Here is a 102188-nt window from a genome sequence, read left to right on the forward strand (position 1 = left end):
TAGAACATTTAATACCCTTAATTAATTCAAATGTCTACTTTTAGTTATTGCATTTGAACATATTAATACCTGAATCCTTTAAATTTAAGTGTTAAACTAGATTATTAAATAAAACCTTACTTAATAATTAGGAGAGATGTCTTAGAGTTATTTCTCTTAATAGATCTTGGGTTCAAATTTTGAGCCTCATAGATTGCGGCGAAGGCTTGGTGAGCTTGGGTGGGGTTTGAGGTTAAGGTTTCAAACCTTGCCTCTCACCAATTGTCACAATAAGTGACTCTTCTAAAAAATTCAGGTAGGTGTGTAGTACACCTGTTTTGTCCGATGATAGTTCAGCCTACACCTGCCCCCCTCATAGGCCCAGTTGTACCTCATCTTAGATAGATTAAGATAGAGTAAAATAGCGATGAATGACAAAAAAAAAAAAAAAAAAAAAAGAGATTGCGATGAAGATAGGAAGGAGGGAAAAAATGTTAACATTTATTTTTGTTATATTCACCCGGTCATAAGTTTTCTCTTGCTCTAATTTCAATTAAATCTGTGAATCAATTTGAGAGAAGGAATTCAAAGAGTCAGAGTTCGAGCACTGTTAAAGACTTTGGTCTTGAATTAATACACCCAATAATCCAGCTAGAGACTCGTACTAAATTCAACCAATATTTAAATTTGGTGGAGGTCGAAAGATAAGTATTTTTAATAGTAAAGTGTTGTTCATTTGTTGATTGAATGCTTATATATATATATTCTTATACTATATAAGAATGAGTTTAGGACAAAAATTTCAACCGCAAGGGTGGGGCTACTTTGGGAATATGAGAATATTTGAAGTACAATTAAAGTATTGAATATGAATCATTATAGCTAATTTGATTTTTTTATAATTACTTATATGTTCTGTCAGACATTTAAAGTTATGGGTAAGTTTAACATGTGACAATATTCGATATCCGATTAAACATTTGGTACAATTGAATTCAGCTTGTGTTTTAGTGGAATTACATAAAAATCCTTTTAATCATTTAATTGGATTAACATCCAAGTCTCTTTATTTCTTAAAGCCTTTCTCATCAGTTATTTGCAAACTTATGATATATAGATGTTAAGACACAATTAATACTGGTTAGTAGAGAAGTTTGGTTTCTTGGCCGTTACCATAGTAACCCCCATCTATTCAAATTCTTTTCATTTACTTACAATTTTGTTCCACTACAATCATGTAGTCTATTGAATTCAGATGTTGCTATATTAGTTACTCATCTTTCCCATTTTGCAACATATTTTTCAATAGGTATATTTTCTTTAGCTAATCTACTTTTTTGGTTGTAAGAAATCTGTAATCTTACAAGTTGTATGTGCAACACTTTTTTTAGTGTTTTAATTCAATTGCCCATGTTAGATAGGTTTGATAGGGAGGAGATCACATTTATAATTGTTATTTGTGGTTTAGAATAAGTTTATCATCATAAAATATTTCATTTATAGATTGCATCTACTTCTTTTCTTGTTTTAACTATTAGTTACGGTAATTTTCAAATTGTTTGCTACTTTATTGATGATTCCATTTAGGCAAATTTTCACTTCATTTGATTTGCCAATATGTTTAACTATCTACTTAAAACTATTTAGCTGTAGATCCAAAGTATGTACTTCATTACTTTTAATTGTTTTCTTAAATTGAGTGGATTAAGATGTTTTAGTACTTTTTTGAGGTAATTATTCATCTAGAATAGCATGTTAGTTATTGTATATCTTTGCAACTAGATAAAAAACTGATGTTTTGTGATTGGAACCCTTACTGAGAAGGAGACGCTTTGCTATATGTCCTAGATCATACAATAAATCATAATTGATTGATTGGTTAATGTAACTGTTTCATGATGATATGCCTTTGGAATCAATATAAATCAAAGAATTGGGCTTGCAAAAATTGAAATTCCACTAGCAATGATTTCTTCAAGTATGCTAATTGTTCAAATCTCATTTATATGACAAGATAATGAGGTGGATTGCCCTCATATCAAAATCAAATTCAAACTAAACAACAAATTTTAATATCCCTAAAGTACATGAGTAGATATAAGTAGATCTTTTATTCTATTAGATTAGATGTAAAGTGGTTAATTGTGTTTTATAATTATATTTCAGTGCATATTATATTTTTTACTCAATATGTAATTTATGATTTTTCTGTTTAATATCACACAATAAAATTATCATACTTCAATTCTTATACTACAAAATACTAAATAATAATTATTAACTATTTTTAATTATAGGTACTAAACTCCCGCGCATGGCGCTGGTTTTTTCCCTAATATCCTTATACTATATAAGATTGAGTTTTGGTCAAAAAATAGGTTGAATTTCAACCGCATAGGTGGGGGCTTTCTGGGAATGTAAATATTGTGTATTAGTTTAAAAGGTTTAGGTACAAGTTAAGGAAGCATGTATTTGGGTATGTTTACTGAAATGACCTCATTTAATACATTTAAAGTTGTCATTGATGAACCATCTGGGTATTGATGGAATGTGTAACTAGTGTGCAACCGTTTTTGCATTTTGTACAACTCATATAGGTTTGTGTGTTAGTGTAATTACCGGAATATCCCTTAACTACTAATAATTCCCCTTTTCAGCCATAGATAATCGTTTGAGATGTTACTTTGTCTGAAACGTTTGAATGATAATCGAATTTAGGAAATGTGCCAACGCTTTCTCTATCAATGGTAGGAACCCATTTCTCTATCATTTATAATTTACATTTATGAGCAACAAACGTTGGTGAGTTTATCCCCTTTCAGTTTCAGGAGTTAAGTTTTCCCTTTTTGCCTTTGTTTACAATGATTTGCCTCATCGTTTTCTCTTCCACTCGAGCTCAACTCTAAAATTACCTATTATTTCGTCATTAATTACACCCAATTCAATTGCCGAACCGTTGGTATGTTAATGGCTAAACGGTTGATTATCAGTTTCTCCTTGTTTGCATTCTAGAATTGGGATAATTCTACCTGACTTCATACTAATCAGCTCAAAATGCTCTTCAATCCCAGCTACTCCTGGTGGTTCAGCATGAGGTTAGATTTCACCCTCTCAATTTTTCAGTTCCTTCCTTAATTTTGTCGATGTGTTCTTAGTACCTACAATTAGCGACTCTTATCGCGTTACCTAGCTACAAGATAACATTTTTCTCGTCGCTTAACCCCAATTGGTCTGGGTTGGTTATAATCTTGTAGGTTTGGAGCAACAGCAAGTAACAGCTCTCGGTGGGGATTCTGGAATAAGGTTAGTTTTCTGTATCACCATACATTTCTGCATTATCAATGACTTTCAATTTGACACAGTTTTATTATAATTTTGTGTGAATTGATTGATTATGTAGTTTATTTTTTCACACTAAATTTTATTTCTTCTCATAATGTACTATTGTTTGTTCAATAAAAAACCCTCATTCCCTACAGGCACAAAACTCCCGCGCATGGCGCGGGCTTTTTCTCCTAGTATATTATATAAGAATGAGTTGTAGTCGAAGGGAGGTTTGAATTTCAACCGCATGGATAGAGACTTTTTTGGAAATATAAAATGTTGTGTATTTTTTTAAAAACTCTTGGTACAGCTAAGGGCAACATATGTTTGGATATATTTACAGAAATGCTCTCATCTTGGTACATTTAAAGTTTTGATTTATGGAGATATCCGAGTATTTAAAAAATATAGAATTATTTTGCAATCATTTTTGCATCGAGTACAACTTATATAAGTTTATGTGTTGGTGTAATTACTGAAATAGTGTTATAGATACATTTAATTGAATTGTGACTTTTATTGTGCAATTAACACAAAAACATTAATAGTGTACAAAAGCATTTTGGGCGATTTTTAACTGGCATCTATAGGGATCATTTGAAAATAGTAAAATTGCAAAAGCATTAATATAACAAAGTGTACAAATGTGTACTGCAATTAGAATGTAGTATTATTAATTTTATCATATTTGAGAATTATTTCTTATCAGAATATACTATTATTTATCCAATAAAAAATATTCTTTAACCACTCGGGCCTCCTGGATTTAATTTCACAATCGGGCCTGAGTTGCTATTTCCCTTATCTTTCTTTTGGTAGAAATCATACGTGTGATTTGTAATCAAATTTACATTGGTTTAGGCTTGGACTAATCGGTGACGTGGATCGACTCCAGCGCGAGTACATGATGCTAGAAATGATTTTCAAGTAGAGCTTAAGGTTGGGTTTAAGAGCTTGTGAGCTCGATCTTGATCGGTCTACTTGAATCGAGCTCAGACACAACAACGCTACTAAAATCAACAAGTATTGTTTTAGAGTACTTCAACAAAGAAACACTCGCTGGATCGATCCAATTGAACGCTGAATGGCACCCGGCCTAACGCACGCACCCAAGAGCAAGAGGAGAACATCTCCACATGCAGCCGACACACGTATTCACTCCTGTTACTGTTGTTGCTTCAATATTGGGAGGGAAAAGATGCATCAGGCGATGGGCACTACAAGACAGACAGACAGACACCAAAGGGACCACTGTACCACCAACTTCTTTCCATGGGTGGGTTTTGACCCCTCCGCTCTCTCCCACTTTAATAATAATAAATAACAAGACGACCAACCAAGGCTCTATTATATATTTACAGCCCCCCCAAAAAAACACACTAGTTGACAATCTGTACACTCATCATCTGTATTATGTCTTTTACCTGAATCCACAAAATAATAGTCTGCAGTCTGTAGCATCAAAATAATACTACTATCAGCTTTGTGATGGATGCGATTAAAGCACAACAGAGGAGATGGCAACAAGAATTGAGGCTCTAAAGGCAGCATAGGCTTTCCTTTTTTTTTTTTTTTTTTGGGGGTTACAAAATCAGCAATAGAATAGACTATCTATCGAAGCTCATCGATTACATTCATTCCACAAACAGCGCGGAACAAATTCGGGACCACCCACCCTACAGAGGGAATCTATTGATTTTTTCCGTAAAAAAAAAAAAAAAAAGGCTCGAGAGATAGAGAGAGAGGAGTCCTATATATATATATATATATATATACACATTGACATACCATATCAAAGTACGGAGGGAGTAGTAAAGAGGTAGTGGTAGTAGAGTGCATTTACCAGAACAGGGGATTTGAAGTCTAACAAGTCCCCATCCATTTTTGGCAAAATCAATTGTATGATTCCCCATGCAGCTCAAGCTGACACAGCATAAAAAACAACAAAACAAACACCACCGATGCTCTCGGCTTATTAATACTAAATTAAAAAAAGGCACAAGCGTACTTTCCCAACAAGTTAAAGCAAAGTGGAAGTGAGTTTAGCTCCAGGCCCTATGGTACTTGTACATCATAATATACTATATACTACTACTTTCATCGCCAACTTGCTACAAAAGTACACACCTTATCTGATATATACAACAACTAAGGAGATCATCTTCCACAAATCAAGAAGGTTCTTTTCAGAAATGAAATGCAGCAAGCAGCTTTATTAAGGTACTGTTATGCAGTCGGTGATGAGCCATGCAAAGAGAATCATAATACCAGGGGGATCATATCATGCTTCTCCTTTATCGATAGGTAGAGGAACAAAAAACCTGCAAGTGGAAGTCTTTTTTCCTTTCTATTTCTTTCCAGATGACGAGGAGGAGGTTTTGCTAGCGATAACTGGACTGGAGAGAAAGCTATATATTGAAACAAACTCCAGTATGCGACATTTCCCTGCAAAACTTGATGTTAGAATCCTCCTCCCAACTCATCAGCTACCCAAAGGAACCTGACAATTTTAGACAGAACTCATGGAAATGGGATTAAAAATTTAACCAAGAGCAGCAACTGATGCAGTCTCTCTCTCTATTAGGATAGCTCGAGTGCTATCATCCCATCCCCATGCCCATGCCCTTCAAGGGTCCAAAATGATTTAGGGACAAAGAGAGCAAATGCCCCTCCCATAGTGGTTTCTCTACTCCTGCAAAGTAAAGTACTCCATTACCGGAACATACCCACTTAAATTAGCTGACACATTGCAGGAGAGGACATGACAATTCACAGGTTGCATGGCAGGCCCCTCGGTAACATGTTTCTGAGGGAGTATGCCTGTTAAAGCCAGCCGGTACAACACACACCACAATCACTTCACTGCGGGGATATAATTTGCAGTGCTCTACAATCATGCTAAGACCGCGGTCAACTCAAAACCTAACATCTGGAGTGCAAAAGGAGAATGGTTAAAGATGAAAGGTGCGGTGGTGGATTGCAGTAAATGACTAGTAACATCTGTAATTTTGATAGCCCGTACGTCAAGCAGAATTACATGCCAGAAGAAAGCATACCAGTTTGACCAGAACTCAAGGATCTGACCAAGGACGAATTTATAAAAATATATATATATATATATAGATAGTCCTGCGTGAAAGCAGTTCTCCAATAAATGGGAAATGGAAAAAAGTAGTAATAAGCCCTCAGAAGCTCATGAGACAAGCCATGTTAACGAACAGTAAGATGTTCTAATCAGGGTGGGGAGAAAAATAAGCTTGACATTTCAAAACAAGTACACAGTAGGAAACATTTGGATCAGAGAATAGTAAAGGCAACACCAGGAGGGAGCTCCCTTCAGTCCAAGCACAGACGGAGCCGGTAGAAAATTATCTCCCGCATCATTCACTCAACCACAGTAGCACAAATCTTATCTTTCTACTGAGTGGTTAAGTGAATGAGTCGGCAGCTAATTCAACCCCTGATCTCATCCATGAGTGGGCTGAAGGAAGCTCTCTCACACAATTTCCTAATGACACCATTCAGCTGCTATTAGTCACACTATTAATCGCATCACTCAGCTGCTCAATATGTATCAAATTCCCCAATGATTGAAAATGACCAGCAAGTCATTATATGACCAATTTGATCCTCCTTCACCTCTCAATGATAATTAAACCATATTAAAATTTTGTTAAGTCTGCATCCATTTAACCAAGAAACCTAACGGGAACCTTTCATCCATCATTCACATTGAACAGAAGGACAACTTTTAAATTCTATCCAGACATCAACGTAAAGTCCAAGGATCGATTAACGCTGCTGTTTATGTCATCACCAGCAACCGGCATAAACCACACAGGTGCGAAACAGATTTAACATAAAAGGAGAAGATCAATTATAAAGCAACAGGCTTCTTCGGGCTTGAAGTAGTTGTGCTGAAATGCAAATAACCTGATCTTATTTTGAAGTAGTTGTGCTGAAATGCAAATAAACTGATCTTATTTTGTTTCTTTACAAGGCTTCAAGGAACACATGAAATGCAATAAGTTCAAAAAGCAGCCGCAGGAAATTCAAATTTACATCTTGTTCTTCATGCACAATCCAATTACACAATGGCCAAACTACAATACAAAGGATAGCTCACAATAATTGGCATAATGGAGAAAAGTGAACCCCAAATACAAAAATTATCGGGAAGTGATACTAACATTACTCATCCCAGAACAAAGCTCAAAAGGCTGGCACTTTGAGCAGCTGATGAACATAAATCTAAAACGGCCTTTATTCTTAAGACATGGTGAAATTGGAACCTAATTACTAGCAAGGAGTGCTAGGAAGCAACATCAATCATAAAGCGATTTGCCTGAAATCTAGAAGTAAAAAGGAAACAGAACTACGTAGTACTACAGCCATGGGGTCAATGCTTGTGGAGACCAAAGAAACATGGAGTCAAAACTTTTTTTTTCCCTTTTAATCCCTTATTGCAAATAAACTTAACATTCATCTAAGTAAACATTCTTATTATTACCGGGCAGAGTCAACAGTTATGCAACCCTAACCTGAGTAATGAGATTGAAATAAGAGTTAAAAGGAAGAAAGAAGTCGAGAGCCGTAATATTTTCCACATACCGTAAATCATCAAAGCCACAAAGGAACCAGAAAATCAATAGCTGGCCATTACTAGAACAAAAGAAGAAGAGGCTAATGCAGACGAGAACAGGAGAGACGGTAGGACTCAGCCCAAGTTATTCAAACTATATAGAGTGATACAAATGAACGCTCTCTAAAACAATAGACTCATAAACCAGCAGTAGTAAAGTAAATATACTACCAAAACTGATACTCGGAATACTTGTGGCCAGAAATTTTGGATGGAAACCCTAAGCTTTTTGTGATGCCTAAATTTACCTAACTTTTGAACACCAGATTAGGGGCATATATAAGCCTCTGTGGATGAGAGTTGGGTTGAATAGAAAAGAACCGGCAAAACCCTCAACGGAAGGGATAAAAAGATGGTCAGTTCAAAAGATGTGTAGAGGAAGGAAGCAGAAAAGGAGACCCGGAAACTCAAAACATACAGGCATCAGCATATGCCTATAAGAAGGGCGGTCGCATGAAATACGGAAGACCGCAATATTAAATCAGAGAGGAGGAGGAGGAGGATATGATAGGTCGCTTTCGGCATGAGAATCAGGGAAAAGAAAGCGACTTAAAGATCTACAACCAAAAAAGAAAACCGTAAAGAAGAGAAGGAGAGGAAAGAATCAAGTCAGAATGAAAAATGCACATAGATTGATGATGGATGTTACGGTTCATGATGTCTGCTGAGCCAGCTGCAGCAAGCCAGTAAGAAAGCAACCAAGTAGTACTCCCCACCACTCCCCACTGCAAAATGGTCTGAAAAAACAAAGGAGCAAAAATGAAACTCCTCCATTTCAAACTCAAGGGCGGCGAAGATGAAAGGAGAAGTTCAGGGAGAGAGACGGTTAATGTACACAGCTGCATACTGCATAGCAGAGCGGTGTTTGTTGCCGTGCTGCTTGTTCTCTCCATCTTTTCGCAAGGTATTAGTAGTAGCATTTTCCACTATCTGGGCTGCTGGGAGTGCAAGGGGCGAAGAGGAGGAACTCCAAGGGGGAGGACTGAGGCGTGGGTTTTTTATTTGTTGGTGGCCTGCCTGCCGTGGCGGTGGGCTGATTCTTTTTTTTTTTTTCATTAATTTTTTTTCGGTTATGATACAATATGATATGATATGATATATGTGCTTTTTGTTCTTGGGGAAATATTTCGGCAGATTGACGGACAATAATCTTCGTCGATCTCAATTTGTTTTAGTACAAAAGGGGTACCCCACTCTATAGTGAAAAAAACAACAACGACAGTAGGATGCATAATGGCTTGTTTAGTACTGACGGTACTAGAGTGTTTTTGAGGCTTGTTTAGTTTCAATAAACACAATCAACTGTAGATAATATTATTAATGTATTTTAGAAATATTCTTTTTTTTTTTCGACAGTCTGAATTGACTTTTACCGAAATTATAAACCTAATCCCAGAACAGTACTCAAAAGCCGGCAACTCTTGAGCATGTCCCAGGGACTTATAACCCAACAAACCCCAACCCCAACCCCCGATGTGGGATATCAAATCTCCACAAGGGAGCCTGCCCTCGGACTCTTTTGAACCCGCTGACACGGACTCTTTCAGCCGAACTTATTCGAACCCTCACTCCCCCACAGAAGCCGATGTCTTTTTTTCGACAGTCTGAATTGACTTTTACCGAAATTATAAACCTAATCCCAGAACAGTACTCAAAAGCCGGCAACTCTTGAGCATGTCCCAGGGACTTATAACCCAACAAACCCCAACCCCAACCCCCGATGTGGGATATCAAACCTCCACAAGGGAGCCTGCCCTCGGACTCTTTTGAACCCGCTGACACGGACTCTTTCAGCCGAACTTATTCGAACCCTCACTCCCCCACAGAAGCCGATGTCTTTTTTTCGACAGTCTGAATTGACTTTTACCGAAATTATAAACCTAATCCCAGAACAGTACTCAAAAGCCGGCAACTCTTGAGCATGTCCCAGGGACTTATAACCCAACAAACCCCAACCCCAACACGGACTTATATACGGTTTTTTTGTACTATACTATTATGCTATACTATATATATGTTTGGGATACCTTCCAAAATGGTTTCGGGTTTGCCCAAAAAATGATCGACACATGGCAAAATAGGCCATGAAGTGCGGCGCAAGATGGAGGGTGGCAAAGCCGTTGGAGGCTAATAAAGGTTCGCAATTAGAAATGCAAAATGGTTGAGTTTGAATTCGTTAAGCATATTTTTTTTAGTATTTAAACTTAATCCAATTTTAACTCGTTCGAACGCAATTCTTATATAATTATAAATAAAGAATACAAAAGATATTTTGTATTAAAAAAAAAATCAAATCATACAAATATATTTAAAAATTCATTCAGCTCAAGATTCAGATAATAAGGCTTGGGTTCGAGTTTTGAACGAACAAGCTCGCAAACAACGCGATCAAGTCGGACTAGTCGGCACCCCCTAGTTGTAGCCTTGCCGTTGTTGTGGGAAAGGATAGTGTGAGTGATAATTCCAAAAGAGTGATAAGGATAAGGTTAGAGAGAGAGAGAGAGAGGGAGGTTGGAGGGAGGGGCGTGCCAGCGTCATTTGGAGAGGGCCGCGAAGGGAAGAGGGGGTAAAGTGGTGAGAGGGATGATGCTGGTGATGGGAAATGGGGCAGGGACGGGTGCAACCGTCCCTGAACGGTTAATGGCCATGATTTGATCTCAAAACTTTGTGCGGCTGACATTACAAGTTGTAACTCGATTTCCACGTCATGTGTGGGTCTCACAAAAATTTGCTCTAAAATTATGCGATGTGCAAAAAAAGTTACACGATGTATAAACCGTCCCTGCGTTCACATGTCACTTGTATGTTGTGAAATACAGTAGTATTACCTAATAAATAAATACAGTACTAATAATATAGCTGTCCACCGTATCAACCAAAACCAAACCAGTATTAATTCTTGGCATTTGCTTTGTGATGCGAGTCAGAAATTACATATCCATCATGCTTTAAGCAAGAAAGAATTCTGCAGATAATTAGAAACCCCATTCTCAATTGGGAGGAAATCCAGAAAAACCGCATTCCTTTCCCAGAACAGAAGATTTTCTGAAATGCATGGTGCCCTTTTTTACGTTGATGATGTATTTAGTCTGCAAGAATGTGACCTCTTGTCGGCGCTGCGTGGTTAGCAAATGCTGCCCCAAAATTCTAAATTAGGCGGCGAATGAATGCATTGAGCATGACAAAGATTTAAACCCCTTCTTTGACATGGTGCTTGCTTCGGACAAGCACGAGAGCTTTGCTTTTTTTTTTTTTTTTTTTTTTTTATAAAACAAAAAAAAAAAAGTTTGTAGACACCCACGTATATCATACTCCTAATATTTATAAGTTGATTTAATAAAATGAATTAATCTTGATAAGTAGGTGAGAGTTTATGGATTCAAACCTTATCTTTTATCATTTTCATCATTTGTTATAATATGTGTGGTTTCCTCAAATTCATACAGTTGCGTACTGCACCCATCTGATCCGATGGTGATTCAGTTTTCATCGGTTTCCCTATAAGTTCAGTTGGGCTTCCTTTTAGAATAGACTAAAGTGAGAATAAAATAGATAAATGATAAATGACAAAAAAAAGAATTAATGTTGTATACATTAATGTGACAGTGTATTCTTAAATGAATGATAAGTATATAAAAAAAAATCTAATTTTTGCATATGTATCGTAAATTGAGTTGAGCGATGACAGCGTATATATTATCATGTCATGTCGTGTCATTGTAGATAAGATTTAGCTCTAAAAAAAATTTACACGTACAACACACAGTTTCGTGCAAGCACACCAAATATTTATCTAAAAAAAAAAATCCCAACAATCACTATAGCAATCCAAATTTATACCTGGCGTGGTCCTTGATACAGACCGTTACTGTTCCAAGAAACCCACCTGAGTTGTAAGTGGGACCCAATTCTACTCTTTTCCGGAGTTCCATTATTTATTTACAGGTACAAAGTGACAACCAAAAACCCATCGGAAATTACCCAGCTATGTTTGTCGTCCGTGCCCATCCATCTGATCAGCTAATTAATTACCCACTTGTACTTGTACTGGTCCAAATTTATTACGGCTTCAGAATTTCTGCATTTAGGTTGTTGGAAATCGGTGCTGAAAAATGCACCTTGCCATTTAGCCCTTTTTTTCTGTGCCTTGGTTGCTCGCTTGCTTCCCGGCCGCCGCTTGGAAGAAGAGAAAGAGAAGAGAAGAGCGTGAAAATGTGCTTTGCTTGAAAATGCCGGTTTCGGTGGATACGGTGGTGTTAGACTAGACATGGCATCGAACTTTTTTAAAACATGATACTCTCTCCGATTCATTTTGATAGTTCTATTTATTTTTTCATACAGTTTAAAAAAAAATAATTAATTTTATTGAAAAAGTAAATTTAGATTGCTATTTTCTTAAAATACCCTCACATCAAATATGTACAACTTTATGAAAACTTGAATTGATGATAAAAAAAGAATCAAATCTCATTAAATGGGATAGGTTTATAGTAACAACTATTTACATTGAATAAGAATATTTTAAAAAAATTAAAATACAACTACATTCTTCAATTGGAAAATATACTATAATTTGGGACAAATAAAAAAGGAATAAAAGATGTACCATATTTAAAAGTCGTTTCGTTGGATTGCTCTTTGAATAGAATAAAAGGGAACTCTTATCTTACCTTTAATTGTAGGAAATAAAAGATGTACATTGCAGGAGTATATAGTCGGCCAAATGGAGCGTCAGGACAATCGTTTGTAGATTTTGTGTTTGGTTCTTGTTGACTATTTCAAGATGTGATGGAACAATTATTAAGGGTGCAAATTTGGAAAGTGAGAACTAATGCGTAACTTTTCTGTATGGGATAATTTCAGAAACCTTCCCTCGAGAGATTTCTGACACTTTCATTGATCTCTCTTGAGGTTTCAAAAATTACGCTAATATCTCTCGAACCTAAAGTTTTGGTGAATGATCAGTCCAATTCAGAAAAAGTACTATTAAAAAAGTATTTTGAGGAGTGAGATGATAATTTTCTCCCATATATGCCTTTTTCTAATTGTCCTCAAGTTGCATTAGTAAAGAATAAAATAATTAATAAAAATCAAGGGATATTTGTAAAATTTGAAAACATGTAGCAACTATAACCTGAATCAACAATGGTATTTGCACACAACTAGTGCAAATTGTAATGGCCATAATTTTTTGTCATATGCAACTACATATAAAAGACACAACTAACTCTATAATGCTAGTAAATTATTAATACAAGCATCTAAATTTGGGGAAAAACTTAATTTTTTTATTTAGTTAACGAGGTGAAAGTAAAAGTATTGGTGTAAAAACCAGAAAATATACAAATCTTAGTCAATAAATCAACAACAAAAGGAATAAATAGTTTTGTCTGAACACCAGATTCAATAAAATAAATCAATCAGAAAATTCTTCTATTTCTCTTGCTTATAAGACCTATCTGTGTATATTATTATATAAGGTTGTCTGTCCTGACCATTGTCAAGTAATTATATCAATCACAAAAATAGCGCAATCTTGGACTAGCAATTCATTCCATTTTTTAATTGTAATTATGGTTGCTAATTTGAGATGAAATAATATTTGTTTGGTTTAATTAGTTAATCTTATTTATTTAGTGCCCTAACCTTTTTTTTTTGTCAAATATCTATTTGTAATAATGCATAACGTCTTGGGCCGAAGCAGCACTTTCACTATATCTTATGTAAGTAATGGATCTAAATTTCTGACAAGGAAGATTAGTGTAATATTTAAAACCTCAGTGGAGGTTTGCGAAACCATTCCTTTCTAAATTGCCAACTTCTAGGGTTTTCATGAAAGCTTGATGGCCATCAGACTTCTTCAAGATATGCCACCTTAAAGCAATTAGAAAATAAACAGGAATTCCAGTGCAATCACTCAAAATATGACCGTAACTTTTTGACTTTGGATGTACGATCCTCTGAAAAGAGGAGCTCAAAGGACACGTTATATGACGACAAATGGGGTTATAACGTTTGAAAAAAAAAAAAGAGGACCTTTTGTTAAGCATGACATTTTCCACGCGAGTACTTAGGAGCATAGATGCTTCTAATTTTCAACTTTTCTTTTAAACTTAAAAGATCCAAAATCCTATATACATATATAAAAGGGAGTTATAGTTTGTCCGTTGGGTGATTTTTATTTGATATTTTAAGGGGCAACAATTTAGAGATTGTATAAGCATCGTACAAGTAATCCACTTACAGTACAAGCGGGCATGCTCATTGGGATATGAGTTTACTAAAGTGCCCTTTGTGAGATGATGATTACATTCATAAATGGTAGTTATGTGTTGTTAATGATAAAACACAAAGGAAGTGAGGTGAATTGAGGGAAAGCCATCCTATTGAATTAAATGTGTTTAAGACAATATTAATTGGCCAGAGTAGAAGAACCATTTGAAAACTCTTTGTGAATTGTAACCGTCGGAAATTTTGTGCTCTTCATCGTTATAGTTTTAGAAACATTAATTGCATTCTTCCAACAAAACACACTCATTTGAACCGGTAATTGCAGCATGTTGAAGGGCTCATTAAAGTGTGAGAGATTAAGAATCATTTGAGTTCAACGTTACAAGTTGTAACTGAAGACCCCCTATTTTCTCCACCATTTATAGATTAGTTTCTGAACTAAGTGGCAATAATGGTAGTCATTAATATAAAAACTGTGGGTTCAGATGTTTCTATTTCACACTATTAGAGTCAGATTTATAGAGGTATGCTCATTTTCACTCTTCTTCTCGCTTTGTTAACTGTATAGCTTTGTTTGCACAATAAAAATTCCCAATTTAACTTTTGTAATAGCTATTGCAGGTGTGTGAAGTGTGGGCAAATTTTCTTAGATTGCATTTTGTTCCTCAAGGTACAAGGTAATTGTGTATTTCCACTTGATGCATGTCGTCTGTTGTTTGAATGTGATTTCAATTTTATTGCATTGAGTACAACTATGTGGCGATTTTAGCAAGTGTTTGAATGATTGATCCAGTTTTAAAAGTATATTACAGGTGATGCAATTTTTTATTTCAATAGTTAAGTGCATGAGTTGGTGTGTGTGGATTGAAATAGACAAATCTCTATATTCATATGCTATGTTATTTTCTTACTGAATTTAGTTGAACTCGTGACACAGAAATCTTCAGAAGTAACAACAAAACCAAGCTCCACTCTAGAAGTTCCGACCATAATTACTAAAACTCAAAATTCTGCAGAAGGTGCTCAACTACCAATTAAGAAGTACCGTACCTAGAGAAGTAGAAATCTGATAGTGTCTTTTCTCGTTCCTATATCACCTACTCTTCAATAGAAAAGATTGCGAGACTGCTACCCCAGTTATTTACTTAAGCATCAACCCTCAATTTGAACTATAACTATGTCTATTATCTCTTCACTATGGTTGGGAAAACTTTTAAAATTCTCTCAACTGATTACCTATTATAATAATGTGCAATGTTTAGATAAACATGGTATGACATTTTTGGCTACCATTAACAATAGTATGCCTTGCCTAAGATAAAAACAAATTATCCAACATTACCAAATTTCGGTATAAACTCCCATGCTTTGCATGGGCCTTCTCCCATAGTCAAGATACGAAAAGCAGTTGAAAATGTAACAACGTGTAGATTTTTGAAAACCAGAGTCTCAAATCAGGTTTTGAAATTTAGTCGAGACCAAGAACTAACAAGCATTCTTAAGAAAGCAAAACGCTTTGATAAAATAATAGTAATATTTCGTCGCTTATTTGATGGGTGCAGAATCTTGTGCGCCTCATGGCAATTTCCGATGAGCGCACCTGTATTAATAAGAAAACAAAAAAAGCTTCGACGGTAGTTAAGTTCATCATATAGGTCAAGAAAATGAATTAGTATGTGGTGGTCAGGTAGAGAAACTAAATTGGTGAGCATATGTAGTTTGGAATGAATGAGATCGATCCATCCTATTCCGGTGTGGGTGGATTACACTTACTTAGGTGATGAGGAACAACAGTTGCAGACGGCCGGGGGCCGCCTGCCTCTTTGTACAGGACAGGAGCAGTACCAAGTCTTCTTCGAAATTATGTAGATTGTTTGTGGGACTGGAGCACCTGTGACTTTCTGTCCCTGTCCACAATTGATCAAAGCATCTAGATCAGTCATACTATGGTTTTTGGTGGGCGCCATCATCTGCCTTGCCAACCATTGATGTTCTTTCTTTTTGTCCCAATTCAACAAACAGATCATAAGCTTGAAGCTTCTCTCTTTCTCTCTTTTTTTTTTTTTGGGTTTTCTTTTTGTGTTTTTTGTTTGCTTCTTTTTTGAGTAGTGGTTTTGAAAAACGTCCATGTCCAACTATTTGTCTATTTACCCATCTCCACAACCCCCCCCCCCCCCCCCCCAAAAAAAAACCAAAATGAAAAAAAAGAAAAAAATAGAAAAACTGATTCACCAAACGGAGATATACCTATCTGTTGAAATCATTGCTTAGCTCGATTTGAATCTTAAAATGATACACACTTTTTGTTCTAATTAAGTTTCGAAGTCCATCTGCTTAGCTGCTACACTAGACCTTTTAACCAGAAAAAATAAAAGTAAAAAAGGGAACAGAATTAACAGTTCCAAAATACTTAAAACTTGTACATTGCCAATCAGATAATGAAATATCAGTAGACAGAATCATGGTGATTTAAGCATATTTCTAAAGAAACACTGATGTCGAATACAAGGGTCCCAGAATTTTGGCTCTGTCTTATCGACAATGTTATCACCCTATACAGGCATAACACCAGATAAACTGCCCAGAAGATCGAATAATGTAATCATCTAATTGCAGATAAAGAAAAGGATATGCTCTTTCACTCCCGCCTGTGATTTTGGGGGTTGTATAGGGATTTCATTTGGTTGGGGGAGAGAGGCATCAAACTTTACATTTACTTTTGCTCAACTTTGAGAGTGAATAAACATCTGTACGGCAATTTAGCCTTCCATCTGTCCAGGTCTTGGATCGGACCTTATCTACCTCGTGCATCGTCTTTAGCACAACGAGGCAACAGGCAACCCAAGAATGAGGCAGTGTTTTTACTTTATAAGAAGATACTTCAGTGAAATGCCACTGTAGGGGAGAGTTTTTCTAGGAAGGTATAAAACTTCAAAACATTTGGATGAACAAGCTTGTTGAACCATCACCAAATGATCGTAAATCAGCTGGTCTAACCAATGCCCTGCACAACGGGCAAGTTCTCTCTCTTTCAAACCTGCAAAAATTTGAAGAAACCCTTGATTAGGAAACAGTTACCAAACTTCATAATCAAAACCAAATATTGCGGTGCCTCGCACAGAGCCAACTTCAGCAATATATATAGCAGAAGCACTTAAGCTTATTTGGAAAGAACACAAGATTGCAGTAACTCCCACATATCAAATCCTATGTCAAATATTAATCTTCAGTACCACAATTTGATTAATCAGTGAAGTTTCAACGTACAATTGAAGTGCCACTGAACCATTCCGCGCCCCCCCCCCCCCAACACAAACACCAAAAAAAAAAATTTGTTTCTTCTAAAGGCCAAAGGTGGACGTCACGTCACATTGCAGCATCTACATGTAGAGAAATAGTTCCCCCCAGGAAGGCCCAAAACAGGCAGAATTGATGCCTGAATGGCATGAAACTGAAGCTTACAAGCATGCTTCAAAGGCCAACCTTCTTGCCTTTGATATCTGCGTGAGAGACACAACTTACTGAACCAAAACTCAATAACTAAAAGATAGAAAGTTCCAGCAGTGATAAGTAGGATGCCAGAAATTCCCCTCAAAGGACAAGTTAAAAGCAAAAATCTAGGTACAAGGTCCTAGAACTTGCCAAACACTACTAACAATACTGGATCTATTCTGTCAACAATGGGCTTCATGTGAATGTATAGTAGGAGCATCATGTTGATATCTTCTTTTCTTAGACCATGAGAACCCCAAAAAGCAAGAGATGCACATTATGCAAATGCTAAGATAGAAGTGACAAAAAGTTTATGGAGTAAAAACCATATGAAACCTCATTTATTGTTTAAAGTAAAAGAAGAAGAAGATGCAGTAACAAAAATGTAACTAACCATTCTGAAACACAATCTTCGCAGAAGATGTGTTTACAACGCAATAAAATTGGGGCATGCATCTTCTCCTGGCATATAGCACACAAGTCACCTGCAGCATTTACCTGCATTGGATGATCCACAATTAAATCACCATGCAGAGTGGGAAACAATTATATATTACCATAGGACACATTCAACCTTCACATGAGCAACTGACACTCCAGAATACACAAGCTCTCAAGTTACATCTGATAGGGCATTCCAAAAAGTTCCGGAAGTACCCCAACATCTAGCTTTTATTGAGAGAAGCAAGATAGGACACATAATTCATACAAATTGCAGGATCAACAATTCAAAAATAACCAAAAACCATTTAATATACTAAAAAACTCTAAACAGCAACCAAAAACCATTTAATCAAGTTTCCAAGATATCATTCCATCAAAACCCCTAATATGTAATAAAAAGAAGGCATACAATAAGGGCGGGAAAAACAGATAGAACAAAAGACAGGACAATGCAAGATTTGAGAAATTCAGATTCCAGAGGCATGTAGACCTAGCCAGAATATCATACTTTTTATGCCATGCATTTGATGACACACCATACCACATTGGCAGTTTTAAGTGATGTTGGCAGCGAACCAGCAAGTTAATTATTCAACTAGTACAAAAGATGGTTAAATGTGAATGATCATTTCCTTTTCTTGGAATATTATCCATTCTGCGCAACAGCAAATGAATATACAAGACCAGAGACTTCCCATACTACAGGGATATTATGCTAGAAAAGCACCATAATTGACATGACATATGTACTCAAAAAATCAAGCCTCTTCTGGAAAAGCCAATGAAAAGATACAAGCCCATCACTCCATACAAAATGTTAATTACTGGAATAAGGTAAGTTGTATCACTCATGGTAAAAGTGAAGCAAAAACATTTTAAACAAGTGCAGCACATGGCAAAGATGATCTTATCTGAGGAAGTAGTTACTGCTTTTACAAAACAAGGCTCGAGACTATTCTTGATTATCACAAAATCCAAATAGACTGTTAAAAAAACTTGCAAAATTTAAGCAAAATAGGCTGGCTCCAAAGAGATACATACCTGTTCTGATGTAGCATAAGATCCATAATGAATTTCTTTTTTGGATAGTGCTTTCAAGGCTGCCAAAAAGGATTGAACCTGAAAGTAGCACCAAAAAAGATTGTGATAAGATCAGCAGCAGAGTTTGGACAAGAATAGCTAATGACAGTTGAACAAGTTGTTAGGTAATCATACCTTCTCAACAATAGATGTAAGTTTAAATGTTAGATACAACCCTGTTGTCAGCGATGAAAAAAGACTTCCATATTCCTTGTTTAAGAAGAATCTATACCATACAGGAGTCGGTAATAATGCACGGTATAGCAACAATGTGTATTCAACCAAAGTTAGCATTTGACCCTGAAAGAACGATATGTCAGACAGAATTGTGTAAGAATTAAAAAAAAAAAAGGGACTTTACAATCACCCTGAATACTATGCTACCTGTCTTCGGAAATTATGGCCCCTGCCATTCTTGTAATACATCAGTAGCACCAGCTTCAAGGCCATAGCTATCTGCCTCACCATTGTATCTGGAAGTAATCACATAGAGAAGTTAATATGGGTGTGCATAATACAAATAAACTGAAGTAAAATGTCATTATGAGATTCTTTAAAACGGCACCAAATCATGATGCGAAACAAAAGGGTAACAATTAAACCTCTATGCAGACAACAGAAATTACACGATCTACTACGTAGAAATATATCAAAAATTTCAAATATTTAAATAAATATATGTATAGCTTCACTTTGTACTCCTATCCAATAAACAACACTTACAGATATCTACCAACATCATCTATAACACTTGAAGCCACCAAACTTTGACTGGAGATCAGAGAGAATGGTTTACATTTTTGGAGAAGATTGTACTTGCATATCTAGCCTTCTTACTATTACTTTTTTAGTACTAATGTGTATTCATAGACATTTATCTTTAAGACCTTTTATGAGGGGAAGAATGAAAGTTACTTGTCACTAGTCCGAATTCACTTCATGCTAACGAAACACAGCATCATTTGATGGGCAACAGCTAAGGATGTGTTTGGATGCTTTTACTCTGATAAAATTGAAATAAAGTTATTGAGTTTACGTAATTTGTTACCAATTTAACATGCTTGTAAGTCAGATAAGTAGTTGTCTTATACGTAATTAATCTAAAACTCACATGTTGAACTAAACAATTACTAATAACATTTGCGCAACAGGTTTTCACAGTTGAGATGACTAATAAAAGGTCATGATACGATGTCAACATGATAAAAACAGGTCAGATATTTATATGATTATATATAGTTTAAAAAGATAAACACTCCATGACCCTAAATTGTACATGTAGAATAGCAAGAGCATAAAATTCTCACATAACTAGCAATGTAGAAAGATAAACTTCCAAAAGAAAGGATAATACAACATAAAATACTAATTTGACTCATCCAAAATAAAGATAAGCAGCAAGAGATTCCAAAAAATAAACATAGTTATCTTTCTGTCAAACTCATGGTTGGAGGATTACTTCACTATACATAAAACCTTCACCACCACAACGAACAATAAAAACATGCAGGCTGGAGATTTATAGAAATGTTAACCATGTTAAAATTCACAAGAAGAAACCAAGGCCTACAAAAGCTATCAACAAAAGGACTGAAACTCATACCATTGACAAGGATGATGAAAATTGCGTGCCAAAAAGGTGGGATTGACTTTGGAGGGACCATGAATAATGGGTAGTAAAGATCATCATTCCTATACCACCAGTAGATCCCAAATGCGTGAAGTATAAAGACCACGAAATAAGTGACAAGGACGAACATCTTTCTCTCAGCCTACAAAAACAAGAATTAGTACAACTGAACGTCTCAGTTATTTAATATTAATTTCCATGAAGCAAGCATAAACCGGTTCTGAAATAATAAACGGTAACAAAACTTTTTTCTACAAAATGGAAATAGCATAGAACCTTCAGAGCTGTCTGCTTCCGCAGAATGTCATTTGACTTGAACATGAAAGCGGTGATCCAAATTGTGACAAAAAAACCTGCAAACCATGTGAAGTAAGAACTTGGTTAAAATTGATAATTAAAGAATAAAATGGAAAAGCAAAATCCTGCAGGAATAACTTCTAAAGATAATTCATATATTTATGGAAAAGCAGCCCAAACTACAGAACAAAATGTAGAAGTCCGCCATTTATAGTAGTAGGTCAGATATATATCCAAGAACAAATAATGTGACTAAGGGGCTACAAAATCAGGCCAAAGTTCCCTATCTTTTAATTGCAGAAGCAACTAGTCGTTGAAAGACAGAGAAAGACACACAAAGGACTATTGAAAATGGAAGATCATCATTTGTTATCCACTTTGTACTCTCAGTCACTAACTCAGAACATTAAAATAGACTTCCACTTAAATAAGTTAAGCATGTTCCAGGGTAAGTATGAGCAAGAAGCAAAAATACAGTATCCATCAAACCAGATTTGGAAACTGAAAGGCTTATCAAAACACCGTTACAATATAAAATGAAAAGAATGTTGACGAGCATATGCAGGATACTCCTCAAGCAACTAGAGGCTTGATTATGCAGAAAAAAGCCAATACATGTTGGTAAGCCCATCTAAATAAATACCCTTTAAGCTAAACTAAGAAAGCAAAATGCAAAGTAGACTGGTTTGCCTGAAACTCTTGCAAAAGTACCATATACCAGCACATCAAGTCACCATGATTTCATCCCCAGTCACAAGGAGAGCTGCCAAAATTTGTCCATATCCAACATATTTTTTGCATTCATTTGATGAAGTGCAAAGTAACACCAAGATCATGAGGCCTATTAAAGAGAACACGCCCATTGCACGCTAAAAATGCTTTGAAGCAAATAAGCTGGATTGTGGCAAAAGACGCCATCCCATTTTTAAGAACGAATCACCAATCCCTTTTATTTGAGGTATCCTTAATAAAAAAACTAACTTCAACCAATGTCCAATTTTACACGCGCATAATAGTTCCCTCGCTACTCATTACTAAAATCTAGTATTCTTCCTTAATTTTTCTTCCAATATATTGGACTGCCAGTGTACATCAACAAAAAATTTCTACACCCTTTACTTCGAAATATTAAAACACAGGAAAATATAGTTCTTGGAGAAAAATAGCAATACATTCAATTATAACGATCGTAAAAGTAAGATTAAGAAATATACTTCTTGGAGAAAAAAAGAAACTGAGGATACCTTGCAAGTGCTGGCGAATGAAAACGACCAATAACAACAAAGAGAATGGCAGAATCTGCTCAATCCATCGTCCAAACTGCTGAATATCATACCTCTGATACGAAGACTCCCCTCTACTGCTTCCATTGGTCGAATTTCCTTCGCCCCCGGCATCCACCGCCGCCGCTCCTGCCCCAGCACCCAAGCTTCTATCTTGACTGCTTCCATCCACCGACGCCGAAGTCGACCCCAACCCAAGAGACTCCTCATCACCATCAGCGTCAGCTACTAATCCGACCCGATCCCCATCCCCAGGCCCAATTATCCGTATCGATACCTCCCCATTACTGGAGGTAGCAATACTAGCATTACTGCCACTTCTTAGAGCAGTCGTTGATGAGACCGGAACGGGACCGTTTGCGCTGATGCTGCCATTGCTATTACTAGTATCGTGATGGTCAATAATGAGGTGCTCCGCTTCGGAATGGTCGGGTCGGAGCCTAATCAAACCGGAATATTCCAGCAAGGAAGAGACTGGGGAGTGGAAAAACCGGAGCGGAGGAGGGAATTGGACGCCGTACCTTCTGGAAGGAGCTGAATTAGAATCCCTGGGAGACGATGGCGTGGAATTGGAAGCGGAAGGACTGGCATGAGCAGCATCAGAATTGGAATTCGATGTTTCCATCTGTGAGATAGAAACCCTAATAAAATTTTCTGGGGGCTTTCCGTAGAGAAGAAATGAGAATTACAAAATGTAAAATTTCTTGAGGAAAAAGAAATTGAGAGGATATTTCTTAGGGAAGAAATGTCCAAAGGAGGAAGAGACAAAGTCAAAGGAGCGAGACAGGTTAATAGCCAAGATGTCCCTAACCCCGAGGACTGGGATAATGCGGTAGAGACTAATTAGTTAATTCAAAGAAACACTTTATTAGACTTGGTTTGGATTGCTCCTTTTTAAGAAAAATTATTATAATGATTTGATATATGTGAGATAATAAAATAATTTAAAAATATATTTACAGAAAACGTAGCAATTTTTCTTTAGAAAGAGACAATCCAATAGTAATAATAGTGAGTGTGTTTGGACAGCCAATTATTTGGCCAAATATATTTGCTGACATCACCATTACAATTTTCAATACACCTTTTTATCTTCCCAATTACCTTTTTATCTCACATACATCACATCACAAAAAGTGTTACAGTAAAAATATTTCAAATAACTTATAATCCAAACACACTCAGTATCATCGAAGTTATTTATCTTTATTTTGTTTTTATTTACATTTTGCTTTTTAAGTAAAGTTATTAGATAAATAGAAAATAATTCTTTTCTTTTGACTATTGGAAAGTGAAAGGAAAAGAGAAGAGAAGTAATGGAACGAAAAATTTTAAAAAAAAATAATTGAATTTTTTATCTTTTTATTTAAATATAAATATAAGAATTTAAATTCAAAATCCCTTGCTCCTCTTCCAAATCACTTAACTCATCCTTCCGCCGGCAAAAAGGGTTGCTTGATTATCACTTTCCTAGTAAGTTTGTTTGGATAAGAATTTATTTGGATGATTTATTTGATTCAGTTACTGTAGCACTTTTTGTGATGTGATGTATGTGAGATAAAAAGGTGATTGGAAATTGTGTGTATGATGCAAGCAAAACAAAATCTGAAATTTTGTTTCCAAAATCAAGTTGTCCAAACAAATTGACATTTGACGATGCTCTCTAATTCTAATTATGTACGTCGGATTAGTAGTATTTATTTGTGACGCGTTATTCATTACTGGACGTTAAAGGGATTGGGGGGCACGAAGGAAAATTTCGATATTGCCGTACACGGCCCCGAAGAAAATTTGTGACGCGTTATTGGTACTCTGCACGTGCCCATGGGGAGCGTTGGGTTCCAGACGTGTACAAAACCCGTGTGGACCTTTCTCACGAGTCATGAGAGAAAAAAAAAATTTTTTTTGAAGCAAGAAAAAACTTTTAATCATGCCTCACAACCAGTTAGTTAGTCCCTTGTTTTAGATGAGATGTATTTTTTTCTTTTTTTTTTTAACTTTATTCTAGAGCTACTTTAAACCACCGTCGATTCAAAAGAATATCTACACACCCCCGTTGGCAAATTTTTTTCAAGAAAACCTGAATTTTTTAGAATACAGATCAAGGATTTTGATCCCTTAACCTATACACTCGAGTAAAGTTTTAAAACTTTTTTTGTGTCCAACTATTCCTAGATGAGATGTAGGAGGATTAATTAATGTGAAATTGTGAAGCTAATATGGGGTTAACCAATTCACACAGCTTGTATGATTGTATGAATCATGTCCTTCGGGTTTGTTTGGATTGTGAATTATTAGAGATTTTTTTACTGTAGCACTTTTTGTGATATGATGTATGTGAGATAAAAAGGTAATTAGGAAGATAAAAAGGTGCGTTGAAAATTGTAATAATTATGTAAGCAAATATATTTTGACAAATAAATCGCAATCCAAACAAACCCTGCATCCGGTCTTCTATACCTTTCCTTGTTCTAAAACTCCCCGCTCTCCCATTTGAAATGAAAAGTTGGAGGAAATTTTGAATCATTATTGTTCCCTGGCAATTGTAAAGTGTAGCTCAATATTTAATCCTTACCCCAATTCCCAAGAAAAATTAGCTTTACCAACTCTATATGTTGAATATGGCACCATTTATGGCAATTGTATTTTTGACAGTAGTTGATTAGGTCCTGCTGTTATTTCCTCCTCGAGCCTTCGCAAACGTGGAGACAGCTAAACAGCCTTTATACATTTGTTCTGATGCAGAGGCACTTTTCTCCTGGTTACGTTCCAAATCCACCAAAGATAACAGTGCATAGAGAGATTTGAGAAAAAAGTTAGTACGCTCTATGATAGGCACAATCCTTTGATGCATTATGATGGCCTCCCCTATCTAAGCAAAATTAATGAGGATTGAAGTAGAGTTCAAGCAAAGGCTAGAATAATATCAGTCATCTTATCAAAAAAAAAAAAAGAATAATATCAGTCATAAATTATAGTGCTAGAACTTTGATTAAGCCTTTTTGTTTTTGACAAAATCCTAACAGGGATCTACTTTGCTAGGCCTAAGTAGCACTCTACTAATAAACCAGTGGCACAACACAAATGTTTGGGAGCGAGGTTTGCTTTCGTGTAGGGGTATCAACGGGTCGAGTTTGGATTTGGGCTCGATCGAAATTCGATAAATTTTTTCGGATTGGGTTGAAAAATAATTCCGAATCCTGATTCGAACCCTTTTATTTTAACAAAAAAACAGGTCGGATACGGAATATACGATTTCAACCCGTATCCGAATAAATATAAAATATAAATATTTCTAAATACATTCTTTTATCAAATTAACAATTTAGTAATGACTTTGTAGATTAATTTGTGGTTAGTTTTGAATTGACTATTGCGAGTTATTTGTGATTTAGCTTTGTAATTTGATTTGTTTAAGTTTGGAGATTGGATTGATGATTGATTTTGGATTTAATTTTCAAATGTTTAAATTTGGACCTTTTCTTTCTGGGTAAATCTGGATTCGACTCGAAATCCGTCCGAATCCGATTCCGAAACTCTAAGGTCAAGACCTATTGGATATACGGATCGGGTCTAGACCTATTACATAAAAAACGGGTTTGAATATGAAATTTTCAATTCTAACTCGAACTCGGCTGGTGGACACCCTTCATTCATGTACCATCAACGTAGGAACTAAAAACACACACGGTATTCAGTTTCGGAGAATCATTCAAGCCTCCCAATTATCCTTCCGTTGCCTGATTTCCCGCAAGGCTTCAACTGCTGATTTGCGTCCAACGACAAGAAAACTACTCTTAAAACTTTGGCCAGCGGCGGGTGTGTTGAAGTTGAACAACAGATCACAGAAGTTTTCTTTCGATTTATTTGTCCCCTTTTTTGTTGAAAATATGAGTTTTATGCACAAATTTAGCACAGCCATCTTGCCCTTCGTATGCAAGTTACAACTCTATCCTCCAGTTAATGACTTAATGTAGTAGGACCATAAGCAGAATACTCTGACTAGGAAAGCGATGGCACCTGAATCTCAGGAATGTCAACCGGCATGAGTGGGTTAGTCTCCCATTCTTCCTCGATGGTTGATGGAACAGTCGCAAGTCCGAGCAACCTTTGATGCCTAGCCCATATCAATTTCTGACGAATGTTTGCATTGTCTGGTTCGAATTCACGAAGATAGTTCTTTCTCTTTTTGTCTTTTTTGATTAGCTAAGCTTGATTTGTTCCCCCTCTTCTGTGTTCATTTTGCAAAGGAAAATTAAAGGGTTGAATCATAACTGCATAATCTCAGAGACAGACAACCGCCATGTCCTCACATAAATTCCCAGCCACCACAAAGTGCACGTTCTTTTGTTTCTCTAATTCACTGTTCTTCATTGAGAAATCTTTCAAGACGGCTAATCAAATCAATGCTAACCGAGTCTCAGAAAACAAAAATGAAAATCAAGGTGTTAGGAGGGCTCAATTATGGGTGGCGTCAAAGCAATTTTGACATGATTAATTTGAGCAAATTATTAACGAAGATTATGAAAAAAACCCCAATGAATTAGGAGGCATGATATTTTTATCAACCCCAATGAATATCTTGTCACCATCTCTGACTTTCTTAGTGCAGCCCATCACGTTATCATATACTCCACCAAAAACTTTTAATCTTGGTCACCAACCTCTTCATCTCATCATTCCCACCAGCATGATCCCTACCACCATTTCAACCAACAATCCATCAGTAATCTCCGCCTACCCAACGTTCACTACAAACCCGGCACATGAAAAAGATGAAACGTTTGAATAGAGACCCCATGGTGGTTAATCTTCATGTCCAGTTTGTACAAGCAGGAATAGTTAATCTTCCAAACAGGGGATGGGTATGATCTTCATGTCTCAAAGAGCGTTGTCTTCGAAACCCGCTCCTCTCTGCAAGCGGTGATAAATCAAACAGAAGAAAAGAAAGACGGGATTCCCTTCAACTCGGTACAAGCGGGAAAGATTTGACGTTGAACTGGTGCAGTCTGCAATGTTCTTGAATCAATTAGGAAGCAGAAGAACCGTCATAGTTATTGTTTGTTTAATAATTCTAGTGTTTTTACTCGCTTCAGATATTTACTGGTAGCCGCAATTTTTTGTTTTGTGGCTATGGTTGTCCTCTGGCTGATACCAGTTCTTTGTTTTCATTTGTTTTGCAAATTTCATCTTTTTGCTGCATTTGGCAAATCGGTGGCCGAATTTGGCACATCAAATAACAGCGTAATAGCATTTACATTACACAAAATCCAGTCAATTTGCATTCGAGCCAGAGCATTCTCTCGTCACTACACAATGGCACACCACAGAACTGAAACAACATTACACCGCACATCTTATTTATGCATCTAATTTATGCAGTAGGCTTCCAAGTATCCTTCCGTTGCCTGATCTCTCGAATGGCTTCCACAGGGGACTTGCAGCCAACCATCCTCTGCAAAAGAAGCACAATTTCCAGTTACTGATATACACACATCCACACTCGAAGGAAATTTAAGTGTCTGAACGAAATTCAGTACTGCAACAATTAGTGCATCAAATATTCTACACAAGCAATACTAGAACTGTTTTAGAATGCCCGTATTTCAAATTCCGGACTTACCTGAACGTCAGGAAGATCAACCCGCATGAATGGATTTGTCTCCAGTTCCTCCCCAATAGTGGATGGAATAGTTGGAAGGCCAGACCTCCTCTGCTGCTGAGCCCATGCTAACTTTTGTCTAATTTTTTCATTATCAGGTTCAACGGTTATAGCAAACTGAAAGTTCTTTTCGGTATACTGCAAACAAGTCACACAGATGTTAGCACTTGTCCACCCACTTTTAGGGAGTGATGGGGCAAAAATCAACTACAGAAGTAACCAACGCTGATTGAAAAAAAAAAAAACTCAACCAGAATCAGTAACGCTTCAAACAATCAAACGGAATTTATAAATGCATATAGGTTGAATGTGCATATTGTGTCTGAGTACTCATGATACAGCTCGAAAACAAATTTTACATGTGATACAAATAAAGCTTTCTGGTTTCTTTGCACAACAACATGCGAATATAGCACCAACTGTACGGTCACCAGTTGACAAATTAATCCGATGTTCACAACAGAAAATACAAAGCAGACATAAGAAAAATGGTAATTAAACAGAATCAATATATCCAATAAAAATCTTAATACCAAACACATTGTGATAAAAGTTAGACAGATTACCTCGTGTCCACAGAAAACTCGAGTTGGATTTGGTAGTGAACCTAATGTCACACATAGGGACTGATACATCTGTTCTGCAGTGCCTTCAAAAAACTTACCACAACCAGCAATGAACTAGAAAACAAAAGAATGACACAAGTCACAGTTAATCTCTTAGGACAATCTGAATAATCTTAAGAAGGAACAAGCAATAACTTGATTAATGAAAAGCATACTTCTATATCTCTTCATAAAAGCAATGAATAAAAGAACTTGAGAACCGTCTCAGTCACAAGTGCTGATACTAAAGACATCCCACCCCCCAAAATAAATATTTAAAAAGCAAAGCTATGAAAGACAGCCAGCAAAATAACAAAACTACGAGCATAAACTGTCTTATAGCAGCTGGAAAATTCAGAGCATAAATGCCACTGTGCAAGACATTCAAGCCCAGGAAAACCCTGCAAGAATGCCTCATGATACAGAGGATTCAAACTTTTGAGCTTGCAATGAACGCAATTACTCATTCCTGATTAATGCATCAAAAACCAACCAAAAGTAAAAAAAAATAACAAGATTATTAATTGGCCAAGCACAAGTATAGGGGTTAACAAGATCATATTCTGGAACATTGTGTCTTTTCCTTTCTCCCACGGCAAACAAATGATCTTCACAATGGAAAAGAACAGAGAATATCGTTATACAGGAATCGAGAATGAAGTAAAAATCTACTTACCAATGTGTCCCCAGTGAAGACCGCAGGATCCTCTCCATCTTTACCAGTCACGTAGTAACTTATATGACCTTGTGTATGGCTGATAACACATTCCCCATCCCCCACCCCCCACCAAAAAAAAAAAAAAAAAAAGAACACGAATATCATAATAGCACAGCACCCTGTTACTTCAATGATAGTAAGATTGGCATCAAAACATTTCCTAATATTTGAATTCATGGTGGCCTCAATTTTTAATTTTTTTTCTTAAAAAAACAGAGGTATTGACGTGTTTTATAGCATCAAACTTTGAAAAAATGCCAAAATATTGAACTTCGAACCAGTTGGTCACAAGATGTAACCAAAGCAGCACACCATCAAAAATAAATATGGAAATGAGTACATCAGACATGCATTTCAAGAGCAAACACAAAAATCATGATCTTCAATATCCACAAAATCTAAGGTAAATTTACAGCCGAGAAAACTTGTTCTATGATAACTGAATGCCAGCACCATTTTAATTATTTTGAACCTGGTTTTGAAGTGGCATACCAAGGCGTGTGAAGGCACAATATACTGATTTCATCCCCCAGGGGAATTCTGTCACCATTTTCGACCTTATTGGTACACCCCCTCACGTTATCAACCGAACCACCATAAACTTTGATTCCAGGAACTATCTGCTTTATCTTGTCATTTCCGCCAGCATGATCCCTATCATCAAACTTAAGTCACCAATCCACATCCACAGTTACAAATACAATCAAACATAACCCAAATAAGTGATCAAGATCAGAAATCATCAACACGAATATACATGCATTTGGAGCCCAAGACAAAGACGGGGAGCTGACCAGTGGTGGTGAGTAGTGAGGACGAGCTTAAGGTGAACACCATTCTCCTGGGCAGCTCGGAAAACTTTATGGGGTTCAGCTGGGTCCACTGCTGCTGCCTCTTTCGTTTTCTCATTAATTACCCTGATTTAAAAAAAAAAAAAAAGAAAAAGAAAAGAGAGAACGCTTGAACTTCATTTACCTTGAATTTATCAAGTGTTTAGCTTGTGCGTTTATAAGCAAAGCGACAACTAAAATGACAAAAAAAATCAAGATAAATTGCAAGGGGGGAAAAACAAAGAACAGTGGATATGGGCTCGTATTACAGGTAGGAGTAATTATCTTCTAAGCATGGGATGTGAAGGATCTTCATCTGGAAAGTGGAAACCCCCCTCCACTTGCTCCGTCTTTCTGATTTTAGGCAGCGTCGCTGCTGGTGAAGTGATGATGGGGATTTATGTTCCGGCCTTTTTGGTGCTTTTCCCAGCTGGGTTAGTTGATAGGGTTCATATGTTCGGCAACACCATTCGGCTGGTAGCGTTTTATTCAGGAGAAAGTTCGGTGTGACCGGTAAACGTGGGAAACAGCACGATTTTGTGTCGCTTTTGGTCACTAGCCAAAAATAGTTAATTGACGCCGCCTGCGATATTGCGGTTTCCTGATTTTGTTTCTAGTCGAGAGTTTCTGATTCTGACTTGCAATTTTTCTCTAAAAAATTTTTTTATATTTTTTTATAAATATATTTTCAATCACTTTTTTTTATATATATTAAATTATTATAATACATTTTTTTTTATAAAAACATGAGAAAATAACAATCCAAACGAGCTGGCTATAGGGGATACATACCCCATGTTCCGGGATTGAGAATAATAAACAAAATTACAAAACCACGTCTATGTATGGATAGATGAGAAAAATGTAATTTTGATACTCAAACTTTGACATATAAGAAATTTTAGTTCCCAAACTTTAGACAATAGCAAATTTAATACCTAATCTTTTGACTTTTGATCACATTTAGTACCCTTGATGGATTTTTTTGAAATTGCAACCGCAAAGAGTTATATAATAGTCAAATGCCGAGCAACTATTGCATAAAAAAAAAGACAAAAAAAACAAAAAATTTAGTCCTTAAACTTAGTATTTAGTGTCAGAAAGATATTTTATTTTTTTAAGATATTTTTTATACAATAATTGTCAGACATATAACTATCACGTGATTCTTTTCGATAACAATTTGGAAAAAAATTATCAAGAGTACCAAATGTACTCAAAAGTTGAAAAATTGGATATCAGATTTGCTTTTATTCAAAATTTAGGAGCTAAAATCGTTAGTATTAAAATTTGGATATCAAAACTGCATTTTTCTCCTAAATGGACTGTCGAGGGACAGAAGGCCTGCTAAATGCTAATAGCTAACTTTTGGGATGCTGGCCGGCCTGTTTCCTAGTTTACGTCTCACCAAGTGAAAATAGAAAAGTTTTATACATTAACGTTACATACATTATTAGATTTGGATCCATGATATTTAATTTAAATTTAAATTTTAAATATGTGTCATATAATTAATTATGAATGTACACAATGTTGCACATGTAAGAGCCACTAAAAAAATAAAAATGAGACTGGACTCAATTGGTATACACCAAATAGCTAACAATGCCAATACAAGTTGTTTTAATTGACAAGGATCGATTACTTTCTTATAAAAGATCGTGTATTTGAATCCTATTGTTGATGTGAGTATTGTGTTAATAGATAATTTGTAAAAACCTTTACAAGGGACTTATAGTTCTCGAGGTATGTCCTGAGCGGTAGCGGTGATTGGAACTGAATTCGCCAAACTTTTCGTCTACCAAAAAAAAGGGAAAAAGAAAAGAAAAAACCAAATAGTAGCTAACAATAATGAACCCAAGGAAGGGCTCGGAGAATGAAGGACTGGCGGGCTGGCTTGCTAAACTAGGAGGCTGGATCCTGAGTGGGTCCCGACCCTTGCTGGTATTCCTTCCGGAGTCAGCAATTCCCAAGCAAGAGTATGCCTCAGGCTACGAGCCTACGATACGCTTACCTTTTCCGTTCAAGTTCACCTGCTGCCTGCTGCTGGTGCTGGACCGGGGAGCTGGGAGAGTTTGGAGAGGGGCTTTAGACAAGCAAAATCAAGTCGTCATTTCCAAAATTTGACTCCTTTTCTTCCCATGCGTTTTTCTGCTTCCATTTCTCCGAAAAAAGAAACCCAGCTTGTACAGATTTCCTTTTGTAGCGAGTATTAAAGATCACTCCAGTTTGCTTGTGCAATTTTAAATCATAAAAACTATTTCTACTCTGAGAACTCAGGAGGAAAAAGTAAAACATGTCGAAATACTCATCGTCAAGCTTCGTCCTCACATACCTCCATCACATTAAATCCTCATCCCTCACAATCCCAGTTGGCCTTGCTAATAATAATCCTACTGCCTTTTCTCACTTGCTAACCCATCACCCAAAAATAGTTAAGAATCCCATTTTCTCACCATGGCTGGGGAATCCTTCGAAAGCCCATTTCTCAACGACCCCGATTTCAAGGATTTCCCAAAGCCCAACTCAAAAGCTGCTGATCAACCCGAACCCCAGTATGCCGCCAAATTCTAGGAATTTTTTTGGGTTTAGGTATTTTTCTTTCACTGGTAAGAAGTATGATCTTGGGAAAAGTGCGGTGAGGAACCCAATGGGGGCTGTGAAGGATGCTGCTTCCAGGTACAGGGAGGCGGTGGGTCTCCAGATTGAGGCGTTTTGGAAGAGGAATAGTCTGGTGCTGGTGGGTGCTGGAGGGGTCCTGGTTTGCGTCTTGCTTTGGAGGATTATGTTTGGGATTGCTAATACGTTTGTTGGCCTATCCGAGGGCATGGCCAAATATGGTTTTCTTGCTCTTTCCACTGCCATTGTCTCATTTGCTGTAAGTACTCCTTCCCAAATTTTGTGATTTCAGCTGATATTTAAGGTTAAGCATTCTAACTTCCGAACTCTTCTTCCCTGGGTACTTTTTGTATATGTGTAGTATGTTCAGCTTGAAATGTTGCATTATTTTATTTTGTTGCTCTTTTGATGGCGCTGGAATTCTCCAGTCTGTCAATTGGAACTTACATTTGTAATTCAGTTTTCAATTACTGAATAGCTAGATCTCTTCGTTTGTAAATAAGTCCGTTAATTAGCCAACTCATTGTAAGCCAATACTACGTTCTTTACCCTATCGGGATAGATTCATTTTTAGTTGTCCAACAATTAATCCCTTGATGATTATGTCAAATGTTATTTTCATCCAAATTTTACAAAAATAATGTAGTAAGCATGCTTCTGTAATCCATGTTTTTTCCGCAAGCTACTAAACAACCTATTTTTGCTTTGAAATTATCTTGTTATGGACTATGGAGTGCAACACGTATCACATGACAATGAGTGTCAATGCATTTTAGAACTCTTAGTACCAGTTAATAGACGATGTTATTTGTTGTCGTCAATTGCATAAGCAGGCAAGCTCATGATTAGGATAAATTAGATGAAGCTCTTGAACTAATGTTGCACTCTGACGGTGGACAATGTCGTGGTCCCTGTCAGTGTGAGTCTTCTGATTGGTCTTTAGGATTCTACCTATTTTCAAATTGGAAAAAGAAAAATGATTACAAGAAACAGAAAAAATGAGTCAGAAATTATCACATCTGCTATTTTAACATGACAACTTCCTAAAATGGTAATCTGTGTCACACTTCAGTTCAAATGATGTTAGCCATGAAAGTTGCTCAGAAATTTGTTAGGTTCTCGGTTATCCTTTTTTGGAGTAGTTATTTTGCTGAATAGATATTGTATGAACATCTTGATGTCTTGAATTTTCATTTTTCACGATGAACTTCTTTTAGTTTCTTGATTGATACCCTGTGTCATAAATCTTTGTGCTTGTAGAAATGTCCTGGTATTTTCTAAAAATGTTTTTCAAGGAGTTTTTATTGTGCCTTTCAACTTTAAGATAATGTTTATGTTAATTTTGTTTGATTTCCCTGTAATGTTCAGATTTTATATCTTCGTTCAAGATTCACAGTGAATCCTGATAAGGTTTATAGAATGGCCATGAGAAGACTTAACACATCCGCTGGGATTCTTGAGGTCATGGGTGCTCCACTAACTGGCACTGACTTAAGAGCATATGTGATGTCAGGAGGTGGCATCACACTGAAGAACTTCAAGCCAAGGTTTAGGAACAAAAGATGTTTTCTGATTTTTCCAATACGAGGTTCTGAGAGGAAAGGCTTAGTAAGCGTTGAGGTCAAGAACAAGAATGGCCAGGTTTTTTCTGAACTAGCTGACTAAGTGTTCTATATATAGAAGACGTTTTGATTTGTTGTATATTGCAAAACTGCTTTGACTGGGTTACTCAGTGTTTGGTGGTCAATTTAGTAAACATGTGTATTCTCTATTTGTCATCTGTCATTCATATCTCTGTAAGATTGGCATGTGTGCTTGTTCATAGATAAATATTGGTACTTGTCGTTCCATACCGTGTCCTAGTTAGAAGGAAGAGAAAGGTGCAAAAGGGTGAAAAGCAAAAGTTAAAGGTGTTGACGTTCCTGCTTATGATTCAGGGCGTAGTTTCTCTTCTTTTTTTTGTGAAGAACATTTACTGTTTGATTTTCTGCAGTATGACATGAAACTACTGGCAGTAGACATCCCCATGGCAACAGGACCTGATCAGCGCCTTTTCCTAATTGGGGACGAAGAAGAATACAGGGTTGGTGGTGGCCTCATTTCTGAGCTTAGAGATCCTGTTGTAAAAGCAATGGCAGCAAGTAAGGAATTTGAAGATCGTGATGATCAGGAGGATGAGGAGGATGCTGAAAGGGAACTTCAAGAAGCAGAAAGAAAACAACGTGAAGAAATTGAGAAGCTTGAAAAAGTTAAATCATGACAGATTTTGCATCTGAGTTTGTTGATCACTTTTCTGCTCTTTTCTTTGATTTACGTTGAACTCTTTAAAGAAAGAAGAGTTGATTTCCTGGTAGCAAAGAGGAATGTGGCTTAAAAAAAAACCCTTCACAAGAGCTTCCTGATTCGTTTTACAGATTATCTGTATTTTGTTAATACTCCATGGTAGGATTGACCATTTATTGGAGCACCTGCTTTAGGTCTGCAGATTTCTATGATTCCCAATAAAGGCGTGCTTACCTGAGTTGGTTATGACCTAATACTCCCATTTTGACGGGTTCCTTGCTAAATGGATGGAAAGCACCGGAAGCTTTTGTAACTTGAGTGATTTTGATGTCAAAAATTCTTTTAGCCACTGATGTTTGTGTTTTTTAGGATCAATCTAGAATACGGTTGGTTCATGGGATTCCTCTTTCAAGATCTCCAGGTTAAGCCAAGGATATCAACATAGTGAGTATTGGTTGGCTTTTCTCTGTTTCTTTTCCTAACTGTTACTATGCTGTTTCTGTAAGATGAGATTTTCTTGCACGGATGCTGGGTGCAGCTGGACGTACCCGAGCTAGGTATATTCAATTAAGACCTGTCCTGTGTTTGTTAAAGAATAACCAGTAGCCCCTCTTGGCCATGTACATTATCTGATTGTTCCCGCGGAAATGTAAAATTGCTGTTTAGGACTTACCCTTGTACAAGAAAATTTCCCATTACAATTTGCTTTTATATGTGTTATAATTTGTTAAATGGCCTGATCCATTCAACTCAAAGGGTTTTGCTTCTAGTGGCTCTGGGGACAATGATACACTTGTTGCAACGTATGCCAGGCACAATTCATACGCAGCTGATGATATGTCCTTAAAAGTAACCGTCGCACATGCGACATCCATCTGGTTTTAGATAGAGTGGCAGCTTGGAAAGAATATCCAAATTTAGAACCATTACAAATACAGGATTGTTTCAAAACCCATTTCTTTGACCCCCAAAAAAAAGATCTCAAATTTTTTCCAGATTTCAACACGGAAATAGGAGGCATTATAATTGTAAAGAAGGAATATGTGCACGCAGTACAACTAGCTATAGAAGAACATCACGAATTCCAAGTTCTTCGAGATCAAAGGACGGCTCTTGCTCTTTTGGCGTAACAAAGCTGTCTGAAACGTCTGCTATCTCGCTCTTTTGCTGGTTAGATAATCATCCTTTTCTCGTCCATGGACATTGAGCAAGGTGGCAAAGCGTTTACAGGAGAGCACAGAGTAGTAAAGCCCACTTTCAATAGACGTGCCTGCAGTTATGACCCAGAAATTGCCTTGTAACCTTCCTTCTCAAGAAGTTTAGCGATGGAAATATCTCCAGTCTTCACAATTTTCCCATCCTCCTATAAACAGAAATGTTTCAGTCAATACCCGAAAGGAACAAGGAGAAGATTAAAGCGATGAGGCTATCATTAAGAAACTCAAGTAACATAACATGACAACATAAATTCAAATGTGGAAGTTATTGAGATTCTCACAAGAATGTGGCATATTGCTTAACATAATAGGCAGAAGGAATGGAATTCAGGAAGTCGAAGAATCAACAGGGTAAAATTAAGTGACTGCAAATGGGAACAATTTGTTCGTGGTTAGTTAATATTCTAAAATCCCAGCCACTGCATCCCCAAGTTATTTTCCTTGATATCATCATATTTGTTCTCAACTAACCAAGGGGGGGAAAATAACTGCATACAGAATGTAACAGGGGAACTTGCTTACAAGAAGCAAAAGCTTGCTTACCATTATATGGATAAATGTTGGCTTGATAAACTCCAAAAGTCGCAGATAGTGAGTAATCATTAAAACTGAATTCTTGGGAGTGAGGAGTCCATTCACTGCCTTTGCGACATCACGCAGTGCATCTACATCTAGGCCAGAATCAATTTCGTCCAATATACCCAACTCTGCACCAAGAACCTATAAAAAAATTGAATATTTAGCAGCATTACACACAACATCACCAAAAACACAAAATAACTAAGCAGACAAAATACCATGGTAGCCTATCAAGCCAGCTATAAACTTGAAGAAAATGTGAAAAGAGAAGATCACAAAGATACTGAATCATACCGCAAGTTGTAAAATCTCATTACGCTTCCTTTCTCCACCACTAAATCCTACATTAACATTCCTGTTCAAAAAGTCTACTTTCATATTTACAAGCTCAAGCTTTGGCGCAATGTAGCCATAGAACTGCAGGAAAGAATAACATCAATGTATTTGTCAGCCATAGATGCCCCAACCAAACACCCTTTTTACATTAACAATGCACCTGAAACAGTGCATTACAAGCTTAGTTGAAAACAAAGCAAGTCACAACAACATAGAGTTACAAACCTCAATTGGTCCAAGCTCCGGTTGTCCATGTTTTATCCTTCTAGCATTGTATGCCATGTTCAAGAAGTCAATATTGCTTACCCCTGGAATTTCAACAGGGGTCTGGAAGCTCATGAAAAGGCCGGCAACAGCTCTTTCCTCTGGTTCCATCTCAAGCAAATTCTCACCCTTATAAGTGACACTACCGCCTGTAATCTCATAATCAGGATGCCCAACAAGGACCTACAATCATCCTAGCATCATCAGTTAAAGCAGATAGTAGCCAAAATATCCAGAAAGTATCTACCTCAAGCCAAAGAAAAGGAGGCTTCCAAGTAAATCTTAACTAGATCGATGCAGAAAAGGACAAAAGCAAAAGAACGGGTGTTAAAAGGACCAAAAATAATAAATTACTAGGTAATCCAACATCCAATACCTCATTGAATAAGCATTCCTGAACAAACATTCATCCAAAATTCCATGTTATGGATAAATGGTGGGTACAACTTTTCACTTTTGAGTTCAATCAGTTAAGACTCCTATTTTATTTAGAAATTCTCCCAGACAAAATCTTGAAGTGCAAATTCATCAATAAGCAAATAAAGGTTCTACAGCACAAGTTCTATCCGTAAAATTCAAAAGACTATCGTGGAGATGATCTTATTTAAGACTAACTTAATGCAATTCTAAAAACAATAGAAAATATAGCTATGAGTTCAAAACAGCAAAGCTCAGCTCACACCTCAAAAACGGGGAAGAAAATAACTAACCTTGGCAAAAGTGCTCTTTCCAGAACCATTCTTCCCCATAACAGCATGAACCTAAAAATATCCAATTCCGGAAGATAGAATTAAGACCGAAACAAAAAGTCAAGAGAATAAATATCAATTTCAGTCGGAAGATGAAAATTATAAATGTAACTGCACCGCCCCCCAGAGAGAGAGAGAGAGAATCAGAAGTCTAGAGGATACTTATATTAAACTGTACAACCTAGAGCACTTAATTTAATTGATAGGGTAATTTAGACCGACCTCGCCTCGGTGGATAGTAAGGTCAACCCCTTTGAGAACCGGCTGTTTTGACTCGGAGACGACGGCTGAGAGGTCCTTAACTTCCAGGAGAGGCTCGGGCGAGTCGCTGCTATGGGCGGATGATGACGCCGGAGAGTCGAAGGTTACGGCGCTTCTGACTCTCAGAGAACGGCGGGTGTTGATGAGACTCGAGCGGCGAGAGGACAGAGCAGAGACGACAATCAGTTGAGAATTAGAGACGACGGAGCACTTCTTGGAAGAAAATAGAGGAGAAGTTGAAGAACAATAAGGTGTGAATGGGGCGAGCGCCATTGAAACTGGTAAGAGGAGGCTGCTGTAAGAAATCGAATGAATGATTAAAAATGGAAACGGAAATGAAGAACGAAGAAGGAACCCAAAGTTGAAAATTGTACATGGCTTTCTAGTAATTTTGAGTTTGATCATCATTTTTTAAAAATAAAAAATCGAGAATTCGATCCTCGTGTCAAGTGTAAAAATAATAGGCTGTATATTCTGTTGGGCCCAAACATTGGGCTAGGCCTTGCATGAAATATGTAGAATATTTTGGAGTAGGGAGGGCAACCATTACTTCTCTGCAGTCCACTTGATCCTGAGACCATTAATCTGGACCGGGCAAACATAGAAGTCTTTTGTCATCGGCTGTACAATGATTTTTTTTTTTTTGGGGGTAATGTAAAAGATCTATTAATTTAGCTGTAATTCCGATTCCAAGAATACACAACAACAAGTCACTAATCTATATTGTGGGGGACAACTAATTAACGAATACATTATTTTAAAATAATTTGATAAAAGAAAAAGGTAAATGTTATACACACTTCACTTTTTTACACGGCACTCTTGGTATCATTATTATCATATGATTTTCACTTATTAGATTTTTTCTTTACACCCTTCCGTCTCTTCTCACGCCTTTCATTTATTAGATTATATGATTTAAAAAAAAATAGTGGAAGTTCCGCTATAAGAAAAAAAGTTAAGTGCATATAACATTGTTCAAGGGATGTTTCAAAAAAAAAAAATTTTCCAAGAGAGATCAAACTTAAAGATTCATGTCCATAGCATTATTTGCCATGACACTCTTTGATGTGATTCATCTAAAATAAAAAAAAATATAATTTAAAAATAAGTTTTGAAAATAATAAGAAGAATGTTTTGTAAAATAATGATATGCTGCCAAAAAAAAACAAAGTTAATAAAAAAAAAAGGGGGGGGGGTATGCGGCGTAACCCTAAAAACATGCGGAAGGAATTCAGGAAAGGAGAAGAAAAAAATATAAAAAGTGAGGGCCGACAAGAAGTGGCCCAACCCAACAATCTTAATTAATCCGTTGACGTGGTAAAGCTAAGCAGCAACTAGATATCGGACCTGAGCCCACATGTGGATCCATGATGGAGTACTTTTTCTTTTTTAAAAAGAAGAAAAGAAAAATATATGGATATTGTGCAAAGCATCATAATGCCACATGAAGAGGTCAAAACAAAGATTATGAGCGTATTAGATTTCCACATTGCCACGTGTCCATCTTTGACATGAGTCCTTACTTTTGAGGTCCAGGTGTTTTGCACCCATTAGTGTGAATTATATATTCTTCTGAATTTATTCTTTGGTAGATTTGATTCAATAATTGTGCTTTATTTAGAATCCATGATGAAAAGCATAACATGTTGTCCCCATTGCAATTAAATCACTTTTGCCAACAATTAAATTTTGTCCGGTATAAGACAAGATAATTATGAGAAAAATATGATTTAGACTGCTCCACACGGACCATATTATACATTTAAAAAAAAAAAACCGTTTGGATTCAAGAGTTTTTTTAAAAACTAATTTTTCAAAAATTTTAAAAAAGTACTTTAAAAGGCAGTCTAAATTTTTTTAAATGTTTAAAAAATATCCCAAAGTGTATTCTAAAAACTCTTCTATTCATAAATATTCCAAAATATTTTCTAAAATATACTATAAAAAATCTGCGGCAGTGAAATTTTTCAAAAACATCCCTAAAAACAGCTAATCCAAACGTACTTTCTGAGGTGAGGTGGGGGAAAAAACTAAAAAGGGTACTCCATAGCTAAGAGAAATTTGTCATTTCCATGAAAATATATATGAATTTGACTCTCTGTCATTACCCTTTTCCACTTTTGCAACACCTCTTTCAAGCTGGAAAGACTTGTATCAACTTTTGAGAAAGCCAACAGTTTTAAAGAAGAGTGATGACAAGAATTTGAACTCAGTTTACTCTTGATCTTCCAGTTGCAATTTCAAACGCCAAAATGGAGTTAAAACTGCTAATGAGTATCAAAATCTTTCACCAAAAAAAGTGAAAATGACTGACCTGTTTAATTCTTATGCCTACCAGAGCAGCAATCACCAGAAAAAAAAAAAAAAAAAAAAGGGGACCAATGTTTACAGCTAACAACACACATTTGTAGCCTACGAGCCAGTCTGGTTGCCATCACTATATTGAAGACTGAAGAAAATTGGGAGCTTGCAGCAAGTCTCTGCCCCAATTGAGTTCGAGGTCCATAATGCAATAATGATGATTGAGAAAGCTCCGTTGCTGACACGAACCTACCTAATAATAAATCGTGATGTTCAGCCCATGATCATGCTCTTTTTTGTCCCGTTATTGATTTTATTTTCAGGGAGCCATTGGACGTTATACCAATTACCACATCAAAGAAAAGGGTACCAAACAAACAAGACAACTCCGAAAAAAAAAAAAGAGTGAACCAGAAAATTGTGGTATTTCTTTTTGTGTAGGATTTCTTCCTTTCCATCTTTCTTTCGTATCGAGTTGACATTTAAAAAAAAAAAAAAAAAGACAACAAAGGAAAAAGCTGTTAAATAACTTCAAGAACTCGCTCACAAACTGTTCAATGGATGCAGATTCGTAATGGTCTCATCAAACTAGCTTTTTCTGAGTGGGGTCCTGACAGTGCCATCCATTATAAGAGAATTTGGTAGGAGACCTTGTATACTTTTGATAAAAATGCTGTCATTTTAAAAGTTTGTTCAACGTAATTTTACCAGCTCAATTTTGAAATTTACAAATTTTCCGTCAAAATTTCTGAGTGTGTTTATATGTGCGTGTTGCTAGGTCTGGTTCCAAAAAATTGACTAATAAGAATAATATATAGTTAGTTCTCGACAATCAAACAGAGAAATACACGATTTCATGTGGTTCCATCGAACTGACCAGATTTGTTATAACAGAAAGAGAGTATAAAATCAAAGAAATAATTCCAAGGACCAAAATGCACCTAAAACTAAAAACATAAAAGAGTCTAAATAACACAAAATACTTAAATGGTACAAAGGTTCGCAACTTACTCTTTTAATTTGATACCGAATCAAAACTCCTCTCAAATTGAGACTTGGGTCTTCTGAAATTCTCATGGCCGCCGTTGCATATGACACTTGAGTTGGTACCCTTAGTATACTTTAACTTATTTAAATCTACTGTATTTATAACTATCAAGAAGATATATTTAAACTCAGCATGTGCGTGTATATATACGTATGTATGTGTGTGTATGTAATGCAGGACTTGTGTTAAGCCCAGTTTCCAACGGGAAAAAAAAAAACCTACTCCCTAGGTACGATGGAAATCCCTTACGTTACGCTACCGCAACAGCTGTATTCAGGCACTAATAACGTATTCCAGAGTCGTAATTGGTAAAAAATGCTAAAAAGAAAAGAAAAGTGGTTGAATTCCAATGAGGAAATTTTAAGATGTTCACATGCTTACAATCTAAAACTAATAATCTTGTCAGCAATAGGCCAATTGGAAACAGATAACGGCACTAATACCGACCGTTATCTGTTTCCAATTGGCGCTTGACCAGAGAAGCTATTACTGCTAGTCAACGTCAGTGTAATTAAACCAAATATACGGAGAATTTGATCAAAATAGTTAGGTGATTACAGTTCACCAAAAACAGGCTCTCGTGTTTTCTTTTTCTTTTTTTTTTTCCCTTGTAAAATTCCTCTTTAGTCTGTTGTTTTCGTTGCAACTATTCGAATACGTGCTCGAGTTAAGTTCGATCAATGTCGAATTCGAGTTGAACACAAACTAATCAAATTGAACGTGAACTCAAATTCAAGTTTAAAAATACAAAACTAGTTAGTAAAATTATATATATATATCACTAATATTTTTATTATTTATTAAAAAAATTATTATTGTATTTATTTTTTAAAAATAAAATAATATTTTTTATTTTTTTAAGCTCAAATTCGAGTCGAGCTCGGGTTTGATATTTTGAGTTCATCGAACTCGAGTTTGAGTTCAAATTTCGTAAAATTAACTTGAGACTCAATTCGATTAGGTCAAAACTCGACTCGATTCGATTCATTTGCACCCCTAATTGCAACGATGGAAAAAAAAAAAAAGGAAGAAGAAGAAAATCCCATCAACACTACTGTGTTCTAATAAAAGCCATGCTCTACTTTTTAAAATGGCCGTTTTCCTCATTGAAACAAATTATGGATTGGACTTTTTCAGTTGAGAGGTCCAATTTGTGATACTATAATGTATCGGTATTCAACGCTAATGTTGCTAAACCAGCATTTCGCCGTATAAATACTTGCAACTAATGTACCGAATACAATAAAGAATGAAAAGAGTAATCAAGTAATATATATATATATATATATATATATATATATAAACCCATTCACTGCCAGCTATCCAATTTTTAAAGCAAGCAAGACTGGCACAGAAAAAAAAAAAAAAAAAGGGTATGCATCAGTATTACTGTCTATCTAGCTTTTATGGTTGGATTGAAAGGAACAGCTGCAATTGAGATCCAATTCTGGTCCAATGGGTACTATAGGCAACTGGAAAAGGGGTGGTATGATCTACAAATGCAAGATTGATTTACCAGTACTTATGTCTGGATTAAATTTTTTATTTTTTTATATAAATTTTTTGTGACGATAATAATTAATCTTGTTCCCAGCAGCTGTTTTGTTGACTACTCCATAATTAAGAACAAGGAAGGAAAGCCATAACTAAATTGATATTGGTCCCCGCTCGCAGCTTAGCAAGTAGCAAAGCGATGATTCATTATTATTATTAGTAATTAATTCCATGTTGCTGGACGAAAGTACCTAAACTAATTATGCACTCCGCGCAATCAAAGATGAAAAAACTCCCCAACGTCCCAAGAGCCATGTAGCCATCCATGTACTCTACTCTGTATCTCTGCTTTTGTGAGCGTTCGTGAATGGATACATATGGTGGAGCGTCCTTCTTCACCAGTTTTCTGATGAATTTTGGGTTGTCTAATAATGAATGCTACCATATAGGAGGAGTAGGGGGTACTGTAAAGAGTCTAAAGCACGCATAAGACGCCTGTGCCAAATTTTGTTGTGGATTACCATCATCATACTAAAAAGCCTTAAATGTTGTTGCCGACAATTTCCGGTAGTGAGTGTCGAGGAAGAGAAATGGACGTATTTGCATTAATGGGCAGATGGGAAATCTTGAATCTGGCTCACAAAAAAATTGGAGGCTTTTATGGAAGGAATTAACGTCACAACTGGTACTGTCTATAGAGCAGAATCAGAATGCCGTTGGAGGCCTTATTTCAAATGTTCCCACAGCGTCCCGAGTGTGTTTTGAGTATGGCAGGCTTCGCATAAAGAGTAAAAGCACGCACCCTTTCTGCTCTTTAGATGTATCTACTCAGGAGTAGGGGGAGTCGATACGGAGGTACGGTATAATCATCAGGTTTCATCCGCCTTCCCCCTTCCTTTTATTGGTGCTTCTCTTCTTCAAATCTTTTGCTGCTTGGTGATTGACAGTATCTGATAGCTGCAGGCTGCTGAAATTTATGTTTGCCTCCAATTCTATCACAAATTCTCCGGCCTTCCCATTTGTGAGTTTTGTCACCTGTGTCTTCTTCTACATATCGCTCATGTTTCTGACGTATGTTTAATTTCTTTAGCAAGTATTTCATGAACTTTGAAGCTACAACTGACGTTTTTTTATTGCATTGCCCATCGGCTTCAGATGTCTCAGTCTGACAACTCCCACTCCCCCGCCGCACCAATTAAAAAAAAAGGGGGGGGGTTGGGGGGGAGAAAGGAAAAAAAAAAAAACACACACACACACACACACACACACCAGAGAGAGAACCTCCCTTTTGTTGCCCTCCCTAGTTAAGCAACAAGTGGAATCAGATAGGATGAAGCGCTTAGTGACTCTTCTTGTTGAAGATACAATTCGAAAGAGTCTAATTGTCATTGGAACGAATCCAAATTGCGTTTTTAGGAAACAAAATGAGTGACATGTTATGTTAGTGCTTGGGGATGTGCTGCTAGGTCTACTTTCTGGCATAGAATTCCCTTACTTTTGCACTTCAAATTTGTAGGCCTGGGCTCGCTTTTGCTTTATGTATGCCCTTTTCCTTTTTTTGTTTGGATTTTCTATGCTAGCTTTTTCATTTGGATTACTATTTTAATTGGTGTTTAAGTTTCTTGCCGACTGTTCTAGTACTAGAAGATTACAAGTATAATAATGTTTCCAAAAAGTGAGATCCTCTTTTCCACCACTCGAAAGTCAATTACCAACAACACTTTTGCTTTTGTAGCTTTTCCTTTTCTGATCAAGTGATAAACTTTCACCTATGGTTACAATGGCACTTCAATCATTTACTTGAGATGAAGGTGAGATGAGTTGAGTGCCTGATAGAGTCCATTAATGAGGAGTGCCTATGAAAGTGGGCATCTGCTTTACTCTCTTAGCTATCCTTGGTTTTCGATTCAAGTCCACTACTTTTTGCCCCTGTGAATATTAGGATGCAAGTTTCAATAGCATGTCTAAGTTTGAATAACTTTTCTTGGCATGGAGCCAAGAGTTTAGATAATTAGTCCAAATATAGTATTGCGTTTGAAAAGCATTCCACAGACTCGGTTGCAGTCTCATGACTGTCAATATGTTATTGTGGAAGACAGGAAGAGTAATTTATTGCCGTTTCGGTCTTGTATCCTGTCTTCGCAAATGAAGAGTCTCAAACAAGAAAAGAATGACTTTTGGCTGTGAAAAAGCTGCAAAAAGGATGCTCTTTTCTGTATGAGAACAAATAGTGAAGAACCAGATCAATCATCTCAATGAGTCCTGATCTTTCCTTCAGCGGTTCAGTCAATCAACAGATAGCTCTTGCTTTCTGGTGTCATCAATTCCAGAACAATCACTGCTAAATGAGCTACTTGAAATTGGTAAACCTGCTGTTCCTCCAAATGATATCTTGTATGAAAAATGAGTATGAATTTTAGGAAGCTGCTGTTCTCTTTATGAATTTCTGTCGTATCTTTGCCCGGGTTCGTTTAAAATAAGTGCAGTTTTCTTTGTACCATTTATGAGGAACTCTAAATTAGCAGCGACAGAAAATGTTGTGCCTGGATTTTCTCAAAGATAAGGAAAGCTACCTTTATTTTTGCTTTTGCAATTGCTATGTGTTATTTTGGATTGAGTATTTTGCATTCATGTTGTGACTTTGTAATCCCCAATCTGCATTATCTGGCTCCTTTGCTGAAAACCTTAGGCCAACTATTTACACGTTCTCATGGTCTTTGGTTAATGATCCAGGAGGAGTAGCAAGAACTAAAGGCTCACGTCCTGAAGTGTGGATGGTCAAATGAAACTCCACTCCACATTTGCAGTTCTTCTTTTCCTTTTTCTTCAACTTTCATCTCTTCACCAAATTATTGCGGATCTGAACTCTGACAGACAGGCCCTACTGGACTTTGCCAAATCTGTTCCTCATCTTCGAAAGCTGAACTGGAGTTCTGGTGCGCAAATTTGCCGTTCCTGGAATGGCATCACTTGCAATAAGGATCGAACCAGAGTGACTGCCATTCATCTCCCAGGTGTTGGGCTCCGTGGTCCCATTCCAGAAAATACTATTGGAAAGTTAGACACTCTTAGAATCCTTAGCTTGCGATCCAATTATCTAAATGGAAGTCTTCCTTCTGATATTCTTTCAATCCCTTCCCTTCGATCCCTTTATCTTCATCACAACAACTTTTCTGGTGAACTTCCTCACTCTTTCTCTCCTCGACTTGGGGTGATGGATCTTTCTTTTAATTCTTTTACTGGAGAAATTCCATCAACAATAATGAACTTGACGCGGTTGTCCGTGTTGAACCTCCAGTTTAACTCATTTTCTGGAGCTATTCCAGATTTGAATCTCCCAAGGCTCAAGGTGTTGAATGTGAGTCACAACTTGCTGTATGGTCCAATCCCAGGCTCCCTTCAGAATTTTTCAATGTCTTCATTTGTTGGAAATCCTCATTTATGTGGGCCACCTCTGACTTATTGCTCTGCAGTATCCCCATCACCTTCTCCTTTACCTGACTCTTTGCCATCTCCTCCTATCATTCCCGAAAAACAGCATGTGGCTAACTCCAAGAAACTCAGCACCGGAGCTATTGTTGCCATTATAATTGGGGGATCTTCTATACTACTACTTATTGGGGTAATGTTCTTGTTCTTCTGTTTGAAAAAGAAAGACAGTGGCGACAGTGTTGTGATGAAAGGAAAGGTGTCAAATGGTGGAAAAAGTGCGAAGCCGGAAGATTTTGGAAGCGGAGTACAAGAAGCTGAGAAGAACAAATTGGTGTTCTTTGATGGATGCTCTTATAACTTTGATCTTGAAGATTTACTAAGGGCTTCTGCTGAAGTTCTTGGAAAAGGGACCTATGGCACAACGTACAAAGCTGTTCTGGACGAGGGAACAAGTGTTGTGGTGAAAAGGCTGAGGGAAGTAGGGATTGGAAAGAAGGAATTTGAACAGCACATGGAAGTTCTTCGAAGTGTAGGGCACCATACTAACATCGTACCCCTGCGGGCTTACTACTATTCCAAGGACGAGAAGCTGCTAGTTCACGAATACATGCCTGCCGGCAGCTTGTCAGCATCATTACATGGTATCATTTACTTCAGTCCTCAATTTTTCATATCATTTCTTTCAATTTCTGTTAATTGCTATTTGAGCCTCATGAACATGATAGAACCTAATTATTTTTGGAACTTAGTTAAATAGAATAACGGAGTGAATTTGAACTGTTTGCTAAGTAGTCAATACTTCTTCAATACCTTCAATCAGAGAGAGAAAGATCCGGAACCAAAAATACTTTGCCAATCGAGCTTTGTTGTATCTGTATCTGTGAAAGATAGACGTAATCTCAGGATCATTGTTTCAAGTCGATTCTTATGAATTAAAACTCGCAACATTCCAAAATCCAACCAGAAAGCATCTTTGTGAAAGTAACACATCAGGAACCCATTATTCTTGCATATCAATGTTCAATAGTTACATGTCGTCAGGATTTATCATGTCAATCGTCAAATTGTTAATTATGTTACCTTAGCAGGTAATAGAGGTGCAGGAATAACTCCACTAGACTGGGACTCAAGAATGAAGATATCGCTTGGAGCGGCGAGAGGCATTGCACACATTCATTCTGACGGTGGTGCTAGATTTTCACATGGCAACATTAAGTCCTCCAACGTGCTCCTCAATAAAGAACAGGATGGTTGCATAACAGACTTTGGCTTAAATCCAGTCATGAATTCTCTGGGCGTGAAAACTCGAGGAATTGGTTACCATGCTCCTGAAGTGATTGAGACACGAAAAGCCACGCAAAAATCTGATGTCTATAGCTTTGGCGTGCTTCTACTTGAGATGCTTACAGGCAAATCCCCAATCCATTCTTCAGGGCATGATGATGTGATTGATCTACCCAGATGGGTGTGGTCTGTTGTTCGAGAGGAATGGACTGCTGAGGTTTTTGATGTGGAACTGATGAAGTACCAAAATGTTGAAGAAGAGATGGTGCAGATGCTTCAGATTGCACTTTCTTGTGTAGCGAAGGCACCGGACATGCGCCCTTCAATGGATGAAGTTGTTCGACTGATGGAGGATATCAGGCAATCAGAGCTGGAGAACAGACCCTCCTCTGAGGACAATAGGTCTAAGGGCTCTAATATGCATACACCTTAAAATGAGATCAGGTTCTTCCCCATCTGTAAAGCCTAGAGCTACCTAGGACTTGTCCTGTTATTACTGTTTAGTTTGATTCTAGGTAATGCAACCATGCTCCAACAGTGCATTTGCTGGACCATCATGTGAGGATTTTCCTTTATTGGTTTTGCTGGACACACCATTTTAGGTCTTTCTAAAATCAGGGGCTGGCAATGTATGGTTTCGTAATATATATATATTCAAATTGTTGATTGAAAGAATATCAAGCCTTGATCTTGTTTTGTTTTGCATATTAAGGATGAGAACACACACACACACACACAAAATAAAAAAGAAGGGATGAGAACAACAGAATTAACCATACTTTCAATTTCAATATATAGCTCCTATGTTTTACAACGTGGATCATTATTACCACTATTGGATAAAATGTTTCTATGAAAAAATCATACGAATTTTCTATCTTTCGTCTTATATATATATATAACAAAGGAAATTTTCAATTAAACATTTTCCCCCTCTGCTCCTAGGTGACATATCTAATTTTAGAGAACTTTTTTGTATTGCTCCAAGGCTTAACAATTTCTGCGTATTATGGTTGATCAATTTCTCTCGTCCTATATGCATATTTTGATATTTGCTTCTATTTTTTTTTAATAAAGAAAAGTTTCAGAAGTTAGTTAACCACAACGACATTGCGCGCCTTCGTTGGCTGTCCTCTCCATTCCCCCCGCCTCAATCTTACCAGTCTACTAATTCTCCGCAATTTTATCTTCTTGGGTTTCTTTTTATTTCCCTTTCTCCGTCCCAAAAATGCTGAATTACCCCAGGCCAAGGGTGGTTCGTTTCATGATCCTGAGGTAATCTTGCTTTATTTTTTGGATTTATTGTACATGAACATCTCTCCGTGAGCGCTTATATCCTGTATAAATTTTTATCCTTTCATCCAATTGACGATGGTGGAATCCTTTATCATGCAACAAATTCTTCTTCTTCTTTTATTTTGCTGTTTTCTTGTTCCCGTATCTGTTTTCATGCTCCAGGCCTCTCGGTGAATGGAAGTGCAGCCATTTATTAGAAGTTACTACTACTAATACAGAATCTCCGGAAACATAACTGGCTCAGGAAAATGCAATAATAAATAACTGAAACTGATGAGATGCAAATATGTAATCATGCAATGAGCGGAGAACAGGTTATGCAGGTATGAGTGAGGAAGAAACTAGAGATATCCAGGAAGATGTCAAAACTTCTGCGCGAAGAAGAGATGCACAATTCGATAGGCCGACGATGCTATAGGAAGTTATAACCAAGGGCTTGAACCAATAAATGCGAATCTGCCATCCATCATTTTGAGGTTTGAGCTCAGGGCAAAACATTGATAACATAGACTAGATGGGAAGTTCATGTCCTTAATGCTCTAGGGAGGATGTAGACACCTATCTAATGCTCTGGGCACAAAGATTCAAGTAAATCCCAAACATTTATGATAGAAAGACACAGCTGCATATGACAATGGAGAAATATTCTCCACATGTTATCTGTCTAGCAAAAGCTTCGCTTGGCTAGTAAAGGGCATCGCGTCATTATGTTGAAATTCTAAGACGACAATCATCAATAGTTTAATCTTTACTTCAAGTTGAATTAGAAAGGGAATGTTTACAGAAACTTCTAGCTATGAACTGCTTGTAGAGTTTTACAGTTGATTTTGATTATGTGCATGTATCTTGACCTTCCAAATGCATATTCCGCGGATTTTCTCCTTGTAGGAAGCTTTCGTTGAAGTTGATTTTGAATATGAACGTATATCCTGACTTACCAACTGCATCATTTGTTCAACATAGTGCCTTATAACATCTTAATCCCATGGATTTTCTCTTTGCAGGTGGCTTTAGTTGAAGGTTCAGCTGTCCATTCTCGATGGGACTTTGCTGGACTAAGGTAAATTATTGGAGTTAAGCCATGTTCAATATTGGCTGTTCTTTTTATCCCCATCTTTACCTGATACAGTTGCCTTCAGCTTTTTGGGTGCCGGCTGTCACATGCTTTTACTTCCCGGTGAAAAGAAAAAAAAAAAAAAAAAGAAAAGTCACCAACCTTTTCAGTTCATGAGCATGCCTTAAGAACGTATTCCCGGACGACTGGGACTAGCTTCAGTTTCTATTTCAAGCTTACTGTGTCATTGCCTTCCTTTGCCCTAAAACTTATTTATTTCATGCTCCTTGAATGGAAATTATGTGTTTTGTCTATATCAATTGGGACTTGTAAAGTATTATGATCCATGCAGTTAAATACAGGAAATGATGCACATTCTCAATTGCCTACTGCAGAGCTCGCCTACAGAAATGTCCATCTCGTAACCACTGTGGATAAGTGGGAAGAAAAGTTGTCAGACGCGAACAGGGATGGCAAAATAGTAAGTATCTCCACTGTTTGTCTTCTGTACTGCTGCAAAAAAAAAAAAAAAAAACGTTTATCTGTGAATTCTAGCAGCCTAAGTTTGGACGTTGATTGATCTTGTGTTGTGAAAGAGAAGGAAAAGGGAAAAAAAAACAGTAAATGCATGACTAATTATAATGGCCATCAAAGCCAAGACAACATTTTACCATTCTTTTTTTTTCCAAAATTTGGCCAGGTGAATTAAAACATTGCACTGAAAGTGTTCCATCTGGTAATGACTCGTAAGCCAGCATGATATATTAATGAATATGAGTGTGAATCCAGTTCATGATTAATTTCTTCATGGATTCTTGAAAACTGGCACTTTAAGTAATTTCATTTTTTCCCTTTATGATGTATCTGTCCATGTTGATTCTTGATTCGAAATATAGAAGGCAAACACGTTATATATGAGTTTAAAACTTAGAATCCACACTGCTCATTCCGTCACAAAGCTTCAATGTTTGATACTGTCCTATCCTATAGGTTGTGGTCAATTTCAGTGCATCATGGAGCAATCCTTGTAGATCCATTGCACCTGCCTACAATGAACTTGCAGACAAATATCCCTTCATGCTATTCTTGACAGTGGATGTAGATGAGTTAGCCGTAAGTCAATCCCTTTTTTTTTTTTTTTTTTCCTTTGCATTACTTCCTTTGAAAGAAGGGATCAACATCTTAAAGCATAAGTTTAGCTTTGCTCCTTCTGATCAGATGCCACATATACACAGGCACGGATCATATACAGACACATGCACATACACTGGATATCGTCCATCAAAAACTAATAAAATTTGATATAGTTTGGAACAGGAGCTCAGTAATTCGTGGGAAATCAAAGCCACTCCTACGATTTTCTTCCTCAGAGATGGCAAAATGGTAGACAAACTCGTAGGTGACAACAAACAAGATCTCCAAAAGAAGACAATGGCCGTTGCTGAATCTTGTTCAGATCTGACAACCCCATGATTGAGTTGCCTGTCTTCCGAATGTCTGAGGCGTATATCAGTTTTCTTCAGCAATTTTGATACTCTAATCTTTGGTACTGCAAAGAACATCACTTTAGTTCAAGTAGAATAACTTTCCATGGGAAAATGAAGATATTGGGAAGAGGAATGAAGATTTTTACAAGAAACTACTGTCCAAGGATGATGATGTACCAAACAGTGATTGAAACCCTTTTCATTTTTGTCTTATCATCAAGCGATATTACTGCATCATAAAGTTATTCATTAACATAACGTGAGATGAGCTCCCATGTACATATCCAACTTTTTTTTTCCCCCAAGCGGTATTGACTTGAAGCTGCTAAAGCGGAACTGCAGCAAAAGAGAGAGCAAGGGAAGGGGAAAGTTATCTCGAAAATCGGATCTCAGAGATGGAAATGCCAATCCTAATGCTCTTGCTAATTAAGGGATTTACTTGGATTTAATTCACTGCATATTCTGTTGTTTAGCATGATCTTGATGGCGGAATTTCAAAGCCTCCTGGGTGAAATTAATGCTTACTATAGTCTGTAAAACCACCACCATTCCAGTTTCTGGAATCAGGTCACAGAGCTTTGCATGAAGGGTATATTTCACCATGTTCTCCTGTCAAGTCAATGGATTATAATTGTTTGGAACTTTGGAGGAGATTTTCTGGATGCGCTTTTGAAAGACGAGCTTGCCCTTGTCCCCTGTTTGCAGAAAACGAACTCGTACCAGTTTGTGTCCCAAGCCTCGCATTTACTTCTTTCTTCATCTCTTGCGAACATGCACGCATTGAGTTCGCTAAAGAGGGCCTTTCTTATCCGACAACAGATTGTCGCCCGAATCTTCGATCGGGACATGTGAGCAGCGTTTTCATAAAATCAGAATCAATTTATTTAATTTGTAACACTTTTGTTTTGGGTTCCGACTGTGAGTTTCAGGTTACTAAATATGATCACTCTACTCATCTCATAAAATATTGAAATTTTAAGCCTTATACGGATTTAACCCAAGCCCACTTATTACTCTTCAATTTTCTTAATATAATTACTATAACTATTGAGTTGTAAAATTAATTTAACATTCACGGGACTACAACATTAAAACTAAACATGAACAAGTAATAGGTTTTAAAAAGTACATAAATCAAAAAATTTTCAACAATATTTATATCTAATTCGTTCAAAATACATGTAAAATAATAATAAAACATGTGATTATAAACCAATAAATCTTCAAAGATTGGAACTTCTTCATAGTTTTGTGACTTGAATCCAAACATGTTTGATGATTTGTGTTTCTAGACCAAAAATAAATCAACCAATATGATGCCAACATAAAATTTTACTCAACCAATTAAAAAAGTTGAAGTTTCAGTTATGCATTACCAATGTTGCGAACGCCAGTAATTTTTTCTTTTAGGTACAAACAAACGCCAATAGTTTAGTCAGCTTCACAGCCACGCAAATGCAAATACGAAGTTGTGACTAAAGTAAGCCATGCATAAATAACTAAACTACGAAGTTTACGTCTCGTAACATTCAATCGAGGCCTTCTTGCCGTCAACAATGTTGACAAACTAATGACCTCTTGCAACACCACACGAGGAACAGTAATTTATTGGTAGGTGCAAATATTATCTATAATTACCACTACACATACAAAATATGAAAAAAAAAAAAAAAAAAAAAAGCACTCGAAATTCTTCAGAAATACTACCTCCAGTGACGAAGAAGAACAGGACAAAGGAGCACTGGAGCTTACACACAGCAGAGCCCATGAAGGGGCCAACTAACACTTCAAACTACGGTTTATCTTAGATTGTAGGAATGCAGCTGCACGCCTCACATGGTAGGAACCCTGGAAGGGAATGCAACTGCAGGCCTCACATGGTTGGAACCCTCTGGAAGGGATTCTCAGCACATTTTGGACTAGCAGGTTTTAAATAGCAGAGCCCATGCAGGGCAGGGGCCGACTAACAAGTCATATTTATTACTTCTCAAGATTGTAGAAATGAAGCTGCAGGCCTCACATAAGTGAAACCCTCTGGAAGGGATTCTCAGCACATTTTGGACTAGCAGGTTTTAAATAGCAGAGCCCATGCAGGGCAGGGGCCGACTAACAAGTCATATTTATTACTTCTCAAGATTGTAGAAATGAAGCTGCAGGCCTCACATAAGTGAAACCCTGGAAGGGATTCTCAGCACATTTTGGACTAGCAGCCGGAGAATCTACTACAGGCATGTTGGTCCAGCACTCATCAAAGTTCGCAATGCAATGTTTGCCGGCAACCTCTGGAAGAAAACTTGGTTGAATTTCGCGAGCCTCCAATTTCTTCCAGTTAATAGACCTGAACCACTTGTGGCCTTTTATCTCTTCACTACCTGTTGGACCACTTCCAAGCCGTCTGCTTGTGTCCTTCTGCAATAGCTGAATAAAAGAATAGAAAACACTAATTAAACCACACACACACTGTACAATTAGCAATGAGAAAAGCATGCCCATCTGAATGCATTATTCGTGAATTGTTGCACTGGTCAACAGTATTATCACGCAAGCAGATAAAAAGGATAAATTTCACCAATCCCAAATACAACATAATTGTCAATAAATTTCCCCAATCCCAAATGGACCCAGTTTTTTTTTCTTTTTTTCTTAAATTTCTCTTGCCCTCTCTTTTCAAAATCTTGTAGAGAGTAATTCATCTCAGTATAACAACTTATTTCATTGACATGAAATTACAAATGCTATCCAGGCTCAAGTAAAACTATAAAAATCAAGGGCACCTTCAGCCAACTTAAACAGAAACTTTAACAAGTGTAAGAGAACAAGGTTATTTACCCCTTTCAACAATGAATGCACATCGCTTGATAGAAAAGCTGGGAGCTTGACTTTGTCCTTTAAAATCTTCTGCTGAATTTTCTGTCGGTTCCCACTAACAAAAGGCGGCTGCAAACACAGTAATCAGAAGTAAGACAACGATAATAAAAATATTAAACATTTGGAATTGGCAATGGCAATATAAGGTGTTAGCAACCATTTGGGTTGGTTATAGGCTTCATGGGTAAGCAAACAGTATTATTACTATTTTACACAAAAAATCAATGCAATGCAGGAATTGCATGATATCACCTGCCTTCCACTTGGAAATGAGTATCCTGATGATGATGGCAACAGGAGAACAAATCAAAGGAAAAGAAATTGATAATTGTGTGCCATGATGCTCCATCAGACAATAACCGCATGATTTAACAATAACAACAAGCATTAAGAAACAAATTTCTTCACTTGTATACATAATTAAACAGGGACAAATCAATGGGAATAAAATCAAAATCACCCATTTTATTCCTCATAAAGGATCACATCTACGCAAATTTTAGTTTCCCATTCTGAAAGTTGGAAATAAAGACTCTCAAACTAATCGTGTCACTTTGCAAGATTAAATTCTAAACGAAGCAAATGCTAAACAGTTATGGCTGCTATCAACTTAATGCAGAAGGGAAAAACAAACTAAAATGGTGATTTCATCAATTTGTCATAAACTGAAAAAACACCAGAATGAAACAGAGATTACCACAAGCATTCTCAAGACCAATGTACAAATCATTGCACCCACAAAATAGCATGGCAACTTACATAAGTTCTTTGTCCACATGGAGGATGGCCACATCTTTGAATTTCAAACTTAAAATTTTAAAGAAAGTCGTCTAACGTATATAAATACACTAACCTTTCCTGTTAGCATCTCATATAACAAAATTCCTACACTCCACCAGTCAGCAGCCTTATCATGACCTTTCCCAACAACAATTTCAGGTGCCATATATTCCACTGTTCCACACATGGAGTTGGATCTGGTGTTCTCATCAAATTGCTTGGCAAGGCCAAAATCAGTTAGCATCACCTGGATGCAGCACAGGGAAGAAAACTTATAAGAGATGTCACAAACAACAGCGCATGAGCATATGGCTCAATAAGTAACTCCAACACAGAAAAGAAAATAAAAACACAGATGTCTTACATGTCCCTCTGCATCCAGAAGTATATTTTCAGGCTTTAGATCCCTGTGCATGATTCCATTTGCATGTAGATGAGATACAGCAGATACAATCTCAGCTGCATATATTCGAGCCAGATCCTCTCTGAACAGATGCTAGTGTTAGACAGAAAACTCTAAACATTCTCACACTGTATAATAGAAGTGATTTCCAGTACCTGAATAAGCCTTGGCGATACAATTGAAAGAAAAGGTGGCCTCCATTGACAAAATCAAGCACAAGGTACAGTCTATACTTAGTCTACACCAAAATAATGGGCCATCATTAGAATTAGATGGCCAAGTGAACCCAAGTGAAAGAAAGAATAATTCTATTCAATGAAATAGTTGGCCAAAATCTGTAGTCTTATAATAGTAGGAAGATGCAGTATATGTACATAGACTATCAACTAATAAAAGTTCAAGAAATAGTATAGGAACAAATGCAATGCGACAGTCCACAACTGGGACACAGTTACGGATGACTCTAAGTTCACACATAACCAAAGAAAAAATATATTACAGGTTTATCTGCCAATCACTTTAACTTTAAAGACAATATCTTTCCAACCTTTATACTTTGAGCTACTCAAATTTGGCAAATGTTGTGCCAATAATCTGCCAAGTAACTTTGTTTCTCTGACTCATCATAGCAAAAACAACATTTATCTTGATTCATCCAATTAATCAAGCAAAAAACAAAGTATAACATAAAGTGAATCCTAAAAAATGGATGAAAAGCGATTGAATTCTTTAAGTTTAACCATAACCAGACAGTTATTTAGGAAATATTAACTAAAAAAAAATTTAATCATTTGAAACATCAATTTCCAAACACCTCTTGTGATCTACATATTTTTTTCCTTTAAATTTTTGACACTGACAATATATGAGCTAACACATATATCCTAAATCAAACAATACATGAGCTAACACATATCACAAATCAAACGGATCAAACGGTTTGGGATCTGAACCAGGATATCTCACATTTGCAACCACCATCCAAGCTCATACGAATACAAAAGAAATCCGAAAAGTTTCAAATACAAGAGTTGAAAATTTGTGGTTTCCAGTATGTTTAAAGCATCCAATTTGAAGTAAATCAGGAGCAATTGTCATGCTGTTGCGTCACACTTGCTTCTTTCTATATAATCATTAGCAAAAGTAATTGCTTATTAAAATCGCACCCCAGCAATAAGAAGTTTCAACCATAGTCTCTATTAACATGTTATTAGGGATAACTACTTTTGCAATTTACTCCAAGCATTTTATACACCAAGAGGCGTACACACACACATATATACAAAATTGACAAATCATTTAAATACGTAAATCCTGCATTGCTCACTAGTTATAAATAGCAATCCATCCCAATTGAAAATGGTGCTTTTTCATTTTGGCTTCCATGTTAAATTCTTAATGTCTATGTCTTAGACAAGTATATCCATTTTGGAATACTAATCATTACGTTAAGTTCCAAGTCAACAAGTGAATGATTACCAAGTAACAGAACATGTGTTTAAAAAAAAAACTTAATTAGTCCACAGATATGGTTCCGTGGTCAAACACCAATAAAAAGATTGACATCAATACCTGGAAAGAGTATCTAAGCTGAACAATGAAGGGATGATCAATTTTTGTCAATATATCCCTCTCAGCTTTCATATACTCAGCATGATTCTTCTCCACAATCTTATCCTTTCTCATGACCTTCATTGCAAAAATCTCTGATGAACCAAGCTTCCTTACCTGATAAACTTTTGCAAATGCACCTTGGCCAACAACCTTCAAAACTTCAAAGTCCTCAAGTCCAATCGCACTTAATGGCACGCCATCATCTTCGATAGCTTTCTTTAGAATAGAACTTTCAAGAGATAATTTCTCAAAACTTCCTTCAGCCTCTCCATTAACTCGCTCTACAACTTCCAGTGACTCCTCACTCTCATGTAGTGTGAGCTTGCTGAGCTTGAAAGCTTGACTAACACAATTTGTGGGACCCACCAAAGAATGGGAGCGGCTGTAAATTACATCTGGGTCGTCAAATGTTAACTCGTTTGCATCAGGAGAAGCAAAAACATTTATTGGATTCTCAAAGGTCAGGTTTTGAGGTCCTTGAGTTGGTAGAGGACCAAATACGTCAGCGAAGTCCAGATCAACTGGATCTTCCGAAAGGACATCAAGAGGTCCCACTGGAAGAAACACGAGATCATTGAATGGCTTTGTCAAGGCATTCCCAGCCAAAGTTGGAAGCCGAGAGGAAACCATGACCACAACAAGGCAGGAAAGGGATAGGGACAGTGACACGTACGGTCGACTAATTTCAAACTTAATAACTATAGAAGAATCTGCCTTGGAGGTAGAACGAGAGTTGAGGATGAAGGACAGCGAACAATAGCCTTGAACAAGAGGAAATTCATAAATACGACAGTGATTCCGAGAAATCTAGGAAATAGGCAAATCAAAATAAAGAAAAGGAGATTCTTCTTGTTTCCCACTTTACAGGAAACAGTTGATGCAGCAGTGCTTCTTGAATTCATGAAGATCAGGCCAACAAGCTGTGACTCAAAGACAAAAGAGCAAAAATCAGGAACAGAAATGCAGCAAAAAAAAAGGCAAGAAAGATGCTGACATAAAATGAAGGATAAGATTATGGACTTCACTAAATACAGAGACAAAGGCCCCAATCCTTCCAAAAAATATGATTAAAAGAAAACCAAAAAAGGTATGAAAGCCACCAACGGAAGCAAAATATAGTTCCCACTGAAGAGCATAGAGAGGCTTCATTATTGAAAAAGACCGATGGCAATGTTCCATTGCTAATAGCTAATCACATAAGCACCAAAAAAAATAATTACGTTACATGCGGCAAATTCAGATCAGCAACCAGAACAACAAAAATAAATAATTCCAGTTTAAAACCATAAAGTTCCCAGGAGTAACAAAGATCTATGCATGAAAATTCGGTTACTCAAAAGTATCAACCAACCAATTTAATAAACAAATCAAATCTACAGGAATCAACGGAAACCCTAAGCGGACGAGTCTATATCCGAATTTTATTTTCTTCCCCAAAGGAAGACGACTTGCAAAAACGACTCAACCAGTCAATAAACAGGTAAATTGAACAGAAATAGAGGAAATTGGAGTGGAATTTTACCTGGATAGGAGATTGCAGAGGGAACAACAACTCTGGAACGGAGCTAAAGCGGAGAGGAGAAGAAGAATAACGACAGAATAATAAAGGAATAAAACGTCGCGTCGCCGCTGCTTGTAATTTGTTTACTTTTGCAGGTAAAATTAGGGATAATATCAGAAACCTCCACTGAGGTTTCTCTTAATATCACATGGCACCTCTAGAGTTTTAAAAAATCACTTATCTCTCTTACTTTTATTATTTGTGTAACAAAACTTTTGAAAATCCTAATCTACCCTTCAAATTATTAAATAAAAATACTTCTAAATCACTTTATTTACTTCAACAAAACCATCACCTAGAAAATAATCTCTAGTAGTGCTACCATATTATAATGCTATAGTCCATAAAAATATAAATTTAAAAAATTAAAAGATATTTACAAAGAAATGCACTTGACTAATTTAATTATATATATTCAAAATCAATTTCTTATAAACTTTATATTTTTTCTAGTTTCTTCTCAATTCATGCCAAAATCTTTAAATTATACGACTAATCATTACAAAAATCAACTCAAAATAAATAAATAAATAAATTATATGTCACTCTATCGCAATCATAAAAGGCAAAAGATAAATAAAATTTAATTTATTATAATTTACAAATAAAAATTTATATATTCATTCAAAAAAATAAGTAAGAGAGAATGTTGTATAAAAAAAGAAATAAAAGAAAGTGATTTTTGTTTCTTTTCTTTTTAATTTTTGAACTCCATTTATTTGATATGTAAATTATGTATCAAGTGAGAATTAATATAATTATTTTGCAATTACTAAGGGAGGTAAGTATTTTTTAAAACTTTAGGGGTGTCAAGTGATATTAAAAGAAACCTCAAGGAGGTTTCTGATATTATCCCCGTAAAACTAATAAGTTGTGGGGCCGGGTGGCTACGCGGCGCATTAGGAGTGGTGTTTCGCCAATCAAGGGGGCAGGGCAGCTACGGGAGGTCAATTTTGGCTTGCCAACCAATGACGTACGTTTCCGCACCGCGGTATATCCTTCCTTCTTTCTGATCCGAAGCTCAATTATTTTGATTCGTTCCGGATTCGTTATTTTATTCTAGTAATTTTTCAAAAAGGGCAAATCATGAGATGGTGGCCCATGCAGGTCTCGAACCTGCGACCTTCGCGTTATTAGCACGACGCTCTAACCAACTGAGCTAATGGGCCGCTTGCGTCAATGAGTTACAAATAATTGGAGTGAGGTTTTATAAGTCTGTCTCTATCAACTGACGATGCATTATTAGCAAACGACTGAGGATAGTGTTGGTGGTTGTATGTATCACGCGTGCTATTTAACGTTTCCAGGGCAGTTATTAGAAAAGCCCTGAAGCCTCACCATTTGGTTTTTGATTTGAAATAGTATTGACGGCAGAAATTAGTCAGGAAGCCATGATAGAGTAGCACAGCCACCTTTACCCAAACAAGCCCGTGAGTTGTCTTCAAGTCTTTCATTTTGTTAATTTTTCTAAAGAATTATTAAGCCTTGTTTGGATTGTGATTTTTTTTTACATAAAATATATATATATATATTTTTTTTACATTTTTCTTAATTACATCCCTCCTCGATCACCTTTCCATATCATCTATATCAAATTACTATTTCTAAAAATAGCAATCCAAACGGACCTAAGAAGTTTCGCAATTGGGAAAATGCCGGTTTTCATCCCCAAACTTTGGGATAAGGATACATTTTGTCCCTCAACTTTTGGGCACGACACATTTGATGTTTGAATTAATAATTTTTTACCAATGTCATCCTCAAACGACAATTTAGCCAATTTTAACGGAACTGGTCACGTGAAAGTCACATGACCGTTAAGTAAACTTAAATCACATTTTTAACAAAGCCTACCAGTTTTTCATAAAGAGCTGGTATGTTATGGGCAATTTATTATTATTTTTTTTAACTTTCACATATTTCATTTATGTTAAATACAAAACATACTAGTTCAATAAGTAAAAAAATGTTATGAATAACTCAAAGTTTATACTTTTAATAGTTCAATGGGTAAAAATATGTTATGAATAATTAAAGGGCCAAATTTTGACTATTCAAATAGTTCAAGGGCTGCTCAAATAATTTGTTCTTATATAAATAGTAAAAGTATGCAAAGTATATGTAATTTTTAAATTTTGAGGGGAGCTTTTTGTAACTATTAAAAATCTCAAGGGATGTTTGTGAAATTATCCCTTTTCATTTTTCATGTTGATTATTTCTTTTCTTGCCTATTTTTCATTTTATCCTTATTTTTAGCTTTTTTCCCCCCTTACGTACAGGACACAAGTGTTTATTGATGGATGTTTAGTCAAAATTGCCAAAAATTAACTGATTGCATGCAGGAAACTAGTAGGTTTTGTTAAAAATGTGATTTAAGTCTACTTAACGGTCATGTGATTTTCACGTGACCAATTTCGTTAAAAATTGGCTAAATTGCCGTTTGAGGATGACATTGGTAAAAATTTATTAATTCAGACATCAAATGTGTCGTGCCCAAAAGTTAGAGAACGAAATGTGTCCTTACCCCAAAATTTGGGGATGAAAAACGGCATTTTCCCTTTCGCAACTACACACACACCCCATCTCCCCGAGTGGGCATAAAATTATTTTCTGATTGTATGTAAACTAGTAATTTAAGTTCATTAGGTGAAATGAAATGAAATTCCTTCTCCAAGTGCATGCCCTCCCCCACCGTTCAAAATGACTAAGTCATCCATGATTTAATTAATGCTAGTCAATTCAGCTCCCAAAAAATAATAAACGAATTTTTTATTTAAAAAAAAGAAGAAGAAGAAGAATAGGGCAATGGGTTGAATTTTAAAAATAGCATTTGAATATGGAGATAGAGAACATGTAAATTTTATGTTTTTTTCCCCCTATTTTTCGGTGATGTAATTCATTCATTCGTCTAAAATAAAATGGGAATACTGCTGGATACGGCATCAAAGGGCAGCGACGGCCTTGACGAGAAAACCGAAGAGGGCGAAGGGAGCAGAGAAAAATGGGCTATGATCACTTTCCAAAGCGTAGACAGCAGAGGGCGGCCATCTCTTGATCATTGCTTCTTGTTGTGCCGGCTTCACCACTCGATCGTACGCCGTTTTGATGTAAATCCTGGGCACTACTGCATCTTCCCGGCTCTCACTCCCTTCTCCTCCTTCTTCTCCTTTGAATCGAGCTGAAGTGAGTGCTCGAATGGGCCCGGGACGCACCAACATTGCTGCTAATGTGGAATCCTGGTCCATGCATCATCAACAATTTCATATTTTTTTATTTTTGACAGTTTTTGGCTTTTTGATTAATATCTCTAAGGAAAAAAAAACCCCGCCAGCCATTTTGATTCTTAAGAAAGTTCAACTTTTTAGCAGAAAAAATAATATAATATATTTACCTCTTCGGGGCACATTTGATAGTTGAGTCTGCGGAGCAGGTGTTTCTTGATAACTACACTAGTTGGAGGCTGATCGAGGCCCGAAGCGAACCCAACGTCATATACATCGCCAAATTCGCCGATATCAGAAAAATCGGGAACGCCCTGTTCCAAACACACGCCTCCGTCGTTGGTTAAGATGAAAATCTTTTGATTCCTAGAATTTCATAATTTCAGATTCCAACAACACAAGAAAAATAAATAGTGAACCGCCCGGTGTAAGTATAGATCACCAGACAAGTTGAGGCTCCTGTTTTCTGCTACAGTTTTAGTTAGAACACCAGACATTTGGATGATGGATAGCACAAAAAAACAAACGAGGAAAGCTTGATGAGGCGAACAAGACAAGAGCTGAGCTAAGACAGTTGGCAAGCAATCGGCCACCACGTCCAAATCCTAAATGTCATCACCCTGACGCCCCATATGATACGACTCCCCTTCTTCCTGTAACCTACTTTGACTGTAACCCTCCAACCTCCCTTCTCAGTCTTCCCCTCAATTTATCCGTTCCATGTTTTCATCTCTCTTGTCATCATTGTCATCTAAGACAAAAACCCTCATTCATTTTTAAACCCAAAAAAAAAAAAAAAAAAAAGTGCCCTGTAGCACCCTCATGAGTCATGCCATATTTCAGTCCAATTAACTTGCAAGTTGGAAGCTATTGCATACTGGTAGTCATTAACACACACAACTGAAGATGACGAGGTCGATGAAACCGAGAAATGAATAAACTTACGTCTTTGACGTCTTGTTCATTCAGCATCCCCTTCTTCAACATGGTCGCTGCAACATAGACTGCAAGGCTGACTTTCTTTGGGAACTTGTAAGTTGCATCCGTGACATTAAGCCCTCCGGCGCTGTGGCCTACCAAAATCACCTGCATTAAGTTAGAAGCCATAAGTACACTTATTAGAAGTCAAACAAATTAAGGCCCTCGGATTCTGCTAATCAATGAGTTCTTGATAATCACTTGCTATATATCTTTATGAAGTAATGTTCCCTTGGCTTGGGAAGGAAAGATGCATGTATTCAAAAAGGGTCAAGTACCTGTTCATCGCCGGGCAAGGCTGCCAAGAAGTCCAGGAGAGGCTGGTTGTAGTCTTGAAATGAAAAAATGGTATTGGGATCGGTTTGATCCAGGCCAGCACCTTTGAGGTCAATACAGGAGACTTTATACCCGGAATTCTCCATCAAGCATCTGATCTTATACCAGCACCATCCACCATGACTTACCCCATGTACCAGCACAAAGTGTACTGGCTTCCGCTCCTGCTCATGACTTTTCGTTGCCCTATGTTGATCACCTCCGTTTTCTTGGTCTCTCCTTTTTTCTTCTTCCACCCTTTCTCCCATGGGGTACTTCTAGTTCTAGCTAGATTATTATTTTTCCCCTTGTGTCGACTCTCTCTCTCTCTCTCTCAAGTCTGAACTAATATGTCTCCTCACGTCTCAATTCTTGATGGAATGTTACAACTTATACAGTACTAAATAACAAGTAACCATCTGGTCGTTGGATTATTTTCAGTCTGCGTTGTCCTAATTCGGTTGCCTTGTATGGCTGGTTTCTATTGGCAAGTGTCTTGTAATGCCGTATTGCTGTTGGTGGAGGTGGAGGTGGACCAGTTCAAAACCATAGGTTTTATTTATTGACTTCTTAATTCACGAACGATCGCAATTTGCAGGCCCAAAGAATCCCAAAAACGTTACTTCCCAATTTAATTGTCAGGAGATGAAAACAAAACAAAGTAATACTACCAAAATCACATCTCAATCAAGAAAACAGAAATTGGATAAATGTCACGAGTTTTGTTTAGACTTTTCCACACAAATTGGAAAGCTACCCCTATAAGCCAGCCTAAAAGACTACCAGGCCTGTTCCGTGGAGGGAGTGATCCAAAATGAAATTAACACAGTACTGCATTTACTCGAACAAAAGAGACATGCCATCAAAATTGCCATTGCAAACATTTTAATTTTCTGGTTTTTGAATATTAATCAATAATTAGTTCTCTTTTGGGAACTGGTATTTGTGTTCGATACCAGAGCAGGGACTTTGAGTGTGTTTGCTTATCGATCGTCAAGATAATTGGATTTTAAAATTGACGTGGGATGGCTTTTGACTTGATTTGCTCATTATATTTTAATCCCACGATTAGTACCACCACCAGCCTGTTTATCTATAGATTTACAGGCCGACAACACCTGTCTTTTCCTGCAAGAAGCTAGCAAGCTAGCTGTTCCCAATTTATCTTCTAGGTTCCAGCGTGTGCATTTAAGCAAGGCACAAATAGCCCGCCTGCCTTTAGTGGAGTTGGCCTCCGCCTTTAGTGTAGGGTGGGAGGTGTAGGTTCAATCCTTGCCTCTTATCAAGAAGTGCCACTTAACGTGACTTTGCTTAAAATTCATATGGATATTATGCATTCGTATGGTTCGATGGTGGTTTAATTTCCGTCAGTTTCCCGTGATCCTATTGGTTCGATGATGGTTTAGTCTCCGTCAGTTTTTCGTGATCCTGTTAGGTCATCTCCTTAGATTAGGACTAGGGGTAGGTGTAGACGTAGATGATGATAAATGACAAAAAAAAAAAAAAAAACAAATAGCCAGCCTGCTAAAGAGCAAGAAAGATTGAAAATTACAAGAACAAGCCACGAATAGGAAACCAATTTTTTTTTTGTGCAGGCATTATTGGTTCGGTGTCTCATGTGACCAAATATTTGTTGTTTTCGGAGCTTTCTGGATGTTTTCTTATCCATGTTACTGTGTATTTTTGCAAGGGATTGTTCCCTAAGCAATAATCTGTACGAGATGCTGCAAGTAAGTGATAAAGCACTAATGGAGGTGATGACAAGTGTTTATGTATGATCAGTTGATGATTAAATCATCATACTGTGGCTTTTTCTAGCGCAAGTACGGTTTGAGGAAAGAGGAATTGATGCTGAAAAAGTTGTGGATTGCCTGGGGAGACGAGCCCTCAATGATATAAAGCAGCTTTTTGCTGCACAGTTCACGATTGACAGCTAAGACTTTGCTTTACTTTGTACTGTACTAATTTGTAGTACTACTAACAAACCGCAGTAATCGGCAATTAAAATAGTTTACTGGTAATTTAAAGTCAATTAATCAACTTCAACGGTAATTATTCCTTAAAGAATATTTCTCTATGCTTGATGGTTTAATCAGCTCAGAATTCCCATTTCTTCCTCCAGTATGGCTTCTCGGAACTACTACCACCGTATAAGATATTGCATCCAGACGTATCATTCGTTCATGTTCTTGTTCTTCTTTTTTTTCCCCCTTTTTCTCTACTTTGGGGTCGTTATATTTAAGATAAAATATCAAAAAATTTCACGTGCTTTATCAAATGTTCAATTTAACTTCTTTGGAATTGGAAAATCTATACTATAACTCCATACGGTTTCAACTAAATTGAAAATTAGACGAAAAGCATCCAAATTAACGATTATACATGAAAACGTCAATATTGCCTCTGTATAAATGAACTCTATGTAATTTGTCAAATGTTCAATTTAACTTTCGTTGGTTTAAAAAATCTACGCTATAACTCCCTGCGATTTCGATTAAATTGAAAATTAAACATTGGCCTTGTTTTGATTGCAACTTTTCGTCGGAAAATTACGTTGTTTTCCGTGATCACATTTTCCTATTACCTTTTTCCCTCACATACATCAAATCGCTACAATAATTTTTCCATGAAAAATGCAATCCAAACACAACCAAAGCATTTCACGTATAGTCGAAGCAATATTGACATTTCACACACAATCATTAGATCGGATGCTTTCCGTCCAATTTTTAATTTAATTGAAACTACAATGATCTATAGTGTACGTTTCCAAATTGGAGAAAATTAAATTGAGCATTGGATAAATTACAAGGAAATTTTTTTGATATTTTTCCCTCATAAAAGACCAACATTGTTAAATTACCACCTATGAGAGTCAGGCATTAGACGCTTCCTCTCAATGATTCCGATTCAAAAGTAAAGAGAAGAAAAGAAGGCATGAGAAAGCTGTTATCGATGAGGATTTAAAAAGGTCAAACACTATCCCAATCTTCACTTGGATTTCTTCCCTTTCGGAAGGCTGCAAAATCTGATGCGCGGTTTGTGTTTCTTTTTTTTATGTCACTCGTTGAATCTCGACAAAAGAAAAAAGTTCTTCATATTTACGCTTCTGAAAATTGGGAAATTATAGAGTTCAATGTATGTGCCACATCATATTTTGCACTGACACTTCATCTAATTGACGCAAAATATATACGGAGTCGTTCTACCGAATTAAAGAATCAAACCCATTGGATGTGCTGAATAAGTTTTCTCATGGGCGATTGAAAAAACTGCAAAATATCAATGAGGACAGAAATAAAAAAAAAAAAAAAAAGAATGTTCATTGACCGCTGACAACAATCCGGGCCGGTTCTTAAAGCAAACCGGCCAGTACTGCGGTCGGAATGCAATGGCACTTCAAATGTCAGGGTTTAGCCATGGAGATACAAGTCGAAATCGGGTCAACTAGCGTAACGAATCAAACCTGTGCTGGTAATTGTCCAATCCTCCATTTGGGAAATGAGCCTTTATGATTTGAGAAGGCAAAAAAAGTTTTGCAAGACCTGTAAAAGGTAATCCATGAAAGGGCCCCTGCAAATTTGCAGTGGTGGTGGTGGTGGAAGCTGGGGAATAGTGAAGTGGAGGAAGATTTATGCACGTGTGCATGTCCTCGGTTGTAGTACTGTTTCCCCGCAAGGAAGAAGGCAAGTGATCTGTCCAGCCACGTTGGGATGTCTCCGCAAGTGGGCGACACTACTTTATGAAAATAGTCCAATAATGTTTGTTCGTTTTCTGTCAATTCTCCCATTTCACCTCTTCCCCGTTTCACGTAATTCACACATCAACTGCAGTGATTTTGGCGACTTATGGCATTCAAACTCTTCTGACAGTCACGTTCGTTTCCAAGAATAGTGGATAGTTGAGGTTCGCCAACACAGTTGAACGGTAACAAGCCTGTAAGCCGAACTTTTTTGTCTAGTAATAAACCTTTTTCTTGTATTATGCAGAGTTTGAACTATTTGATCAGTCAAATGTGGGACATTCTTCTCCCAATAATGAATAGTGTAACTGAGCAGTCTATATTCCCAACACATTTGCATGCTCGAGGGAGAGCGGGCAGATTTTGCAATTAAAAATAAAAAAAAAAACCGCCGGCGGAGATATGTAGTCTTTTTTTTTTTTAGTCAATACGATAGATTATTCTGTATTAGAAGGAGGGAGTGGACCTGAAAAGGTCCAAGAATAACTCGGAGGGAACTTAACTAACACCAGACCAAACAAAACAGATGCACTAGGTGCCCGTCTGAATTTTTTAAACAGAGCCACTTTAATGTGTCAAGTTGGAAGAAGACAATGGTTCAACCCTTACCTTCCATCTCACCAAATTTTAATGCATCAGTGGTGGTCACAGCCCAAAAGCTGGTGATTGGAGATGTGTAGTCTATAGTAGTGCAAATTAGGCCCCCCACAGAGGTTTGAATCTCAATTCAATCCCTTGAGTTAATAGTAATCTCAAATTCAATTTGATTGTTCAAAGTAGCAAGACGCATTTGGGTCCGTCGAATTTAGGAAGTTTTATTTTGGGGTTTGTTTGGATAGGGTATTATTTGAAATATTATTTGGAATAATTACTGTAGCACTTTTTTGTGATGTGATGTATGCGAGATAAAAAGGTGGTTGGGAATATAAAAATGTGAATTAAAAAATGTGTTTATGATGCAAGCGAAATATTATTTGGGATACGTTTTGGTCTTCCAAAGTAGTACGGAATCTCATTGTGGTACCAATCAAACTAAAAAAATCTAAATGTGATCCTATACAAACTGAGAAAGCTGTTCTAATAGATCCTTCAAATTTAGTTTACTTAAGGCATTAGTGGTAGAAAATAAACAAATTCTATATGTTAGTTGCTACACAGGAACAACCACACCGTATCGTTTTCAGTTATAAATTTGCAATTTCTTTTGTTGGTTACTGTGATTGCACTATATTTATCTTGGCAAAACGAAGATGCTTGTAATATTGAAATCACCAAAATACGAAAAGCTTGTAGTAGAATGACGAACAAATCTCTCTTAGTTTCTATTTTGGAAATTCAATTCTTATATTATTGTTATTCAATCGTGAGTAGAACGAGCTTGGGGACCGAGTTGGAACAAATTTTTCAATTTGAAGGACAAAATCCGTTTGAGGGAACAAATAAAAATTTTGTGCTATTTTAGGCAATCAAAATATGACCTTCTCAATTCGAGAGATCAAATTAAGACGTTTTCCAACTTTGAAGGACTAAACCGCAACTTTTTTAAATTCAAGGGATAGATTTTGAACCATTTTAGAGAAATCAAAATGAGATTTTAAACCATACAGGCTCAATTCCATGTCATGAACTTGGGATTCCATTTTCGCATAGGAGAAGCGTTGAATGGATTCGGAAGCATCACACTTCCAGCAATTTATTGTGTATTTAAGAAAAAACTCTAATTTGAAGTTGAAAATACACCGAACATCACGAGTTAATAATTTTTCTTATTATAGATCTTAGTAGTATCACAAACGGTCTAATTTTAAATGTTATAAATACATACAAAATTTTCTCAGTCATTACTTTTCACCGCCTAAAAATACCAAAAAATCATGTGAGTGTATAAAAATAGGGAGTAGAGATTTCTAAAATCAAGAGATCAAGATATACAAGGAAAAATAGGTTCAAGGGCATCATGATTGGGCTCTAAAGCAGGTTCCCATTTTCCTTTTTCTTACCCTGCCTACATGTGGCTAATTTCTCAGATTATTTGTATTTAAAAAAAACATCCGTCAAATGCACCTCTGACATGGGATTTTTCTAATTGTATAGGCCGCATAACTAAAAATTCCATCCAAATCTTCTCTGCAAAAAATTCAATGATGCACAGTCAGTGTCAGAGGGGACGTGCTGACTAGGCACGTCCCCGGCTGACAGAAAACTGACTCGTCTGCGTATGAGTCAGAGGGGACGTGCTGACTGGGCACGTCCCCGCCTGAAAGAAATCCGACAGAGTCTGCTCATGTGTCAGAGGGGACGTGCTGACTGGGCACGTCCCCCAATTTATTTTTCCATTTCGAGTGGTATACTGCCTGGTGTGCAATACTAAAAGCGCATCAAAATTGCAAACCTTTCATTCACGCCAAATTTTCCTACCAGCCCACACTAAGGGATACTTAATTGATTACGATTGATTCAGCCCAATTATGAAAAAGAATATGGATAATTTCACGAACTTCTTTCAAGATCTATGACAATTGCAGAAAGTTCCTCTTCAATTTCAAGTTACACCCTCTCTTTACCTGTTTCTAGTAGCATAAAAATCCAATTTGATATTGTAAGCCAAATATGCCATCTATTAAACTTTGTAAACAAACCAAAAAAAAAGAAAAAATTCCTTCTAAAATGGCATGAGAAAGAAACGCTGCACAATCTTCTATCTTTAGAGAAGAACTGTAATAAACTTCTCCAAAATATCTAGCATATTCAACATAATAACATTTTCAAGCAATTAGTTACCCTTTATAATTAAATAAACAAATGCACAACCATATAAAATAAAAGTCATCATATTTATTACAAAAGTAAAGACTAAATTTTCTAAGATACATGTGCATTTTTGTATCAAAATTTCAACTTTGAAAGCCTATCTTGCTTTTTAATTTTGATAATTGAAACTGGGCTAATTGCTCTGATTATTGCCCAAAAAAAAAAAGGTCGGAACAATGTTGTTCTGACAATTTGGCAGTAGAAAACTATGCCTACCGGGCTGAGTCAGTCCGGTAGACAAGAGAATTCTTTTTTTTTTTTTTTTTTTTAAGGTTTGAGCCCTGCAGCCTGTAGCTTACTTTAAAAAAATAATAATAAAAACTTATGCTATCGGTAGCCTTTGTGGTTAATTTTGTTTTAAGCTCAAACGTATGAAAAAGGTCAAGATAAATTTGCTAAATTAATTATTTTTATCCCTAAAAAAAGTTTTTAGATAAAAAAAATGTCATTCAATTTACAAGAATATGCATTTTCCAAATGTTTGAAAAATAATCGTTGAAATTATTATGTATAAAATTTGGTTTTATATTTTTTTATAAAATATATAGAAAATTGATATATATCTAAATAAAATATACAAATAAATTATTATTTGGTAGTGGGTTGTTAAAAGAATAAAGGTAAAAATAAATATAATAGTACTTAAAAGTACTTAACAATGTTTAGTCGGCTGACAACCTGCAACTTAACTTTAAAAAAAAAAAAAAAAAAAAAAACTTGCAAGCCGGCAGCCAGCTTAAATTTCTTTTTTTAATTAAAAACTTTTGCTGGCTGTAGTTGGGGTTCGCCTGCACCATTAGCACAAAAAAGCTGCAGGGGAATCTCTTTTCGATCAATGGAGCTCACTTGCTCCTTTCCTTATCTTTTCCTTTTTTTTTCCCGGATGGAATAATGCAAGTTTTGCTTTTTCCCCTCTGACTCATACGCAGACGGAGTCAGTTTTCTGTCAGCCGACGTGCCCAGTCAGCACGTCCCCTCTGACACCGACTGTGCATCATTGAATTTTTTGCAGAGAAGATTTGGGTGGAATTTTTAGTTATGCGGCCGTGCTGAGTCAGCACGGCCGCTATACAATTAGAAAAATCCCATGTCAGAGGTGCATTTGACGGATGTTTTTTTTAAATACAAATAATCCGAGAAATTAGCCCCTACATGTTTGGTTTGGCTCTAAAATGGGTTCTACATAAAAAGTTTTAGTTACATTAATGGTCTAATCAATTTCGAGCACAGGTCACAAGAGAAGAATGACGAGTAGGAGTGTGCAAAATCAAAAATTTCGATTTATCGATCGAATTCGGAATTTTCAAAATTGGTAATTTGGAATTCGCCACTGAAATTAGAATTTTCGATTTCGAATTATGCGAATTTAGTTCAAATTCGATAATGGAGTTTTTGAAATCGGAATTTTCGATTTTGAATTCATAATTCGGAATCGGAAATCGAAATCGAAATTTTCGATTTCAATTTCATTTTATAATATATAAATATATATTTATTTATATATATAATACTATTTTTTTCAATTTTTTTTAAATATATATTAAAATATAATAATAATATTTTTATAATATATGTAATATAAAATTTATATTATATAACAATATATCTAACAAAAAAGGGGAAAAAGGTTTTCGAATTCATGAATTTAAATTTTATCGAATTTTGAATTGAATTCGGAATCGAATTCGATCGATAAGTCTACTACCAAATTTTTGAAAAAATTTAAATTCAAAATTTCAAATTACTGAATCTGAATTCATTGCACACCCTTAATGACGAGGGCTTGATTTAGCTTTCATTTACTTTTTTTTTTTTTTTTGACCAGAACTCTCATCATTTACTTAAAGATGACTAAATTACTTGCGTTTGGTAGTACATCTTCTCTTAATCAAAATGTAAACCCCGTCTGTGCTCTGCAGCCAAAAGATAACGCAACATATGGATCTGGACTTTAAACCATGTACAAATGGGCGGGCTCTAATCCATTCAAGCACCCTGTACAAATTATTTTACTAGTAGTTGGATTATACAGAATGGAGTACAGACAGCCAACCAACAAAAGGCGGGAATTTCAAAAGTTGAACTGCAAAGGCGGGAACAAGATGTCCTGGTTTCAAGAATTTCTGATCTTTTTTTAGGAATCCCAAGTCATTGTCGTTGGCGGCGGTGTAAGGTGAATTATTTGTATCCGCTGTCGGTCTCCTTCCTTTTTAGATCTTCCAAATTTGAACTCTCTCTCTAGACAAATTCAAAATCGTCATCAAATTTCATCTGGTTTAGCTTCCAAGTTTCAATAAGGTTAGTTCCCAAAACTCATTCAGCTCCGGCATAGTATGCAAACTTTGTACCAGGATTTTATTTTGCAACTGCTATTTCATATCAGTATTTAAGGTTTACTAATTTTCTTCTAAGTCTCGTGTTGTTAGATATCAGCTTAGCCCATAGGTTGATTATGCAACTAAATTAGGCGAGGTTTTATGCTAATTTTCCTTAATGCTGACGTGAATTTGCCAAAGAACATCTATCATCTCTGTGTTACAAGAATTTATGTTATATTTGGAGACAAGCTTTAAACTCGAGCTCCAAGTTTCAGATCTTGTCTTTCGGCACCTTTTGGCTTGTTGAATGATTTTATTTAGTAAATTTGTAATGCAGTGAAATTTTCTTAGTATTGGAGCTGAATTTCAGTGGGAGTTCTCTCTTGATTTGATTTTTCAGCAAGAGATCTTGGTTCTCAAGAGCACTAGTGAGGGAAGATGGACAAAGTTGAATCAAAGAGCTCAGATTTGGTCTGGTGCAATGGCGAAATCCGTCCCTTCCATCCTCATTGCCTGGCGAAAAATGTAGAAGGTGAGCTCACTGGGCTCTTGACTCTTTAGCTTTTCCTATGTGGCCGCATTCTGATTTTCTTGTTTGGTATTGCTACTCTTCGTTTTTGGGTAGGTAAGATAGTAGTATTGCTACTGTGTTGCCACAAACGATCGTATAGAATTGACTTGTTATTCGAGTGTATCATAGAAAAGGGAATATCATGCAGGGGTCGATCAGAAAATCAAACAAATGGCTGAGATAATTGAACAGGTTGGAGATCTTCCTGCTGATAAACCCGAGATTAAATATCAAAACCGCCTTCAGTTGATTGCTCTTCTGGAGGAAATTAGCCAGGGGCATCAACTGCTGGCTCAACAGTATGATCACTTGCTTGAAAACCGTGTTGCTTCTCTAGCTCATCAAGACTCATCCATGCTGACTCCCGATCACAAGTTGGGAAAGCAGAAAACTGAACAGCAACCTGTTGCTTTTACTTACCCCCTCAGCTCTGGCAGCAGCAGCTCTAATGTTTCAGGAAAGGAAGGTTCTCAATTTTCCTCGCTATCATCAGATTCTGATTCTGAATCTTCTAATGCGTCTCCTAAGAAATGCTCCAGCTTGAATTTGAGAAATTCTGGACAAATGCAGAAAGGAGAATATGTGGTGAAGGAGTCTGGGATTTCAGAGTATGGTTTGATAAACGCGAGGGACACTGATGAGTATAATATGCTGCTTTCGACAATCTCCAGATACGAAGAAGAATTGAGGGCTTCAAATGGAAAACTTCTCTCTTCAGAAGATGAAATTATGAGGTTGAATAGTGAGCTTGAGAATGCCTTGGTGACCACGGATAAGTGGAAAGCCCAACTTGAGACAACTAAGAACGAGGTGAAAATGATGGAGGTTGATCTTGATGTAGAGAAAAGGAAGGCGTCAGAGCTTCAAATGCAAGTTGCTATGTTGGAAAGCAAGGTGTTTGACTCTAGTTCCCAGATTGAGACACTAATGGAAGAGTTGCAATTAACGGGAAAAAAGTTAGGAATTTCAGAGGCAGAGGTTTCTGAGTTGAAGCGTGCCCAATACGATAGAGATAATGAGATAAGGAAATTGACAGCTTCACTGCAGGATGCCTTGAGAAATGCCGAAATGGAGAAAGCATGGTTTCAGTCTCACAATTCTAGTTTATCGGAAAATCTGACACTTCTAGAGGCAAGACTTGCAGAACGTGAGATGCAAATCAAAACATTGGAAAATGAGATCAGGAAATGCGAAGGTTTGTATGAAGCACAGGAGATCAGATGGCAAGGTGACATTGAGGGATTCAAAACGCAGCTGAATGAGAAACTCGAATTAGTGGAATTTTTAAACAAATCCCAAGATGGGCTGAAACTGAAGTACGACATGCTGATGGCTGAGAAAGACGGACTTAATGCTAAGGTACAAGCACTTACTGCGGAGCTATGTTCTCGAGAGAATAATATTAGACAAGTGGAGGGTCATCTGCACAAATTGCAATCACAAAATGGGGAGCTAATTGTGGCTTCTGAAACTGCACTCAAATTTAGGGATGAACTTGGATTGAAAGTGGAGAATTTAGAGAAAGAAGTGGCAAGGCAGGCAGTCATGATCTCAGACAGAGCTGAGGAGAAAAGAGAGGCCATACGGCAGCTATGTTTCTCACTGGAGCATTACAGAAGTGGCTATCAGCAGCTCCGCCAGGCATACGTTGGGCAAAGGAGGCACGCAGTAATTGCTTCTTTATCTCGGTGAATTCTAAAAGCAATCTTATGTTAAAGTTTACAGTTCTATATTTTCTTCTCTATGTTTAAATGCTTTGTTGATGCACTAAAATCGATCCTTTAACTTCCAAAAAAAACAAAAAGAGGCAGGTTTGTATCATGGCGAGGTCTGAAACTTGGGTTCTGCCGACACTCATGATAAACCGTATTCAGTTTAGTCCACATGGTGGAGATCGTGTCATCAGCTGTTGTAGGTTGTATGTCTATTTCAGTCTGAAGCAGTCATAAGGAGTGAACATGCGCTTTTAGAATGTGGGTAACTGCAGATGTTTGAACCACTTTTTCTCTTCCATGTTGGGGGTTAATGTGTGAAATTCATCAGTTCCCCTCATCCTTGACCGGACTAAATTGAACCAGGAGGAAATTCAAAATTTAAGTACGTAACGAGGGCTCCCACTAGAAAAAGAACTAAAGAAAAATATGCAAAATGAGAGCTGATAGGACTTAAAGGAGTGTGCCGGTCATGCCCTGATGCATGGATGTAAAAGGTGTTCTCTTACATTACAAAGATGAAATCTGAAATTTGTCTATTGAGCATTTGATTTCCTATGGGAAAATATATTGTAGTTCTTTAGTCTTCGTATTTTATGTGAATGGTACGATTCTTAGTCTTGTTTTCAAGATCTCCTCTGGACTTTGAAAACGTAGCCTGCAAATTGACTAATATTTGTTGATAGAGTCAGCAAAAATTAGTGGATTACAAAGGCCTTAAGGTCAGAGTTTGTTTCCTACCACTACCAGTTGTTCATCGCTTGACTTTCTCTCCATCCTATGTCCAGTAGTGGTAATGAAAGTCCGTTTGACTTTTGCGTACAAGTGGTTATTGCTTGTTCAAGTGTGGTTTGAGTTGACTTTTTCATTGTCCATATGCTCAATCTCCAGATTGGAAGGTATCTATTAACTATCGCCGTGTACTCGGTCAAAAGACTCCTCAGTTCAAATATGTATTTGCGCAGTGTTTAGTGCATCTCCCAAATCTCATGAAGGACTGGTGCGCGACACTGTTAATAATTCACTCACTATTATTATATTTTTAATCTCTTTTGTAAAATTTGGTCGTAATTTAGCTATATCAAACAAAAATTTGCCTCAGGACCAACATACACTTGTCCTGGGTAAAACCATTTGGGTTTACAAAGGGGAAAAAGGGAATTATCCTCACAAATTTCAATCACTTTTTTATCTTTTCAATCACTTTTTTATCTCACATACATCACATCATAAAAAGTGTTACAGTAATTATCTCAATAAATCATCTAAATAAACTCCTATCCAAACAAAGAAAGCTACTAAGACGTAAGGGTTGAATGTTTAATCTTGTGTTTGTTTGGATAGGGATTTATTAGCCAAAATTTATTTGCTTACATCATCATTACAATTTTCAACGCACCTTTTTATCTTCCCAATTACCTTTTTATCTCACAGACATCACATCACAAAAAGTGCTACAGTAAAAATATCTCAAATAATTTACAATCCAAACAGAGCACTTGTTATTTTTGCCAATTCTTCTCCAAATATTTAGGACTAATCTTGTTGATGTGTTGTTATTTACGATTCTATAATGGGCCCTCAAAAAAACCTATCCAGTTTAAGGGTAACTCTATATTGGATAGTCTTTTAGCGGTTGGATAGAACTGCTATCGGTTACGGGTCCATCTTTTTTTTTTTTTTTTTTAAATTTTAAAAAATAAATAATTTTAAGTGAGAGATCTCAAATTTGTGATCTCTTACTTATACTCCTTCCTTCATATTATTCAATTCATCTCTCCTTCTCAGCTTTGGTAGTTAACTTTGACAACACTGAACTCGTAAAAAAAAAAAAAAAAAAAAGAAGCAAACCATTTTGTGAAAGTCCATTAATTAAAAGCTTAGCCATCACAAATTTGGTCATCATTGAGAGTTTTGGGATTACATTAGGAAACTTTAGAGTTCAAATTTAAAAGGTCATTGAATTTTATAGTATTAGAACAACTATGTTAATTGGCGATTAAGGTACCCATTATGTGTATCTAATAAAAAAAATTTGGTAAAAATTATTCCCTTCTCTCAGCGGATTTAGAGACATAACAATAATAGAATTATACAAACTGGAACTTGTATTAATTAGTAAAACACCATACAGGAATTCCCGCACACATGATGATTAAACATAAACCTACTTTCTCGATCTTCAAGTTTACAGCAATGTAGATCTACTCGTTTTTCAGCACAATTATTTTGTCAAATTAGCAGAGACGACAGTGCTAAATTATTGTGCTGGATGATTAGTGCTAACTAATAATATACTAATAGTATATCATAGCTTATTTAGGGAGGATCCAACTGAATCAAAGGGATGTTGGGAAAGAGTATGATTCCAATCTCTAAATTGAATGAGTAGTTCGCCGTACCAAATTTTATGGGGCGAGAGGTCAAAGATTTAAATCTTATATTTCATCAAAATTGTTATTTAATATAATTTCTCTTAGATCTATATGAGTACGCAATGTATCTATGTTGATTTACCTATAATATGTTAGAGTAGAAGTACGTACAGATCATAATAAATAAAATTAAAAAAAAAACTCCTAACCAAGCTTGTGGCCGCTCACTTAAAAGCCAGTTGGTTAGAATAGCATTAGTCCGAGTTGCAAGTTGCAGGTGTTGCGCTGACATCAAGGATAGCAAGGGCAGCCTTTCACTGCTGTGGTTTCCACATGGCATTCGCTTATTTGGTGTGCTTGCAATTTTGCTTTATTAGCGTGGACGGCCACGTCATCAGCTTTTATGGCAAATCTATCATTTGGAGCTGTCCGATCCGTTGGTCGGCTCTGGCATTAACTCCTTTGCTTATGGATCCGTCCAATCATGATTCGGATTTGTGTTGTGGGAGACTTTTGGGTCTACCCAATATAAATGATGCTGGTAGTATGGATGGGCTAGCCGGTGATCATGAAATTGTGAAATAGTACCACAACAGAGAACAAAGACTACCCGTGCCAAAGAGGTCCACACAGGCAAAGTGGCCATGGCTTGAGCCTTGAGGGTAGGGGCTATTGCTCGGGTGGGTCGGTCTGATAAAAACTCGTTTCAAATTTAATATTAATAAAATTCAAGTATAGAAAAATTTAATTTGTTAGTTCGTAAGTCGATATATATATATATATATTTTAATAGTAAAAATATATATGTATATATTTTTAATATTTTATTATTTATTTAAAAAATATATTATTTTATTTATTTGTTAAAAATAAAATAATTAAATTTTATTTTTTTTTTATTCGAGTAGGATCGAACGGAAACTCGACTCGACTTCAATTTGAGGTTGAAATCAAGTTTGCTAAAATTGAATCGAAACTCAATTCAATTCAATTCAATTCAAATCGATTTGTTTGCAATTCTGGTCGAGAGGGGAAGGGAAGCTCATCCAGCGCGACTCGGTGCGTGAGCGTGTGTGAAATATGCGATGCTTTCATTTTACGGTTTGTCATGGGTTGACGGATGAATGGGAGGTGTCCAATTTACAGCTGTCATGGGGTGTTTTTGTTCTCCGGTCAACGGCAGTCTTGACACGCCGCGAGTTTAACAGTACGTGTTTACGGAGGAAAAAAAGAAGAGAGAAAAATGCTTTTCCCGTTTGAGTGACTCGTTCTTACGCTCCCGTTTTGGTTGACGGACACGTCTTTAAAACATTCCTTTTTGAGTGACGCTTTGGTTATGGAGGAGGCCTTATCCCTTTAATGTAAGTGACACTTTGTTTCTTGATAATAATGATCAAAACGCTGTAAATAGATGTGAATTTCGCAGGTAAAAATTTGAAGTCATTCGATGATTGTAACTTTGTAATAGAAAATGCCTTCTCATCTAATCTAGTTGGATTAAACGTGTATTCCAACACTTCAACCAAAAAAAATAAAAAAGAAGTAACAAAACTTCATGGCAATGAGGTTTGAATTTAACGATGAAAAGAACCAGCAGGGGCCAATGAAGTTTCATGTAGAGTTTAACAATATAAATTTTCTTTGTTTGATTTGCAATTTTTTTTAAAAAAAAATTATATTTTTCATGAACATATTTTTTTTATTTTATATACATTAAATCGCTATAATATATATATGTTTTTTTACAAAAATTTCATAAAATAACGATCTAAATGGGCAGTTTACGAATCTCAGAATTTTATAGTACTAAAACATCGTGAAACCCAATACACCAAAGAGAAAGAGGAGGGGAGGAAAAAGATTAATACTCCCTCCGTCCCATTTTGATAGTCTTGTTTTCCTTTTTTGTCTGTCCCAAATTGTAGTTCACTTTCCCATTAAGAAATGTAGTAATCTTTCAAATTGTCTAAAATACCCTTATTAAATATCTTGTTATTAATACATTGTTATTAAATACTAACCCACTACATTGAATACATTGAGCTTTTCCAATACTAATCCATTAGCTGTAACTGATATTAATTGGCACTCTTCGTGATTAGCATAAGGGTATTTTAGGAAATTATTAATCTAAATTTATGTTTTCAATCAAATTAATTACACTTTCTTAATCTGTGTGAAAAAAAATCAAGACTAATAAAATGGAACGGAGGGAGTACAACAGAATCTACATCGGCTTTGACATTGCCAAAACAGAATAGAATAGCAGCTGCCGTCCAATAATTTCTTTTTCTATTTTACTATGAATATAATATATTATTTTAAGAATTTTCAGCTAACGAGGAGCTCCAGTTCTGGTTGACTTGGCAATATCTAGATAAAAAAAGGAGCAGAAAGCGGGTGCAGTAATCTCCGCGGAAGGGAAGACTTGGGAGTATTTCTCTCTCATTTTTTTTTTTTTTGGTCTCATTTTCCTATTCTCCATTTCAAACCAACGCTGCTGGGATTCCTGCCTGAAGAGCAAGGCGAGTATTCCCAGTCAGATAATAGGACTCAAGATTGGACTTTTGGGTTGACAAAGAACCTTCTCTAACACGCTATACTACTCTCCTTTTTACTAGTACTACTTGTAAAAGATGTGAAACCAAATAAGAACCGGAAGAACACGAACCCGAGAGAAGAGAAGAATGAGAATTATTGGTGCTTCGAGAAGCTCATGCTCTTTGCGTGAAAGAAAAGCTTTCTGGGAATTTCTCCGTCGAGCCCTTTTCCTTGTTTGCCTCGTTCTTCATTTCTCTTTCCTTGACTTTTGACTCGCTCGCTTGCATTGGCTTGTAGTCTCGTTTTGTTGGATTGGATATCCTATAATTGTGAAGGTGGAGGTGGATTTTTTGGATGTCTTTGGAATTACTTACCCTTCATCTCCCTGAGGTAGCTTCAACTGGAATTAGGTGAGCTTTTGATTATTGAACCGTATGATGAGATGTAATCTCATCTGATTTAACGTTTGCTGAAAAGGGCTCTTTCATTGACTAGTTTCCAGCGCTCAATTACAGTTTGCAGCATCAAGTTTTGTGGTGGATTTGCTTTTGTCGCCTGCTCGTGTGAATTCATATGCTGTCATTATAAATGATATTTCCCCACCACATAATTTGCCCTGAACTTTAAATAAGAGCAGTTTTCTGCTTGACTCCCAATATGCATGATCAAGTCTTTTCTGGGGTTGGTACTGGTTTATATGAATAATGAATACTTAAAAATAACTTTTTTGTTCTCTTGTTTTAATCTTGACATGTTTCAGCTTGTAAAGTTGTAAGTTTAAAATTTATATGGCTCTCTGTGATGAACTCTGGGTATAGAAGAAACTGCCTACCAGTAATATCTTATCACTTGCCACTGATTTCATTCCTCGTGCACTTTTTAAGGTTCAGAATTAACTCTTAGTTATAAATTGAATATTTGAAGGCCGGAGCACAGGAGTAGCTGTCACGATAACTTTTTTTTTTTTTTTTTTTTGGCTTAAATTTGAAAAGAAAAGGACGTAGGAGTGTACCACCTATCATTTAAATGAGTTTATTAATCTGTTAGTGAGTAGTATGTGTTACATTTGCTTAATCTGGCTGCTTGATCCCTTCCTTTAGCTTTGGTTAGTAGTCAACATTCATTTTTAAAGGCTTATACCTCCTTTTGCCCTAAATTTTTATTGATGATCTGTTCCATTTGTATGTTTGCGACTTTAGCCATATGGCCTGTGGTTTCACTAACCTATCCGTGCTGAATCATTCTTATAACATCTGTCTTCTCGAGTTCTTGATTTTGACTGCACTCTGTCTCTGACATGTATCTTTTAGTTACATGTTTGATGAATTACCTGCACTTTCACCCCCCCTCTCTGGATGTCATTTCTTGCTTGCTATTTGTCATCTTGCGATTCTTTTATCCTAATTTCTTACTTTTTCATGCTTACCTTCCGTGATTTGGTATTTAGGTAATAGAAGGAGCCTTCAGATTTACCATTATTTTCTCCTTTTTGTTGCCAGATTTTGGTGATTCAAGTCCTCTTAACTCTCAAAATTGAGCTGAGCACTCCACTGAACATGACTAATCAAATGACTGCCAAAATTCGACTGGTTAGATGTCCCGGATGCAGACAGCTTCTTCAAGAACCAGATATCCCCGTATACAAGTGTGGAGGATGTGGTGCTGTTCTGCAAGGTAATCAAATATTTATCCACTCCTGTTTACGTAGTTCATATTGCCATCATAAAAGGACGAACAGAGCTGTTTATTACAAAAAAAGCAGCTAGCTAAAAGCTGATACATTTCTGTGCATATGTGAACCCACAAACATGCATTTAATTCTATGTAGTTGGTTACATGTATGTTATCTGTATATTAGGGCTACAAAGGACATGAGCTTACCTCATAAAATGTTCCAGCTTGCATTGTCCTAGATCCAATTGGAAATGTTTTCATTTGTACCATCTAGCATAATCAAATTTTATGTTCATGATGTGATAATATTTCAAGATGAAATCAGGGGTTTATGTTGAGGTGCTAAAATGTGATTCATCCTCATATTATATACTTAGTATTGATCACAATTAGTTGGATTTCATAAGCTAACTAGATAGGGCATATTTTAGTGCTTTCAGTTTGTAGTAAGCAGTAGTATTTAGATATGGTTTCCTGATAACAATATGTGTCCTCAAGCAGCGAAGAAGTTCAAAACTGACACCAAAGACACAAGATTCAGCAGTGATGGTACTCATGTAGAAGGAAAAAGGGAACTGGATTATGCACCAGATCAGAAAGACATCAGCAGACTTAATCATGGAGCAACTAGCTCTGCAGGGGGGTCGTCACCAGATACAAGCAATGACAGGAAAGAAGATCATTTTTCAGACTGCAATGCGAAGCAGTTTGGTGACAAAATTTTTTCTCATGAGCTTCCTAATTCACTGCATCTTACTTCTCGAGAAAATGGAGATTTGTCAACAATCACTGGGGAACAGATTGAACAAGCTCAATGTGATCGTAATGCAGAACAGGAAACACATAATGCAGACCAGGATATACACAAGTATGAAAATCAGTTCGGTGATTCCAATGGGAAGCAGCCTGGTGACAAAATTTTTTCTCGTGAGTTTCCTAGTTCACTGCGCCTTACTTCTCAACAAAATGGAGATTTATCACCAAGCATTGGGGGACAGATAAGGGCACCGATTGAACAAGCTCAATGTGATCATAATGCAGAACAGGAAACACATAATGCAGACCAGGATATACACAAGTATGAAAATCAGTTCGGTGATTCCAATGGGAAGCAGCCTGGTGACAAAATTTTTTCTCATGAGTTTCCTAGTTCACCGTGCCTTAATTCTCGAGAAAATGGAGATTTATCACCAAGCATTGGGGGACAGATAAGGGAACCGATTGAACAAGCTCAATGTGATCATAATGCAGTACAGGAAACACATAATGCAGACCACGATACAAACAAGTACGAAAATCAGTTCAGTGATTCCAATGGGAAGCAGCCTGGTGACAAAATTTTTTCTCATGGGTTGCCTAATTCACTATGCCTTACTTCTCGAGAAAATGGAGATTTGTCACCAAGCACTGGGGAACAGATTGAACAAGATCAATGTGATTATGACCAGGATACACATAATGCAGACCAGGATATGCACAGATATGAAAATCAGTTCGGTGATTCCAAAAGGAACAGGAGTAGAGGTAGAAGCTCTTCTGATGGCTTTTATAGTTCATTGGAATTCCCATGCCATGAGACAGATGATTCATCGCCAGAACATCAAGCAATCATGGCATCCGGACTTAGCAATAGGACGACAGATAATCGTGCAAGAATGGAACAAATGGCACGTGAAGATTGCAACCAGGAGCAGGACAAGGATACCAACCTCCTCAGTAAAGTTTCTTTACTGACAGAAGGTAAGCTTGATGAGAATGATTGTTCTCCAAAAGGTAATGCATTGGAAGAAAGGGATCAAAGTAAATGTGTCATGCAACATGTTGACAAAGAATGCAACTTTGAAGGTCACAGTAAGGAGTTTCCAAAAAATGACAGTGCCTCCCTGGAAATTTCTTCATCTGCTGTGAGTGTCCCTGAAAAAATATCAGCATTAATAGAAGCAAACTCAGAAGTGCAAGACAACTTAGGTGGTCACGTCCTTGGTAGCTTTGATACAGAAGATTTGTTGGATGGCAAGGAAACTGATGCAAGTGACACTGATGAAAATCCCCTGGATCAGACTATTCCATTGTACAATGTTGACTCTCCTGGTGATCAACACCTTGGAGCCTCTCAGAGAATTTCCCAACATGCAAGCTCTGAGGACGTTTTGGATAATCTGCCACTAGTCAATTTGAGCTCTGAGCTTGGGCGGAAGAATATAAATTTGTCCAAGTCTCCAACCAAAAGCTACTATGGTGATGATGGTAGTGCATCTTCTTATGATGGGTTTGAGAACCGGTTCCCTGGCCGGTTCTCAAAACCCCCCAAAAGAAAGTTAAAGCAAAACATGAACAACTCCAGTAGGTTGCAAAGGGAATTTGGACCTTCAGCAAATGATGTTCTGAGCAGCAACCTTGGGATGCAAGACCAAGCAATTCTTGGACCTGGGTCAGAGGTACAGAACCTGGCAAGGAAGTCCTCAATATTGCCAGAGAAGAATCATTCTACCATGAAATACAAAATTCACCAGGATGGTTTGCATGACCCCAGAAGTTACCGCCATTCTAGTGGAAGTAGAATAAGAGAGGACAATGATGAGCATGTTTCTAAGCTTCCATCCATTCCAAGGTACCCTTTGAATGGCCATAGAAAAGGGAATTTATCGCATCATCCATTCAGTGTTTTCCAGCATCAATCAGATTTGTGTGCAGCCAATGCACCATCTTACACTGAACCAGACAAACTGGAGCTGTTAAGAATGGTACATGAACTGAAAGATGAGCTCAACAGAATGCATATATCAAACAGTAGGTTTCCTTCTTCAGTTATCAGGGAGGACAAGTATAATCCATTGTTTTACAATCATCGCTTGGCACCTTTGGAGGGAATATCTGCTGATTTACAGTATTCCAAATATCCTGGAAGGTTTAGTCAATGGAAAGGCTTGCCCCAGTTTCATAGAGTCCCAAGAGTGGCTTTTTCAGGAGATGCTGCAGATTACAGGCGCCAAATTGAATGTGCATATTTGCACCATCATCCTCATGACTGGCAATGCTCAGTACAGTTACCTTCACATTCATTAGGCTGTAATAAAGTCCACTGTATGTCCCATGGCAGTACATGTTACAATGGCCAGTGTTCCACATCCTCAAGTCCTCAGCATTATAATAGCTCTGAGTTCTCTGTTTGGGATCGACAGACCAAGTCTGATGAGCAGTGGCATAGAGATAATGAGACTCAAAAATTCCATTTGCGAGAGAGATATCACTTGGCAAAGCGACATGTTAGGCCTGTAGCTGGTGGAACCCCTATTGTTGCATGTTATCATTGCTCTGAATTGCTTCAGCTGCCTGCAGATTTTCTCCTCTCAGGAAGGCGGCGCCATAAGTTAAGATGCAATACTTGCAGAAAGATTATGAAGTTTTCACTTCAGAGCAGCACGCATCTAGTACCACACATTGCTGATGCTGTAGCCCCTCCTCCCAGTGTGGTCGATGATGACTCCAGTGGATCCATTCGTCAAAGGAACTGGGCATCCACCTCTCAATCCAATGACGCTCCATATGCTGAACCTCTTTCATGTACTGATGATTACGGAATATCCTTTGACAGAAGTTTCTCCACTGAAGGTGAGCCCTCACTAATCACACCCCCAATTCATCCTGTTGAAAGAAGTTGTCGAACTAGAGACATGTCATCTGGTAATTCTGTCGTGCCCTTGGATGATAGAAAGATGAAGTCCACAGTGGGCGAGTGTCAGAAGCTGCACACCAACTCCGTGGAGAGCCTTGAACCAGTGGGACCTTCGCTCAAGAGATCCAAGTGGCGAAAGTCATCCTCAGGAATCAGGCAACTTCCACCGTCAGGAGGATCTCCACTGCATCGGCTTATGGGTTATTCGTCGCCAAGTGCTGTTATGAAAGTCTAACGCATCAATCATTTGAAGAAGAAAACATGATCCAAAAGGTCACCTCAGCTTTCTGGCGAGAGAAAAAGAAGTTTGAAGCTCTTCTAGTTCTAGCTATATTAAGATAAAAGGACAGTTTTGGAAGAAGAGTGTCTACTTGACTCGAAGATTCTCGAGATATGCTAAACATATATAGTCCAACATCACAAGTCATTAAACATATATTGCTTGTACTGTATAGTGATCAGAAGGATAGAAATTGCCCTGGTGATAGTGTATAGAATGCAGATCAAGTGTTGTATGTATAGATTCACTATGCTGTCAAACGATTTTTTTATTGATTTGTTTCGATAATATTGGGTTTGCATAAACGGCTTAATTCTCAGACTCTCGTCACCCACGCTAGATAGATTTTTTTACCAACTTATAGAGAGGCGTTTCGCATCAATTATCTATATGTTATTGTGTACTTGAGTGGAAACTATGCTCTGTATCTGGCTATGGTATTTCAACAAGCATGGAGCTGTAAAAGCCATGCATGCATGCAAGGATTTTGCCAGAAGAAAGGCATCTGCAGATGTTCTGGTTTTGAAGGAGGCAGAGGGGAAACAGGTATTTGGGATTAAAATTGGTCAATGGTGCTGTTTCATGTATCGTCGGAGGAATAGAGTAGCCAGATCCTAGTGGAAACGATAATCAAATCCTGGAATCATGGTGTCAATTGTAGGTCCTGTACACATACAATTGTAGTAAAATGTTGAACCCGAGAGCGGAATCGTCGCCAAAGGTTATTGCCTTTAAAGACCGCTGCTGTTAACCGTCAGCAGATATCTGTTGAAGCTTGATTGCATTTTTCCTCCTCGAAATCCCATAAGCAACAAAAGTTTCTCAAAATATTGGATGTTCACAAATATTTCGTTGTCGTGCTTGTCTGGATTAGTCTTTTTATCCAAAAGAGTTGGATGGCACAGCTTCTCATCATCCCAGAATTCATCAACGTTTGGAACTTTTTAAGCTATTACACCCAATGTTACCCTAGTAAAAGCACGACATTTTGTTGATGGTGGGAAAAGAAGCAGGCAGGCACGGTAACTACAGGCACCCAGTTGGAAGAACACATAAACCGAGGGATGAAGAGAAATTTCCACCGGGAAGGACATGGATCTTTTGCTGTAGATCAAACGTACAACAGACAAATCTTTGGAACAGACCACCATATCGATTGGCACAAAGTTTGGATATGGAAATTAAAGTTACTGTGTTCTGATAAGTGGCAACATTATATGGGCACGGACAACCTTCTGCATTTCACGTCTCATGCATCGTTACAATTACTCAACTGAAATTGGTCGAGGCATCTACACCGCCAAAAATATTCTGTTTCAGCCAGGTTTCTTTATGGCAATCAGGTATAATTTCTTTTGTTCTATTTGTACAACAAGCCGATGATTCTCTTGTATGATATCTGCAATTTATTTTCAGTGACAAGAGAGGGGCCGCTAGTAGATACGCCTGCTTCTTTGATTTGGGACAATGGTGATCCTCTGATCCCGAAGCATGTCCAAATTGGGAGCCAACAACCTAGTATACCGGTCGAAGTAAAGAAGCTGCTTCATTAGGAGTGCAAACTCCCGAGGAAATCTCAATCCATATGATTCACTAACTCGAACCTATTGGACAAAGAAAACACAAGTCAGATACTTAGGATTTGAGGAAGCAGGCAAGCTGATGCAAAAGAAATTTCTGGTATTTAGACTTCATTTGGTATGTAAGCAGGCGGCGGGGGACATTATTTGCATAGGTGGGAGGGTATTTAACTACGTTACTCTTTGTCTGGTATAATGAAGGTAGATGAAAGTGCAGTTAGGGAACTGAGAAATATACACTAAATAAAAGGAAATTTCTGCACTTTTTTCCCCACAATTTTTCTCAGTTTAGAGTGAAGCACAAAGGTCAATTTGGTTTCATCAAATCCAACTCCATTCAAGGAGAAAAAAACTGGGTCAGTAGGAGTTTTTAACAACTTTCCCTTTCACTTCAGTTTTCCCCTTTAGTATAGAAACGTTAGACATTTTCATCCTCTCATTTTTTAGACGCAACACAGCACACAGTGACGTTCTATTGGTAGGCAAGCAAATATCACCCACTCCAGCTCTAAAGGAGGAAGACGTCTAGCCACATCAATTACTCTAGCAACTACCTAATGCCATCTCAGTCACTATAAGAGCGATTGAGACCTCATATTCCAACTTGTAGGTTCATCATCTGTCTTTGTGCAATTGGGGCCTCGTTCTGCAAGATTTACAAGCCTAAGGCAAGTCGCTGCGCTATGAGATGACAGAATTGAAGGTTGATACTTACCAAATCAAGAAATAGAGCATTCATTTGCCTCTCATCTACAATTACATTTGCAGCGACAGCTGTTGTGCTTGTATTTGGACCCCTGGCAGTTGCAACAACAATTTCTGTATCCAAATCCTGCACCAGAATATGGGAAACTATAATCAGAAAATGATGATCTGATTTGAAGTAATATTACATCAAAATCATGACATACTAAATGCCTTGTAGCATCAATACTAGTGGATCCTTAGCATAGTCATCCTTCAGAGCTAACATCAAAGCAAAATATTGTCTTCACAAGTTAAATTCTTAAAACATAGCTCAAGTATGCACAGCAACTATACAGAAGAATAGTCATTCAGTACTCTTCAGACTAAAAAACATGTAATTTCTTCTCTTCTTACACATATGATTCTGATTTAACCTAATAAACACAATGGTATTATTTATATCAAAGTTTCAGGCTGTCCATCAAGATCTCGCCATCATGGTCCACGAGTAGTAACCTGCATGGACTTGAGGACAAAAATATACTAAGCACAGATATACTTCTCAGGCTGCATAGATTTTTTTTTTTGGGGGGTTGGGGATTTTTTTTGTTTTGTTTTTTGGGGGGTTGGGGGGGGGGGGCAGGGATTTGTGGGGGGTGTCTTACACTTTGACAAGAGACAAGTGTAGCTGTGGCCACATGCAATATATACCTGTATTGAAGAAAATATCTTTTCAAGATCTCTTGCAAAGGCCATTGAATCAACACCCTTGTTTGTAGCATCCATGTCAATCAAGGCCGATGCCATTGAGTTGTAATCTTCAGTTGCCAATGATTGCAAGAATATTTCCATAGCAGCCCATGTCTTTGGAGATATGCGCCCAACAATTCCTGTACAGCACCATCCATTTTGTTTCATGACTCATAAGTTGCAAAGGAAAGATGATACATGATGATTCAGGAAAGTAATAATTTAACTGAACATAAGCAAATAAGAAGGTAAAAGGTTTTCTGGGAAGAGCAGAATTTGTGAACTAATAACCAAGTGTGTGTAACATTCTCAGAACTTGAAGCAAATTTCTGAGATAAATTAAACAAGACGCCGTCAGGCTAAAGTATTCTGATTTGTGTAGGATAAGCCTTTGTTTTATACAACATGAAAGACAGTTAAACAGTGGCCCATAAACAGTAAACTGAAAATGTGATAACAATCCTATTGATGGGCAGATCTCCTTGCTTTTATAACTGATTTCTCTAGACCTTAAAACTAAAGATATTGAACATTTGACCCAACACGCAGGCACGAGACACCCATTTTTAGCATCACCAATGCAAATTCTCCAGATGAGCATGCGGTCAAGGAGAAGAGGGGCAAGCCTGGAGGGGGAAGGGAGAGGGACAGTAGGGTTGTATGAGCTATAATACATGAATAAAACAACTATTGAGAAGAAAAAAGTTACAGAAGCAATAAGATCTTCCAATAATCTTAAGCCAAAATATTTGAAAACTTGTATCCCCTAAAAAAATCCATTCATTGCCAACAAGAGTGAGAGTCACCAAGCATTTTAAAGAAAAAGAGGAAAGTATGCAGGATCATGAAAAATGATAGATGTGCAACAAAGGAGACAGAGAAACAAACAAAACTGAAAGATGGAGAATTCATGTATACCAAAGTCAAGAAACCCAATACGACCATCACGCAGCAACCACAAGTTGCCTGCATGGACATCAGCATGAAAGGTTTCACAGGCAAGCAGACTCCCAAACCTAAAGAGTCATGCACAACAAAACTTCAGGATATAAATTTGATACCAAAAATAACTGACATGTGCCAGCAGATGAATTACACTTGTGACAAAGTCGTACCACACATTTAAGGCAGTAATAAGACTGGCTTCTGGACTTGGAACAAGGGCACTGATGGAATCCAAATCTGTAAGAGGGACTCCATAAAGCCTCTCCATTGTTAGAACTCGTCTGGTACTGTATTGCGGGTATACTTTTGGAGCAGTAGCCTGTCTTGTAAGACCCATAGCCTCTAAATATCGTCTAAAAGACTCAATATTTGCAGCCTCTTTCTTAAAGTCAACCTCATCAAGCATTGATTCCCTTATATCTTTGACAATAGCAACCTAAAACAGAAACATATGTTCAAGCATAACGAAATGCCACTGTCCTCCTTTCACACTTAACAGGAAAAGTTAAACAAAGAATGGAGAGAGAAAATTTCCACTCACACACAGTTAATGAGTTTATGCTGGCATATAATCTGTTTTCGACAGAGTTTATGACCTCAGAAGTAAATTATTAGCATACTGAAAGGCCTGTAAAAACAAAACCTTCACATACGTATCCCTTACATTATAATTAAGCTCCTGAAAAAAGTCAAACAATCATCTGGAAAAAATCAAGTTGCCAAAGGACAAAAAGTGTTGGCACAAGACATGATTATATTTTGGTTTGTAATTATACATTTAGGGTGTATTTGTAAGTCAAAGAGGTGATTTTTGACTATGCCAACATTTGCATTTAAATACTTGACTATTAAGAACTATCCAATGACTTTCTACTACAAAGGTAAGTAGTAGCTAAGTATATTGCAAGACGTATGTTTTAGCAGTTTCAAGGAAATAAGTTTTGCCCCATTCAGTGGAATTTTGCAATGATGAAAAGATCATACCAGAGATGCACGGTTCAGTTCAGGACTCAAAAACTCCAAGATGCGCGCTACAATATAAACAAAATTTAGGTCTGCCACTAATGTGTCTTCAATTCCAGGTTTCAACACCTTTATCACTACATCTTCCTGTGTGCCTCTTATCCTTGCACCATGGACCTGAGAGTTAAAGTACACAGTTAAAAGGGTGAGTGACAGTCAATGATCAAGCTCTTAAGACTTTACTATTAAATATTATCAAGATGAAGCATGGAAAGGGAGTAGACCTGTGCTATAGAAGCAGAGGCAAGTGGGGTAGGATCAACATACTCAAAGATCGCATCGATTGGTTGGCCTAATTCCTCACGCAAGATTGCTTGAATATCTGCAAAAGGAACTGCAGGTACTCTGTCAAAACAGTACTGGAATTCCTGTACGTATTGCGGTGGGAATAATGTTGGTGAAGAAGCAATGAACTACAAAATGCAAGAAAAACAGTACATGAGTGATTGTATAATGTGGTGGATGTATGCATAACTGATTGTATAATTTTAAAGGTATAGATAAATGAGAGAACCCATAAAGAAAAAGCAAATAATAATGGAACCACAAGTAAATGTATACAAATTCAAGCATTACAACAAAATCATCCTGAAATGAAAAAGGCACAAAAAGCAAACTTCAAAATTACAAAACATAAAAAGAACTGGGTGAGCATTACTATTTACTTACTTGACCAAGTTTGATGTAGGTTGCACCCATTCGTTCAAATAATCTTCTCAAATACAGGGGAGACAACAATCCAAGCTGCATCTCAGTTGGTAATGTGGTGGATGAGTTTGCTGTCTAGACAAAATTACCCAGAATTACTTTTCAATGAAATTCCTTGTTCATTTACTATGCAAAATCCTGGGGAAAAAATAAAGAGAAGAAGAGGGAAGAAGGGGAAGGTAAGAGAGAAGAAAGAAAGACATCAAACCAGTTACCAGAAAATCTAAAGATGTAACCAATTATAACAAAGATATAGAACTGCCTGTACCTTTGACAAATCTGCCAGCCACTCGCTTCCTACTCCAAGAACTGCTTGAATGCCTTGAGCTAGCCTTAGGGCTCCACGTGGACCAGTGCTTAAGGATGTCTGGACAATATCCTCTACCAGTTTGGGCAACTTTTCAATGCGATCTGTGGAAGTTCATGCTTAATAGCACTATGCAACCAACTAAAGTAAGACTAATACAAGAATACATTTTTAAATAGTTGCGCACACACATTTACATACTTTCCCTCCCTCTCCCCATCCCCCTTCACCACCGTGTGGAGAGACAAAATTCTGACAGGAAAACGAACAGCGGAAGAGAAAAGGTCTATTGATGGGGGTTCTAAGTTAAAGAGAACTGTATAATAGTAGTGCCATTTCAGCAATAAGCATCAATCCAAATACTAAAAAATCTTAAACAGGATTCATTTCCTCTTCTAATCCCTTTGTCTAATGAACTCTGGAGTCAAATTAAGATACAATTCATACAGGATTCTCTTAATTGGTGTGTTTTAAAGGAAAGAAAGAATAAGAAGGAAAAAAAAGCTCAGAATAGAAACTAAACAGAAATAAGATAAAAATAAGGCGTGTTTCTGTATCTTAATTTTCTTTCTTCCTTTCTTTTTTCTGATTTGAATTTGTGATTCATATCTCGTGCGGAAGGCCAACATTTCACCAGGTAAAATCAACTTTGACACAAAGTACTAACACCCAACAAAAAATCAAGCTCCTCCCAGAGCACACTTCCGTCCCAAGTCTCAACCCGGAGCCTGAATAGGATTGAGCAGGAATTTCTCAGACACTCGAAATGCACTAAAAATTTTCACTCAAACTAATTATGCATCCAGAATCAAAATGGGTAAATTCCCAGATAAAATTATTTTCTTGAATTCCACTGGCAATCTGATTCTACAACTAAATTAACAGAATTAAACTTAAATATAGGAATCAAATTTTTACATAGAGAAAACAATAAAGTGGGGATGCAGACATGGAGCCAATATACGATAAAAGTTTGGGCAACCTTGAACACGAGAAGTGAAAATATCTCGGGACTGAGAGTATCGAGCATAAAAGGAGGATCTTTTAGAAAGAAATTGAAGCTTTCTCGCTGCTGTTGATCTGCTTCTGCTTGACACGGTTACTGGCGCTAACTGTAATCAAGATTTAAAATTCTTATTAGCATATGAAATTGGACAACATAACGTCCACCAGTAAAGAGAAAGAAAGCATAAATAAAACTTGGACTAATAAGAAGAAACCTGCCGCGACTGGTGATGAAAGATAGACAAGCAGCCATCATTAACCATCCCTCTCATCAATGAAACACCCGCCATTTTTTATTTTCCCACGTCTCCTTTCTCAGTTCACAACTTGAGCTTTGAACCCAAATTCACTCCACCACCCCCACCATCCACTCCACCACTAATATTTCCAAGTTCAATCGTCTTGTGTACCTCAACCCTCTCTTACGCCTTTAGGAGTTTTTCTTTCTTTCTTTCTTATTTCTTAATAGATTGGCTCCAGATATTCCTTTTTTTTTCTAAGGAGACTGACTTTGTCCCGTCCGGCCCAATTAGCGTGCGCATTTTCATTACACATGTTAACTTGACAAATAGGAATGCAGCCCATTAGAATAGGCAGAACATACTTTTCATCTTCTTACGGAGGTGTGACTTTCAGTTTCAGACACCGTTAAAAATACTTATTTGGGGGTAAAATATCACCAATCTCTACAATCAATTTGTTGAATCACTTATTGGCTTTGGCCTTAATTTAGAGAAATGAAGTTGGATGCAGTTTGATAACCTCATTCAAGACTTAAATTTAATGAATTTAATGAACTCAGATTTTAACATGTTCAGATCCATTTGATAATAAAAAATTGAACATCTCTGCCACTGAATTTTTTAGGCAAAATTTGCACTTAAAATTAAGTGATAAACTATTTACTTATCACTGAATATGATATACAGTCAAATATATTAGATTCAATACTTAACAATTTAATAACTTAATAAATTTAAAGTTCAGACTTCAGATTTCAATTTTATCAAGATTTCAATATTAGATTCAATACTTAACAATTTAATAACTTAATAAATTTAAAGTTCAGACTTCAGATTTCAATTTTATCAAACGCTCCAAGATTTGTGAACCACACGTGCCTTCTTCGGGCCAACCAATGTAAGGATTTGTTTAAGATTTTTTGATACTCGGGTGACTAAATCGGCTGAACTTATAGAGCATTATGGGCCTGTTTGGCACCCTAGTTTTTTACCAAGTTTTTTAGCTACTAGTTTTTTAACAACTTTTGCTACAGGAACCCCAAAAAACTTTTCAAAGTTTTTTACCTACACAATTCAAAAATCTATACACAAAAAATTTCTCAAAAACTTTTCTTCCTCCCTCACCCAACCCACCACACAAGACACCGCCTCCACCACCTCTCCCGGCGCCGATCACCTATTCCGGCGCCGCCGGTAACCTCAAAATTTTTTTTTTTCAATTTTTTATTTAAAATATATTTATATAAATATTATATACCATATAAATTAATATTAATATAAATATGTAATTATACATTTATATAAATATTATATATTATATTTTTAATATATATAATACATATTATATATATTACACATTTATGTATATATATTTATGTATATTTATATACAATTATATTATGTATTATGTATAACATAATACATTTATACATAATATTAACACACAATATTAATTATATATTTATACATAATACTAATACATTTATACATTTATATTAATTATATTAATACATTTATACATAATATTATATATTTATATATTTATAATATATTAATTAATATATTTATATAATATTCATTTATAATAATATACAATTATTACATTTGTAAATATATTTATATTATGTATTATATATAATACATTTATAATATTTATAATATAATACATTTATATTGTAAATATATTATATATTATGTATTATATTATGTATTTATATTTGTAAATATATTTATAATATAATACATTTATATATTTTTATATAACTATATAAATATATTTATTTATAAATGTATTATAAATGCATAAATATATATAAATATTTAAACAATAAAAATTATAAATTATAAACAATATTAATTATACATTTATACATAATATTAATACATTTATACATTTATATTAATTATATTAATATAGTTATACATAATCATCATATATATTTATAAATTATAGTTTATACATTTATATAATATTCATTTATAATATATACATTTATACATTTATAAATATATGTATATTATGTATTATATATAATATAATACATTTATATATTTTTATATAAATATATTTATTTATAAATACTTATAAATGTATTATGAATGCATAAATGCATATAAATATTTAAACAATAAAAATTATAAATTATAAACAATATTAATTATACATTTATACATAATATTAATACATTTATACATTTATATTAATTATATTAATACATTTATACATAATCATGATATACATTTCTAAATTATAATTTATACATTTATATAATATTCATTTATAGTTTATACATTTATATTAATTATACATTTATACATTTATAAATATATGTATATTACGTATTATATATAATATAATACATTTATATATTTTTATATAAATATATAAATATATTTATTTCTAAATATTTATAAATGTATTATAAATGCATAAATGTTTAAAAATATAAAAATATAAAAATTATAAATTATAAAATACTCAAAAATATGTTTTAAAAATACTTCTAAAAATAATCCAAAAAACGTCTACAGTAACATTTCAAAAACTTCTACAAAAAAGTTTTTCACCTTACAAAAATTTCTACAAAATTTTTTCAAAAACTTCTACAGTGCACTACAGTAAAATTTTAGACAAATTCTCAAAAAACTCAAGTTCCAAACAGGCCCTATATTTTGTCGCGAGGAGCTTGCTATTTTTAAAAAGCAGGCTAATTTTATTGTAGCAGTTCAATGGTACAAGAAGAAGAAAATAGCTTATTTTCAAGAAAATTGGAATGAAAAGACCGCTTCAGATTTCTTTGTATTTTACCTCATTTTTCCTCCGCTTACATGTACACCATTCATTTTTTTGACTGTCACGCAGAGACGTACAAGAAACAGCAGATGACTAGCTAGAATCCCACAGTAGCCTTTCATGAACTGCAAATAATCCTCACTTGATAGAGGGCGCAACACCTCAAAGATTATCCTACCATGATGGTACACCACAAAATGAGTCCAATTTTAACCATAATGTATGATGATTTACTGCCGTCTTAAAGTCTCAAATGTGGGAAAGTAAGCCCTAAAACATATAGCAGACATTGCAAAATTTCGCATTGCTCTGAACTTGGTGAAGCTTCAACCATGAAGCAGCATCACAGGACAGAAGTACGTCTTTCTTCTATTCTTACAAGAAGTTTTCCGGTCATCTCTTGAGATCCATGCATAATAAATAGGAAAAAGTATGCATCAGGCCTCGGAATCAGGATCTGAAGCTGACTCTGTATCTGAATGTGATTGGAAAGGTCTCAATCTGTTTGTATTGGCTTCTAAAGGTGGAAGTCCATCATCATCACTTGAATTGTCATTCTCCTCCATATTTGAAGTGTGCGACTGCAAATCCTGCTTCGAATTTCCTAAAGTTGCTGCTTTAAATACTTCTGGCCTGCACAGTTACAAGCAATAATCACCAAGCATAATAATTACATAAGCATCAAGATCCTTCTTATTGAGCGTGCATGTGAGCAGGCGCGTGAATGTTGTACCCAGAAAGTCAGTTTAGCCCTCAGGTTCCGAGCAGGAGGGGTGGCCTTAAAGATGTAATCAAACAAATAACAGCAGCCCTTCCAGGATTACATACTAAGAAAGTTGGAGCTAGAACACCATGGTGCATCTATTTACACTACTAAGCTCCTAATCAGGAGCACTTTTATCCAGCCATAGAAACTACAACTAATTTGATAATACTCAGAATAAACTGGCTTAAACCCCCCACCCCCCCAACACAAAAAAAAAGGAACGTGAAACAATCACATCAAAGATATTGATCTCTAACTTTGTCACCTTTGCCACACCTCCTGGAAGTTTGGTATAAATGTCCACGAGGCAGATATTCATAGGAACAGAAGTCCCTTGCTATTAAGTAATATCTCCAGCCAGTATTGAAAAAACAAATCATTAGGTTCTCAGACTATTTTAGAAATTTATCTTGCAAAGGCATGGCGCAAAACATTAAAAAACAAGAGAAAACAAAACAAACATAAACTCAAACTACGCACCATTCAGGAGATTTTTGGAGCACTCGTACTCGTTCATAAAAGAGCACTTGTATAACAACGCAACCTACTTTCCGACCAAATTCAGCTGCTTCCTCCCTTCCAGTCTCGTCAACCACCACAAAGTTCCCTATATATCAATTTTTCACGCAAAAGAAAATAAGAACTTGATCAAAGTCTCAACTTTAATCATGCTAGAAATCCCCACTTCAAAGGAAAATTTAAAAGAACAAACCTCGTTTTATCCACATGCTCTTTTGAAATTTTGCTGGAAATATAGCTAACGATCTTTCCCCTTTTGCATCCATTACCTTTTGATACATTCAAAACTGAATTAACAACCACTAAATATCTATTAATCTGCAAAAATCACTAACCTATAGTTACATCACTCATAGAAGCTTCATTGTCAAGCCTTACTACATGAAAAACTTCGGCTATGCCCATCTGTAGATGTATGGTTCGTACGGTTCGGTACAGGTGGGACAATGCTTGTGATCAATTCTAATCGGAACAATTTTCAGAGTACAGCAGTATGCGATGCTGCTTCTGTTATGAATGACGCAACTAAAACAAATTATCCAACTTGTTAATTAAATGTGGCCCTGAATGTAAAGGACATATTACCTCAATAAGATTGGAGCCCCGCAGGTCCACAACTTGCATGATGCTTTGCCCTTGTTGAAGCGTTAAGGTCTCTTCCTCAACAGCCCTCTTCAAATTTTTCCGTCCACCTCCCATGACCTTTCTTCACTCTATTACTTTCTCAAGCTGAAACCAACAGGACCAAAACCACATGCAAGCAGAAGCAATTCCTCAAATGCCAGTCTTTCAGCAAGCCTTCATCAATTCCACAGTTCTGGAGAGGCAAGACTCGTATTTAAAACACCCTGAAATGTGAACAACAACCAATTTTTAGCAAAATGGAAAAATAAATTGTTTATATGCAAAATGGAAACAAATGAGAAAAAAAGAAGGTTATAAAATGTTACACAAAAATAATCACCAAGTTTTTAGCCAAAGATATTGTGCTAAAATTTGAATAGACTGTGAATTCAAAACAACCAAAAAATACACCAAGCAATTTTCCCATACATAATAGAAAATTACATAAGTTAGTATAGATGTCGTAGAAGGTCGGAAAAAAAAAAGACAAATAAGTATCACGAGAACTATTAAAAATGCGTGCAAAAAATAAAAGATAATAGTGAAAACCCGAGATCTGGAAGAATGAAACTCAAAGAAGCAAAATGACATACAATTTTTCTTGGTAATGATCTTCTCTTGACAGCCTCTGTCTCCTAAGAAAGCATGAACAGAAAATCAGGCATAGTATATGTGAAATTTTAGATGGTAACTAAGAGAAAACGTTGAGGAAAAAAATCAAGAAATATTGAAAGGAAATAAATCTAAGAGGCAATAAAGAACCTGAAGTTTGGAGTTAGATTCTTCAAACGTCCTTGTTTTTGGATTCAATTCTTTCAACCGTACTCTTTGTTCGGGAGAGCGAGGAGGGATTGACGAGAGAAGCAGACGGCGGCCCTGTGAAATTTGGAGAAGAAGATGTTGCGATGGGGTTTCTGGTAGGGGTGAGCATTCGGTGCAAATGCGGTAAATCAGTGCGCTGAATTCGGTTTTTTCGGTTATCGCACCTATAGAAATCTAAACCATTTTCAATTTCGAATTGGGCATTACTGAATTCATGCGGTACCCGATTTCAAATTCGAAAACGGTAATGAATTCGGTCTAACCGAATTCATCTATTATTTAAAAAAAAACCTGAAGCAAATTAAGAGAATATATAAAACCAATCTTTATAGTTCAGCAACTACCAACCCCCGCAAGCCATTAGATGTTTCTCTTTTACACATTGCAGAAAATTCATATCCAGAATCCTAGGTACAACTTCTGGAGCCGTACTTTCACTAGATGTGCACCAGAGATTGAGAATCTCCACGGACAAGGAGGTAAAATTTTCATTTTAACAAGTTTTTTCCTTTTTAATTTTTCTAACAGGTAAAAGGTGGAATTTTTCCCAAAGGCCTTAACTTTTAAAGGCTGCACAACTGGAGAGAGCTTCTTGTGTATAAAATACAAAGCTTATGTTATATCACACCTAATCTAAACTACTACAACAGTTAGAGTTTGCAATTGGAAGCTCAGATTTCGTCCCCTTATCAATTCAGGATAACAAATTTCCTAGTCGATCTTGGCCCATTTTAATGCCAGAGACACAGAGCCAAAAACAGAGGAGCACTTACCTAAGTGAGCCAGAGATGAGCAGTGATGAACCAGCGATGAACTAGTGAGATCTTGGTGCTTCGTCTTCGACACTCGGCAGAGATGAACCAGCACGGCAGGACACAGCCGACACGAGACGTAGAGCGCGGCGGACTGGCGGAGGCCGGAGAGGCAGAGAGCAGCTTCGATTTGGGAATTGGGACTTGGGACTTGGGACTTGGGAGTGTTAGTGCTGTGAAAGCCCTACGTGATGGCAGTCACGGCACTATGCAATATTGCAAATTTGCAATGGTTGTTTTCTCACTTTTCAATTTTCATTGGCTGAAGATGAAATCCGACTTTTCCCAAATGAAGTGATTTTGTAATTTTTAATTTACAAATTGGGGCTCCTAAATTATAATACATTCATTATGCTCCTCAATGATTTAAAAATTATTACTGATTTGATCCCCAAATTTATTCATAATTGAACACATTACTTATGTTCAAATCATTTTGTGGTTTAATTGGCATTTATTTGATCACTTATACCTAAAATCCTTGGTATATGATTTAAGAAACACATAAAAAGTGATTAATTTAAACTAATTTAGTTAGTTGTTACAATGAATTTATAATTTACAATGATTAATAATAAGTAATATTAGTTACAAACTTACAAATTATAATGAATCAATGATTAATGATAAGTTACATTAATTACAAACTTATAATTTATTTCAAATCAAAATAAAACTTATTTACTTGATTTGCAACTCACATGTATTTACTTACACTGCTTAGTTATTTTGTCTATACTTAAAGCCTTAAGATAAGTAAATAGATAATATGAACTTTTAACTTATTTGATCACTTATACCTACAATCCTTAGTCTATGATTTAAGGAACACATAAAAAGTGATTAATTTAAATTAGAATAAACCTTAGACTGTACAATGGTTAGTAATAATTTATGAATTTATAATTTACAATGATTAATAATAAGTAATATTAGTTACAAACTTACAAATTACAATGATTAGTGATAAGTTATGTTAGTTACAAACTTATAATTTATTTCAAATCAAAATTAAACTTATTTATTTACATATGTTATTGTGAAAGTCAATACACTAATACATTGGTTTGCAATTCATATACATTCACTCACACTGCTTAGTTGTCTTATCTATACTTAAGGCCTTAAGATTAGTGAATATGTAATGTAAATTTAGAGTACACTAATACTTGCAAATTATAAATTATGCATTTAAATATTCAATAATTCAAACATGAATGATGTATCAAATTACCAATATCTAAATTCTAATTACTAATTATGTTTATTGTTTAATATTTAGTATTATACAAATATGTATTAATTATTATCTAATTCTAGTCATGTTACTCATGTGTAAAATAATAAGTATTATAGTTATCTTATATTGTAATGTATTACTATGCATTATTGTAGTCATATAACAATTAATAAATACTAAAATAATATAAATATATTGTACATTATTATATATTATTAGTATTATAAGTACATGATATGATGATAATACCATATACTAATTATTATTAATAGCATTTACCTATATAATATAATAAAGTATTAGTAGTATACACTAATACTAATATATTATATAATTTTATATACCAATTTGGTAATTTGAATGCGATAATGCGATACCCGATTTCAATTACCGAATTTGAATGCGAAATCGGTTATTACCTAATTCATAATCTCATTACCTATTTCATACCATATTAGAATTCGGTGAATTTGGTACGTACCGAATTACCAAATATCCGATTTCAAATTACCGAATTGAATTTGAAATCGGTTATGAATTCGGTAAGAACCGAATTTGCTCACCCCTAGTTTCTGGTCACTGCTACATGGGCCTAGTAATTGGGATAGGTAGATAAGGAGGTGAAATCTCATTTCTGTCCTCAATTCAATTCACCAATTCAATCAATTGCAGGATGACTACCATCAATTGACCAATAAGAATGTGCCACATCAGCAATTGAAACTCAATTGAAACATCTTGCATTTGCGCGTAGACTGGATATGTTAATAAAACTATAGAGTAGTATTTATTTACTGTTTATTTCTTTATTTTTGAGCAAGGGAAATGCTTATAACTTTTTTTTTTTTTGGAAAAGGGAGATTAGGGAAATGCTTTTAACTTGTTTTTTTTTTTTTAAGTGAAAAGTCCGTTGAATAAATCAAACTTCGTCCTTTTGGATTGACCTTTTTTCAAAAACAAATTTTTCAAATACAATACTACAGTAATATATAATAACTCCAAAAGCATTTCATTCATATAATATATCAAATATTTTAAAAAGTTCTCATAGTAAAAATTTTTTATATACATTACTATAGTAAAATTTTTCAAAAGCACCCCTAAAAATAACTATTCCAAACGGTTGGAATCAACTATTTTTTGGATTGTTTTTAAAATATTTTACTTTAATAGTGTATATGAAAATTTTTTTACTTTAGATATTTTTTGGTGGTATTTTTAAAATATATTTTGAAGTTTTTAAAAGTTTAAAATTTTGTGTGATATTTTTTTTAAATTACCAACACCATCCCCTCTCTCTCTTTCTTCCTCCTCATCCCTTGCTCTTCCATCATCCTCCTCCCATTCTTCATTTTTCTTCCTTTATTTATCCATTTTCGCACCACTGGTCACCCCTTCCCTTCCCCCCTCCTCATATCTGGTCGAGATCGATCGAGACCTCTGGTCACGACAATGTGACCAGATTATAGCCTATGGTCGAGGCCAGATCTAGGAAGGAAGAGGAGAGGTGAGATGTGGCAGGAAAAAGGAGAATGGGAAGAGGAAGAGGGAGGGAAAAAAAAGAGAAGAAAGGGGAAAATGGTAGCGATAGTGAGTAGGAATAGTGGTGGTGGATAGTAGTGATAGATAGAAAAAAAAAGTGTAAAGTTTATTTTTATTTTTTTATATATTTGAAGTTATTTTTGATATATTGTATAGATATGTTGTGTTTGAAATTATTTTTTATTTGCGGATATACTGTAATTTTATATATAAAAATTTTGTTTTTCAAAATATAAGAAATCAAAACGAAAGGTTGCCTTTTATTGTTATATTGTTATTGCTCCGTTTCCATTTTTTTTTTCATTTGTTACTACTTGAATCAAAATCATGAAATGGACTTATTTATAAGGATAATTATAATTGATCTCCTAACGGATACCTTAATTATCTATTTATTCCTTAACTTTTATTTGTATTAGTTAACTCTTTGCATGATCAAACTATCCCTCTATTATGTT

At 36.3% G+C, this 102188-nt stretch overlaps 12 protein-coding genes, 1 long non-coding RNA gene and 1 other non-coding gene across 27 annotated transcripts; 5 read left to right on the forward strand and 9 right to left on the reverse strand.

Annotated features, from left to right (window-relative positions):
* Positions 1-5239: 5239 nt before the first annotated feature.
* Positions 5240-9135, reverse strand: LOC113725250 (uncharacterized). 2 transcript variants are annotated; one of them, XR_011838793.1, is made up of 2 exons: positions 8595-9135; positions 5240-6232 (listed from the first exon to the last, which is right to left on the reverse strand). It is a non-coding gene; the product is annotated as an uncharacterized lncRNA (long non-coding RNA). The 2 variants fall into 2 exon arrangements; XR_011838792.1 differs by having other exon boundaries at positions 7915-9135.
* Positions 9136-16568: 7433 nt separating this feature from the next.
* On the reverse strand, positions 16569-23235 carry LOC113725245 (uncharacterized). Its single transcript, XM_027248289.2, has 8 exons — positions 22364-23235; positions 21099-21175; positions 20796-20964; positions 19577-19665; positions 19328-19492; positions 19154-19231; positions 18063-18166; positions 16569-17213 (listed from the first exon to the last, which is right to left on the reverse strand). The coding sequence occupies exons 1-8, from the start codon at positions 23025-23027 to the stop codon at positions 17108-17110; spliced, it is 1452 nt and encodes a 483-aa protein (XP_027104090.1). The 5' UTR covers positions 23028-23235; the 3' UTR covers positions 16569-17107.
* A 4404-nt stretch (positions 23236-27639) lies between these two features.
* On the reverse strand, positions 27640-30734 carry LOC140034928 (hydroxyacylglutathione hydrolase cytoplasmic-like). 2 transcript variants are annotated; one of them, XM_072073704.1, is made up of 7 exons: positions 30487-30734; positions 30145-30304; positions 29880-30052; positions 29346-29424; positions 28631-28744; positions 28026-28202; positions 27640-27857 (listed from the first exon to the last, which is right to left on the reverse strand). In XM_072073704.1, the coding sequence occupies exons 1-7, from the start codon at positions 30531-30533 to the stop codon at positions 27777-27779; spliced, it is 831 nt and encodes a 276-aa protein (XP_071929805.1). In that variant the 5' UTR covers positions 30534-30734; the 3' UTR covers positions 27640-27776. The 2 variants fall into 2 exon arrangements, with proteins under 2 accessions (XP_071929805.1, XP_071929806.1); XM_072073705.1 differs by having other exon boundaries at positions 29880-30041; positions 30182-30304; positions 30487-30730.
* Positions 30735-32100: 1366 nt separating this feature from the next.
* LOC113725252 (uncharacterized) lies at positions 32101-35373 on the forward strand. The gene is made up of 3 exons (XM_027248306.2): positions 32101-33095; positions 34205-34477; positions 34830-35373. The coding sequence occupies exons 1-3, from the start codon at positions 32514-32516 to the stop codon at positions 35094-35096; spliced, it is 1122 nt and encodes a 373-aa protein (XP_027104107.1). The 5' UTR covers positions 32101-32513; the 3' UTR covers positions 35097-35373.
* A 584-nt stretch (positions 35374-35957) lies between these two features.
* On the reverse strand, positions 35958-38917 carry LOC113725253 (ABC transporter I family member 6, chloroplastic). Its single transcript, XM_027248307.2, has 6 exons — positions 38487-38917; positions 38226-38276; positions 37477-37698; positions 37210-37332; positions 36880-37056; positions 35958-36482 (listed from the first exon to the last, which is right to left on the reverse strand). The coding sequence occupies exons 1-6, from the start codon at positions 38796-38798 to the stop codon at positions 36396-36398; spliced, it is 972 nt and encodes a 323-aa protein (XP_027104108.1). The 5' UTR covers positions 38799-38917; the 3' UTR covers positions 35958-36395.
* Positions 38918-43612: 4695 nt separating this feature from the next.
* On the forward strand, positions 43613-48762 carry LOC140004497 (probable inactive receptor kinase At5g58300). 4 transcript variants are annotated; one of them, XM_072073706.1, is made up of 5 exons: positions 43613-44226; positions 44335-44392; positions 45471-45734; positions 46105-47444; positions 47889-48762. In XM_072073706.1, exons 4-5 carry the CDS (start codon positions 46154-46156, stop codon positions 48518-48520), a joined length of 1923 nt encoding a protein of 640 aa, XP_071929807.1. In that variant the 5' UTR covers positions 43613-44226; positions 44335-44392; positions 45471-45734; positions 46105-46153; the 3' UTR covers positions 48521-48762. The 4 variants fall into 4 exon arrangements, with proteins under 4 accessions (XP_071929807.1, XP_071929809.1, XP_071929808.1 ...); XM_072073708.1 differs by lacking the exon at positions 45471-45734; XM_072073707.1 differs by lacking the exon at positions 45471-45734 and having other exon boundaries at positions 43613-44392.
* Positions 48763-49241: 479 nt separating this feature from the next.
* LOC113721132 (thioredoxin H-type-like) lies at positions 49242-52220 on the forward strand. Of its 3 annotated transcripts, none has more exons than XR_011838794.1 (5): positions 49242-49362; positions 50388-50443; positions 50833-50918; positions 51428-51550; positions 51745-52220. XR_011838794.1 is itself a non-coding variant. In XM_027245528.2 (5 exons), exons 2-5 carry the CDS (start codon positions 50423-50425, stop codon positions 51763-51765), a joined length of 294 nt encoding a protein of 97 aa, XP_027101329.2. In that variant the 5' UTR covers positions 49242-49362; positions 50388-50422; the 3' UTR covers positions 51766-52220. The 3 variants fall into 3 exon arrangements, 2 of the variants coding, with proteins under 2 accessions (XP_027101329.2, XP_027101328.2); XM_027245528.2 differs by having other exon boundaries at positions 50790-50918; XM_027245527.2 differs by having other exon boundaries at positions 50790-50918; positions 51755-52220.
* A 1173-nt stretch (positions 52221-53393) lies between these two features.
* On the reverse strand, positions 53394-59245 carry LOC113725254 (serine/threonine-protein kinase AtPK2/AtPK19-like). The gene is made up of 7 exons (XM_027248308.2): positions 59112-59245; positions 57548-58509; positions 56131-56213; positions 55937-56057; positions 55646-55819; positions 54754-54861; positions 53394-54342 (listed from the first exon to the last, which is right to left on the reverse strand). Exons 2-7 carry the CDS (start codon positions 58217-58219, stop codon positions 54055-54057), a joined length of 1446 nt encoding a protein of 481 aa, XP_027104109.2. The 5' UTR covers positions 58220-58509; positions 59112-59245; the 3' UTR covers positions 53394-54054.
* A 1000-nt stretch (positions 59246-60245) lies between these two features.
* Positions 60246-60319, reverse strand: TRNAI-AAU (transfer RNA isoleucine (anticodon AAU)). The gene has a single exon. It is a non-coding gene; the product is annotated as a tRNA-Ile (tRNA).
* Positions 60320-61948: 1629 nt separating this feature from the next.
* LOC113725255 (methylesterase 17) lies at positions 61949-64066 on the reverse strand. The gene is made up of 4 exons (XM_027248310.2): positions 63628-64066; positions 63317-63457; positions 62542-62685; positions 61949-62386 (listed from the first exon to the last, which is right to left on the reverse strand). Exons 1-4 carry the CDS (start codon positions 63931-63933, stop codon positions 62093-62095), a joined length of 885 nt encoding a protein of 294 aa, XP_027104111.1. The 5' UTR covers positions 63934-64066; the 3' UTR covers positions 61949-62092.
* An 8191-nt stretch (positions 64067-72257) lies between these two features.
* On the forward strand, positions 72258-75401 carry LOC113725256 (protein NETWORKED 4A). 2 transcript variants are annotated; one of them, XM_027248311.2, is made up of 4 exons: positions 72258-72515; positions 72873-73067; positions 73255-74794; positions 74912-75401. In XM_027248311.2, the coding sequence occupies exons 2-4, from the start codon at positions 72974-72976 to the stop codon at positions 74964-74966; spliced, it is 1689 nt and encodes a 562-aa protein (XP_027104112.1). In that variant the 5' UTR covers positions 72258-72515; positions 72873-72973; the 3' UTR covers positions 74967-75401. The 2 variants fall into 2 exon arrangements, with proteins under 2 accessions (XP_027104112.1, XP_027104113.1); XM_027248312.2 differs by having other exon boundaries at positions 72936-73067.
* A 4021-nt stretch (positions 75402-79422) lies between these two features.
* On the forward strand, positions 79423-85669 carry LOC113725257 (uncharacterized). 3 transcript variants are annotated; one of them, XM_027248318.2, is made up of 4 exons: positions 79585-80144; positions 81234-81408; positions 81907-85020; positions 85121-85356. In XM_027248318.2, the coding sequence occupies exons 2-4, from the start codon at positions 81291-81293 to the stop codon at positions 85126-85128; spliced, it is 3240 nt and encodes a 1079-aa protein (XP_027104119.1). In that variant the 5' UTR covers positions 79585-80144; positions 81234-81290; the 3' UTR covers positions 85129-85356. The 3 variants fall into 3 exon arrangements, with proteins under 3 accessions (XP_027104118.1, XP_027104119.1, XP_027104117.1); XM_027248317.2 differs by having other exon boundaries at positions 79423-80144; positions 81910-85669; XM_027248316.2 differs by having other exon boundaries at positions 79586-80144; positions 81907-85669.
* Positions 85670-86520: 851 nt separating this feature from the next.
* On the reverse strand, positions 86521-92847 carry LOC113725258 (uncharacterized aarF domain-containing protein kinase At5g05200, chloroplastic-like). The gene is made up of 11 exons (XM_027248320.2): positions 92585-92847; positions 92347-92476; positions 91326-91468; positions 91019-91132; positions 90574-90762; positions 90311-90466; positions 89497-89762; positions 89300-89397; positions 88343-88521; positions 87660-87776; positions 86521-86968 (listed from the first exon to the last, which is right to left on the reverse strand). Exons 1-11 carry the CDS (start codon positions 92657-92659, stop codon positions 86798-86800), a joined length of 1638 nt encoding a protein of 545 aa, XP_027104121.1. The 5' UTR covers positions 92660-92847; the 3' UTR covers positions 86521-86797.
* Positions 92848-95521: 2674 nt separating this feature from the next.
* LOC113725259 (uncharacterized) lies at positions 95522-99169 on the reverse strand. 4 transcript variants are annotated; one of them, XM_027248323.2, is made up of 7 exons: positions 98910-99169; positions 98077-98190; positions 97908-97949; positions 97276-97538; positions 96884-96959; positions 96652-96778; positions 95522-96038 (listed from the first exon to the last, which is right to left on the reverse strand). In XM_027248323.2, exons 4-7 carry the CDS (start codon positions 97387-97389, stop codon positions 95843-95845), a joined length of 513 nt encoding a protein of 170 aa, XP_027104124.1. In that variant the 5' UTR covers positions 97390-97538; positions 97908-97949; positions 98077-98190; positions 98910-99169; the 3' UTR covers positions 95522-95842. The 4 variants fall into 4 exon arrangements, with proteins under 4 accessions (XP_027104124.1, XP_071929812.1, XP_027104122.1 ...); XM_072073711.1 differs by having other exon boundaries at positions 98077-98228; XM_027248321.2 differs by having other exon boundaries at positions 98077-98300.
* Positions 99170-102188: the final 3019 nt, after the last annotated feature.

The sequence above is a fragment of the Coffea arabica genome, chromosome 2c (assembly GCF_036785885.1).
Source record: "Coffea arabica cultivar ET-39 chromosome 2c, Coffea Arabica ET-39 HiFi, whole genome shotgun sequence".
Taxonomy (NCBI): Eukaryota; Viridiplantae; Streptophyta; class Magnoliopsida; order Gentianales; family Rubiaceae; genus Coffea; species Coffea arabica.

Excerpts from the sequence above, each read along its gene's own strand:
- LOC113725245 (XM_027248289.2), bottom strand. The coding sequence starts at position 23,027 with ATGGAAACATCGAATTCCAATTCTGATGCTGCTCATGCCAGTCCTTCC. Across the intron at positions 20,965-21,098 it reads GGAAGCAGACAGCTCTGAAG|GCTGAGAGAAAGATGTTCGT; the intron begins GTTCTATGCTAT and ends TTGTTTTTGTAG. Across the intron at positions 18,167-19,153 it reads CTTATGCTACATCAGAACAG|GTAAATGCTGCAGGTGACTT; the intron begins GTATGTATCTCT and ends CATCCAATGCAG.
- LOC140034928 (XM_072073704.1), bottom strand. The coding sequence starts at position 30,533 with ATGAAGATCCTTCACATCCCATGCTTAGAAGATAATTACTCCTACCT. Across the intron at positions 30,053-30,144 it reads GTCTTGGGCTCCAAATGCAT|TTTGATGATAGGGATCATGC; the intron begins GTATATTCGTGT and ends TGGTGACTTAAG. Across the intron at positions 27,858-28,025 it reads TTGATCTTCCTGACGTTCAG|AGGATGGTTGGCTGCAAGTC; the intron begins GTAAGTCCGGAA and ends CTTCTTTTGCAG.
- LOC113725252 (XM_027248306.2), top strand. The coding sequence starts at position 32,514 with ATGTCGAAATACTCATCGTCAAGCTTCGTCCTCACATACCTCCATCAC. Across the intron at positions 33,096-34,204 it reads CTGCCATTGTCTCATTTGCT|ATTTTATATCTTCGTTCAAG; the intron begins GTAAGTACTCCT and ends TGTAATGTTCAG. Across the intron at positions 34,478-34,829 it reads TCAAGAACAAGAATGGCCAG|TATGACATGAAACTACTGGC; the intron begins GTTTTTTCTGAA and ends GATTTTCTGCAG.
- LOC113725253 (XM_027248307.2), bottom strand. The coding sequence starts at position 38,798 with ATGGCGCTCGCCCCATTCACACCTTATTGTTCTTCAACTTCTCCTCTA. Across the intron at positions 38,277-38,486 it reads TTACTATCCACCGAGGCGAG|GTTCATGCTGTTATGGGGAA; the intron begins GTCGGTCTAAAT and ends GGATATTTTTAG. Across the intron at positions 37,699-38,225 it reads GAAAGAGCACTTTTGCCAAG|GTCCTTGTTGGGCATCCTGA; the intron begins GTTAGTTATTTT and ends GGATGATTGTAG.
- LOC140004497 (XM_072073707.1), top strand. The coding sequence starts at position 46,154 with ATGAAACTCCACTCCACATTTGCAGTTCTTCTTTTCCTTTTTCTTCAA. Across the intron at positions 47,445-47,888 it reads CTTGTCAGCATCATTACATG|CAGGTAATAGAGGTGCAGGA; the intron begins GTATCATTTACT and ends ATGTTACCTTAG.
- LOC113721132 (XM_027245527.2), top strand. The coding sequence starts at position 50,423 with ATGGGACTTTGCTGGACTAAG. Across the intron at positions 50,444-50,789 it reads TGGGACTTTGCTGGACTAAG|TTAAATACAGGAAATGATGC; the intron begins GTAAATTATTGG and ends TGATCCATGCAG. Across the intron at positions 51,551-51,754 it reads TGGATGTAGATGAGTTAGCC|GAGCTCAGTAATTCGTGGGA; the intron begins GTAAGTCAATCC and ends AGTTTGGAACAG.
- LOC113725254 (XM_027248308.2), bottom strand. The coding sequence starts at position 58,219 with ATGGTTTCCTCTCGGCTTCCAACTTTGGCTGGGAATGCCTTGACAAAG. Across the intron at positions 54,862-55,645 it reads ATGAGATGCTAACAGGAAAG|CCGCCTTTTGTTAGTGGGAA; the intron begins GTTAGTGTATTT and ends CTGTGTTTGCAG. Across the intron at positions 54,343-54,753 it reads TGCATTCATTGTTGAAAGGG|CTATTGCAGAAGGACACAAG; the intron begins GTAAATAACCTT and ends TCTTTTATTCAG.
- LOC113725255 (XM_027248310.2), bottom strand. The coding sequence starts at position 63,933 with ATGGGAGAAAGGGTGGAAGAAGAAAAAAGGAGAGACCAAGAAAACGGA. Across the intron at positions 63,458-63,627 it reads CCTTGCCCGGCGATGAACAG|GTGATTTTGGTAGGCCACAG; the intron begins GTACTTGACCCT and ends AACTTAATGCAG. Across the intron at positions 62,387-62,541 it reads ATCAAATGTGCCCCGAAGAG|GATTCCACATTAGCAGCAAT; the intron begins GTAAATATATTA and ends TGCATGGACCAG.
- LOC113725256 (XM_027248311.2), top strand. The coding sequence starts at position 72,974 with ATGGACAAAGTTGAATCAAAGAGCTCAGATTTGGTCTGGTGCAATGGC. Across the intron at positions 73,068-73,254 it reads CCTGGCGAAAAATGTAGAAG|GGGTCGATCAGAAAATCAAA; the intron begins GTGAGCTCACTG and ends AATATCATGCAG. Across the intron at positions 74,795-74,911 it reads GTAATTGCTTCTTTATCTCG|AGGCAGGTTTGTATCATGGC; the intron begins GTGAATTCTAAA and ends AAAAACAAAAAG.
- LOC113725257 (XM_027248316.2), top strand. The coding sequence starts at position 81,291 with ATGACTAATCAAATGACTGCCAAAATTCGACTGGTTAGATGTCCCGGA. Across the intron at positions 81,409-81,906 it reads ATGTGGTGCTGTTCTGCAAG|CAGCGAAGAAGTTCAAAACT; the intron begins GTAATCAAATAT and ends TGTGTCCTCAAG.
- LOC113725258 (XM_027248320.2), bottom strand. The coding sequence starts at position 92,659 with ATGGCGGGTGTTTCATTGATGAGAGGGATGGTTAATGATGGCTGCTTG. Across the intron at positions 90,467-90,573 it reads CCTCTGCTTCTATAGCACAG|GTCCATGGTGCAAGGATAAG; the intron begins GTCTACTCCCTT and ends TTTAACTCTCAG. Across the intron at positions 86,969-87,659 it reads ATGCTCTATTTCTTGATTTG|GTTCGAGTTAGTGAATCATA; the intron begins GTAAGTATCAAC and ends TTTGTCCAATAG.
- LOC113725259 (XM_027248323.2), bottom strand. The coding sequence starts at position 97,389 with ATGGGAGGTGGACGGAAAAATTTGAAGAGGGCTGTTGAGGAAGAGACC. Across the intron at positions 96,960-97,275 it reads GGGGCTCCAATCTTATTGAG|GTAATGGATGCAAAAGGGGA; the intron begins GTAATATGTCCT and ends ATGTATCAAAAG. Across the intron at positions 96,039-96,651 it reads CTCCAAAAATCTCCTGAATG|GCCAGAAGTATTTAAAGCAG; the intron begins GTGCGTAGTTTG and ends GTAACTGTGCAG.